The sequence below is a fragment of the Panicum virgatum genome, chromosome 9K (genome assembly GCF_016808335.1).
Source record: "Panicum virgatum strain AP13 chromosome 9K, P.virgatum_v5, whole genome shotgun sequence".
NCBI lineage: Eukaryota > Viridiplantae > Streptophyta > Magnoliopsida > Poales > Poaceae > Panicum > Panicum virgatum.
In genome coordinates, this window is record NC_053144.1 from 22441703 (window position 1) to 22555735 (window position 114033).

At 50.5% G+C, this 114033-nt stretch overlaps 4 protein-coding genes and 2 long non-coding RNA genes across 6 annotated transcripts in view; 3 read left to right on the plus strand and 3 right to left on the minus strand.

Annotated features, from left to right (window-relative positions):
- Nucleotides 1–17474: 17474 nt before the first annotated feature.
- Nucleotides 17475–61879, plus strand: LOC120650802 (UDP-glucose:glycoprotein glucosyltransferase-like). Its single transcript, XM_039928084.1, has 37 exons — nt 17475–17844; nt 19150–19560; nt 19639–19792; nt 36846–37017; nt 37231–37304; nt 37404–37500; nt 37665–37777; nt 37928–38043; nt 38811–38868; nt 39762–39914; nt 46321–46419; nt 46526–46669; nt 47007–47075; nt 47424–47512; nt 47612–47774; nt 47852–47986; nt 48060–48162; nt 48252–48346; nt 48433–48545; nt 48665–48875; nt 49101–49169; nt 49409–49554; nt 49927–50028; nt 50837–50984; nt 57096–57152; nt 57227–57357; nt 57447–57535; nt 57886–58199; nt 58274–58366; nt 58989–59050; nt 59351–59453; nt 59531–59689; nt 59810–59950; nt 60067–60110; nt 60195–60309; nt 60957–61109; nt 61200–61879. Exons 1-37 carry the CDS (start codon nt 17666–17668, stop codon nt 61356–61358), a joined length of 4833 nt encoding a protein of 1610 aa, XP_039784018.1. The 5' UTR covers nt 17475–17665; the 3' UTR covers nt 61359–61879.
- An 18-nt stretch (nt 61880–61897) lies between these two features.
- On the minus strand, nt 61898–63299 carry LOC120650803 (zinc finger protein AEBP2-like). The gene is made up of 4 exons (XM_039928085.1): nt 63083–63299; nt 62590–62978; nt 62340–62501; nt 61898–62240 (listed from the first exon to the last, which is right to left on the minus strand). The coding sequence occupies exons 1-4, from the start codon at nt 63172–63174 to the stop codon at nt 62116–62118; spliced, it is 768 nt and encodes a 255-aa protein (XP_039784019.1). The 5' UTR covers nt 63175–63299; the 3' UTR covers nt 61898–62115.
- Nucleotides 63300–63405: 106 nt separating this feature from the next.
- LOC120647829 (putative disease resistance protein RGA3) lies at nt 63406–68502 on the minus strand. The gene is made up of 2 exons (XM_039924660.1): nt 68194–68502; nt 63406–68120 (listed from the first exon to the last, which is right to left on the minus strand). The coding sequence occupies exons 1-2, from the start codon at nt 68500–68502 to the stop codon at nt 63507–63509; spliced, it is 4923 nt and encodes a 1640-aa protein (XP_039780594.1). The 3' UTR covers nt 63406–63506.
- A 1650-nt stretch (nt 68503–70152) lies between these two features.
- Nucleotides 70153–70872, minus strand: LOC120648586. The gene is made up of 2 exons (XR_005665003.1): nt 70728–70872; nt 70153–70623 (listed from the first exon to the last, which is right to left on the minus strand). It is a non-coding gene; the product is annotated as an uncharacterized LOC120648586 (long non-coding RNA).
- A 674-nt stretch (nt 70873–71546) lies between these two features.
- Nucleotides 71547–72265, plus strand: LOC120648587. Its single transcript, XR_005665004.1, has 2 exons — nt 71547–71931; nt 72018–72265. It is a non-coding gene; the product is annotated as an uncharacterized LOC120648587 (long non-coding RNA).
- A 34220-nt stretch (nt 72266–106485) lies between these two features.
- The window catches only part of LOC120650804 (non-lysosomal glucosylceramidase-like), an 8548-nt gene continuing 1000 nt past the window's right edge, over nt 106486–114033 (plus strand). The window contains exons 1-17 of the mRNA XM_039928086.1: nt 106486–107123; nt 107246–107356; nt 107465–107521; nt 107606–107682; nt 107780–107879; nt 108479–108552; nt 109113–109213; nt 109454–109557; nt 109969–110022; nt 110469–110524; nt 110608–110646; nt 110752–110893; nt 111029–111213; nt 111731–111798; nt 112098–112170; nt 112492–112553; nt 112743–114018. Of these exons, the coding sequence (XP_039784020.1) occupies nt 107043–107123; nt 107246–107356; nt 107465–107521; nt 107606–107682; nt 107780–107879; nt 108479–108552; nt 109113–109213; nt 109454–109557; nt 109969–110022; nt 110469–110524; nt 110608–110646; nt 110752–110893; nt 111029–111213; nt 111731–111798; nt 112098–112170; nt 112492–112553; nt 112743–114018 (2660 nt within the window). The 5' untranslated portion in view covers nt 106486–107042. The remainder of the gene's footprint in view (nt 107124–107245; nt 107357–107464; nt 107522–107605; nt 107683–107779; nt 107880–108478; nt 108553–109112; nt 109214–109453; nt 109558–109968; nt 110023–110468; nt 110525–110607; nt 110647–110751; nt 110894–111028; nt 111214–111730; nt 111799–112097; nt 112171–112491; nt 112554–112742; nt 114019–114033) is intronic.

Here is a 114033-nt window from a genome sequence, read left to right on the forward strand (position 1 = left end):
CTGAAGTGTTTTTTTTTTCTTCTAAAATGGGCCGACTACTACTAAGGTGGGCTGGGCCACAGGGTATGCCACGGCCCACCCGGCATACCCTGTAGCTCCGCCCTGTCCATGGTGACCATTGACCAGGTCCAGAAAGATGGAACTTCGACTCGCGAAGGAGCGACGGAAATCTTTCAGCGCGAGAACTGGTCAGCTGAGCTGGGTCTCAGGCTGCCCACCGCGGTTCGAGCGCTGGCTCAGCGCGGTGCCTCATCTATTTGCCGGAGCTCCTGGCCTCTTTAAACAAGAAAAAAGAAATCTTTCAGCTCAAACGAGTTGGAACAAAGGTTTTACCACGATCATGATCGGACGGCCACGGAGCGCCATCTACTTGATTGGACCGATAAAAATTCACCTTTACAAAGGGTAAACACGTGCTTCCTAGGAACTGGCTGTTTCATTTTGCTACTAGGACAATTGCTATCGGGCGAAGTAACAAACATCAAATTTTTGAATGCCTGATACCTGTGTTAAATTACCGCCGCGACAATTTAGGTCCGCCTTCATTCTTCGAATCCCTTGCTACTAGACATGTTGATGTGTTTGGTATGGTTCCAAATAAAAAAAAAATCGTGGAGTTCTTAGCTGCTTGTACCCAGCTCCAGAAATTCTTGGAGTTAGAGTTGTAAAATAAATCAAAGGTCTTTTACAGAATCATTATATTTTTGCTTTAGATTTAAAATAAAAATATAAAATATTTTAATCTATTTTACAAACTTCAGCTTCAACATGGATCTTATAGCTGGAACCATTCCAAACAGGTAGACGTAATAAAATCATCAATGGCAGATCAGTTTTTCTCGGCTTAGGTGTAAGGAATTTTTCCATTCATGTAAATACCAACTTACAAAAGCTAGCAGGGAGATGATTCAGAAAAAAATGTATTCATAACCATGTAACGATGGAATGATACTCCACAAAAAGGACCACACACCAAAACATCACGACACCATCATCAACTAGAACCTTAACAATCCAACTCATCCTTTTTGGCAAGGTGGGGCGCGGCGGAACATCGCTGCGACCGTAGTGGCACTGGCACCCTCGCGGCACGGCCGAGCAGCCGACTGATGCGGCGGAGCAGCGTAGGGATCGCCGGAGCGCCACTGGTGCGTGCCTTCTCCGGCCAACGGCCGCGATGGCACCGTGTCGCGGAGCCAGACCAGTCTCGAGACGAGCCGCGGCGGAGTGGCCGAGTAGGGTATTTTGCTCTCGTTTTTCTTCCTGTCCCTCCCTCATGGATTCTTTGGGCTTATTTTTGGGCCGAAGGAACAATGTGGGCTCCGACACTCGGCAGGATTTCGGCCTCCTTATCATTTTCTGTGCAAGCAAGCGGCTCGAATGAGGTAAATCTGTTTGTTCTTTTTTCGAGGAGAGGGAAGCCTGTTTGATATGGGCATTTCGCTATTCACAGGTACGCAAGGATTTAGAGTCTAATTGGTTGGCTATCAAATTTTTGGCATGCTAATGTTTTGGCTAGACAAAAATTGTCAATTTAATTTTGGCCGGCACTTGGTTTGCTACCAAGAGCTGCTAATATCTCACATTTAGCTTATCAAAATGGTGACAGATTTTTCGTCTATATTTTGGCTTGCCAAAACTTTGACATGCCAAAAATTTGGGTAGCAAATCACTCAGACCCTAGTGCAGTTTCACCGATCTAGTAGTAGTAGTTTATTAGGTCGAATTAGCAGCACGCCAAACCAAATCAGCATTTAGGTGTTCTCTCTCCAAGACAACTCCACCCGACTCTAAGGCCTCTTTACATGTAAACGCAAAAAAACCATAAACGCATTAAAGTGAAACGGTATCTTACTAATTTAAAGTACTAAATGAAGTCTATTTACAAAACTTTTTGCATGGATGGGCTGTAAATCGCGAGACGATTCTAATGAGCCTACTTAATCCATGATTTGCAACAGTGATGCTACAGTAACCATCCGCTAATTATTGATTAAACATGGATTAATTAGCATCATTAGATTCGTCTCGCGATTTACAACCCATCTATGCAAAAAGTTTTGCAAATAGACTTCATTTAATACTTCAAATGCCATGTTTACATCTTTACACATTTTTACAAAATGAACTAAACACACCCTAAGCACCAAAGGTTGCTCTTACATGATAATACCTGTGCATGCGTGTCGTTGTTCTTATAATCCTATGTTCCTTTTGTTGAAAAAAAAATCCTACGTCCTTCTCCTTTACTTAACAAATATTACTCCTATGCTTAGGGGTTGTTTGGTTTCAGAGGCTAAACTTTAGTCTATGTCCCATCAAAAAGAATCTTAGTATTTAGAAATATTAAATAAAGATTAATTATAAAACTAAATGCAGAACTCTAGAGCTAAACTGCGAGACGAATCCAATGAGGTATACTAATCCATGATTAGCGGATAATTATTGTAGCATCACTGTAGAAAATTATAGATTAATTAGACTCGTTAGATTCGTCTCGCGAATTAGCACTCAGCTGTCAAAAAAAATTTATGAACAGATTTTATTTAATACTCCAAAATAGTAAGATTTCTGTCGTGGTGCTGCAAACCACAGCCGGGTGGCTGAAGGCACCCGGCTAAGCCCAGATGGTGTGTAGTCAGGGGTTAGCTAGTCCTAGTTCGATCTCGCTCAAGAACACGATGAACACAGCGGGATTAGAGTGGTTCGGGCCGCCGGAGCGTAATACCCTACGTCCACTGTGTGTTGTATTGCCTTGCCTCGAGAGAGTTCGCGAGAGCTTGTGTGTGTTTGGAGAGCCTGTTCGGCCTGTTGTGTACAGCGAGCGCCTCCCTTTTCTATCTAAGGGGGCGCGTACATGACCGTTGGAACCCCGACAGGTGGGCCCAACGATGCAGTACAAGATAACGTACTGTTCATAATTATGGCGTCGCAGGCGAAGGAGATCCCTTTCCTGGATTCCATTACCTGCTCCCGGAATCCTCCGTCCGGCGTGTCCAGGCGCTGTCTTGTCAGAGCGGCACCAGGCATAGCTAGCGGCGTTGCCTGCCACGTAGCTGAACGAGCCGCGTAGCTTGCGGCGTAGGAGGCATGATGAAAAAGTGCCGTGCCGTCGTATCCAATTAATGCGGCAGACGGGCTCTGCGCGGGTGCGGCACAGGCGGCTACACTGTGTACCTTGGTAATACGCGGTGCACAGTGAGGCCTGATAAAGGCTGTCCCGCGTGCCGCGGCGACAGAGCACGCCTCAACCATCTGCATTAAATGCGGTGGGTGCGCGAGTCTTCCAGCGGAAGACTGGCGCACAAGTCCGCGCCCGTGCCTCCGGGTCACGCCTCAACCTTTGAAGCGGATGTCAGGACCCCCTGGTAGGTAGGCTTAATGATTTGAGGCTGGTTACCATCAGTCAGGGCTTAACCTGTGTACCACTTCAAAGTTACAGCTTAGTAGCAGGCCCGCGGGACTCATCCTGGACCGGTCCTAGGCTGGTACCAGGTCCGGGGCTCTAGATGCACAGGTCCAGGTAGCTCAGTGCTTGTTACAGAGTGGTGGAGTGCGTAGGCTTAGGGTACGGAATCAGGCTAAGGCGCTACACAGGGCTCCGGACCACTCCAGGAAACAGCACGATCTTTCCGGGCCTGGCTTCATCGTCCCAGACCCTTCACAGCAGTGGGTGAGGTCACTTTGTTGTACTCGATCCTTTGAGATATAGGGCTGGACATGCCGTGTAGGACTTAGGAAGCCAACTCTTGAGCTGGAATGAGGCCCAGTCCCCTAATTACCCAGCCCCCGGGTACTAGGGCACTCGTTACAGGGTGGTGGAGTGTGTAGGCTTTGGGTACGGAACCGGCTAAGCGGCTACACAGGGCTCCGGACCACCCCAGGAAACAAGTACCCCCCTCTCCAGAGCTGGTTCTTAGGGGTCCGGACCTCTCTCCCAGCAGCAAGAGGGTCCGGATCTGTACGGCAGTCCAGCGACTCAATACAGATCTTAGTTGTAGCAACAAGAGTAGAGGTCCACGCGGGGGTTAGAAAGGTAAAATCTCGAGAATCAGTATGCGAAATTAAATTTTGACACAAAGACAGAACTGGGAGAAATTATTTCCTTTGCAATCTTGATGTACATGGCTTTGCGCGATGGATGCCAGAGGCCGGGTTTACGAGGTCGGACCTCTACCGCTTTGAGCCGCGCGTTAGCCGACGGTGCGATGGATGCCAGAGGTAGGGTTTACGAGGGTGGCCCCCAACCGCTCTGGGCCGCACGCTAACTCTAACTTATTACAAAGGAAAAGTTTATTTCCATGCTCTGCCTAGGTGTAAAACTTACGCAGATGCTCTATGTTCCATGGGTTGGGCAGCGGCACTCCATCTTCTGTGGCGAGGCGAACGCATCCGGGCCGGCACACCTCTGTAACCTTGAAGGGCCCCTCCCAGCTGGGGGAAAGTTTGTGGAGCCCTGCTCGGTTCAGAATCCGTCTGAGGACGAGGTCACCAGCCCGGAGCTCCCTACTGTGCACGAACCGTTGATGATAGCGCCTGAGTGCCTAGTTATAGCGTGCATTTCGGATTGCTGCTCGCCACCTTCGTTCGTCAACGAAGTCCACGTCGTCACGCCGCAGCTGCTCCTGCATGGATTCGTCAAAAGCCTGGACCTGTGGTGAGCCCATGTGAATTTCTGGGGGAAGGCATGCTTCAGCCCCGTAGACCAGGAAGAACGGAGTCTCCCCGGTGGCTCGGCTGGGTGTGGTCCGGTTGCCCCATAGTACACATGGAAGCTCATCAACCCATTTGGCACCATGCTTTTTCAAGCAGTTGTAGGTGCGGGTCTTGAGTCCCCTGAGGATCTCTGCATTCGCTCTCTCAACCTGTCCATTGCTGCGGGGATGTGCCACGGACGCAAAGCATAGCTGGATGCCGATGTCCTCGCAGTACTCTTGGAAGAGTCTGCTTTTGAATTGGGTCCCGTTGTCCGCGATGATGCGGTTTGGGACGCCAAATCTGCACACAATGGACTTGAGGAATGCGACTGCTGATTTCTTTGTGATATTCACCACAGGGGTAACCTCCGGCCACTTTGTGAACTTGTCGATGGCGACGTAGAGGAACCGGTACCCGCCGATGGCCCGGGGGAATGGCCCCAGGATATCCACACCCCACACAGCAAATGGCCATGAGGGCGGAATCATTTGCAGAGCTTGAGCCGGTGTGTGTATGTGCTTTGCATGGAACTGGCATGCTTTGCAGGATTTTACCAGCTCAGCCGCATCCTGGAGTGCTGTTGGCCAGTAGAAACCATGCCGAAAGGCCTTGCCAACAAGCGTGCGAGATGAAGAATAACTTCCACACTCGCCTCCATGGATCTCCGCGAGCAACTCGCGGCCCTCTCCCTGGGAGATGCATCGCATGAGGACACCATTGGCGCCACGGCGGTAGAGATCCCCTTCTACCACCGCGTAGCGTTTAGCCAATCGGACTATGCGCTCAGCGGACACATCATCATCAGGGAGGATGTTATCTTTCAGGTAGCCCTAGATCTCGGAGATCCATGCATCGGGAGTTCCCTGAGCAAGTGGGGGTGGCTCTATGAGGCATCCAGGATCCTCGGTAGAACACACAGCCCAGGTCGGGCACCATAGGTGGAATGCCCCCGGGACTGCTAGCTTCGAGGTGCTAGCATGATCCCCTTCACCCATCTGTAGATCGAGTGGATTGGGACCAAGATTAGGTGATGTTCAAGTTGTTTAATTCGTGTAATAAGGAAGAATCAACCTTCTGCCGATAAGCACACAACAACAAACACACAATCATGGCAAACAAGCACACGCAACTTTATTAAAATAAGGCAGGGGTACAACATGGGGACATGACTAGAACGCGTACTACACGTCGGGGTACAGGTTCATACTTAGGGATACAACTTAAACCGAAAGGCCTAGAAGGGTACAACACTAGGGTAGGGTCGGACATTCTACTCGCGGGACGAGCCTTCTTCTGGGGCAGGATGTGCTTCCGGGGGAACAGACGGCTCGCCGTCCTCTGAGTTCCCGTTCTCCAGGGGTTGTGTATTGGCTTCGCTTATGGCGGCGATGGTAGACCTTCCAGGGTTCTCGGGTGGGGCTTGAGGGCTTCCAAAGAGTGGCCCCCATCCTATGACGGGTGTCCCGAGTAGAACATGGTCTTCTCCGATGGCCGGAACTGGGGTTCCACTTCTGGTCCATTCTTGCATGCGCCGGTCTCGGGCTTGTCTGAGGCTCTCCTGGGCAACTGCTTCACTGCTGACCGCGGCTGTGGCCCTTGCCTCGGCTTGAGCTGCTCGGACCTGTTGGAGTCTCACTGCGAGCTCTGCTTGCTCGGCGCGATGGGTCTGCTCCCTCAACAGGTGGGCTTGTTCATCGAAGAGCTGATCCAAAGCGGCTAGGTAGGTAGCCACTTGGTACAAAGGGTCCACTTCATGGCGGCGCCGTTCCAGACTTCTCATGCGTGCTTCCCAAACTGGGGTTCTGATGGCCGGCGGAAAGAACCTCATTGGCGTGGGGGTTAGGTGTTCTTCGAAAATCCGACACAGGTAGCGGAGTGTCTTTCTGATGGCCAAGGGATAGGTGTCTTGGTGCCTAAACCCCGTAGCGGTTACACGCCATGACTGGATGTCGGGGTAGCGATCACTTCTGGCGATGACTATGATCACCCTGCAGCGGAGGGTACCATGGTGCTCGTACTCTCTGCTATAGTACCTTGGGCGTTCCGTGACGCCAAGGTTTTCCAGGGCGTTGATCAACAGGCTGGGGAAGCCAGGTGCAGCTTGGTAGTCGCCCTGGGTCCATTCTTCCTTAGCCATCTGAAAACAAAGATAGGGTGAAAAACTTGCACAATTATTTGGGGTACACAAAGGGAGTAGGTGATATTTATTATTACAACATGGTGGGGTACAAACTTCATGGATACACGATTATTAGGGCAAGGTTCCAGCTTGGGGTGCTACTCCTATCATGGGGACTCTTCCTCGATCCTAAGAGGGCGCTTCTTCAGTGGAAGATACTGATCCATCATGTCTTCTTCAGTCTGAGTACCTTTATCCCAGTGGGTTTCTTCGGGTTCTTCTTCCTCGGTTTGAGTACCTACATCCCAATGGGTTTCCATGGGTTCTTCTTCTTCTTCTTCTTCTTCTTCTTCTTCTTCTTCTTCTTCTTCTTCTTCTTCTTCTTCTTCTTCTTCTTCTTCTTCCTCCTCTATCCATCCACCTATTCCTCTGCGAGCCTCGTACTCTCGCATTCGGGCTTGGAGGGTGGCTAGGGAATTCTCGGCGCGTGTTACTCTTGCCTGTTGTTCTTCCAGTTCTGCCTCTTTTTCTTGCATCTGGACTTGGAGAGCGGCTAGGGAATACTCGGCGTGTACGGTTCTGGTCCGTTGTTCGTCCAGCTCTTGGGTTGCCTTTTCTGCTCTGTGGATTTGTTGCTTCAGTTGCGCCGCTTGTTCGCGGTAGAGTTCATCCAGGCCGGTGAGGTAGATGGACAGGTGAGAGACCGTGTCTTCTAGGGCTTCTTCTTCTCTTCCAAGTCCTCTCATCCGGAAAATCCATGTGCGTCATCTTCCTTCAGTCGGCGAGAAAAATCCCATAGGAGTCCGCTGAAGGTGATGCCTGTAGATTGTGTGTAGACGTCGCAGGGCTTTGCGGGCGGCCTTTCGATAAGTGTCCGGGAAGCGAAAACCAGTGGTGGAGATGAACCAGGGATCCACATCTGGGTAGCGGGTGCTCCTTGCCACGAAGATCATCAGGTCGCACCGAAGAGTGTCCTTGGAGTCATACTCCCGGTAGAGAAACTCTGGTGGGTCCACAACTCCGATGCGTTCCAGGCTGAGTATCAATAACTTAGGAAGGCCGGGCTCTGCGTGACAGATTCCGCCGATCCATCCATTGTCAGCCATCTGGAACAGGGCAAGAACCAGTTGTGAGTGTTTGTGTGAAGAAAGGGTTAAGGAAGGAATAATCCTAGTGTGAAAGGGCCTAAAACAGGGTTTCGCTCCTAGGGTCATGTCCTACGGCCAACCAATGGCTCTGATACCACCTGAAGCGTCCCCTCATGGGAGAGAACTTAAATGTGATACAAAACACCAGTCCCAGGAGGCTGATGCCATATTTATTACATTAGATGGTTCATAACTGTACAAATCTTGGAGGACACTCGATATAGATAATGATAATAAGTAACCAGGCTCCAACATAACACCAGACCGCAACCCACATGGGGTCTAGCTCGGGCTCAGAGTACTGCGTCAGTGAAAACATCTCGAACGGGGCCGGTTCCACAGGCAAGGTTGGGTGTAGAACGATAACCCTACTCGGCGTCGTCTGGTACGAAGTCTGGGTCTTCCTCTGTAAAAAGTAAGAATGAGGTGAGTACAAACGTACTCAGCAAGTCCAACCGCACCCATGGAGGGTGTTATATCAGAATAATATGCACAGGTAAATCAAGGGTAAGGTTACGGTTTGGTTTGCAGAAAGCTACATTTTATGCAGGGGTTTATTTAGCAGAAAACATTTCAGAAACTGGTTTTTGTATTGAGTAACACGAGTTCAAGTTTTAAACTGCTACCGGACTCCCCGTCCGTCGTAGCACACGGCACAACTGCCGGACACAATTCCAAAACAACACACTCCAGCCCATCCCAATAAAACACTAGTTATGTGACCACACCGTAACTCGCCCAGTACCGTGGGCACGGCTATTCAAATAGCTTTTAACTCTGCAGAGGTGTGCAACTTTACCCACAAGCGGGTACCACAACACGAACACCGAAGTGTCGGTGTAGATCCCGACATAGCCATTACCCACCTTAGCTAAACCTGACTAGCCATCACGGGATGCACCAAGGGGTCATCGACCGTTCACTTAGGTATAACCGGGCATAAGTCACTCGGGGCTTATCCCTTCTCCTTAGTCACCCGTTGCTCTCAGCTCTCCTGATGGCTATCAAATCAACTAGTGGGATTTATGCTAAGCCGTTGCTCATTCAACGGTCGAGTGGTTTGCACAATAGTGGAGTTAGGTGAGATGACACACCAACTCGGTCCTTAGACACGACAAGATGGATATCTCCCTTCTTTGCCCTGCCACATTGGCACGAGCACACCAAATGGCAAATCCGTAGAAATGCCATCCATCCCGTCCAAACTTTCTTTACAAAAGCACCACATTTATCCCATCCCACATACACACACAATTTCTTTATAAAATAAATCATATTATGAGTAAAGTCCTAAGCGTTCTAATATCGATTAACGTCCAAGCAAAATCAGACATTAATCTAGGTGGTCAAGGAATGGTCAACACAAATCAAGGGGTGGCTATCCAACCGTGTTTTCATGCAAGCAAAACTTATGCAATTTTATAAAACAGGCCATTGGGTTGTGTTTATAAAAACTAGGACAGAAACATGCATCAAAGGATGGGATTGAACTTGCCGTCTTCGAAGCCTTCGGGGAGGTCCTGCCCTTCGGGCTCGGGGTCGCGGAACTGGTCCTCGTTCCCTTGCTCGCAGTACTGCTTGTTAGCGGGATCTCCTTCGCTCACACCGTGGTCTACGACGCAAACAACAAGCACCCAATCAAGACACGAAAAAAATAGGGAAAATTCGATTCATGCCACCACAACTCCGTGAAATTGGGTTTCACGTTGAAAATCATGCCACTCAATGGCATGGATTTCAACATGAAATCCAACTCCGTAAAATTGTAGTGGCATGGATCCAACTGACCCAAAAAAAATAAAGGTTTATCGTTGAGCTCGAATCGGAAACACATAAAATATGGAGATAGAAGTGACATCTTTGAGTGGCTTCCTAATGGCATGGCCGAGACTAGGTTAAGTGAGGCGTGGTAAGGTTTCAGGTTGATCAGAGGTCGTTTGGTACATGAAATGATAGGTTTAGTAAAGGTTCGACGTCGGATAAGGGGTCAGGGGCCTAGTTGTAATTTTTGGAAATATCTGGGTTGTCCTGGAAAGGTCTAGGATATATTTAGAATTTTGTTTACATGTAAAAAGGGTTTATTTTGAAATAGAATAAAGGGCAGGGTTTCTTTTGTAAGATGGCAAAAGGGTGAGAGGTTTCTTTAAAATGGGAGGAGAGGGGGGCCTAAATGAAAAATAGCCACTCATCCCTCTTCCTCCCGACGCCGAACAGAGGAGGCGGCCTAGGGACGTCGGCGGCGGTCAATCCGGCCGCTCTGGCCTCGGGGGCGGCCGGGGACCGGGGGAAAGGGAGAGGGGGTTGTGGGGAACCGATTCCCTGCCTCACCTCGAGCTAGGGTGGCGCTCAGAGGCGGCTCGACGGGAGCAGGCGGTGGCGGTTGGGGAAAGTTGGGGCGGCGGCGCTAGGGAAGCAAGGGAGGGCGCTGGTGGTGGCGGCCGGAGTTGTGAGGCGATGGCGACGCCGAGGACCTCCTTATATAGCCGAGGAATGGCGGTGGCGAGGCGGTGGAGGGGAGGGCCGCGTCGGTGGCGGTCCGACGGATTTGGCGGGGCTTTAATGGCGCTCGACCGGCTCCTGGTGTCGCGACGCGGCGTGCGGCGGTGGCGAGGGCGTCGAGGCCGTTGTCGGGCACGCGGAGGTGGGGCGCGAGCTGTGCTCGCCGCGTGCGCGGGCACCCAGGCGACGTCACTATGCTGTGCGGCGCGGCGAGGCGCGTGGCCCACGTGCACGTGCGTGGACGTGTAGAGGAGCAGCGCGCGCGTACGGTCTGCGGTGATGGCGGTGCTGCGCACGCGGTCGCGTGCGCGAGCGGCGGGCTGCTGCGGCGGCGAACGTCGCGGCGGGCGGTACGGCGGTCGGAGCATGCGCGTGCGACAGCGCTCGTGCAGTGGCAGGGGCGCAGGCATGGCGGATGTGCGGCCAGGGTGGAGCACGGCGTGCGGGGTGAGCAGACAGGGGCCGGGCGTGCGCGTGTGGACTGTGGAGGCGGCTGGTGGCGACCGAGCGACGTCGCGGCGCGGCGTGCGCGTGTGCGCGCGCACGGGCGGCCGGGGCGGCGCGCGGGCTGGGCAGGTGGGATGAGCGTGCGCGCGTGAGAGCAGGGTGGCTGCGAGCGGCGTTCGGTGGGCACAGGGCATCGGGGTGAGCGCGTGCGGGAGAGGCAGGCCGGGTGCTCGCGGGCTGGGCGACGCTCGGGCGTGCGGGAGCGAGGCAGAGGAGGGAGAAGGAGAAAGGAAGGAGAGAGGGAGAGAAAAAGGAAAAGAAAAAGGAAAAGAGAAAAGAAATGGAAAAAGGGAAAAAGAAATAGAGGAAAAGAGAAGAAAAGAGGGAAGGAGGGAAAAGGAAGGTGGGGGGAAAAGCGGGTACGCGCCGGCGGCGATCGCGGGGTGCGCGGGCCAGCGGGCGGCGTGTGCGGTCGGGTGCATGGCCGGGAGCGGTGGTGCGCGAGCGGGGCAGGCGGGCCGGAGAGAGAGGAAAAAGAGAGGGAGAGATTCGCGGCGGTCGTACACGACACGTCGCGCTGGATGGGAAATGGATGGGACGTGCTTTGAAATCGGGTGTCGGGTTGTTCAGGAGAAATTCTGGGACTAGGGTTCAGGGTTTAAGGGGGAGTCGAGCTCAACAATGAAAAACAACTTTAGCGCACGGTTTATTTTAGTAAATTTTTGGGATGTTACACTTCTCGCGGGCAGACCCGTCGAAGAAGAGTGTCCAGTGGGGCTCGGTGAAGACTGGTGTCCTGAGTTCCGGCTCCGGGGGTCCGGCGTTGAAGTCCGGACCCCCAGAATTACTTGGGGAAGGAGTCCATTCCGCTATGAATTCTGCCAAGATCTGGCTCTTGACTGCGTGGTGAGGCTGGAAATCCAGTTGGAACTCAGCCAGCTCTGCTGCCCACTTGGCGATATTGCCCATGGCATTGGAGTTGTGCAGGATCGCTCTTAGCGTATAAGAGGTCACTACAACAACTCGGTGTGCCTGGAAGTAGTGGCGCAGTTTCCTGGACGCAATAAGTATCGCATAGATAAGCTTATGCGTCTCAAGATACTTGGCCTTCGCCTCATGGAGGACTTCGCTGACGTAGTAGACTGGCTTTTGGATGGTCCGGACCCTGGTGAGCGGGTCCGGTTCGCCCTTATCCTCCACGTCAGCCTCACCTCTGCCTGAAGCTCCGGAACCCGGACAAGGGGGTCCGGAGGAGCCTCGTATCAGTGGAAGCCCAGGACCGCTGGGGGCCCAAGGACCCCCCGTGTCTGGGGTCCGGCTCACCATCCTTGGCCGGGGAGACCCTGGTGTCCCCCCGGCGAGTTTGCTCCGTCCTTTCGGCGACCAGCACCATGCTGACCGCTTCCGCAGACGCAGCAAGATACAGAAACAACGGCTCACCAGGCTCTGGAGCCACAAATACTGGCAGTGAGGTGAGGTGCTGCTTCAGTTCCTGGAAGGCTTGCTCAGCCTCTTCGGTCCAAGAGAATGAACCGGACCTCCTTAATAGTTTGAAGAAGGGGAGGGCCCTCTCAGCCACCCTCGATATGAAGCGGCTAAGAGCGGCGAGAGATCCAGTAAGCTTCTGGACGTCCTTGATGCGGCCGGGAGGCCTCATCGCTTCGATCGCCTTGATCTTGGCTGGGTTTGCCTCGATGCCTCGATGAGAGACCAGGAAACCCAGTAGCTTCCCCGCTGAGACGCCGAAGATGCACTTCTCGGGGTTCAGCTTCGTGCGTGTGGCGCGGAGCCGGTCGAAGTCGAGGGACAGGTCCTCCACTAGTGTAGACCCTACCTTGGTCTTGACCACAATGTCATCAACATACACCTCAACAATATCTCTAATTAGATTACAGAAGGTTTTGTTCATAGCTCGTACAAACGTGGGCAAGACATTTCTTAGACCATACGGCATGACAATGTAGCAATAAAACCCATCTACTGTTACAAAGGCAGTATGCTTCCTATCCTCTCTAGACAATTGAATCTGGTGAAAACCAGAGTATGCATCTAGGAAAGACAAAAGGTCACACCCGGAGGTGGAGTCCACGATCTGATCGATACGTGGAAGAGGATAGGGGTCTCTAGGACATGCCTTGTTGAGGCTGGTGTAGTCGATGCACATCCGAAGCTTCCCATTGGCCTTTGGGATGACGACTGGGTTGGCCAACCACTCAGGGTGGTGGACTTCCTCGATGAAGCCAGCGTGTAGGAGCTTGCGGACTTCTTCACGGATGAAGTTCTGCCGCTCCACAGACTGCTTCCGAGGCTTCTGGCGCACCGGCGTGGCGTCGGGGTAGATCCTCTGATTGTGCTCGATTACTTCCCTGGGGATCCCGGGCATCTGCGACGGTTCCCAGGCGAACACGTCGACATTTGCCCGGAGGAAAGCGATGAGCGCGTCTTCCTATTTCTCCTCCAGGTTCCCCGCGATGCGGGTGGTCCCGGAGGAGTCCGCCCCGATCTGGACTGTCTTCACGGGGACATCGTCCGGATCGGACGGCTGAACCCTGGGTGTCTTTGCAGGCGCCCTGGGTTGCGAGGGGGATGGGACCTCCTCGGAACGCGCCGCCTTCGCCACCAGAGCATGCAGTCTCTCGACTGCAACGACAGCAGCGGTGCGGTCGCCCTGCACGGTGAGAACACCGGCAGGGGAAGGTATCTTCAAGACCAAATACCCGTAATGAGCAATGGCCATGAAGCGGTAGAGTGCCGGCCGGCCAATGATGGCGTTGAACGGGAGGTTCACCTCCGCGACATCGAACAGAACGCTCTCTGTGCGGAAGTTCTCCTCGGTCCCGAACGTGACCGGCAGTGTGATGCTCCCCAGAGGAAACACCGGATGTGGGCCCACTCCGGAGAATGGGCGAGAGGGAGTCAGCTTGGACTCCGGGATCTACAGCTGCTTGAACGCTGCATAGCTGATGACGTTGAGGCCAGCCCCCCCGTCGATCAGCACGTGATAGAGCCTCACGTTGGATATGACAGGGGCGGTGACTAGAGGTAGTACACCAGCCCCAGCCATATTCTCCGGCAGTCGGATGGCCCGAAAGAGATGGTGGTGTTCATCCACCTCTGGTGTGGCGCCGCCTTCGGGACCCCTGGCTTTACTGAAAGGACCTCTCGGCGAAGGATCTTCACGTCCCGTCGGGAGACAAGCTCCCAGCTTCCGCCGTACATTACGTACAGTTTTTTGCGGCGGTCGCCGTTGTCAGAATCGGAGTCGTCGTCGTGGTAGACGCCCTTCAGCTCCCGAGCAGGGGACTGGTACCCCAGCTCCTTCTCCCCAGCAGCGGCTCCGCTGTCGGAGGCCTTCTCCTTGCCAGGCCGCTGGCGAGGAGGGGGGTGATCCGTCCTTGGAGGACTGCTCACGCCGCCCACTGACCCGCTTCGCGAGCTTCTGGATCTCACGGCAGTCAGCGGCGCTGTGGCGAGCGGTGGGATGCACTGGGCATGAACCTCCGCTTCCACCTTGCGGGCGAGGGCGTTTGCCATGTGCATTCTGGCCCCCGGCCACTGCTGCAGCCGCCGGCGCCGCCGCTGCTGCTGCTGCTGCAACGACCGGTCCACCAGAATGCGGCTCCTCGCGACTCCGGTTCTTGTTCTTCTTCTTCTTGCCACCGCCCTGAGCGGTAGCACCGGAGCCACCAGACTTGGTGTCTCCGTCTTGGGGGGCTGAGTGTCATGCACGGCCCTCAGCGGCCCTGGCACACTTGTCTGCCAGGGAGAAAAGCGTAGTAACGCTTTCCACCTCGTGCGTCGCCAGCTTCTTGAGCATCTTCTCGTCACGTACCCCCTGGCGGAAAGCAGTGATAATAGATGCATCGGAGATACGAGGAATGGTACCCCGTACCTTGGTGAAGCGCGAGATGAAGGCCCGGAGCGTTTCTCCGGGTTTTTGCCTCACGGCGTGAAGGTGTGCCTCCACACCATGCTGCTGGTATGCGCTGGCGAAGTTCGCTGTGAACCTCGCACAGAGCTCCTCCCAGGACTGGATCGTCCCAGGTGTGAGGTTCATGAGCCAAGTCCGGGCTGGCCTAGACAAAGCTACATGAAAGTAGCTTGCCATGACGGCGTCATTACCACCAGCTGCTGTGATGGCGGTAACGTACACCTGCAGGAATTCCGACGGGTTAGTGGGACCGTCGTACTTCTCCGGCAGGTGCGGGTGGAACTTGGACGGCCATGCCACCGCGCGGAGGTGCTCTGCCAGGGCAGCGCAGCCCACCCCAGCCACCGGGGCGCACGCCTGTATCCGGGCGTTCACTGGAGGCTTGGGTGCTACCACGTCCAAGTCGGCGTTGAGGTTGCCTCCCTCAATGTTGAGGTGGCGCTCTCGCGCCCTCTCAACGGAGATGCGGGCATCCTCTCCCGCGCGCCGGCGGTTGAGCTCCGCCCGCAAGTCTTTTGTCCGTGCACCCCTCACGGTGGGGGAGCGCACAGATGCCGACGCATCGCCCTGGCGTTGGTGGTAGGGTACCACCGCATTGCCGGGCGGAGGTCGTTGCCCAGTCCTTGCAGAACTGGGGGAGATCTGAGCCAGATGGAGGAGACGGTCAACATCGTCCCGCCACTGCCTCAGGGCGTCTGGCGAGGCTGCAGCAGCCGGAGGGTTGCGAAACAACTCCCTAGCCGCCGCCAGCGCTCCACCGCTCGCAGCCTGTGAGGGGGCCCGTGACGGCCGCCCTGTCCCTTGCCGTCGAGCTGCGCGCGCTGCCGCCGACGGTGCCTGCCCCACAGGCACAGTTGCCCCTGGAGCAGAAACTCGAGAGGCGTGTGGCGTGGAGGACGCCACACCCTTCGTCATCTCCACATCGTCCGCACGAACCATGGAGACGGGGAAGAGATGAACTGCGACCAACTAGCCCCTACCTGGCGCGCCAAATGTCGTGGTGCTGCAAACCACAGCCGGGTGGTTGAAGGCACCCGCCTAAGCCCAGAGGGTGTGTACTCAGGGGTTAGCTAGTCCTAGTTTGATCTCGCTCAAGAACACGATGAACACAGCGGGATTAGAGTGGTTCGGGCCGTCGGAGCATAATACCCTACGTACACTGTGTGTTGTATTGCCTTGTCTCGAGAGAGTTCGTGAGAGCTTGTGTGTGTCTGGAGAGCCTGTTCGGCCTGTTGTGTACAGCGAGCGCCTCCCTTTTATATCTCAAGGGGGCGCGTACATGGCCGTTGGGACCCCGACAGGTGGGCCCAACGATGCAGTACAAGATAACATACTGTTCATAATTATGGCGTCGCAGGCGAAGGAGAGCCCTTTCCTGGATTCCATTGCCTGCTCCCGGAATCCTCCGTCCGGCGTGTCCAGGCGCTGTCTTGTCGGAGCGGTGCCAGGCATAGCTAGCGGCGTTGCCTGCCACGTAGCTGAACGGACCGCGTAGCTTGCGGCGTAGGAGGCATGATGGAAAAGTGCAGTGCCGTCGTATCCAATTAATGCGGCAGACGGGCTCTGCGCGGGTGCGGCACAGGCGGCTACACTGTGTACCTTGGTAATACGCGGTGCACAGTGAGACCTGACAAAGGCTGTCCCGCGTGCCGCGGCGACAGAGCACGCCTCAACCATCTGCATTAAATGCGGTGGGTGCGCGAGTCTTCCAGCGGAAGACTTGCGCACAAGTCCGCGCCCGTGACTCCGGGTCACGTGGCGGCTCCGGACCCCCGCGCGGTAAGGGAGGTCCGGATGGACGTAGGAAGGTCCCGGACCCCTATAGGGGGTCCGCGGCCTCGTCTGTCAGCTCGGAGTTTTTCTTCTTAGGGACATGTGGTGTCTCCGGACCCATCCCCAGGCGGAGGACGGGTCCGGGGCCATTGGCTTGGTGAGGAAATATCCTGACCCGTGGGGCCTGGCTATTCCGTCCTTTGCGCGCAGTTACGGATAACTACGCGGGTCCTGCCTTGCCGTAGTAAGAGTGAGTATCCCTGTTACAGGGTACCAACAATTTCTTTTGATGTGATAGGGATTTAAATAAATCTCTGGAATCAAACAACACCTTAACCTCTCTGAAAGCGTTAAGTTATTTCAAAAAGGTGTCTTAACAACACTAGATACTATCAGTTATACTCTCTCCATCCTTATTATGTACTAGGTTGCAATACTTCATTATCTTATTTCCTTGTTTGACCTATTATAGTGTTCCTAGATGACACACTTTGAGACGCTCATCACTCTGTCTTGGAATATAACGGATCCTCGCGTTTAAAATTTGTCCACAATACACATCATCGCTTCTGATCCAATACAATATACGTCTTCGATATCCTGAATTTCACATTTTGAAATTCAAACTATTGCAATTTGCTGATTTCAGCAGTGTCAGTAGAGCATTATTAGACATGTACGGAGTAATGATGACTATGAAGTTTGGGTCCTCCCAAAACAGGGGGAAAAAAGACGCCAGCAAATTACAAAAATGAAGTCCCACTCCTTTATATAAAAAAGGAAAAATTGTCCTCCGTGCATAATCGATCCAACGGCCAGCACGTCCTCTTTAAATGCTGCCTCCCACTTTAGACTTCGCCATCCCCGCTGTCCCCCCCAGGTCTCCGGCGAAGTCTCCCCCACACCGCGCTCCACATCTCGCCGGCGACAACCGCAAAGACCCGCGCAAAATCCTCTTGATGCGGGGTTTATCTTCCGCCGCCGTCGCCTCCGTGTAGCCAATCGGATCGGAGCGGCGAGAGGGCTTCGGGTCGCACGCGTCTCGCCTACATGGCGCCGGCGCGAGGGGCCCGATCTGGGGTTTCGGCTGCCGCGGCGGTGCTGGTTTCGGTTCTGCTCGTGGGAGGTCTGTCCTCGGGCGGCGCGGGGGCCGAGATCCGCAGCCAGAAGAACGTGCAGGCGGCCCTTCGGGCCAAGTGGGCCGGCACGCCGCTGCTGCTCGAAGCCAGGTGCGTTTGCGGCTCTGTTTGATAGTGATATGTCAATTTGACTAAAGCCTTTTGGGTTTTACTAGTAACTTTGGTCACTGAGGTTTAGCGTTGAGAACCCGACCTACACTTTAGATGGAAGCTATTTATGTTTCAATTGTTTTTCTTTTTAAAATTTGAGTTGAATAGCTGATTTCAATGGCATTCAAATCGGCCAGGTTCCTTGTTTCCCTTTTGACTGTTAACAACTGGTTAGTGCACTAGTACCGTGGTTGTATGTAACACTGAAGGACTATGTGTCTATGTGGCGCTTGATGTGTGTTCCGATAGATGGGTGCCCGCTAACAGAGACTCGTGGTTTGTAGAAATCCTTCCCTCGGTCCTGGGATTGGTCAACCTCAGTGATACTTCCGGAATTGAATATAGTAGATTGCAACATTAGTGGTTTATGTGATGTTTTTTTTCTTTAAAGTGGTGTACAAAATATTAAATTCTACAGAACAATAGACATAGCATGCCTGTTCTGATAGTATTTTTCGTTTCTTTGTGCTGCCGACATAACTATTAGATTCATGTTTTAAAGCTTCATCTTAGTATGGAATTTTTTTGGCACCGTCTCAAACTAGTATTATATGTATTGTTTCCTTAGTCCATACATTTGCATCTTAAGCATAACAGTAGATGCAATATTCACTGCAATGATTTCATATACATAAGATCTGTTCGTTAATGGTGTAGATGCTTTGTTTGAATCTTGAAAGATGATTTAAACCTGGATGAAATTAAGATTATATAATGTGAAATTTTGGTGCCCGTTTGTCCTTAATTAGTACTCAAGTCAAATTATGCCATCAATATCGTGGCCTATCCGAAATTGTGTTGAGACACTCGGTCAGATGCTAGGTATTGGACTAACATCAAGCTAGCTTGATTCCACTTATGTATGCAACCAATCCTATTTTATTCTCTGGAGAAGCATCAGCCGATTGATCCAAAACTCTACTATCTGAAGAAGACAATTTTTTTCTTTCTTTTGACAACCAATAAGCCAAATAAGTAAGGCAGTGGGCATAATATGGTAATATTGTCAAAGCGCACCTAGTTTGTTTTCCCCTTTGTGGGAACATGCAGTTAGACTAATCTAGCATATACTCTTCTCTTGTATGGTTCTGATTTTGCATCTGTGGACCTGAGGAAACATAAACATAGTATAGTTCCTGTTATATAATATTTGCAGCATCGGTGTTGGTCGACCAGTTTTACTTGTTGACACCCAATTTTACTTGTTAACGCCTTAATAAATCTTCTGTTTACCACGTTTGTTAGTGAATTACTTTCAAAAGAAAGGAAGGATCTATTTTGGGATTTTATCAACCACTGGAAGGAACTGGACAAAGGCTTTGAATGTTTGACGGCAAAATGCTGTGCCCAGAAGATTGTTGAGGATGCCCGCACACTACTCAATGAGCCACTCTCTTCAATTTTTGAGTTTTCTCTTACTCTTCGATCAGCATCGCCAAGATTAGTGCTTTACAGGCAGCTTGCAGAGGAGTCATTATCTTCGGTTTCTATTAAGGATTCACCAGAGCAAATTTCTGGTCATGCTACTGAAGAAAATTTTGATGGGGCTGTAGGTCCTAACTCTTCTGGAGGAACTTGCTGCTGGGTGGACACAGGGAATGTTCCGCTGTTTAATTCAGCCGATCTACGTGACTGGCTGGAGGGCTTGGGCAAGCTGTAAGTATATTCCCTTTTCCTTAATTTTTCCCCTTGCCCAGGCTGCAAGATTGGTAACTCAGAATATTTGTTGAACAGAACTGTGGACTCCACTGAACAACCTGAACTCTTTGACTTTGACCATGTATATCCTCGTGCAAATATTACTGCTCCAGTTGCTATATTTTATGGGGCTGTCGGGACAAAATGCTTCAAAGAGCTGCATGTTCAACTAGCAGAAGCATCAAAGCAGGTAACATAGACATGCCTGTTTTGGGGGTGTACTTCAGGGCACATGAGATCATGAGGAAATAACAAACCGTAGAAAATGGTACCATAGGTATAATACAAGGTCATTATTTGTTTGGTAGCTATCCTTCCACATATACTGACTTAGAGATGTTTCTACTATCTCATCAACGTGTACACGCTGATAGCCTATTGCTTCTTTCAAGTTCACCTACCAAAGTCCCACACATGGCAAGAAAACTTAATGAAATTTTCACATTAGCAGTAATTGATGTGATGGCTTTTTTGTTTGTACTTCTATTAATCAGGCATACCTCTCTGACAATATGGTACTTGTTTTTGCTTAAGATACTTCCTGTTCCTATTGGCATTTTCCTGAACAGGAAACACATGCATAAGGTTTGCTGAACAATCATGATGTACTTTGTTGAGACCTGTCGGGTGCCACAATTAGGGACACCCTAATTGAGGTACTAAAACCATTTTCAAAAACACAAACATATGTTAAGGCAACTGGGCCCACGAAGGCCCACGGCCTATTTCTCCCTCAGAGGAAAGGAAAGGACTCAAAGAAGTCCAGCATGTGGCCCAGCCACATCCCCCTCGGGCAGGTGGCCAATCTCCGCCTCGCTCGAGGGCCCCTCTCAGGCCCACCGAACAAACTCCGCCCCGCTCGAGGGTAGCGGATCTACCCTCGGGCGGGTCACTCATCTCCGCCTCGCTCGAGGGCTCCCCTCGGGACCCTCGACCGCGCAATCGCATTTCCGCCTCGCTCGAGGACAGCGGACCTGCCCTCGAGCGGGTGGCCAACCTCCGCCTCGCTCGAGGACAGCGGACCTGCCCTCGAGCGGGTGGCCAATCTCCGCCTCGCTCGAGGCCATCTCTCGGCACAAGGGACAAATGGCCCCACCGCCCAACCGACCGCCGTACAAAGGCATTAAAGGCCAGCTACTCCGCCACGGCTCAAAGGACGGGCGGCGTCAGACTGCCACTCCCGCAGTGGATGTGACCGGCGTCCCGTCCACTGACCCCGGTCACCGCTCTGCCACCCCAGCCGCTGTAGCAGCCCTGTGGAGCATTCAACGCAGTACAAGACAAGTTGGCGCCGCCCCCGTTACTGTTCCGCCGACATCAACCATCCGAACTCACCTCCCGCAGGGGAAGGGGTCTGGCGATGGCACGTGTCCTCCCGAGAGGGGCACTCTGCATGCGTGGGCAGGGCCCCGGACCTCTCTCTTGTGGGGTCCGGGACTTCCACGCGCCCCCGGACCTTCTAGTGCGCACGCTCGCACCCCGACCAGGGGGTCCGGGACCGTTCCACGCCGTTACTACCGCTGGGACTCTGCGGGACGACCGGCACAATCTTCGCAGGGCCAAGGACGGAGCCCAGGACGACAGCGACGCGCGCCGCCTTCCCACAGTACACTTTCTACAGTGTTCGACCACTATACCCGCAATTCGGGGGAAAACGACGACTTCCGCGCCCCTACACTCATGTACGCCGCCCCTCCTTACAACTATAAAAGGAGGGGGTGGGCTTCCTTTTGCGCAGGCTGATCGACTCTCTCCAATCAAAGGTTGGAAGTAAGTTCTCTGAACTCCCCCTCAGAGGACTCTCAGCACGACTGAGCACTCCTCTCAACCAACTCCACCTCTAGCAGAGACTTGGGAGCTTCTCTCCCTCTCTCGCCTCGCTTGTATCCCCTACTACGAGCACTTCGGGTGCAAGATAATACAGTGCCCTCGCACACCCCCTTTGCTGGACGTACGGCCCCGCGGCCGGAACCAGGATAAACCGTGCGTTACTGTGATTGCCTCTTGCATCATCATCTGGGACGAGGAAACACGCAGCATTTACTAGTTGGGATTCAGGCCCCACGGGTCGGAACGCCGACAGTTGGCGCGCCAGGTAGGGGAGCTGCGTGACTTTTTCTCTTTTTCCCACTTGATCTCCAGGAATGGCGAGCAGATCGAATCCATACCCTATGGGTGTTTCGGATCCGTTTCCAGCGGGACGCGCGATCTCGTTCGGGAGTCTCGAGTTCAGGACAACCGGCAACGGTTACCTCATGCAGCTCCTCTCCTCCGAACGCAACCTCATCACTCCGACTTCGCCAGCCCGGCGCAACAGGCGCTCGGGTCAGCGTTCGCGACAAGCACGCGCGGAGCGGCGTCGTGCGGCACGCCACAGCTCCCCCACGTGGGTCGAGGCTGGCGTGTCGCAACTCAGCATCACGACCAATGGGGCAACCGTTTCGCCATCGCGTGCCTCGGCGTCATCTGCGCCGGCACCATCGCCTGCGGCAACACTAGTGCCTCCCAGGGGGGACTCGACTTCGGCGTCGCCCTTCCCCTTCGGGATGCGCAACGCTGCCGCCCACGCCTCGTCAACCGTCGCTGACTTCATCGAGCGTGGGGATCTGCCGGGTTATCATCTTCGGTCGATTCGCAGCCCCGTCGCGTCATCTCCTGACGAATCCTACCCCGAGACGGCGAGCTCGATCGCCGACGACATCGACTTCTTCATGACCAACTTCGTAGCCGAGGAGGCCGAGGACTACTCCAGGGCCCGCGACCCCGACGCTCTCCGCGCGTTCCAGCTGGCGACGGCCTACTGCCTCACCTGCTCCGAAGACTCCTGCGAGGGGGATTTCGATCCTTCCCGGGAGTGCTTCATGGTGGACCTTGCGGACGAGCAAAATGACAACGCCCCAGGCAACGACGGGGAAGCCGGGGCGGACGCGCGGGCGAAGCAACCAGCGAACCCGCCTGCAGCGCCTTCCTCGTCAAGCTCGGCGGCGCGACAGGCCCAGCTGGCGCAGCTCAAAGAGCTTCAAGCCAAGCTTGACGAGCAGCGTCAACAAACCCAGGAGCTACGCGCCGCACTCGAGCAGCAGCGTGCCGTGCCTGGTGCACACGCCCAGGCGGCGGGACGTGTTGCCCGGGAGCGCATCCTGGCCGACGACAACGTCGACAAATCTCCGGAACTGAAGACGGCGGGCGAGAATCTCGTCGCTGCGGCTTACCTACTCCAAGCTATGCCCGAGCCATCGACACCTTCGGGCCGCAACCTGCGCCGCGAGGCACAGGAGCTCATCGAGCAAGCTGCCGTGCAGCAGGCCGAGAGTTCTGCGTCTCGCATGCGCTCGAAGGCCCCGGAGCAGTGTGATGGGACTGCGCACCAGGACCGTGAGGTCTCCGTGCACACACCCCCAGCGGCGAAGGGCAAAGCAGCCGTAGCGCCCGGCGCGAGGACACCCTCGGTGCACGAGCGCATCGGGAGAGTTCCCGTAAGGGAGCGAATCCGTGACACTCGCGGGCACGCTGGCGACGGCGACGCCCGCAACGTCGTCAACGGCAGGAGGTACACCCCTCGACGGGGTGGACGCTTCGACCCCGAGCACGACAGGGGTGAGTCACCAGAGCCTCCGGGCACCCGGGTGTTCAGCCGGGAGATTCGAACCGCGCCTTTTCCCCCGCGCTTCCGACAACCCAACACCCTCGTCAAATACTCGGGCGAGACTGATCCTGCAGTCAACCCAACACCCTCGTCAAATACTCGGGCGAGACTGATCCTGCAGTCTGGCTTAACGACTACCGCCTAGCATGCCAGCTAGGCGGCGCGACGGAGGACGCGGCCATCATCCGCAACCTTCCTCTCCATCTTGCTGACGCCACACGAACGTGGCTCGAGCACCTGCCTGCGGATCAGATCCACAACTGGGTCGATTTGGTCCACATCTTCGTGGGCAATTTCCAGGGCACGTATGTTCGCCCTGGGAACTCTTGGGACCTCAAAGGGTGTCGCCAAAAGCCCCGCGAGTCCCTGCGTGACTACGTGCGACGCTTCTCCAAGCAGTGCACCGAGCTCCCCAGCGTCACCCACGTCGAGGTCATTAACGCTTTCCTCGAGGGTACGACGTGCAGGAACTTGGTGCATGAGCTTGCGAGAAGCCGACCCGTTAACACCAATGAGTTGTTCGACGCTGCCACCAACTACGCCGCCGGCGAGGAAGCGGTTGGTGCCATCTTCGACGACAAATCGAGCAAGCGCAAAGACGATGCGCCCGCGGAGGGCGGCAGCGTCAAACCCAATGCCCCCGCCAAGAAACTGAAGCGGGGGAAGAAGGGAAAGAAGCCGGTCCCACCAAGCCAGCACGGGTCAAGACAGGCAGGGGACTCCGAGGAGGCCTTTGCAGCTGCCCCAGACCGCAAGGGACCTCGAGGCCCCCCTCGAGGCGGTGGTGGCCAGTTCGACGACATGCTTAAGAAGCCGTGTCCTCACCACAAGGGCCCGGTCAACCATACCCTCGAGCAGTGCGAGATGCTCAAGAAATACTACAACCGCGTCGCGCATCGCGACGAGGACAAGAAGAAGGATGCTGGTGACAAAGGTGGAGATGACGAGTTCCCCCCAGTGGAGAACGCCTTCTTCATCTTTGGAGGAACAACGACGAATATGACTTCTCGGCAGCGCAAGCGTGAGCGCCGCGAAGTCTTTTCCGTTACCAAAGCCACGCCATCCTACCTCGACTGGTCGAAGGATACCATCGCCTTTGGCCGCGAGGACCACCCCGACTACGTCCCGCATCCGGGACGGTATCCGCTCGTTGTCGATCCCATCATCGGCAACACTCGCTTCTCCAAGGTGCTCATGGACGGAGGCAGCAGCCTCAACATCATGTACGCCCCTACCTTGGAGCTCATGGGGATCGGACTGGACAACCTTCGCCCCAGCAAGTCGCCATTCCATGGCGTTGCGCCGGGGAAGCGAGTCCAACCCCTCGGCCAGATCGATCTGCCTGTATGCTTCGGCACAGCCGCCAACTTCCGCAAGGAGGTTCTTACTTTCGAGGTGGTGGGATTTCGAGGGTCCTATCATGCCATCCTTGGTCGTCCTTGCTACGCCAAGTTCATGGCTGTCCCCAACTACACCTACCTCAAGCTCAAAATGCCGGGTCCGAAGGGCGTCATCACCATCGGCTCTTCGTTCGAGCACGCCTACGAGTGCGACGTCGAGTGCGTTGAGCGTGCGGAAGCTCAAGCGGAGGACGAGGCCCTCGCAGCCACCCTCGACAAAATGGCGAGCGAGGCCTTAGACTCCACGCACCGACACGCCGGGAGCTTCGAGCCCGCCGAGGGTATCAAGAAAGTACCCCTCGACCCAAGCCACTCCGACGACAAGGTGTTGCAGATCAGCGCCACCCTCGACGACAAATAGGAAGTGGTGCTCGTCGATTTCCTCCGCGCCAACGCAGATATCTTTGCGTGGAGCCCCTCGGACATGCCTGGCATACCGAGGGAGGTCGCCGAGCACTCTCTTGATGTCCGACCCAACTCCAAGCCGGTGAAGCAGCGCCTAAGACGCTTCGACGAGCTCAAGCGCCGGGCGATCGGCGAGGAGTTGCAGAAACTTCTGGCGGCTGGATTCATCAAAGAGGTATTCTATCCCGAGTGGCTAGCTAATCCAGTATTAGTGAAGAAAAAGAGTGGAATCTGGAGAATGTGTGTGGACTACACTAGTCTAAATAAGACATGTCCGAAGGTTCCCTTTCCCTTGCCACGAATTGATCAGATTGTAGATACTACTGCGGGATGTGAGCTCTTATCCTTTCTTGATGCTTACTCCGGTTACCACCAAATCAAGATGAAAGAGTCCGACCAGCTCGCGACTTCTTTTATCACACCTTTTGGCATGTACTGCTACGTTTCGATGCCCTTTGGCCTCAGAAACGCCGGAGCTACCTATCAACGGTGTATGTTCCACGTTTTCGGAGACAATCTCGGGCGGAGCGTAGAGGCATATGTCGATGACATCGTTGTAAAATCCAAGAAGGCGGACGACCTGGTTGCCGATCTCAGGATCGCGTTCGATTGCCTACGGGCCAAAGGGGTAAAACTTAACCCCGAGAAGTGCGTATTCGGGGTGCCTCGAGGCATGCTCTTGGGTTTCATTGTCTCCCAGCGGGGCATCGAACCCAACCCTGACAAAGTCTCGGCCATCACTCGGATGGGACCGATCCGAGACTTGAAGGGGGTACAGAGGGTCATGGGATGTCTAGCGTCCCTTAGCCGCTTCATCTCGCGTCTCGGCGAGAAAGGTTTACCCCTGTATCGACTCTTGAGGAAAACCGAGCACTTCACGTGGACCCCCGAAGCTCAAGAAGCCCTCGAAAGGCTGAAGGCATCGCTCACTCATGCTCCCATTCTTACGCCACCTACGGACGGCGAGCCCCTCTATCTGTACGTAGCTGCGACGACCCAAGTGGTCAGCGCGGTGATCGTGGTTGAAAGACAAGAGGAGGGTCAGGCTCTGCCCGTCCAGCGGCCGGTATACTATATCAGCGAGGTGTTGTCCGAAACCAAGACACGCTATCCGCAGATTCAGAAGCTGCTCTACGCAGTAGTGCTAGCTCGACGCAAGTTGCGCCACTACTTCGAGGCTTCCCCCGTCACCGTTGTCTTGTCTTTCCCCTTGGGAGAGATAGCCCGCAACCGGGAAGCCGAGGGTAGAATTGCCAAATGGTCTGTGGAGCTGATGGGAGAGACCCTCGCCTACGCCCCCCCGCAGAGCGATCAAGTCCCAAATCTTGGCTGACTTCGTGGCTGAGTGGACGGACACTCAGCTACCCCCAGCACAAATCCAGGGCGAATGCTGGATTATGTACTTCGACGGGTCGGTGATGAAAACTGGCGCCGGTGCCGGCCTCCTATTCATCTCACCCTTCGGAGAACACATACGGTACGTGATCCGCTTGCATTTCCCTGCTTCGAACAATATGGCGGAGTATGAGGTCCTCCTCGGTGGCCTCCGCATCGCCATCGAGCTCGGCGTCAAACGCCTCGACGCGCGCGGTGACTCTCAGCTTGTCGTCGACCAAGTAATGAAAGAGTCCAGCTGTCACGACCCGAAGATGGAGGCATACTGCAACGCGGTGCGCCGCCTCGAAGACAAATTCGACGGTCTCGAGCTCAATCATGTCCCGCGCAAGTACAACGAGGATGCCGACGAACTGGCCAAGATAGCCTCGGGGCGGACCACTGTCCCCCCGAATATCTTCGCCCGCGACATCGCCAAGCCCTCCGCCGAATTCAAGGACCCGCCGGAGCCGGGCCCCTCGTCCACCGGGTCCCCCGGCGGGAACCCCCTGGCGGACGGGGTCGAGCCCATGGACATTGACTTTGGGACCACCTCCGCGGACGAGGCCGAAGCAATGGAAGTCGACGAGGCCCCCACGTCGCGAGACTGGCGCGTCCAGTCCCTTGACTGGATGATTCGAGGGATCTTACCCTCGAACCGTGCTCAGGCACGGCGCCTCGCCAGGAGGGCCAAGTCCTTCGCTCTAATCGACAATGAGCTACACAAGCGCAGTCCCTCGGGCGTCTTGCAGCGATGCATCCCCCTCCCCGAGGGCAAGGAGCTGATCCGCGACATCCACGCTGGCATCTGCGGCCATCACGCCGCGCCACGAACCCTCGTGGGCAACGCGTTTCGGCAAGGATTTTACTGGCCCACCGCGGTCGCCGACGCCACCGACGTCGTGCGGACCTGCGAGGGTTGCCAGTTCTATGCTCGAAAAACACATCTTCCGGCCCATGCTCTGCAGACCATCCCCATCATGTGGCCGTTCGCCGTGTGGGGGCTGGACCTCGTCGGTCCGCTGAAGAAGGCGCCCGGGGGCTTCACTCACTTGCTGGTGGCGGTCGACAAGTTCTCCAAATGGATCGAGGCTCGACCCATCGGCAAGATCAAATCCGAGCAAGCAGTCCAATTCTTCACCGACATCGTCTTCAGGTTCGGGGTCCCGAACTCGATCATCACCGACAACGGCACCCAGTTCACAGGCAAGAAGTTCTTGGCGTTCTGTGACAGCTTCCACATACGTGTGGACTGGTCGGCTGTGGCACACCCACAGACGAACGGGCAAGTGGAGCGTGCCAACGGCATGATCCTCCAAGGACTAAAGCCAAGAATCTTCAACAAGCTGAACAAGTTCGGCCGGAGGTGGCTCACGGAGCTACCCTCGGTCATCTGGAGCCTGAGGACGACCCCGAGCAGAGCCACAGGCTTTTCTCCGTTCTTCCTGGTCCATGGTGCCGAGGCTATCCTCCCCACTGACTTGGAGTACGGATCGCCGAGGCTCAAGGCATATCAAGAGCAACGAAACCAGCGAGCTCGCGAAGACTCGCTGGACCAAGTGGACGAGGCTCGAGACATGGCGCTCCTCCACTCTGCGCGCTACCAGCAGTCCTTGCGAAGGTATCAAGCGCAGAGGGTCCGGCGCCGAGACCTCAACGAAGGGGACTTGGTGCTAAGGCTTCGACAAGACAACAGGGACCGCCACAAGCTCTCACTTCCATGGGAAGGACCGTACATAATCGCCAAGGTGCTCAAGCCCGGCACGTACAAGCTGGCCAACGAAAAAGGCGAAATCCTCACCAACGCTTGGAATATACAACAGCTACGTCGTTTCTATCCTTAGCATTTCAAGCTATTTGTATATTGTTCGTACTCGCATTTTCAATTTCCCGAAATAATAAGGAAGTACGCTTTACTTATAGCTTTTTGGGAACATTCCCGACCCTCGAGGGCTCGGGCGCGCACGAACATCGAGGTATGCTCGGCTTTACCCTCGGCAAAACCGAGCCTCCCTCGGGGGCTACTACGGGGGGAACCCCCGAACGTCCCCAAAAAGTTGCCAATGTTTTTTCGAAATATCTCCGTCTCGACCCTAAGCTTCTCGTATCCTTGGAAAAAACAGATGCGAGGCGTAAGCAACTACGGTACGGGGCTGGCCGAGTCGTGGGGCCGCCTACGCCTCCGGGATACGGCACCCCCCTCACCATCCTACGCCTACGTTGCTTATGAATGCGAACTTCCTCGCAGATGTTTATCTAAGTCGCATACGAAGAACACGGAAGTAAAGTAAAAAAAACACAGGCTCGAACACACAAGGCCTCGACGGGCCACACATTCAAATTACAAAAACAAATCTCTTATATTCATAAAGTGCGATTACAAGGCGCGACTATGATAAACACTAATCTATTTACAATGGGCTTCGAGGCCCAACTTTCCTACAGTCATCCATCCCCCCCTGCGGGTCTTCAGGGGCGTCGAATTCAGCGATGGGAGGGATGTCTGCCTCGAGCTTCTCGGCGAGGACGGTGGCGAATTCCTCTGCGGCTGCGTCAGTTTCATCCATGATGACCGACGCGGCATCCGCATCCGCATCATCAGGAACGACGTACCCCGACGATACCCTCTGGAGATCCATGAGGTAATGCGTCGAGGCCACGGCGAGAGCCCGCAGGACACCGAGGCGGAAGGTACTCTTGGCGTGTTCGGCAATCCGGCCGCCTAGCGCGCGCAGGCGGCTGATCACCGAACTGCCCGAGACGGCGCCCTCCCCCTCGAGCTCTTGACACACGCTCACGGCGGTCTGCTCCAGCTCAGCAAACTCCATCTGTGCCGCCGTGAGCGCGGTGTGGACCGCTTCCTTCGCCGCGGTCTCATCCGCCACCTTTTGCCTCAGCTCTGAGCAAAGGAAATCAACATTAGCCACGAAAGAAAGCAAAACGACGGAAAATCAAAGGTACTCACCCGCCATGTTCTTTTGCGCCTCCTCCCTCTGGGTACGGGCGGCCTCCTCGAGCGAGGAAATGGAGGCTTCCTTTTCCTTAAGGCTAGCCCCCATGTTCTGGAGGGCCACCTCCCTCTCTTCGAGGGCCACACCCTGTTCCTGGAGGGTCCCGGCGAGCGCAACCACGGCCACCTCTTTGTGGAGGAGCTCGGCTTTCTGCTGCTCAAGAGTGGCACCGAGGCGTCGCAGCTCGGCGCTTTGCGCCTCCGCCTCCCGAGCTCTCTCCTCGAGCGCCGTCCGAAGGCGCTGCAGCTCGGCAGCTTGTGCCTCGGCCTCCTGGGCCTTCCCCTCCGCTGCCGCCCTCTGGACATCCCGCTCACCAGCAACCCGCGCCAGCTCCTCCTCCAGCACCTGCTGACGCGCTCCCAGATCGGCCATTTTGGTGTTGGCGTCGATGTTTTTGAGCACCAGCTCGGCGTTGTGTTGCCCGAGCTGGCTCATCTGGGAGTACAGCCGGTTCATCTCGACGCTCTTTTGGCGCGAGATTTCCCTCAGCTGCTGCAAAGGGGGAGGGTGTGGGTGAGGATGCGTAAAAGCTAAAACCGAATCCGAGCAATTTTCGGGGGGAAATATTTACCTGGCTGACCTGGTAATCCGCGTTCTGATGAAGCTGATAAGCGCGGTCGAGGGCCTGCAAGATCTCGCGCCCAACGCCCATCTGCTTGTTCCAGGCCTCCTCCTCCTGCTCCTTGCGAAGGAACTCTGAGGGGACACCGGACGGGACGATAACCCCGAGGTGGCTCCCCTCCGACGCCCCCGCTTCGAGCACGCCCGCGCTGGCCGACGCGAACTCGGCAATGTGTGCGGCGGCGCTCGCCGCAGCAGCGGGGTCGATATCCATCGAGTCCCCGTACTCCTCGCTGCTGTCTGGCAGCTCCACCACCGCCGTTGCGCCCCCCTGCGCCGTGGGCACGGTCACTATCGCGGCGGTACCCTCGTCTCGGGCCTCGGTGGGCTCCGAGATGGGGGCTCCTTCTACCGCTGGCGCCTCTTGCGCCATTTCTTCTGCGAGACCCTCGCCCTCGGCCCTCGAAGGCTCGAAGACGGGGGTCTCCTCCGCAGTTTGGCCGGCAGGGTGCTCCTGCGCGCCCCCGCCAGTTTCTCCTCCTATGTCCGGCCGGGCGGCGATATCTGCGTCGCCCTGACCGGCCTCAACATCAATGACCGCTTGGGCGGCGCCACCGGCACCGCCCTGGCCGGTCTCCTCGGCGTCGGCCGCTTGAGCAGCCGCCTCGGCGCCACGGTGGCCGGCGTCACTCTGACCAGCGTCACCCTCCTCCCGGGCTTGCTGCGCCGCCTGGGCCCCTCGGGCCACTGCCTCCCGTAGCCTAGCGGCCGCCGCCTCGAGATCCAAGGCGGGCGGGGGCTGCGGCGCCGTGTGCGGAGTGCTGCGAGCCCCGGTCTTGAGAGCCTTGGCCGGGGCAAGCCGCACTGCATCCTTGGGAACGGCCCCGGGGCTGGAAGTCAAGAGGCACGAGTTGAGCGGGATCGAGAAATTTACCAAGTACATAACAAAAAACGAAATCCAAAATGCTTACCCAGATCGAGCACTCATGCTCCTCTTCCTCGTGGCGCTCTTTCGAGCCTGGGGCATCGGGCTGTCCCTCGAAGACTGCCCCGAGGGCGCCCCCCTCGTGTCAGCCCGATGGCTCGAGGCTGCCAACACGGACGACTCCTCTCCCGCCACGGCCTCGTGGCCGCGGATCAGCACCTGGGGCGCAGGCGACCCCTCGCCGGTCGCCGGCGAGGATGACCCCCGTACCGCACCCTCGAGGGTGGGATTCGCCGATGACCCCGCTACGGCCCCCGGCTCCTCTGGCGCCACGGTTGCTCCCTCTTCCTCGTCCCACAGGTAGAACGGTAGGGGGCTCGCGCCCTCCCCGTCCCCCCTCGGCGCGCGGTCCTCGGCATCCGAGGCCTCCTCCGAGTCCTCCTCCTCGTCCTCCTCCGAGGACTCAGGTGTGGCGGGTCGCGGCTTCCCCTCCGCCCGAGCGAGCTGGCGCGCCTTGTCGTGCGCCGCCTTCCTTTTCCTCTTCCTCTCGGCCTTGGCCTCCACCGCATCCTTCCGCCTCTTCATCTTCTCCGCGTGGAGGCGATTGATCAGGCGCTGTTTTGAGACCGGAGGCCTCGAGGTGCCGCATCTCAAACCCTGTACAATACACACAGATGGGGTCAGGAAAGGGGAACTACACGATGCACGACGAGTTCGAAGCCAAAACTCACCAGGGAAATATACCCCGGCTCGGGACGCATCTTGATCCTCCAAAGATCCGCGGGATCTTGGGGAAACTCCGCCACCGCATACCTCGCCCTTCGGGCGGCGATGGTGTGGGAGAGAAGCTTGCTCGACGTCCTCGAGCCCTCGACCTTGCTCCCGGGGATGAGCCGGTAAATCGGCAGGGCCCTCTCCACAAGAGGGATCACCCTCTGCCGGTGAAAGTTCGCGATGACGTCCGCCGCTGTCAATCCCTTCCTCGCCAAACACGCCAGCGCATCGGTAAGGCCCTCGAGCCTGGCTTGTTGGGCTGGGGGCGACACCCCCCAGTCCCGCTTCGCCGGACGCTCCCGAAGAACCTTGTTAGTAAACGCCGGGAGCGCGCCGCTGAAGTTTCGAAGGTAGAACCACCCTCGGCTCCACCCGGAGTTGTTTGTCGTCATCTTGCTTGTGATGTAAAGGTTCCGCCGGTTCGGGCGGACGTGGAACGTCAAGCCACCGGCGCGCGCGAACCGCCTTGGCTGGTTCCACGCGTTCTCGACGAAGAGCTCGCCACGGAACAGGTGGATCCAGAGATCCCAGTGGACGTCGATGCCGAGGTACCCCTCGCAGACGGCGACGAAGACCGCCGCCTGCGAGATGGAGTTGGGGCTGAAATTGTGCAGCTCCACTCCGTAGTACTCGCACAGCGCCCTCATAAACTTGCTGGCGGGGACGCCGAAGCCCCGTTCGTGGAGGCGCACGAAGCTCACAACATAGCCCTGCGGGGGCTTCGGCTCAGACTCGTCCGGGCGCGGGGAAATCCACGCCGGCGCCCCCGCGTCGGGGTTCCGCGTCAGCAGCCGATCGGCGACCAGCTGCTCCAGCACCGCGACGGTGGCGGAGGACTTCCCCCATGGCAAGGGCTCCTGGATATCCGACATCTCCGAGAGTCGAGGGGGGATGGAAAAAGGAAGGCTCCGAAATGGCTAAGTCTCTTCCTCTCTCTTTCTCTTTCTCCTTTTCTCCTTCTCGCTCTAGGCTATGGGTTCAGGAGGCGACGGAGGCGGAGAAGGCGAAACAGGATGAAGGCAAATGGCCAGGTGAACCCAAAACATCCCCTTCTTCTCCATATTTATGTACCACGGGGGGCGCACCCACAGCCACGGCCCAAATCTACCGCATTCAATGCGGTAGATTTTGCTATCGCTGACGGGTGGGCCCCACGACCGCGGAGTTCCCCACGCGCGCACGCGGCGATAAATGCGGCACGGTAACCGGCGGGCGCGACGCGACTGTTGTGTTATCCCATCCGTCAGCCGCCGCCCACGCCGCTCCGTCTGCCCGAGGCCGACGCCTGAAAAGGCGCGCCCACGCCGCACCGCACGAATCGGGCCACGTTCGCCCACCACCAGCGGAAGACCCGCGCGCACGACTTGCGACTCTGCGTCGTTTCAAACCAAGACGGAATATTCCTTCAGGGGTCTCTTTACCCTCGAAGGAATCGCATTTCGAGGCCTTACCGATCAGGGGATCGAAGCCTGGCCCTTCAGGGGGTTCGACAGGCGCCCCAGATCACCAGAGTCAGGGACTGCAGGGATGTGCCGTACAAGCTACCCTCGAACGCGGAGTTCGAGACATCCTACGCAGTGTTCAAGGCCAGTCGAGGGTGCCTAGAAGGGGGATCCCATCGAGGGAGAGCATCGAGCCCTCGAATCCTACCGAATGGGTTCGAGCCCCGCCTAGCGAACCCTCGCGAGCGCTTTATGAGACGTGTCTATGGACCACAAGCCGACCCCTATCGAACGGGGCACGGACGTCCACTTGAACAACCCGCTAATAGCTCACTGAAGCAGCCATAGCTCGCGGCCCGGGCATGGGTAGCGTGGTGCGCTTCACCCCTCCTCCCTGCGGAAGGGCGACGAGGGTCGTAATTAAAGTCGAGGGTTTCCCCTGAACGCCTTCACACGGGCCTAGGCTCGGGGGCTCCTCGCACACCACGGTTCAAAACCACACCCTCAAATAAATCGACAACCATCACTTATGAAGCTCCGTGCGTAAACCAAACCCACCGCTATTAGCGTACGTCCCCCTAACGGCTAAAGCTGAACGCCAGATCGCCGAACCAGCACTAGAGTGCCGAGGCCGGCTGAAAAAGTGCCGATGCCGGCTGAAAAGACGCTGGACGGCCATCCCAGTAAAGCTACCCAGTGGGACGACGTTTGTAGCCCTTGGACGAGCACAAACGCTCCTCCAAGGCCTCGGGGGCTACACCCGCGGGTGCGCTGACGCGCCCCCGCGAAGGAGACTTCACACATATTCGAGGGTCGTAACTCTATGTACACCCCTATACCCTCGGTAATCCTCCCCGCAGAGGAGAAATGGGACTTTATTGCTCAATGCAAGTAAAGATTACAAAGGGTCACCGGCGCGAAGCCATCGAAAGATACAAACACCTTGCCACCTATGTGGCAATTTTCCCTGTCTTGGGGAGGAGCGAGCGACGAAGAAAGGCACCAAGCCCCTAGTTGACGCAGCGGCGAGGCTGCTAGGGATGCGAGAAGCGGCCCCCAGACCTCACGGGTCCAGCGGGACGCTCTCCTCGCAAACCTTCTTCTAGCGTCTCCTCCACCGAAGACCACGCGGGGGGTCAAGCTGGCGGACAGCGCCCTCCGCACCGTCTCCCCGAGAGCAACCTTGTCACCGGGGGGGACGATGCGAAAAACAGCCGCCGAACCTGGCGCCAGCGCCCCGGTCAGGCGTCTCCATCCCCCTTCAGGCCAGGGGACGTCGCAGGAGCAGGACCCCACGGGCCCAATGCTCTTCCGCTGATCCCACTGAAGCTGAGGGATGGTGCGCACGCCCACTCCGGTCTTCCCCAACCGCTCGCAAGCATTCTTCTAGCGCCAAAAGCTTAAAAAAGCCAGGCCACCCCATCTGGGGGCCGGTCGCAAAAAGGCAAAGGAAACATTACTAGAATTGGGCAATGCTGGAAGAAAGAGCTGGGAGGTTGGAGAGGAAAAGGAACCCCACGATCCCTATTTATAGCTGCGCCGGGCGTAAAGCTTCAAGCCTGTGGAAGAGCGGTGGCTTGTATCGCCCGTGACGACACAGCGCACCACGAGCAAAAGATATCCTCGGTCCCTACACCGAGACACGACCGAACGAAATAAAGCGGAGCTGAGCCCCCGGATGCTAAGCGGTGCAGCATCGGCCCTGGCCGGATGCCCTCGAACGGCGCGCCGTAAAGCAACCAGGAACGCTGGGGCCAAGGCCCTACGTACGGGACAGCTCGGTGAAAGCACCAGCTGCCAAGCAGCGGGTGCCGCCGTCGCCCTGGCCCCCCCTCATCACACGGACACGTTTCGTCCTCCAAACAAACAAACAAAAGGGCACGCGCCTCGAGCACCCTGCCCGCAGGCGCACTACCCCGTCTGACGAGTTGTCACATCCGCGGGGCAGGCGCCCAGGCGCGCCTGGCGGGGGCACGGCAGTCTCCGATCACATCGAAGGAGAAATCGCCGAAATACCCTTTGGCCGAATCCCTTGACTCGACCAAAGCCTCGGGGGCTACTGTCGGGTGCCACAATTAGGGACACCCTAATTGAGGTACTAAAACCACTTTCAAAAACACAAACATATGTTAAGGCAACTGGGCCCACGAAGGCCCACGGCCTATTTCTCCCTCAGAGGAAAGGAAAGGACTCAAAGAAGTCCAGCATGTGGCCCAACCACATCCCCCTCGGGCAGGTGGCCAATCTCCGCCTCGCTCGAGGGCCCCTCTCAGGCCCACTGAACAAACTCCGCCCCGCTCGAGGGTAGCGGATCTACCCTCGGGCGGGTCACTCATCTCCGCCTCGCTCGAGGGCTCCCCTCGGGACCCTCGACCGCGCAATCGCATTTCCGCCTCGCTCGAGGACAGCGGACCTGCCCTCGAGCGGGTGGCCAACCTCCGCCTCGCTCGTGGACAGCAGACCTGCCCTCGAGCGGGTGGCCAATCTCCGCCTCGCTCGAGGCCATCTCTCGGCACAAGGGACAAATGGCCCCACCGCCCAACCGACCGCCGTACAAAGGCATTAAAGGCCAGCTACTCCGCCACGGCTCAAAGGACGGGTGGCGTCAGACTGCCACTCCCGCAGTGGATGTGACCGGCGTCCCGTCCACTGACCCCGGTCACCGCTCTGCCACCCCAGCCGCTGTAGCAGCCCTGTGGAGCATTCAACGCAGTACAAGACAAGTTGGCGCCGCCCCCGTTACTGTTCCGCCGACATCAACCATCCGAACTCACCTCCTGCAGGGGAAGGGGTCTGGCGATGGCACGTGTCCTCCCGAGAGGGGCACTCTGCATGCGTGGGCAGGGCCCCGGACCTCTCTCTTGTGGGGTCCGGGACTTCCACGCGCCCCCGGACCTTCTAGTGCGCACGCTCGCACCCCGACCAGGGGGTCCGGGACCGTCCCACGCCGTTACTACTGCTGGGACTCTGCGGGACGACCGGCACAATCTTCGCAGGGCCAAGGACGGAGCCCAGGACGACAGCGACGCGCGCCGCCTTCCCACAGTACACTTTCTACAGTGTTCGACCACTATACCCGCAATTCGGGGGAAAACGACGACTTCCGCGCCCCTACACTCATGTACGCCGCCCCTCCTTACAACTATAAAAGGAGGGGGTGGGTTTCCTTTTGCGCAGGCTGATCGACTCTCTCCAATCAAAGGTTGGAAGTAAGTTCTCTGAACTCCCCCTCAGAGGACTCTCAGCACGACTGAGCACTCCTCTCAACCAACTCCACCTCTAGCAGAGATTTGGGAGCTTCTCTCCCTCTCTCGCCTCGCTTGTATCCCCTACTACGAGCACTTCGGGTGCAAGATAATACAGTGCCCTCGCACACCCCTTTTGCTGGACGTACGGCCCCGCGGCCGGAACCAGGATAAACCGTGCGTTACTGTGATTGCCTCTTGCATCATCATCTGGGACGAGGAAACACGCAGCATTTACTAGTTGGGATTCAGGCCCCACGGGTCGGAACGCCGACAAGATCCCAACGTGTTTTCCTCAGCTTACCATTTGTAACGGCGACATAGTTTTATCTCCAAAATCAATCATGAATGTCTCTTTTAAATTCGGTGTGCAAATGATATTTGCTATCAATATCCTAGTGTATGTTTTAATTTGGCACATGCTTGGGTTGTCTAATTTTGATGTATATGCTGTTCATAGGGAAAAGTCAGGTATGCTCTGCGCCCTGTCCTACCATCTGGATGTCAGGCTACATCTAGCTTTTGTGGTTCAATTGGTGCTGTAGATGCAGTCACCTTAAGTGGTTATGGGGTAGAGCTTGCCCTAAAAAACATGGAATACAAAGCCATGGATGACACTGCTATAAAGAAGGGTAATTCTGCTAGCTGTTTTCTTTGCACTGATGCACTGATTGCTTCTTAGTTTTTTTTTTCTGAAAACAAAAAAATCTTGGAATTATCAAGTAAATATGTGTCATGCGGAAAAGTAGCAAAAGTAGGAAAGACTCTGTCTTTGGCTGATCGAGCCCTGATTTTCTTTCCTTAATTTCGTGCTGATTGATCCCTGTTATTTGTTTCCTTTCCAGGTGTTCCTCTAGAAGATCCTAAGACTGAAGACCTCAGTCAAGAAGTCAGAGGGTTTATATTTTCCAAGATTCTGGTTTGTTCTATTCAGACAGCAGCTTAACCAAACTTCAATGCGATGTGTAAATAAAGAAGTGTTGATTATTATTTCTATGTATTTTCTATTGATTTCTAGGAACGGAAACCGGAGCTAAATGCTGAGATTATGGCCTTCAGAGATTATCTGTTGTCATCAGCAGTATCTGACACACTTGAAGTATGGGAACTCAAAGGTATTGTTGCCTACTTTCCATAAATTGATAAGTATCGCTCAGATTTTTCTGTGTTTCTGTTTGTCCAACAGCAGCACTTCATTTTTTGAACGGGAAAATTTCGAGTGCATCATTTTACATTATAAAAGCACCTTTTTTCATTTCCGGTCTGCTCCACCCTGCAGATCTGGGTCATCAAACAGCACAGCGGATCGTTCAAGCATCAGACCCTTTACAGTCAATGCAGGAAATAAATCAAAATTTCCCAAGTATAGTTTCTTCACTATCACGAATGAAGGTACTGTTTCATCCTACTCACTTTAAACATTGATATATGCACATAAATAAAGATGACTAATATTTTTTTTCTCTACTTTATTTCCAATGCATTCATACAAATTATGAAATTGCTTCGACGACTACTGACAACAATACCATGTTTCTACAGCTTGACGATTCCATCAAAGATGAAATTATTGCAAATCAGCGAATGGTTCCACCTGGCAAGTCACTGATGGCTTTGAATGGTGCTTTGATTAATATTGAGGATCTTGATCTTTACCTGTATGTTCTAACATTCTTTCTGTATAGTGTTGTTTCTGATTATTTTATCTTTTTGTTTTAACTTGCTTAGCTACAAGCACCTTAGCTCTTTGCTCCTGCCTTAGCATGCCAAAATATACTCCAATCAGTGTACCCTTAAACTCCTGGCTGGTGATCCCACACCGCTTTCCATTAGGAACTGTGCAGCGGTTAATGCATAATCACAATTCTGACTGTTCCAAACTTATAATGAAAGAAGGATATTGGAAAATTTTATTATACTGTCTCTTTTAAAAGGGAAATGCCACATACCCAATCTCCACCCACAAGGTCACATCCAAACCAAAAGGAAAGAACATACACCCAACCAGCTGATTACACACAATTGTTGTTGAGATGGCGGTGGCACAAGAGTTGCTTATAAATTCTCCGCAAAGCTGCCCACTCATTCAGGAGGATTTGTTAGCTTTGTTAGTAGAGTTTGCCTGATAATTCTTGTCAGTTCATTTGCTTTCTCTCTCCAGCAGATCCTGACATTTTTCTATGTACCCAGCTTGTTATCAAGCTAATGTTCCCCATCTTTCCTTGTATCACTTCAGCCCCTGATATTCTACCAGGCACACACTGTTTATTTGCTGATATGTTCTGTTTTCATCTTCTTTTGAAGCTTACACTAATCTCCTGACTCAGTATAGCCGATTCACTGAAATGATTATCAATTTTGCTGTCTGATACTCAATATGATCCTAAAGTAGATATTTTATTTTTCATTATGACTTATTCGACAGGTTAATGGATATGGTCCACAGAGAATTATCCCTGGCTGATCAGTTCGCCCGGTTAAAGGTGAAGTTTAAGAAATATGTTGGGAGTACTGTTTTTGTTTCACTCCAGCTTTTTTTTCAAATTTTTTTTTGGTACGAGGCCATACCCCATTTTCATTACCAAGAATGGAAATTCTAGATGTCGCCATACAAATCCCTTGGGCCAAGCAGAGAGGTAAAGAAAGGAAAGGGGAAGCCCCTCATTCAGCTCTGCTTTAGAGTTGAATGAACACACGTGGGGAGGGGAACAGAGACTCTGAGATTCCCAGAAGCTCTGTCCCGACTAGAGAAGTGAACCAGTCCAAGCAAAACGGCACACGCGCCCAAAAAGAAAAGGAGCAGCACATTGCCCCGCAAAGCTTTTTTTTTCTAATGCTTGTTACAGAACTTCTGTGTTCTGATACCACTATTTAGCTTTGCTACTTGTGATGCATTTAAATCGTATAAGTGTTTTGTTTGACGATACACCATTTGGCGTAGTAATTATCTTCAATTCTGAATATTATAATAGGAGCACAGTACAATGTATTTTACAAATCAGAATATTAAAAGGAGTACAGTACAATGTATTTGTAAAACGATAAACAACATTTCTGTTCTCTAGTTAGGATTGTGGAATAATTTCGTTTTCCAAATGGTGCCATCGGGTATCATAGTCATCCTTAAGAATAATCAACTCTAAAGCGTAGTATCATATCCTGGATAATTAACAATAAACCCATATTACTCAAATCATATTCATATTCAGTATGATCATTGATTTTGGGCAAAAATCCATATTTTGTCATCTTAGCATGAAATTGCATTACTCCTGATTTTTTCTGCAATTCTGTTATTCTTTCTAGTATTTGAGATGCATTTTCAATTTTTCACTGAGTGAGAATTATTTTCTAATTGATGTCTTATCTTTACCAGTTGCCTCGAAGTGCTGCCCACAAGATCCTGTCAGCTCCTCCACCAGCAGAATCTAATTCCTTTCGCATTGACTTTCGGTCTTCTCATGTGCATTATCTTAATAACCTGGAGGAAGATGGCATGTACAGAAGATGGAGAAGCAACATCCAGGAGGTTTTATTGACTTCTCATTTTCTTGGCCCCATCAAGTTGAGATTGTCGTTTTGTTTTTTGCATTGCTTTGCCAGTTTGCCAAGAAAATAAGAAATCGCAATATATCTTTCCATCCCTTTAGGCGCATAGGGAACCATAACTACAATATTCTTTTTTTTGTTAATGAGAAATATTAATATCTCGGTAACCATGTCCTGTTAGATAGGCTCACATGAATTTCGCATACTATTAACTCCAGTATCAGTTTTTTTAGTTTGCATGGTCTTCTACAAGAATCTCTGTTTGACTGTTTGCTATTAATGACGGGAATTATTTCTCTATTCCTCCAACCCTAGATGGGTGGGTATATATAGATCCAACACATGGGCCTCTAGATGGGCCTCTATACACATGGGCTCAATATACTCCAACACTCCCCCGCAGTCTGAACTACCGGCGCAGCGGTGTTCAAGACTGGATAACAAGAAAGCTAACACCCCCCGCAGTCTGAACAACCGACGCAGCGGTGTTCAAGACTGGACAAGATGAGAGTACAAGTAGAGCACAAAAAAGGACTAATACCCCCCCGCAGCCACAACTAGCCACCGGCTACGTTGAGGCTGGATCGAAACTCCGAGAAGGTCGACGAGGGCAGCCCCTTCGTGAAGATGTCAGCAAACTGGGAGGTAGTCGGGACATGGAGTACCCGAACATCGCCAATGGCGACTCTGTCGCGCACGAAGTGTAGGTCGATCTCCACGTGCTTCGTCCGCTGATGCTGGACGGGGTTGGTGGAGAGATACACGGCGCTGACGTTGTCGCAGTAGACGAGCGTGCTCTTGGCGAGCGGGCTGTGGAGCTCCGCCAAGAGCTGTCGCAGCCAGGACGCCTCCGCCACGCCGTTAGCGACAGCCCGGTACTCCGCCTCGGCACTGGAGCGGGAGACAACCGGCTGCCGCTTGGACGACCAGGAGACCAGGTTGCCGCCCAGGAAGACGGCGTAGCCAGAGGTGGAGCGACGAGTGTCCGGGCAGCCAGCCCAGTCAGCGTCGGTGTAGACCACCAGCTCAGCAGAGGACGATCGGTGAAGTACCAGGCCGAGGTCCACAGTGCCACGGACATACCGGAGGAGACGCTTCAGCGCAGCAAGGTGTGACTCCCGGGGATCATGCATGTGGAGACAGACCTGCTGAACAGCGTAGGTGAGGTCCGGCCTGGTGAAGGTGAGATACTGCAAAGCGCCGGCCAGACTCCGGTAGGCTGTAGGGTCAGCCACCGGATCACCCAGATCAGCAGACAGCTTCGCCTGAGTGTCGACTGGAGTGGAGCAGGGCTTGCAATCAGTCATCCCAGCCCGCTCCAGAATATCGAGGGCGTACTGCCGCTGGTGCAGAAGGAGACCAAACTGGCATGGCTCAAAAGTGACGCCCAAGAAGTGGTGTAGCTGACCAAGATCCTTCATAGCGAACTCCTGCTGTAGAGAGGAGATGGCACTCTGAAGCAACTGCTGACTGGAAGCTATGAGCACAATGTCATCGACATATAGCAGCAGATATGCCGTCTCATCCCCACGGTGGTAGATGAAGAGAGACGTGTCAGACTTAGCCTCGGTGAACCCCAGTGTCAGCAAGAACGTGGCGAACCGAGAGTACCAAGCCCGTGGAGCCTGCTTCAGTCCATAGAGAGACTTGTTGAGCCGGCAGACCATATCCGGACGACTCGAGTTCACAAATCCCGCAGGCTGAGAGCAGTAAACGGTCTCTGACAAGGTGCCGTGAAGAAATACATTCTTCACGTCCAGCTGGTGCACAGGCCAAGTGCGCGAGAGCGCAAGTGAGAGGACCGTGCGCACCGTAGCGGGCTTCACGACCGGGCTGAAAGTCTCATCATAATCCACACCAGGCCGCTGAGTGAACCCCCGGAGAACCAGACGGACGCGGCACGAGGTCCCACGTCTGGTTGGCAAGAAGAGCCGCGTACTCCTCTTCCATCGCGCGACGCCAGTGAGGATCTGCCAAGGCGTCGCGGACAGAGGAGTGTACCGGAGAGACCCGCGGCTCTCCCTCGGTGGCGGAGAGAGTCGCGGCCTGGGACGCCATCCGCCGAGTCACCATGGGATGGATATGTCGAGGATCCCGATGGATGACCGGCGGGTGGTACACCTCTGGCTCTGCTCGAGAGGGAGCCGGAGGAGGCGGCGGCGGCGACGGCTCCGGTGTCGGCGTCGCAGGAGCCTCCGGAGCAGGAGGCGGCGCCGGTGTTGACGCGGAACGACGCCGGTACACCTGCACCGGCTCAGCGTACCGCTGCGGTGCCGGGTTCGGCGTCGGACGACGCCGGTACACCTGCACCGGCTGAGCGTACCGCTCAGGTGCAGGGGAAGACACCGGGTCCGTGCGCGGCACGACCGGAGGTCCGGAGGCCGCGCGTGGCGCGACCGCGGGCGCCTGGGCCGCACTCGGCGCAGCAGGGATCACCGGGAGTGGTGCCGGTGCGCCGGGAAAACATGCAGGAAAAGGACAGACAGGTAACGGTGGCTGGACCACCGGGTCAGTCGGAAACAGGGACGCCAGCTCGGGATCAGGAGAAGGTGTGGAAGAAGTGGAGTAGGGGAAATCCGACTCGTCGAAGACGACGTGTCGGGAGATCAGAATGCGGCGAGAGGTGAGGTCAAAGCATCGGTACCCCTTGTGGTCAGGGGAGTACCCATGGAACACACAACGAGTCGAGCGGGGCGCCAGCTTGTGAGAAGCGGTGGCGGAGGTGTTAGGGTAACACGCACACCCGAAGACCCGAAGGTGGTCGTAGCGAGGAGGGGTACCGAAAAGAGCGTGGTGTGGTGTGGGAGCAGGAGAAGCAGTGGACGGAAGGCGGTTGAGCAGGTCGGTGGCGGTATGGAGGCTCTCAGCCCAGAAGCGCGGGGGAAGAGAAGCCTGGATCAGAAGGGTGCGCACGACGTCATTCGTCGTGCGAATCATCCGCTCAGCCTTGCCGTTCTGAGGAGAGGTATACGGACAAGACATACGCAGCTGAACACCCCGAGACAGGAAGAAAGACCGGGAGGTGGAGTTATCGAACTCCCGCCCGTTGTCACACTGGACGGCCTTAACGGTGAGGCCGAACTGAGTGGACACCCAGGTAAAGAAGTGGAGGAGGGTGGGGAAGGTCTCAGACTTAGCGCGCAAAGGGAAAGTCCAAGAGTAATGAGAGAAATCATCAACAATGACCAGATAATATCTATAGCCAGACATGCTGAGTACAGGAGATGTCCACAGGTCACAGTGAATGAGATCAAATGCATGCACAGCATGCGAAGAAGAAACAGAAAACGGAAGTCTAACATGACGACCTAACTGGCACGCATGACAGGTGCTCAGCAGGGGCCATAGTACATGGAACATCGCTACTACGGCGGAGCTGAGCCAAAACGTCGCGGCCGGGGTGACCAAGCCGGCGGTGCTAGGTGGTGGAAGAAGGCGTCACGGCAAAAGCAGAAGACGAAGAAGCCGAAGGCGAGGCAGCGGAAGCAGGAAGCCGAAGAGTGTAAAGGGGCCCCGGGCTGTCACATCGGAGAAGTGGACGCCGGGAAGCCGAATCCTTCACAGTAAGACCAGAAGAGTCAAATTCGATAGAACAAGAGTTGTCAGCAGTAAACTGGCGAATAGAAAGAAGGTTGTGAACCATTTGACGAGCAACAAGAACATGAGGAAGACGAGGAGCAGAACCCACGGCGGTGACAGGAAGGCAAGACCCATCACCAACCATGATAGAAGAAGGACAAGAAGGGTGTGGTGGTCGGACAGAAGAGAGGATACCAGCATCGGGAGTGGTGTGGAACGAGGCGCCCGAGTCGGCGATCCACTCGGTGCTGGTCGGCGGCGTCAGTCCCATGGTGCTGAAGGACTGCGCCAGAGCGGCCTGGTCCCACCCCCTAGGCCAGGTCGGCTGCTGGCTGGGCTGAGCAGGCGGGGTCCAGGAAGGCGCGAAGAGTGGAGCAGCGCCAGTGAACATGGCCGCCGGCTGGAGCTGAGGACGAGGCCCCCCTCCCGGACCCTGGAACGGCCATATCGAGATGCGCCCTGACCATGGGTTGCTGAAGGATGGCCAGGGCGTACCACCTGCGGCAGGGGCGGGAGCGGGAGCCGGAGCCGGTGTCGGCGCGCCGCCCCGACGGCCCCCACCGGTACCGGTGTTCCCAGAAGCAGGGCCACCAGTGCCACCACCACCACCCTGTCGCCGGCGACGTCCACGGCCCCCCCCCCTCCTCCGGTCTGCCCAGCGGGAGTAGGAACAGTGGAGGAGGGTGGTGGAGTAGCAACGAGCGCGGCGGGGGTAGGCGAGGACGATCCGGGCGCGAGACCCCTGGTGATCTCCTCGAGGGCGAGGTCGTCCCGGACCTGCAGGAAGGTGGGAAAGGGCCTCTGGCGGGCGATCCAGCCCTTCAGGTGGTCGTAGGTGCTGCTCAGTCCCCGTAGGACATTGAGCACCAAGACCCGATCGGACACTGGATCCCCGAGATCGTGAAGAGCATCGGCCATGCTCTTCATCCGCCGGCAGTACTCACTGACGGAGAGGTACCCCTGCACGAAGGTGCGGAAGGTGGCGTCGAGCTGAAGGACGCGGTACTCGGCGTTGCCGAGGAACTGCCCCTCGAGCGCCACTCAGGCCTGCCGCGCAGTGCCGCCGTGTGTCCTGACGAGGTCCTGAAGATCCAGGGAGATGGTCCCGAAGATCCAGGAGAGGGCGACGCTGTCGAGGCGCAGCCACGTCATGTCCCGCGCCTCGATCGGCGAGTCGACGAGGACGTGGTCGTCGAGGGCGTAGCGGCGGAGGGTGAGGAGGACCTGGTCCCGCCAGCGGCCGTAGGAGGAGGACGCGGGGTCGAGGAGGACGGAGACCAGAGCCCTGATGTTCTGGACGCCGGCCGCCTGGAGGTGGAGCTGGGCGACCATGGGGTCAGTCGGGTCGTACCGAGCTCCAGCGCCAGCGATTGGGGCCTGGCGTGAGGAAGAGGCGCCGGGCTCGGGGTCGACAGGTCGGCCGGAAGAGACGCGGAGGAAGCGCTCCGCCTCGGCGACCCGGAGAGCTGAGGGCGTCGGCCGTGGCGCGCTCACGCTCCCAGGCGAGGGAAGCTGCGCGGACCCGCTCCTGAGCCGCCGAAGCCTCCGACTTGGCGGCGAGGAGGGCCGCGACGAGTGCGGCGTCGGCCGGCTGCCCGCGGATGGCGATGGCGGAGAGCGGCGCATCCGCGGGCGGCATCCCGAGCCCGGTCCACGCAGTGTCGGACGCGGCGTCGACGACGGGCTGCTTGCCTGCGGCGATGGCGGCGCGGTGGGCAGCAGCAACGGCGGGATCGGCGGCCGCGTCCTCAGGAGCAGCCCCCGCGGCGTGTAGTAGCTGGGCTGCGGCCCGCAGGACCGCCGGATCGGCGCCCGCGGCCTGCAGCAGTTGTGCTGCGGCCCGCAGGACCGCCGGATCGGCGCCCGCGGCAGCCATGGCGGCCACCATGGGTAGCTCCTCCACGGGAGGCGGCTCCTGGGCCTGCTGCAGAGGACCCACGCCGGGGCCCGCGGCTGGAGCAAGGGGGTGCGCTGCCCCGACGGCCCCTGCAGCGGCGTGTTCGGCCGCGTCCGGGCCGGATCCCGCAGGGGCGGCGGCGGCCGCACCCAGACCGGCGGTTAGGACCACCGCAGGGGCGACGCCGGCCGCACCCTGGGCGGATCCCGTAGGTCCTGCCGCGCCCGCGCCCGGCCCTGGAAGGGCGGCGGCGGAACGGGACCATGGGCCAGAGGCGGCGGCGGCTGCAGGAAAGCCAGGCGGGGCGCCGAGATCCGTGCGAGTGGGAGCAGAGGGGGAGGGAGGGAGGGGAGGGAAGGAGGAGGGGGGAAAGAGGGGAGCCGGCGGCCGGCCGGCCATGGCCGGCTGCGGCGGGTACAGGGGAGTCGGCGGCTGGCACAGGGGAAAACAGAGGAGGCTGGAAACAGAGGAGGAACCCTAACCTAGGCTAGTGATACCATAATGACGGGAATTATTTCTCTATTCCTCCAACCCTAGATGGGTGGGTATATATAGATCCAACACATGGGCCTCTAGATGGGCCTCTATACACATGGGCTCAATATACTCCAACAGCTATTCCTATCAAAGTTGGCAGATTAGTTGTTTTGCTTATGTTTTTCAATCTACTTGGGTACTGGCTTTTCCTTTTCTGTATCCCTTAGTCATATTGTATCATACTATCATGCAACCACAGTAATGACGGGAATAATTGCTCTATTCCTCCAACCCTAGATGGGTGGGTATATATAGAACCTATACATGGGCCTCTAGATGGGCCACTATACATATGGGCTCAATCTACTCCCAACATACAGCATTATTACCTTGTGCAATTTAATGATGGTCTCTCTCCCTTTTTCCTGTGTAGCTATTGATGCCAGTCTTCCCTGGTCAGATGCGTTACATCCGTAAAAATCTCTTCCATGCTGTTTATGTGTTTGATCCTGCTTCAGCCTGTGGTGCAGAGGCTAGTCTCTCGCTTATACCTCTATTAAGTTCTTATTCTTTGTGTACCTGCACTTCTACTATTTATTGACATCTAGTCTATTTCCGTATCTCTTTAAAATATACAGACCATTGACATGGTCCTATCTCTCTATCAAGATAACGTCCCTATAAGGTTTGGTATCATAATGTATTCTTCAAGACTCATCAATTTCATTGAAGAAAGTGATGGCACTCTTCCAGTAAATGATGGAGAAGACACTTCCATTTTGGTAATCATTTGTTTATCAATATTTTTTTACTGCAATTTCTTGATTATTTGTTTTTTGAAAAAAATTAATCACTGCTTTACATTATATCGTAAAACCTCCTTATGTTGGGGTTGACCATTTACCTTATTTCCTGGCCTTTATCACTACTAGTGCTGTTTAGGTATATGAATAATGATAAAAATAAACAGCCACATTTTTTTCGTATGTATTGTAGGCATGCTGACCATTTTTATTTTCAGGAATAATGCCCTCCAGTGTACATAAAGTGGATTAGTTTTTTTTTGTGTCATTAAAGATACTTGTGCTACTTTGCTAACTTTTTTCCTCCTATTTACAGATAACAAAGCTTTTCTTGTACATCAAGGAAACATACTCAACACAGTTGGCATTTGAATTCCTCAGCAATGTGAGTGAACCAATTGAGTTCCCAGTTATAATTGAAACAAGGAGCCTGTTCGTAAAGTTAATTTCTAGCTGCTTCTTGAAAATATTTTGTGCAGTTCAGTTATTTCAATGTTTATTGGTGTTCCGTAGTTCTGTATTCTAGGTTAATTTGATGCCTGTAAAGGTGAGCTTTGCATATAAGAGCAGCTCCAGCGTACGTGTCTAAGGGGGTGCTAGAATATGTCAGAGAAAGATTCTCCAAGGCTACACGCTGGAGGAAGGGGTGCTGGGAAGCACCACCTTAGCTTGGGAGCTCCATTTTCACTACCTGTAGATGTTCTGAAATTTGTATTATTTTTACCTTCCACAGATACATAAATCAAGGAATGGTGAAGATTACTACAGTGAAGATCTTATTGAAGCTCATCAAGTTGAAGGGGCATTTGTTGATTCATTATTGTAAGCATCTTCACTGAATTATATGTCCTTTTTGGAGATTATTGACCTAGCAGAATTGTTACGTTTTTTTTTCTATTGCTTGTTTCTGGCAATATGCAGGTCAAGTGCTAAATCTCACCCTCAAGATGTGCTTCTAAAGTTGCAAAAAGATAACGTGTACAAGGAGGAGGCTGAACAAAGTTCTCGTTTTGTTCACAAGCTTGGGTTGTATAAGCTGCAGTGTTGTCTATTGATGAATGGACTTGTCCATGAATCAAATGAGGTAACTATTACTTAAGGAAAGTAGATAAGATCTTTTGACGAAATAACTAACCATTTTACTGCCTTTGATCACTGAAGGATGCGACCATGAATGCTATGAATGATGAGCTTCCTAGGATTCAAGAACAAGTTTATTATGGGCATATCCAATCCCATACAGATGTTTTAGAGAAGTTTTTGTCGGAAAGTAGCTACAAGCGGTACAACCCATCAGTAAGTACAAATATTTCTGAAAAATGCACCACATTGATTTTCACTCAATAATCATGGAATTCTTTTCCTTCAGATTACTGGCAAGAGTGCAGTGAAGAAATTTGTTTCGCTCTTTGCATCGTATCATCAGGAAGACTCTGTATTTAATGACATGAAGTACTTACAGTCTCCTGGAAGTATGTTTCTTATTACTATTTCTTGTATCTCGTCATCCATTGTCCAAGAATATTCATGTTCACATATAGCTGTCAAAATCTGTCTGCAGCTGCAGATGATGCGAAACCTGTTACTCATCTACTTGCTATTGATCTTTCGTCAAAAGTTGGAACAAAATTGCTTCATGAGGCCATACGTTACCTGGTAGATGCAGTAGATATCTTTTCATACCTATTTAGTGTGCTATTCATGATGTTTCTGTTGATATTGCCATCCTTTTTGCCATATAGATGGACGGGACTGATAGAGCTCGTGTTGGTCTGCTACTTTATGTCCGCAGTGGTTGTTCACCGCCCGTTCTACTTCTGAAAGATATCTTTGATAGAACTATTTCATCTTTCAGGTTTGTTCCTCATAAACTTTACTCCAGGGGAAATGATGCATTGTATAAACAATTGTTTCCGTTCTTAGCGATTCATAATAGTGAGTTTTTAATCTAATCTAGTGGTTTTCTTGTGCTAGCTACAAAGAAAAGGTATTGGTCTTCCTGCACGAGCTCTTGAATTTTTTTGAAGCGCAACCTACGACTGCCTCTTCAGTTGCTGGTGATTGGACTAGAACTATGATGGAAATGGTCTATAGCTTAGCTGCTGAAACTGCTTTGCCCGTTGATGATTATAAAGCGTGGTTTAAAAGTTTCTCTGCTGATGCAGTTCCCAAAGGGATGGATAAGGTCCGTATCTGAATTTTTCCACTCTTTGCAATATTCTCAGTTTTCACTTAAAGTAAATCGTAACTATTTGTAATTTATATATTAGCTGTATTAACCAATTTAATATCGCCATTATGGAAAACCAACTTGATCTCACTAACTGGACAGTTTTCCTTATGTTTTAGCTTTTTTCTCTTTCAGTTTCCTATCAAACATAAGTATAACATTTGTTTCTTTATTTTGCAGCTATCTGACTTCCTATTTGGGCAATTGGGGCTTGTGTTTGGTAGTAATGCTGTCATAACCAATGGACGGGTAAGCTTTATGGTTCATGTTGACCAGCTTAATGAACCATAATTCTTGGTGGCTGGCAACATGCCATTACCTATTAGTATTGCTGTAGGTCTTGGTGCAGTTTACAAATAGATACATTATTTGATTATCATCGATTATATGCTCAAGATAACAATTAATTTTAGCCGGAAGGTTTATATTAACTGATTTCTAAAGCAGTTTTATGTAGTTACATGCTTACATTACATTGTAACTTTCAGGTTTTTGTTATGAATGAAGGAGAACCATTTTTAGCTAATGACTTCGGTCTCCTCGAGTCTATGGAGTACGATTTGAGAACAAAATACATATTTGAAATAATTGAAGAGGTTGAATTTGCTGGTGTTGACCCTGATGACCTGACAAGGTAAGTATCAGGCGTGCATATAGTTCCAGTAGCTTTTCTATAAGGTTTTAATTAGCTGCACATAAGGAGTCAATGATGTATGGACTAGTCTGATTGGTGTATTTTAAATATTTTGTAATATACATACTTTTACTATACTCTCTGCTCCTCTGTAGTTGACAATTTGGTCTGGATACCTCATAAATTTCTGGATTTTATTCTCCATTTTTGTTTGGTTCTTTTTTTGTCTTTTGGGTGACAGTTAAATAAGGTCACTATACTTGCTATATAAAAATTATTTGGCCCCTGAAGGAACACTCATCTTGAATGATAAGAATAAAATATACATCGTTTTCTTTTTGATAAATCCTAATCAATGTACTTTCTTTGCAGCCAATTGTACAGCGACATCGCCATGTTGGTCTCATCATCAATGTCTGTTCGTGAAAGGCCATCTGAAAGAGCACATTTTGAAATTTTGCATGCAGAACATAGGTATTTCCTGATTTGTTTTGCATGGAGAAGTGTCCTATGGAACATATGTTGTTATCAAATATTGCTATTCATAACATGGTATCATGATACTAGACCATTGACACATGCTGGTCACACTGGTAACTGGTCTATCACTGAACGAAACAACTTTAGGAGGAACCGGGGAACCTATACAGCTATACTTGTCTGCAAACTAGTTTCCCTTAAAACTCTACAGAATTGGACAATTAGATGGTTCGAGTACCAAATCAGTAAAAACCAAGAAACCTGGTAGAAACTGAATCATTATAATTTGGAGGAGTGGTCCTAGTATAAAGTCCTTAAAACTTGCTGGGTTTAGAAAAACTGTGGTTCACGTCCACTTCTAATTTCCTGCAGTTCTATTTTTAGTATTAGACGCTTACGTATTATCAATGAAATTATTCTTGAAACACAAACTTTTATGTCTTTTGGTCCATTATTTAATTGGAATATTCCGAAAATACCATGGCAATGAAAACTGTTATGCTGTCAGGTACTCAGCTGTGTCACTTGATTTTTGGACTTCCTTTTTAATAAATGCTGTTATGTATTTCGAAATGCTTACAGGACCAAACTTTGTTGAATTGCATTTATCTGTACAAGTAAGAAACTTTCGACATTGAAACTGTGAAGAGAAGTAACAAATTAATCCACAAACTGAGCACAGATGCAGGCTTTCCTTTTCAACTAAGCTTTAAGTCCTATGCGCTGAGTTGTACTATAGTATGGACTACTCTTTGAACTTAGTTGGTAACTTACAGTTGCATTCTTTTTCAATGCCATGCAGTGCCATCAAATTGAATAATGAGAATTCAAGTATTCACATTGATGCTGTCATTGATCCGCTAAGTCCCACTGGGCAAAAACTTGCCCCACTTCTATGCATACTCTGGAAACAGATTCAGCCCAGCATGAGGATTGTACTTAATCCTATTGTATGTAATCTTATTCTTCTTAGTTTATTATTCTACATCAAAGTTAACTCAGATCTCTGCTTGTGTAGTTTGAAAATCTGAATTATTAGTCTGAGAATGAACCAAGTAGTAATTGTATAGGGGCATCTTGTTCCTGCTAGTAGGGACTATTGAAGATTAGGTCGCATAACTGGCCCAGCTGTTAATAAAGCTGGTAATGCAACAAGTTCAACGCCTGAGCGTTTTGTGCTTGCGCATGCAATTCCATTTCCCACAAGCTTTCCTTTTGACTGAATATGAATGGTGTTATCAAATATGTCGGTAATAGAGTTCAGTTACACGTTGGTGTAATATTGCATTCCATGGTTTGTATGTATATTCTCATAGAATTCTTTTCATTCTATCTGTTTGATCTGCAACTTGAGCAAATCAGTGGGCTATGTACATTACAAACATTTTATATTGTAGATGCAGAAGTTTATTTGTTTGAAATTTATGGTTGGAGAGTATTGTTTGAAGCTATAAATAATTACTATTATTGGTGTATATGTGAGCCCATGTATAGAGGCCCATCTAGAGGCCCATGTATAGGATCTATATATCCCACCCTTCTAGGGTTTGGAGGAATACAAGCCATTATTCTCTCCTACATGGTACCATTAGCCTAGCCTCCTTCTCTCCTCCCTACCTCCACAAGCCGCCGCCGCCGCTGCCGCCGGCCGCCGGTGCCTCCTCCCCTCTCCTCCTTCCCTTCTCTCCCCTCTGTTGCTGGCGCCGACGCGGCCTCTATCTCTGGCGCAGCCGCCGCCTGGCCTGCCTCTGCCGCGGGGCGCTCCTCTGCCTCCGGCGCCCCCGGATCCGTCGGATCCGCCGCCTCCGGCGTCCTTGGCGCCACCGAATCGGCCGGATTCGCCTCCGGCACCGCCGGATCCGGCTTCCCCCGCGCGCCTCCGGCCGGGGCTGGGTCGGACGCGGCTGGCGGACCGTCTGCCGCCGCGGGATTCGCCCTTCCCGTGCTAGGCGACTGCCGCGGCCCGGCCCCCTGCTGCCGCCTCCGCCGCCGCAGCGAGGGCCCAGGCGCCTCCTCTTCCCCCTCCCACTCCTGCTGACGCGGTGGGCGTGGCCCAGATCGCTGTTGCCGCTGCCGCTGCCGTCGCGGCCCAGACGGCCCAGGAAGCCCGCGCAGAGGATCCAGGAGCCCACGCCGCCGATGCCGCCCAGGATCCAGGCGCGGGGGGCGCACATGCCGCCGACGTCGTCACTGCTGCTAGGGATGGCAACGGGTCGGGTAAGGTTCGGGTAGAGCAAATACCCGCCCGCGACAATACCCGAAACTATAAGGCATACCCGTACCCGCGAAGTCTAGCGGGTAAAATTTTATACCCGTACCCATACCCACCGGGTACGGGTCGGGTTTCGGGTACCCATCGGGTATTTTAATAATAGCATAAATAACATATCATTTGGTTGTATTGACTAGCATATTTTGAATTTATCATCCATATAAGCGAACGCAAAGCATTAGTAGAACTAAACGGATCATCTTGCACCATTTTTTTTTCTGATTTTCAACATCTATTTTGTAGTTGTATGTGAGTACATGTGTTCAATTCTAGTTATGTATTTCATCTAAAAAATATAACAATGATCATACGCTTCACTGCAAATAATAAGTAAAATGTCAATATCATTTTTCACATCTATTAGTTCACACAATCTCACTATCTATCTATTTAGTTCATACAATCACAACAAAATGAGACATAAAATTTGTGAATGATAAGAGTTTACTAGATTATTTTTTGTATTTCGGGTACCGGTTGGGTACCCGCGGGTAAAAGATTTTACCCGCGCTCTACCCGCGGGCGAAATTTTATACCCATACCCATACCCGCGGGTAAAATTTCATACCCATACCCTCACGCCGCGCAGGCCGTCGCGCCCGCCGCGCACGCCGTGCAGGCCGTCGCGGCCGCCGCACAGGCCGCGCGGCCGCTGCCTCCCTCGCCGCGGCGCACGCCGCGCAGGCCGCGCGGGCCGCCGCCCCCGGCGCGTGGCTGCCCCAGGGCGCCGCCGCCGCCCCGTCCGCCGGATCCGCCTTCCCCGGGGCCCCTGGCGCCGCCCCTGATGCCCGGCTGCTCGACTTCCTGTGCACGCGCCCGCGCCCGCGACGGCCGCGGTGCCTGCTGTGCCGCCCCTGCCTGTGCCCATGACGGCCGCGCTGGCCATGGCGCGTGTGCCCGCGCCCGCGCCCGCGTGGCCTGCGTTCGGTATGCCCCCCGCGGTCGCGCCGTTCTGGACCCTGCCCGCTCAGCCCAGCCGGCAGCCGACCTGGCCTGGGGGTGGGACCAGGCCGCACTGGCGCAGTCCTTCAGCGCCATGGGGCTGACGCCGCCGGTCAGCACCGAGTGGATCGCCGACTCGGGTGCCTCCTTCCACACCACCCTAGACGCCGGTATCCTCTCTTCTGTCCGACCCCCACACCCCTCTTATCCTTCTTCCATCATAGTTGTTGACGGGTCTTGCCTTCCTGTCACCGCCGTGGGTTCTGCTCCTGGTTGTTTTCTTCTTCTCAATGTCCTTGTTGCTCGGTTCATAACCTTCTTTCTACCCGTCAGTTTACAACTGACAATTCTTGTTCCATCAAATTTGACTCTTCTGGCCTTACTGTAAAGGATTCGGCCTCCCGGCGTCCACTCCTCCGGTGTGACAGCACGGGTCCCTTTACACCCTTCGCCTTCCGTTTTCTGCTGCACCTCTTTCACCTTCTTCTTCGTCTGCCGCTTTTGCCGCGACGCCGTCTTCCACCACCTGGCACCGCCGTCTTGGTCACCCTGGCCGTGACGTTCTGACTCAGCTCAGTCGTAGTACTGATGTTCCTTATACTAGGGCTCTTACTGAGCCTTTCTGCCATGCGTGCCAGCTTGGTCGTCATGTTCGACTTCCTTTTTCCTCTTCTTCGCATGCGACGCATGCCTTTGATCTTGTTCACTGTGACCTGTGGACTTCTCCTGTTCTTAGCCTTTCTGGCTATAGATACTATCTGGTGGTGGTCGATGATTTCTCACACTACTCTTGGACTTTTCCTTTACGCGCCAAGTCTGAAACTTTCCCCACCCTCCTCCACTTCTTTGCCTGGGTGTCCACTCAGTTCGGCCTCACCATTAAGGCCGTCCAGTGTGACAACAGGCGTGAATTCGATAACTCCACCTCCCGTTCCTTCTTCCTCTCTCGTGGTGTTCAACTGCGTATGTCTTGTCCGTATACCTCTCCTCATAACGGCAAGGCTGAGCGGATGATTCGCACGATGAACGACGTCGTGCGCACCCTTCTGATCCAGGCCTCTCTGCCCCCCACGCTTCTGGGCTGAGGACCTCCACACCGCCACCTACCTGCTTACCTACCTGCTTAACCGCCTTCTGTCCACCGCTTCTCTTGCTCCCACTCCACACCACGCTCTTTTCGGTTCCTCTCGCTACGACCACCTTCAGGTCTTCGGGTGTGCGTGTTACCCTAACACCTCCGCCACCGCTTCTCACAAGCTAGCGCCCCGCTCGACTCGTTGTGTGTTTCTTGGTTACTCCCCTGACCATAAGGGGTACCGATGCTTTGACCTCACCTCTCGTCGCGTCCTGATCTCCCGACACATCGTGTTTGACGAGTCGGATTTCCCCTACTCCACCTCCTCCACACCTTCTTCTGACCCCGAGTTGGAGTCCCTGTTTCCGACTGACCCGGTGGTTCAGCCACCTTTACCTGTCTGTCGTTTCCCTGCAGGTTTTCCCGGCACACCGGCACCGCTTTCGGTGATCCCGGTGCCCGTAGTCGCGCCACGTGCGGCCCCCGGAACTCTTGTCGTGCCGAGCGCGGCCCCGATGCCTTCCCCTGCACCTGCGTGGTACGCTCAGCCAGTGCAGGTGTACCGGCGTTATTCGTCGCCGGCACCGGCGCCGCCGCGGTATGCTCAGCCGGTGCCGGTGTACCGGCGTCGTTCGGCGCCGGCACCGGCGCCGCCGTGGTATGCTCAGCCGGTACTGGCGTCGTTCGGCGCCGACACCGGCGCCGCCTCCGGCTCCGGAGGCTCCTACGACGCCAACACCGGAGCCGTCGCCGCCTCCGCTGACTCGCTCTCGAGTCGAGCCGGCGGTGTACCACCCGCCAGTCATCCATCGGGATTCCCGGCATATCCATCCCATGGTGACTCAGCGGATGGCGTCTCAGGCCGCGACTCTCTCCGTCACCGAGGGAGAGCCGCGGGTCTCTCCGGTACCTTCCTCTGTTCGCGACGCCTTGGTGGATCCTCACTGGCGTCGCGCGATGGAAGAGTACGCGGCCCTTCTTGCTAACCAGACGTGGGACCTCGTGCCGCGTCCGTCTGGTTGCAATGTGGTCACAGGCAAGTGGATCTGGACGCATAAGCGTCGGGCTGACTGCAAACTGGAGTGCTACAAGGCTCGTTAGGTTCTCCGGGGTTTCACCCAGCGGCCGGGTGTGGACTATGATGAGACCTTCAGTCCAGTGGTGAAGCCCGCTACGGTGCGCACGGTCCTCTTGCTTGCGCTCTCTCGCTCTTGACCTGTGCACCAGCTGGATGTGAAGAATGCGTTTCTTCACGGCACTCTGTCCGAGACTGTCTACTGTTCTCAGCCGGCGGGATTTGTGGACTCAAGTCGTCCGAACATGGTCTGCCGGCTCAACAAGTCCCTCTATGGTCTGAAGCAGGCTCCTCGGGCTTGGTACTCTCGGTTCGCCACGTTCTTGCTGACATTGGGGTTCACCGAGGCCAAGTCTGACACGTCTCTCTTCATCTACCGCCGTGGGGATGAGACTGTCTATCTGCTGCTCTATGTCGATGACATTGTGCTCACAGCCTCCTATCAGCAGTTGCTTCAGAGTGTCATCTCCTCTCTGCAGCAGGAGTTTGCTATGAAGGATCTTGGTCAACTCCACCACTTGGGCGTCACTGTTGAGCCTCGCTCGTCTGGTCTTCTCCTTCACCAGCGGCAGTACGCACTTGATATTCTGGAGCGGGCTGGGATGACTGATTGCAAACCTTGCTCCACTCCTGTCGACACTCAGGCGAAGCTGTCTGCTGATCTGGGTGATCCGGTGGCTGATCCTACTGCCTATCGGAGTCTGGCCGGCGCTTTGCAGTACCTCACCTTCACCAGGTCGGACCTCACCTACGCTGTTCAGCAGATCTGTCTCCATATGCATGATCCCCGGGAGTCACACCTTACTGCGCTGAAGCGTCTCCTCCGCTACGTCCGTGGCACTGTGGACCTCGGCCTGGTTCTTCACCGCTCGTGCTCTGCTGAGCTGGTTGTCTACACCGACGCTGACTGGGCTGGCTGTCCGGACACTCGCCACTCCACTTCCGGCTACGCCGTCTTCCTGGGCGGCAACCTGGTCTCCTGGTCGTCCAAGCGGCAGCCGGTTGTCTCCCGCTCCAGTGCCGAGGCGGAGTACCGTGCTGTTGGTAACGGCGTGGCGGAGGTGTCCTGGCTACGACAGCTCTTGGCGGAGCTCCACAGCTCGCTCGCCAAGAGCACGCTCGTCTACTGCGACAACGTCAGCGCCGTGTATCTCTCCACCAACCCCGTCTAGCATCAGCGGACGAAGCATGTGGAGATCGACCTGCACTTAGTGCGCGACAGGGTCGCCATCGGCGATGTTCGGGAACTCCATGTCCCGACTACCTCCCAGTTTTCCGACATCTTCACCAAGGGACTACCCTCCTCGACCTTCTCGGAGTTTCGCTCCAGCCTCAACGTAGCAGGTGGCTAGTTGTGGCTACGGGGGTATTTGCTCTTTGTACTCTCTTCTTGTCCAATCTTGAACACCGCTGCGCCGGTTGTTCAGACTGTGGAGGGGTGTTGGCTTTTTTGTTGTCCAGTCTTGAACACTGGTGTGCCGGTAGTTTAGATTGCGGGGGGGTGTTGGTGTATATGTGAGCCCATGTATAGAGGCCCATCTAGAGGTCCATGTATAGGATCTATATATCCCACTCTTCTAGGATTTGGAGGAATACAAGTCATTATTCTCTCCTACAACTATGCCTAAGCTTGTAGATTTGTAGGGATGATTTTATAATCGTATCTATGTTTGATGTAAACATTTCTGATATTTCAGAGTTCCCTCGTAGATCTCCCCTTAAAGAACTTCTACAGATTTGTTCTTCCATCAATGGTAAGGGGCATATATCCAATGATTAGCTCATTACCACTGTTACCTGCAGTAATGTTTGATCACACGGTATGCAGGATGATTTTAGCAATACAGATTATTCTGTACATGGGCCTAAAGCATTCTTCGCAAATATGCCACTTTCAAAAACACTTACAATGAACATAGATGTTCCAGAACCATGGCTTGTTGAACCAGTTGTTGCCATGTAAGTTAGCCATCAAATATTAAGCAATCATCAGAAAATGATTTTATGCTGCCGTACATCACCTTATTTTGGTTGTTCTCCATGTGCAGCCATGATTTAGACAACATTCTTCTAGAGAATCTCGGTGATGTTAGAACTTTGCAGGCAGTATTTGAACTTGAAGCTCTCCTCTTGACAGGTATGATCATTTGATGACATTGTTTGTGTTGGAATATAAGTGAATTGCTCACCTCTCCCCATCAGCTTAAGCTTTTGGGTTGAACTGGTCGGTGCATGCAACTCAATATGGTATCAGAGCCAGAGGTCTCGAGTTCGAATCCTGGTTAGCGCAATTAAATAAAATAATTGTTGCTCGTTCCTATTCTATGTCTGAGGTCTGAGGGAGCCTCCACGTGAGGGGGAGTGTTGGAATATAAGTGAATTGCTCACCTCTCCCCATCAAAGCTTTTGGGTTGAACTGGTCGGTGCATGCAACTCAATAGTTTGGTTCCGGTAAATCGCATGACAAAGAAAAGAAATTTCTTTCAGGTCACTGCATGGAAAAAGACCGAGACCCTCCCCGTGGTCTACAGTTTATCCTTGGTACAAAACAAAGACCACACATGGTAGACACACTTGTCATGGCCAACTTGGGTTACTGGCAGATGAAAGTCTCCCCTGGTGTATGGTACCTACAATTGGCTCCTGGCCGTAGTGCCGATCTATATGAGCTACCTCCAAAACTCATTGCCATTGATAGCTTGAGAGGCAAACTAATGCACATTGAAGTGCAAAAGAAGAAAGGCAAGGAGCGTGAGGAGTTACTAAATGCTGCAGATGACTACCACTTTCAGGAAAAGATGGTCTGTTTCTTATTTAGTTACTAGTGTACCTTTGAAACTCTATGCATCACTTTTAAAAATATTTTTGAATGCAGGATAACAAAGGCTGGAATAACAATATTCTGAAATGGGCTTCTAGTCTCATTAGTGGTGATACATCATCAAAAAATAAAGCTGATAAAATCACCGTAAGTAATTATATTTCCAGGTATCTAGGTTCATCTTACTGCACATACTTCAAACAGGGCATATAGCAGCAAAACCAGATAGGGCTCCTGAAGTATCTTTCAAAACTTCATGATTTTCTTTCAAGGATACTACCGAAACTCCATGAATTTTGTGTAGACAATTACTCTAGTCTAGTATAGTTTACATAAAAACTCTGCTGAGGCGTATCTAGACCAGCCTACAAGTACATTGATGACTTAAAAGGTACAAAAGGATCGGTACACAATGAGAGAGATTCAGAAAGTTATTCAGATGCTTATTTAGTTTTTCCTTTTGAACTGCAATTGTGTCTTTCTTTGAGAATACTGAGAAGGCGAAAACCTTGAACATTTGGAAAGCTGAACATTGTCTGGAAGCTCAATTGTCTGCTTGCTTACATTAGTGAATGGTGAACTGTAATTATATCATTGCTTGATTTGATCTGTAAAATACTAGTATCATGGATATTTATTATTAGGGAAACAAATATTCCACCCATAGAAGTTACTATAGTTACATGGATGCCTGTAGAATCTGTTACAGGTTATATTTAACATTAGTGTGTAGAGGAATACCTTACGATTTTGCTGTATCTTTATTCAGGACCGTAAGGATGGAAGACAAGGGGAGACCATAAACATTTTCTCTGTTGCTTCTGGGCATCTGTAAGCCTCTGTTTCTAGGATGTTTTATCTTCTTTTTTACAGATTTGTTTGTGGTTATGTCATGTGTACCCAATCACTCGCTGTCTTCGAAGGTGAAGAAATGACATGATTCAAGTTGTATTTCATATTGAACCATAACAAAAGTACAAAACCTGACTCCCATAAAGTTTAATGTCACTAGAGGCCTAGGGCTAATTGCTAATTATATCATACAAAGTTTGCAACATACTGTGTTCAGTGCCCGAAGAACATTCTGAAAAGTAATGAGAGCGTTTGATTTAGTTGAGTTCTGTGTTGCAGATATGAGCGTTTCCTCAAAATAATGATTTTGAGTGTTCTAAAGAAGACGCAGAGGCCTGTGAAGTTTTGGTTCATCAAGAACTATCTATCTCCACAGTTCAAGGTACATGAACTGCAGCTGAGTTGATTAATTAATTAACAGATATTAGACATATCTATTGCTAACCTTCCTGCTACCAGGATGTCATACCCCACATGGCTCAGGAATATGGATTCGAATATGAGCTTATCACATATAAATGGCCAACATGGTTACACAAGCAGAAAGAGAAGCAAAGAATTATATGGGCATATAAGATATTATTTCTGGATGTTATATTTCCACTTTCATTGAGGAAGGTATTTTTTTCTGTGATGTGATCATCTTGTGATCCGTGCAATTTCATCATTTTTAGTACATTAAAGCAACCTGGCCATATTTGGTTCTAATAATTTCTTCCCACGGTACTTTCTGTATAGGTGATTTTCGTTGATGCTGATCAAATTGTGAGAGCAGACATGGGAGAACTATATGACATGAACCTGAAGGGTCGTCCGCTTGCATATACTCCATTCTGCGATAACAACAAGGACATGGATGGCTATCGATTTTGGAAGCAAGTTAGTCACTTATTTACGATAAATCATGTTACTACCACATAAGATTGTTCATGGTAGTGCCATAGTGTAAAAATGTACTTGTTTTTCACTGAAACTTTTTTTTATCCTTTGTTAAGGGTTTTTGGAAAGATCATCTGCGAGGAAGACCATACCATATCAGGTGGGTCACCCTCGCCATCAATTATGCTGCAATTAAATTATTGCTAATGTTGTTTTAAAACAATACAACTTGTTGGTATTCCAGTGCACTTTATGTTGTTGATTTGGCCAAATTTCGGCAAACTGCTGCTGGGGATACTCTACGTGTCTTCTACGAACAACTCAGCAAGGACCCCAACAGTCTCTCTAATCTTGATCAGGTAACTGAATTCCTAATGCATCTATTTTATTTACCTTGCACACAGTTGAGGATGGGACTTATCAGTGGTTTGAAAATTGACGTTTTAATAAAGAGAATGTAAGGATCAACTTGTTGCCTGAGCATAGGTGTACAATTTAGATGAAATTCATGTTGAATTTAGAAGAAAGCTTGCAAGAGTACAGCATGTTAGACAACTAAAAAACTACGAAATGAATAGACTTTGGAAAATGTAGAAATGCAGTGGGAGTCTCCGTTCCTGTAAAAATGAAGTTATACGTGATCAGGATCTCCTGCTGCACAGACAAGTCCTGGTGATGGAAGTAGTGTAGTGGGCATCGTTATCTTTCACCTCCAACCCACACTTACCTCATCAGTCATCACATACAAACGACACTATCTAATGCCAGTTCCCACTGGGACTAGTACTTAATATTCTTGGGGTGTGCCGGGATATTTGCAAAATCTAGTTTTTAGAACCCTGCTATAAAGTATGAGATCCATTGAAAGCAAGTACAATGTGCGATTTGTTGATTTGAATGTGTCTGAAAGAATAAGATTCTTCATTCGGTAACTGGTCCATGCTATATAATTGCATCTCTATAAATGTGATGTTGCAATGCTTATTTGGAACACATTATCATTCAGGATCTCCCAAATTATGCTCAACATACTGTGCCTATATTCTCTCTTCCTCAAGAATGGCTGTGGTGTGAATCTTGGTGTGGAAATGCCACAAAGGCTAGAGCAAAGACCATTGATCTATGCAACAATCCAATGACAAAGGAGCCAAAGCTTCAGGTAATGTTACAGTCCAGGAGTTTCTTTATTTCCTTCTTTCTTTTTTGTCAACCATTCCTGATTTGCTAAACTTCTACCACCTCTTTCTAGGGTGCTAGAAGAATAGTTCCGGAGTGGGTTGGTCTTGACAGTGAAGCACGCCAGTTTACTGCACAAATTTTGGGGGATAATCTTGAGCCTCTCCCACCATCTGAGACACCAAAACCCAGTGATAAAGACACTGATCAGAATGTGAAAGATGAGCTATGATCCATAGCTGTTTCCCAGTCTTTATGGTACTGACTGAAGGTCTGATGCCTCAGCAATCAGCACTTGACGACATAGCTAGCAGAAGGGCTAATTAAACGCAGGTACCACATCATATGAAAATTTGTTAAAACGCTAGACCCGGAGTCCCGGACTATGTTTGTTTTGCGCCTGAAGTTTCTGACCATGAGGCATGCACCGTAAGCCAGGTATTGAGGTTACGCTAATAGTTGCCAGTCCTGTCACTATCTTATCAGAATAGATTAACAAGTGAGTCAGCTGGGCTGAAGATCTGGTCTGCTGCATACAGTGTAACAGTCAACAATTCACACATTTCAGATGTTCTTGTGACGCTGTAAAAATTATTAGTAACTGGCTGGGAGTTGAAATGCCCGAGAATTTTGTAGTCATCAGTTGAAACGCTCAGTAACACAATGCTTATCTTGAACTTTGTACGTTGAAATTTTCGTCCATGACATTTGGCCATTCTGGGCAAGTACCTATACCAAATTCCTGTGATTGGATCCATAACACGCCAATTCTACATGACAACCCAACATGTTCATGTCAAGATCATTTTGGTCCAGTTTGGTACACAAATTCACCTGATTCCACTTGGAATCAAACTGTTCTTCGTGAAGTTACCGTTTCAAGCAGCCCTTTTCTAAAAAGAAGTGATCTTACATTTCGATCCCTGGACATGTGCCAGCTGCCACGGCGGCTCTGCTGCTGCTCCGGGCGGCGGCGGCGGCGGCGGCGGCTAGTGCCACTCCAAGCCGCCGAGCGTGACGGAGCCCATTCCCTCCCACATGTCGTCGGTCCAGCCGACCTCCTCGCCGTCCACGCCCTCCATGTCGCCGCGCCACCAGCCGCCCCCGCTCGCGTCTGAAACCAAAACGAAACCAACCACGTCGATTGCCGCTTGCTCACCGGCGGCTCGCCGGAACCGAACCGTTCGAGCTCGGGAGTGGGGATCGATCTTACAGTGGTTGTACAGGGCGCGGCCGCCCTCGCCCTCGCCGCCGCCGCCGCCGCCGCCGCGGGTGGGCCTGGCACGCCCCCGCCTCCACGCCGGCCGCGGCCTCGGGTCGTCGCCGAGCACAACCACGCGCCTCGCCTTGGCGTCGCCCCCGTGCTCGTCGCCGCCTGGATAGACCCGACATCAACAGGAGGGGAGGGGAGAAATGGGGAAGGATTTGGGAGGAATGCAAGGCGAGCTTGGCTGGACGCGCACCGAGGGGGCTCTTCCGCTTATTCCTGGGCTCGCGGCGGCTCGCCGCGCCGATCTCCTCGACGTCCAGCCGGACGTCGCCTCCGCCACCGAAGTCGAGGTCGCCGTCTTCCCCTGCCTCCGCGCGGCCGCATTCCGCTCTCGCGACCGGGGCTGGAGTGTGAAACCGCTTGAACACCGCCGCGCTCAGAGCGCCGCCGGCCTCGCCGCCCCCGCCCTTCCCCGCGGAGCCCACCGACGAGAACGCGCTCGCCTTCTCCTTGACGGTCGTCCTGATGACTCTGACCATCTCCCGCTTCGGCGGCTCGGGCGGGCAGATCTGCGCCTCCTCCTCCTCCTCCCCCACCTCCGGCGGCCGTGGCGGCGAGGGTTTCCCTTCAGTATCGACAACCCTGAAGCACGAAAAGCGGAGGAGCACGGATTGAACCCCGAGGGGCAAAACAAATCTCCCCTAAGATGCGAATCGGAAAATCTCCTGGTGGATTTTATCCTCAACCTGGGCTTGACGAGGAAGGATTGGAGCGTGGTCTGCCCGCCGGCAGAGCGGATCCCTCTCGGGTAATTGTTCCGGTGCTGCTGCCGCTTCATCCCTACCTCCCTCTTCGTTTTCTGTTCCCCACACACGCTTTTGGGGGCAAGCTTGAGGAAGCGAGGCGCTAGCGAAATATTTTGCCGCCAAGAGTGTTTAAATTTCAGGACCTCTCCCGCCACAATTTTTGGGACCCTTTTTCGGGAGCCGCTCAGGCCAATCACACTTCACATTGCGAATTACATCTGGAAGGCCCGAATCCGCAAACAAAGGTATGTATGTACACATAATTATCCTCAAATCATTAAGAATTCGAGATGCAAAATTGCAAGAACCCAAGAGATTAGTAGTAGCTAATGCACAAGTAGGACAGGTGTAATATACATTCTGTCTAGTTTTGATTCGGGAGCCTCCGGCACAGCCAGAGGATGAAGAGCAGCTGCACCACGGAGACTAGCAGGAGGGCGGCCACCAGCGGCTGTCCGATGCTCCACTTGTTCTTGGAGCCGTGCTTCCTCCGCCGGTGGCGCCGCCGGGAAGCCATCCTGCGCAGGTGCTGCATCGAGTCGAGTAACCGGGCGCGCAGGGTGTCCGTGTCGGTGTCGGCCCAGATGGCCGTGTACACCTTTGGCGCCTGGTGAGAGGCGCCGTCTTCCCTGGCGTCGATGGAGCACGGCACGTCGTCGCGGGTACCACCGTGGCTCGCCGCCGCATTGGATGGGAATCTGCTTGCCGTCATGGCTTCTGGTACAAACTGTGCTTCCGTGACATCAATGGCATGAGATACGGTGCGCATTGGCCTGGACATAGAAGGAATGATGCTCTTGGCTGTTTCAGCAGATGAATCTTTCACTGAGCCAACCGCACATTTGCTGCTAGCTTTCTTAGGGATTCCGCTCCCCATGCTGAGGTCATCTCTTGGATGTGCAAAAACAGTCTGTTGCATCCGTGTCTGTTGGTTTCTGACTGCCAAGCTGGTTGGCAGTTTGCCAGACCCAGAATCACAATTAGCTTCGGTGGCACTGATTGCTTTGTATTCTTCATCATTTAGCTTGACTGGTGAACTTATGTTACTGTCTTCCTTCTGATCAGCAGCACCAGCAGCACAAGGAGCAACAAGACCTTTTTCCCCTTTGTCGGATGGCTGTTGTTTGCTGCAGAATGAAGTGGCATCCATACCTTGAGTAGTTGCGGTAACAGAGACCTTATGTGATGCTTCATGGATTAAACTGCTACCTACACCAGCAGATTTTTTAGATGCTTCTTCGCGTGACGGATTTTCTGGCATTGGAGTTGCATTTGTGCTTCCATTTGCAGAATTTGCAGTCTGATTCTTAATATGTTTCTGGAATACCATATTGGATGAACAGATAGTAGCTGTAGTTGCCTCAGCAAAATCTTTTCCTTCTTTGAATCTTACTCGTTTGGAATGAGCTAGGCTTATGTCTTCAGCATTGTTAACATTAGCTGTGATGTCTTCTCCTTTCTTAGATGTATGTTCCTTACTTTGAACGGTACTGAAGTTCAGAGCTTGATTGATTTCAGTAATGCTGATTGCTCGAGACCCTTCTCGGACCAAGTTGCGACCAATTGAAGCAGCAGATTTGGTAACATAAGTATCTGCATTAGTGCCAGCATCAGAAGGAACATCATTTACTGTTATGGACCCTCTTCTTATGAAAACCGACCTACCAATGGTATCATGCGTTCCATCATTGGTGATTGCTCGAGACTCATGAGTTATCTCTCTTGACAATGAACCAAGATCATCATTGTTAGTATGAACATCAGTGGCAGCAGGATGGCCTCTCTCCAGAACTGTTGCACCTCTGGTTGGATCCGTAGGAAACAGTATAATTGAATCAGCTTCATCCTCATCGTCGTCATCTTCAGGAAAAACTTCTGCCAGCTTATGCAAGCGATGGCAAGTGAACCTCGGCATGGACCTCTCCATGTTCCTATGGGAGTCATTGTCTTCTGTCCTGGTAGCTCCTGACTTCACTGCTTTTGAGTCAAAGAAGCCTCTGATTTCTAGGTAACCGGTATCTGAAGATGAAACTGAAACATCATCAACATTATCAGGATCTGCTGAATTCTCTTTGGCGTCGAGGTTATCTTCAGCACCCGCATTGCTCTCAAAGATATAAGGGCTCCTGGTATAGTATATGTAACTGGAACCAGTGGAGTACCCATGAACTTCCTTGATGTCCTTGATAACAGGCCAGTCTGGACCATCAACCAAGCACCTTTTCACTAGCCCAACTGTGCTTGTGAAATTCAATGATTGAAGCTTGGAAGCATGTGCCTCGATCCATCTGGGCATTTCCTGCAAATCATGATCGAAGATATGCACTGTTCGTAGTCCATCAACGTTCTCCACAATCTCCAGCACAGGGCAGTGGCACATGTTGATGTCTTCAAGGGAAGGCAGGTTTGATATTCTCTTCAATCCGGGAGTGTTCCAAGCGCTCAATTCTCTCAGTGTAGCAATGTCATCCACAGCCTGGAGGCTCGCCATATCCGCTATGCGCAGCACAGTCAAGGATGTAACATGTATGAGGCCTGCAGGAAGATGCTGCAGCTTGGGGCAGCTCTCAAGCTGAAGTACATGCAGAGATGGCAATGCCCCTGGCTCGATGTCTCTCCATGTCTTGAGCTGCTGCTGCCCTCGCAAGTGCAGGTTTTCTAGCTTCGGAAATGGCACCTGGTGGGGGTGATTAGTACCCATGAAGTCTGCACCAATTTCCTTCAGAGATGAAGAGTCTGCTATGTACAACGATCTCAGTTCTGGCAGACGGCCTAATGGAGGAAAAGACTGGCACAAGTTGCACCCGACGATGTCCAGATCGCGGAGATTTGGCAGGAAGGTCACTGACAGCCATCTTGGGAACCTTGTCCCAAAGTAGTTTACAAGCTTCAGTGACTGTAGACACAATGGTGGATTCATCTCTTCAAAGATTTCCTCGATCTTTCTGACCAACTCCGGTGTCTGAAGCGGCTTGACAGTGCTGCTGCACGACAGCTCGAGCTCCCTGAGGCCTTTCTTGGCTGCAAGAGACATCTCAGTTGCCTCTGATCGAGCAGCAGCCCCCTCGAGCTTCTGTATGTGCAGTGTTCTCAGCTGAGACAAGTTCTTGAGCTCATCCAGAGGCCACCCGCTCATATCCTGGGCAGCTCGCGCCTCCTTGCTCGTCACAGCAAACCACAGGAGTGTTGTGAGGCTTCTCAGATGGCCTACCCTGAATGCCGCTTCGTCGATCACTGTGTCGGCCAGGTCAAGGTCTCTGAGCCCTCTGAGATGCTCTATCCCTTTTGGCAGGGTGTGCAGTGACCTGCACCCTCTTAGCAGAAGGAATTTCAGGCTCCACAGGTTGCCAATGGATTCCGGAATTGTCTGAATCCTTGTGTGAGATAGGTTCAGGAACCTCAGGTAAACAAGATTCCCCAAGTTATCCGGAATGACTTCAACTGCTGTTTCGCTGAGGTCCAAGACTCTCAGATGCTCCAATCTTGTGAAGGTGCTTCCTTCAATCGCTAGTGGGTTCTTCTGAAGTAGCAGCGTTCTTAGCCCCTCTAACTTCAGAACCTTCTCCGGTATCACAGCCAGGTCTCTTCTCGGGAACGAAACACGGCGCGGCGCGAACGAGGCGTCGCTGTCGACCAACAGCCGGTACGAGTCGCCGGCCAAGCCCTCACCCTGCGCGAGCAGCTGCGCCAGAGCTCGCAGCATGTCGTGCACGGTGCACCGCGCGCCGACGCCATGTTCATCTTCCTCCTCTGCCGGCTGGAGAAGGTGCCTTCCGACGAGCTCGTCGTAGTACTCCTCGGCCACCTCCTCGACGCCGGCGTCCGCTCTGATCTGCACGAAGCCCTCGGCTATCCACTGCTGCACGAGCACGCGCCTGTCCATGGCGTGGTCAGATGGAAACAGCGAGCAGTAGAGGAAGCACTGCTTGAGGTGGCACGGCAGGTCGTCGTAGCACAGGTAGAGCGGCTTCATGGCGTCCTCGGGGAGCCCCTTCACCAGCCACGCCGGGCTCGCGAGCACCGCCGCCCACTCCGCGGCGCTCGCTTCCCGCGCCCTCAGGACGCCGGCGACGGCCTTGATCGCCAGCGGCACGCCGCCGCATTTCTCGGCGACCCTCTCGCCGACGTCCTTCAGCTCGGCGGCCGCGGCCTCGTCCACCACCCGGGCGGCCGCGCGGAGCAGCAGCCAGCCGTCTCCGGCGCCCAGCCTCTTGACGCGGTGGACGTGGCCGGCGCCCATCTCCCGAGCGATGCTGCCGTGCCGCGCCGTGGCCAGCACCCTGCTGCCGCGCCCGGCGCCCTCGAGCGGCCGCCTCAGCACGTCCTCCCACAACCCGCCGCGCCGCACGTCGTCGAGCACCAGCAGGAACCTCCTCTTCCCCACCAGCCTCGCCAGCGTCCGCTCGAGGTCGGCGAAGCTCTCGCCGCCCGTCGTGCCGCCGCCGAACGAGTCGATCACCTGCGCGAGCAGGCCGGCCTCGGTGTACTCCCTCGGGACGTGCACCCATGCCCTTGCCCCGAAGCGGCGCCGCACCCTCTCGCTGCCGTACACTTTGGTGGCAAGCGTGGTCTTGCCAATGCCGTCGGGGCCGACGATGGCGACGACCGCGCAGCCGGCCTGCCCACCGTCCGCCTCCGTCAGCTGCCGGACGAGCCCGGCCGCGTCGTCCTCGATCCTCGAGCCGATGATGCCGCCGCCAGGTGCCCGGGTCCCCGGAGATCGCCGGTGCCTCGGTGCCGCCCGCACGGGCGCGGCGTGGTGGTCGCCGAGGAATGAGCGGAGCTGCAGCCGGTTCTTCTCCTTCAGGATGACCTGCAGCTTCCGGTTCAGGCTCCTGATGTCGGCGGCGAGGTCGCCGCCTGGCACGTCCGTGTCGCAGCAGGAGGACAGCAGCCGAGGAAGAGCCTGCCGCCGACCAGGAAAAAAGCGAACGGACCGCGTCAATCGACAGACCTGCTGCGACGGGCGCCGAACGAGCTAGCGCCGCCATGATCGCATCACAGTTCGTGGAAAACTAATCGAAGCAGCGATGGCGATCCTGCATTCTTGCCTGGTGGTGATGGGGCTGCTGCTGCTGCTCCCGGGCCCTGCGGCGGCGCGCCGCGACCCTGCACCGGTCGGCGGCGGCGTCCGCCTCGTACGCCGCGGCGCGCGCATTGGCGAGCCAGCGCGCGGCGCCCTCGTCCCCGCGCGCGGCGCGCGCCTCGGCGTCCCGCGCCGCGGCGCCCGCCCGCTCCAGCCTCCCCGCCAGCGCCCGGGCCTCCGCCGCGACGCCGAGCCGCCTCGCCACGTCCCCCGCCACCACCCCGCGCCACCGCACCGCGGTGTCCGGCACGAACGCCCCGAGCGCCGCGGCCATGGCTCTCCCCGCGCTCCGCACACACGAAACCGAACCAAACACACACGCCGCCTTCGGTTACCGCCTCGCTTTCTCGCCGGGGCGACCAGTCGGTCGTCGCGAATATTACGAAGAAAAAAAAATCGGTTACTCCTAATCGGTCGCCGGGAATCCAAGGCGAAAATTGCGACGCCCTCCGTGTGTCAGCCAGCACTTAACACGTCAAGACTCACGCGAGGTAAGGTCATTGTGCATCGATCAATCAGCAGCGATCTAGGATAGATTATTATAGCAGGAAAAGAAAAGATGGTCTGGTGATGTCAACGATAACAAGTAGTACACTATATCAGGAGATGATCCTGTCATCTCGACAGTAACAAGTTTCTTTTCTTCCCGAGATTGGCCACTTTCCTATTGCATTTGTCTTCAGACACTGTCCCCTTGTCGCCAAGATGCCATCCCAATCCGTGTCGTGCTCAGTAGTTGGGGACGGGTCCAGCAGCTCTTCCACTGTTAATGCAGCGGTACACGTACGAGGCTCGAAGCATGTACCACGCGGAGATGGTCGGGCTTCGGAGCATGTCTGTCCATTTCCGATCGAGCGGTTCCTGTCGACCGCCGATGCAAGGGGTTGCCGCGCATTGAAAATTCGGCTTGCGCGGCAAGTGAGATTCCCCGGCGGAGATCCGAGTGGGTGACGCGGCTGCGATCGTGACGCGATCTTGCTGTTGATGGGGGGTTTTTAAATGGATTGGACGAACCGGTGGGGTGGCTGTCGTGGAGCGGGGGAATTCAAAGCCGGAGAGCTGCTGCTGACGGCGATAGCCTTTTGGGGTAAGCAAGGGTCAGCGTCGCGAGGGGGATCGGGGACCTCTCCGGGGTGGTGGAGGCGGGCGGCCCCGGATGCGGAGGCGGAGGCGACGGCGACGGCCGCCCGTACCGGAGGGTACAGCGTGAAATTCAGTGGGAGGGGAGGAGGAAGCAAGCAAGCAAGCCCGGGGGAGCGGAGGGGTGGTGTCGTGGAAGAGGAGGCGGGCCGCCGCCGCACAAGCCTCCTCTTTGGGCCAGCCGTGGTCGTGCGCGGCCGACGACGGGCTGAGACGCTTTGACGTATTGGGCCGAGGAACGACGCGGCGGATGGGGGCATGCCGTGCGCTTCGGTGCGTGCGAGTTTTTCGTGGTGGTGGGGCGGGCCTCTCGCGAGGGTTGTGTTGGGCCGACGGGTCTGGCGCGGCCCGTGGCATGAGTTTTTTCCCATAGCACAAGAGCCTGCTTGGTAAGAATTTATCTAAAACATCCTTCAAAAAAACGTCATTCAAAAAAAAGTATTTCTCCTAAAATAGCTTTACCGGTGAAGCTAAAGAAGAAATGGTTCCACATGACTTCCCGTTCACTTTTATCTAGACTTACAAAATGATTCACACTATATCAAATTTCACAGAACAGGTGAAGCAGATGCCTATAAAAATCTCTAAACAGCCTCTATAGTCCCGTTTGCCATGGTAGCTTCTCCTAAAAAGGCTCCGGAAGTAGCTTCGCTATTGAAGCTAAAGCTGTTTTCAAAACCATTTGGCAAAATATGGGCCTACGGGAGAAGCTAGGCGAAGCCACGATTTCGTGATTTTTCTTTCTAGGGTAAGCTGGAAAGAGCTTCATCGTGGATGAAGTTGCTAGCAAAAATAGTTGTTTGGCATAGCTTCATATGAAATTGCTCATGAAGCTGTGCCAAACCGACCCTAAATGTACCATGTGTGAATGCGCTGTTCTTGTCACAATTACAGAATCCAAACCTCTCAATCACACATTTCACGACCGGTAGCACCGGACGGAAGAGAAAACAGACGATGCAAACTCCAAAGCCGGTTGGACGGGGGCAGGCCGGCAGGGTCGCCGGGAGGCGTGTGAGCGCGCGCGTGCTACTGCTACCAGCTCCACTCCACGTCTCCACGCCGACTGGTTGCGTGCCGGCGAGCCTGCAAGCCCTACGCCCTGCTTACCTGCTAGTGGCTGCTAGCACACAAGCGCACACCAGGCGTGTGAGTTTGGTGCCACGTTAATCGCAGCTGGGCCGTCGTTTCTTCTTCGTGCGGTCTTCCATTTCCGGGGTGGGCCTGCAATGCGAGTGCCAAACTGCACACCAACCTGTAGCGAACAAGGTCAAGCAATCTTTATTTCAGAAAACAAGTTCAAGCAATCTTTATTTCAAAAAGAAACAAGTTGAAGGAATCTGTAGACCATAGTGCTACCTCGAATATATGAATCAATCGAGCTAGCATCCTAGCACCTATCCAAAGGAAACTGGAGCTGCGAGCCGCCGAACCTGCGACCATCAGAAGTTGAGAAGGAAGCAACACGGGATGCTTGTCCGGGTATCGACAACGAGTCATCTTCATTGCTTTTTTTTTTATTAAGCGGCTCATCTTCCTTGGCTCGCTTTTTATTTCTCGTCGTTGTTTCAGACTTTCAAAGAATTTGTACTGATAAATGAAAATACAGCTGGGTACTTGTGGCTGACGAATTTTATCCCCCGGCCGAATCCATTCCCGAAAGGTGGAGAGGGCAGAATTCACGCGAGTACGAGGGCGACGTGGCGCGGCCATGTTTCCCCGGCCGTGAACGGGCGTCGCCGTCCAGGCGATAAAAAATGGAACCGGGGTGATTGCTCGGAGCACAGATAGTGCCCTGAAAAGAATTCGTGATTCTTGTGGCGCATGGCGCTTGGGCACGCCAGGCGCAGCCGAAGTGTGGCCCAAATGGGGGCGCCAGCACGAGCACGAGCAGCCAGACGCGGGAAAGGAAAAAAGTGGGGGCAAAAAAAAGAGGGCGTCGCGTGCCGTCCCCGTCCTGACGGAGCCGCGACGGCCAGAAAAGCGACCGCTCAAAGGGAGCCTGTGCGACCTGTCCGCCGGTGCTGCTGCGCACCCCCCCCCCCCCCCCCAGCTCGAAAAGAAAGGCCGTGCCGCGGCCGACGACGCAAAATCGCAAGGGCCACTAACGAAAGGGGACTTTTCCTGGGGCTTCCCTGCGCCGGCGCCCCTCCGCCGCACGTGAATCGTGTCGTGGCCAGGGTTTAAAATTTCGGTGGTAAACCGGCGAAATTTCGGTGAAAATTTCGTTTTCGGTAATTACCGGTATTTGGTTTACCGCTGTTTTTCGGTATATTTCGTTTCGAATTTTGAAATTTTAAAATAATTTATAAATAACCATTAAAAAATCTACAAAAATTATGATAAAAAACTAGGGATTTTTATTAGCTTATAGCACTTGAAATCATTCAAATCTAAGTTGATTTGGTAGGTCAAATTGATGATTTGAGTTCGAACCCGTTACAGACCATATGGAGTTCCTTATGGTCAGGGGTACGGACAGCCTACGTACCCATATTTGCCAGAAACAAGTGAGCCGTATGAGGGACCATCGGGAGAGAGATTTAATGACTGAAGAACGCAGGTACTCAAGGAACCGAAAATGTTTTATATCTATATTTCACTTTTTCTAGTTATTTCATTCATTTCATACAAAATCTTCGTATGCAGAGACTATGCATTTGCTACATGGATTATGGATGGACAATACTTTCGATTACAATGGATGCAATATGTTGTATTAAACAGACTACAGACTTAATTGTAATAATTTTAGTAGACTTTGCACTTGTGACTAAGTACGGGTGAACTTTAGACATGAATTATGTGTTTCGTGTTTGTATTTCTCATTGTGTGCTGAAGTTTATTATATGTTGTGTATTATAATCTATCAATATAGACATAATTACGGCAAACTCCGCCAAAATTTTCAATTTTTTCATAAATACATAATTTCCCATCATTTTCCAACCATTACCATCATTTTTCGGTGAAAAGCAACGGAATTCCGGCGAAATGCAACGAAATTCCGACCGGAAACCGAAATTTCGAAATTTTGAATTTGAAACCTCTTTCCGGTCGAAATTACCGGAAAACCGCGAAATTTCGGCCGGTATACCGTTTCCGGTGGTCACCGAAATTTTTTTCCAAAACGAAAACGTAAACCCTGGTCGTGGCTCGTGGGGCGGCGGCGGCGGCGGCGGCGGCAGCGGCAGCGGCAGGGAGCCGTGGCAGGGGAGGAAGGGGGCCGAGAAAGGATTACATTACCAGTGATACAACATTTATCAGTGAACTCCGGTAACGATAATCGATTGAAAATCGGTGAAAAATCACAAAAACCGATTGGTAAAGGGACCCAAATTCAAAAAATGAAAATCGACAATTTATCGTCATTAATTGATGCAAACCGAACGATTTATCGCTTCGCCTACTGAAAATGTGTTTTGGCAGTGGAAAAAATATAAATGTTTGATAGTATTTAATTTTTTAGGTTATGTATTATATTATATTAGATAAATTACACATACATGCACAATTTTGCATATGAGATTACATAAGAAATAAACATGTTTACATATTTTGCCCATGAAATTACATAAAGCACATGAATTTGCACATGTATACAAACCACGAAGTGCATAGTTCATATAAATAAACGAGTGCATAGTCCATACAAACTTCATAGTTCACAGAAACAAAAAAGTGCATAGTTCATACAAACTTCATAGTGCATAGAAACAAGAGTACATAGTCTATAAAAGCCACATACAAACTAGCAAGCACATAGTCCATACATGAAGGCATTCGGCATATCAATTTAATCATTCTTCGGTCTCTTCTTGCTGGTATGTGTGATATCCATAATAATATTCCTAAATATTGAAATAAACTCAAATAAGAGGGGAACACATAATGATGAAATTGTGATATATGTAATTCACCAATCTGACAACTAGTGCTCATGCCAAGATGTACCGGTAGTTGAATGAAGTGGCTTGGATATGGTGGTGGGTGTGAATATGGTTGTGGGTACGGATATGTGTATGGTTGTGGGTATGGATATGGGCAGGAGGGTGGACGTGGATAGCTGAAGGTTGAACTCACTGAACTGGAGCTATCACCTTCCCGAGGATCAGATCGACGTCGGTTGCTTGTCGTCCTCCGTTGTAACATGGGTTGACCATGATCTTGATCTTGTGTGGCATGGGTGAAATCTGTCTCCCCGGTAAATCTAATAGGCGACATACTACTGGCACTCCTTCCACCAGCTTTACTAGATACAGGATAACCACTCCCTCCATCATCATTGTCATCATCATCGTCATCGTCATCATCAGTGTTGTCTCATTGCTCGCAAGCTCTTCCTCTTGAGGGCTCCTAATCATTTTTCCCTTCTTTTCTGGTGGCCCAGGTCGGATAACTTTTGTCTTCCTCTTGCCAAGATGTGTATCACCAACATTCTGACATGTCCATTGCTCTAAATTTTCATTGTCCACTGCCAAAGAAGTGAACATTGGATCAGGAAGGGGAACATCACTAATATCAAAGTCCTCATCCAATGTCGGAGGGGCATTGGATCTGCCGTGCTCCATCCAATCTTGAATAGCACTTCATTGGCGATAGAATGAAAGATCCATCATTCTACTCACAGGATCAAAGTCACTAGGCTCAACTGTGCTTCCTGCTCGCTGGATACGAAGTCGAAGGTTGTAGTTTACAAAAACCAACTGATGCAACTTCTTGTGTGGGCAAGACATGGCTGCCAAACTATGTGTTGATACTCGGCATTGAGCAACTGACATACCTTCTTGTAGTTGGATCCATTATCTGTCACTACTTGGACAACATGATCAGTGCCAACATCATTCGCAATATTTTTGATGAGCTGCATGTATTAACAAACCATTAGTGTCCATCCTGTGAATGAATAAAATCATTCGACATACCTTAAGAATAAAATCAGCATCCTGTGAATATCCTGTGGCATCAAACGACTTCCAAAAGTACATAGTGCCATTGCAGTACAACAAGAAATTTATGACACTCATGCGGGTTGGACCAGTCCATGAATCACACATGATTGTTACACCATAAGTAGGCCATTCCTGCTTCCACTTGTCGATCTCTTTCATGATCTCTTTCTCATTCTCGTCTAAGTAAACTCCATCAACCTCCCTCCCAGTAGGTGGTTTCACTCCAGGACCTACATTGTCACACAAACATGTTAACACTAAATAAACATAGATGTAATAGTATGCAAACTAGCACATGCATACAATCTCACCATATTTTTGGGTCTCCATGAAAGCTACCCTAAAGTAAGGGTCATCTACTTTCTTGCCAGGTATACCAGCCGCATGGCAAAACTTCGCCCACGCTCTCCCAATCTTGCTCTTGGCCCTCTCCCCTTTTCCGTCCATGGGCCTATATCAATTCGTGGTTGTCTTGGGCCAAAGGCAGAAGCAAGATTGTAGTCTCTCACACGGTCTGGCACTTGTGTCTTGCTCCTAGTGAGCATAGATGAGAGCGTACCTCTCACTTGCCCCGATCTGGAACCACCACCTCTCTCATATCGTTGACCAGCCCTCTCTCTATACTCATGCTCTTCTCTCGACTGTCGGAGAGCAGCTTCCAAATCATGGTCGTCATTCTCAGTCTCTAAGTCCACATATTCAGTTCTAGCTGCTTCATCTTCTCTTAGCTTTCGACGATGTCTTGCTTTCGTTCTTTGCTTGTTATTGTCGATCTGAAGCCCGAAGTACTCCACTTCTTTAGGAACATTGGGACAATACCTCACATTCTTCCCTCGGTGTGCCAAATGCTCCTTTAGCCGTGTTGCCCCTCCTCCACCCTTTTCAACACGGCAATACTTGCACTTGAAGCCAATGCCAATCTTCTCTCCATGTTCCCAAAAGTAAGTCCTGATTATCAGACATTCACCTACAAGAGGGAAATCGAACCATGTCTGTCAAAATTATACTACGAATAAATGATACTCACTCTTAATTTGTACCATTTAGGCATACAAAATAAAGTAAAGGCATGCACCTTGTTTTCCTATTTAACATTCCCTGTTATCTTACTCTAACTCAAAGGTTGAGCATTGCTCTTGACATCGCAAATGCTTTGGAAAATCGTTCGATACAAATCGATAATCAACTATTTACCTCGATTATCGACGCCACGATCACAGCTCCCTCGCTCCCAGCTGCAGCATCATCGATAATCGCCGCATATATATTGATTATCGGCCTTAATCGCACGAAAATCGGTGAACGGAGCTGAAATCACCCACTCTCTTGCTTTGTGCTTGCGCGTGTGGGGAAAGTGAGAGGCAGGTTGGGGAAAGTGAGCTGGAACCCGAGGTAAGGGACAGGAGGTTGTTGGGAGATCCTCGTGAGGCCACAGTCGATCCTTGTGAGGCCACAGTCATTTACAAATGAGTGGATGATAACGGGTAGTTAGATAAAAATATTTTTTCCCTGAGCAAATAATTGCTCCTTTCAACATGTGACAACATTCTGGAATCAAGAGAAGGTCTAGTTTTTTATAAAAATAAGTTCTCTACTCTTTATGAAATTTTTAAAAATTTTGAATTTTCCATTGAAATCCAACGAAATTCCAGTCGGTTTACGTTTTCAGCTAGCATCGGTAACAATAAATTTTACCGATAATCGCGATTATCGAGCGGATTTGTTTTCCATGGGGCCGAGGCGCGGAGGGCGGCGCGGCGCGGCACCGGCCGTGTCCGCGCGTGCATCCAAAACGCGACGGGAGGGGTCTGGTTCGCGTTGGCGCGCTTTTTTATTTTGAAAAAGTCGTTGGCGCGCTATTTCATCCCGGAGAATTGAATATCCGGGCGCCGAACGGGTCAGTGGCTGCCTTTTTTCTCCTTTTCTCCAGAAGCGTGGTGTTGGACTTCCTGGCCACCGGGAGCACCCAAAAATAGTGGCGCGCGTGCGTAACGGAGGAATAGCCAAAACGCACAAGGTGGTTTCCTTGTTAGCATATTTAAGGATGAAAATGGATCGGATTCGCATGGAATCGGATTCGGATAGCACTTTTTATTACATTTTAAATCAAATACGGAACGGATTCGGATATTCTCGGATACGAATACAAAACGGATGCCTCGGATTCGGATTCGAATTCGGATATTGACTTGATATATGAGCTAACGTTTAGATAATTTCTTTATTAGTAGTTTTAGATTATAAAATTATTTTACAGGTACAAAATAAAGTATAATAATATAACAAAGATATTTAGTTAAAAAAATTTATTTATCGTTAATAAATAAATACATAAAAATAAAATTAGAACTAAAATATATTGCAATAAACATATAAATAATTTTATTATATATAAATAAAAAATATAGAAGTAATTTTGAGATAAAATAAGAATATTTAAAGTAAATTTAATTTTTTTGTTATATCTTTATTATAAAATTAATAATATGGGTGGTAAGAAAAAGATATAATGTCTTAAATAGTTTCTGAATGAAAACGGATAGGGATAGTGTCGGATATTATCGAATACGAATCTGGAATCGGATAGAGAAAATCAATGAAAATCGGATTCGGATGTTTCCACTTTACTACCACATTAAATTCGAATACGCATATGGATATCCATATTGATGTTTAAACGGATACGGATATTGGATAATTCGGATATCTGGTATCCGTTTCCCACCCTTTCATATTTATATATAGCATTTCTAGAAGAGAGAGATACTCAGTTGCGTCTCTCTTTCGGTCTTCTGTTGGGACGAGTCCTTTGTACGTTATGGCACCAAACGATAATTATGTGATCATATTTCTTCTACAAGGTATTATGAGGGCGCAAAGCCAGCTAAAATTGGTGACGGATTTTTACCTATTGCGTCCTGGGGTATTATCTTTGAAAAACAGTGTCGTGTTTCTCTCTTGTTTTGTACAAATTCATCGGGTCTGCCAACTCCGATGACAAAGGGCAGCTCCGCCACTGGTATCGTAAAAGTGGTTTCATAATTCATACCCTATATGGTCTGATCAAAATTTTGCCCACAATTAAAGTTAAAATAGTCAAACGGTTCTTAGATTGTATTATTGTATACTTAACTAAAAGAAATACAATGAGTAGACAGTCGCTCGGTGAAAAAAAATCGTCGGGGGAGGGGGGGGGGGGGCGGGATCGCGGACAACAGGAGAGCACCTGGTTTTCAGTCTGTCTGGTTTCCTGTCAAACTTTTGGATTGTTGGGGAGAAGACTCCACCAAGCAGCAGAGAGAAGGGGAAAGCATCGAAGATGCATCAAAACCAGAGCGAGTGAGCACTCAAGATAGAGAATAATGCTCATGGGCGAGAGAGTCCCCCTTGACCCCTAGGGTCATCTATATATAGGAGGGGAGGGAGGTGGTAATTTTTTCCTGGCCCCCTGGCGATTACATGATTTACAAGTAGGCTCTTGGGCCGCCACATGAGGCCCATTACAACATGGGCTGGGCTATTCCCCAACAGTAGCCCCTCAGCTACTTTGGTTTGATTGGTACAACAAAGTATAGTAGCTAAATACATAAGAAGTGGCCGGCCCTATCTATGACCTTGGCCACGAGGATTGTCCTCGTGACCGCTCGCTCGTACGCCTCACTAAAAACTCCATCCAAAAACCCAGTGGGACAAAACAGATAGAGAAAAGAGCACGCACGCCTAGCAGGATCACATATACATGATGATACACTCCAGTCAGTGATCGTCTTCGGTCTTAACGACGACGAAGGTCTTCGGCGGCGACGAATGTCTTCGGCCGTGATGAAGGTCTTCGGCGGCGATGAATGTCTTCGGCGGCGATGAAAGCGGAATCTTCGTCGCTTGACTTTGGTTGGATCTCGTCGTCTCCACGAATCTCTCTTCGTCGCAGTTGATGTAGTCGAAATAGAGGACGCAGTGTCTTCGGCTCTCCGCTTTCGAGCGCCGGTCAAGACTAGACGCGCAAAGTGATGCTAGTCTGCCCTGTCCCAAGCCCCTCTTGGCCGGAGTTCGTAGCAGGGGGAGCGAAGGTTCTTCAGGAGGCGAAGCCGAAACAGCCGATGTCGAGGGTCGAAGTAGTTGTCGCCGAAGTGGAGGGCGTGCCCCTCTAGCCGAGGTGTGTCGGCGAGGGCGAACGCCGTAGGAGACGCCGAAGAAATGGAAGGCGAGCCCCTCAAGTCGAGGTGTCTCGGCGAGGGCGAAGGCCGTAGGAGTCGTCGCCGAAGTCGAAGGCGAGCCCCTCGAGCCGAGGTGTGTCGGCGAGGGCGAAGATCGTAGGAGTCGTCGCCGAAGTCGAAGGCGAGCCCCTCGAGCCGAGTTGTGTCGGCGAGAGCGAAGGCCGTAGCAGTAGTCGCCGAAGTCGAAGGCGAGCCCCTCGAGCCGAGCTGTGTCAGCGAGGGCGAAGGCCGGAGCAGACGTCGCCGAAGTGGAGGGCGAGCCCCTCGATCCGAACTGTGTCGGCGAGGGCGAAGGTCGAAGTAGACGTCGCCAAAGTGGAGGGCGAGCCCCTCGAGCCGAACTCTGTCGACGAGGGTGAAGCCAAAGTCGCGCTCGCCGAAGTAGACGGTGAGCTGTAGCGAAAATGGCCTCTCATGCCATATTTCAATATAATGTTTTGGCGATTGATGACACACACAACACTTGGACTAATGTGATTGTTAAGATGACTATTCTTAGGCTTTTAGGTTCAAGTGATGACAAAGAGAAGAGAGGCGTAGCAAGGCCCGAAGGGCCACCCCTACGGGGGTTCCGCGGACAAGAATTGAGGCATTTTGCTATCATCGGTTAAACCGACATAGGGCAAAATGAACTCACCGGTGCAATCACAGAGAAGGTCTGCGGGCTAGGGTTTAACACCGGATTAACCGACGTTGAAGAAAATGCATACGTCGGTGAATTGCCAAACGAAGACCGATGAAAATACATACACCGGTTGAACCGACGATGCATCGGTCAATTGCATCGGTTCAGTTGTCCAGAGAGGTGGTTTTTGGAGGAACGTGAAGAAGTTACAATCACCGGTTAAACCGACGCTAATTTTACATACACCGGTTGATTGCATCGGTTAAACCGGCGATACATCGGTTAATTGCTAACGGCTAGTTTTTCAAGTAGCAGTTTACATACACCGGTTAAACCGATGATGGCTTTTGGGGTACGTCGGTTTAACCGGCGTTACGCAGTTTTCTGGCAGCTTTTCTCCAACGGCTACAATTGCTTGGGCTGCCTATATATACCCCCAAGGCCGGGTCATTTGAGAGTGCTGGAGTTCAAGGAAGTATACAAGAGCTAAAGATCATCTCCAACCACAATAGAGCTTCATTGTACATCATATAGGCTTAAGCACACTTGTGAGAGTGCTTAGTGCTTGTTTAGGCTTAGTTCTTGAGAGAACTAGCTTGAGAGAAAGTCTTGCTGTGGCAAGCAACTTGTGTACTCGTCGTGTGACCCTCCGACTTGGTGTGGAGTGGCAACGACACTTTGTGCGGGGAAGGAGGCCCCTACTTGGTGTTAAAGCTCCAAGATAGTGAAGACGGTGCCGTGGTGACGCTTCGAGATAGACGGTGGCGGTGACCTCGTCTTTGTGACTTGGCGTCACTTAGCCTTTGCTTGTCGGGAGCCTTGGAGGCGTGGCAAGACGGTGATCAAGCGAAGAGACTCGGCATCCCACTTGTTCTTTGTGAGCAAGTGGCCGTGGGCGTAGGAAGGGACTTTGGTGTCCTAACCGAACCACGTTAAATCGTGTGTCTTGGTGTCTTCACGGGAGTTTGCATATCCTCTCCCTTACCGCTTTACTTACCGCATTACATTTCCGCATTTACTCTTTCTTGCTTACCTTTACTTTCCTAGTTAGTTTGATTAGGATTGGCTATAGGTTGCAAGTCTTTTGGGGTAAGTAGAGGGTAGCATAGATAAACCTTAGTCATAACTAGCATGTGTAGGACGTGTTAGATTTATCTTATGCAATTAGATTGAGCCCTAGGATAGAAAAGCGATTAGCGACCCCATTCACCCCCTCCCCCTCTAGGGTCGGACACCCCGGTGATCCTTACAATTGGTATCAGAGCCTGGTCTCACACCTCTTACGAGGATTAGCCAATTCTATTGGTAAATTTGTGAGAAAGCTCGTAGGAGAACCGTCGACTTAACCGTCGAGTGAGTATATGTCCGGGGAAGGGATGAGTACCGATAGGGCTCCGTTTTTCGATGGCACGGGTTTTCCACGTTGGAAAGTGCTTATGCAAGCACATCTTCAAGCCCGGGGGCTTGATGTTTGGCGTGTCACCGAAGAGGGCAAGAAAAATGAGAATAAGGCCGAGAGACAATACGATGCTATTGCAAAATCAATTCTATTGTCATCTCTATGTGATAGTGTGTTTAATCGTGTATTTGCTAATGAAAATGCTCATAAGCTATGGAAGCAAATTGTCGAGAATCATGAGGGCACAAAAGATGTTGCCAATAAAAAATACCATATTCTCGGCGAGAAGCTAAGTAGCTTTAAGCAACTTCCAAATGAAAATGCTCATGACATGTACTCACGATTAAATACTCTTGTCAATGAAATTAATGCCTTAGGTCTCAATCAAGTTGATGATGGGGAAATTAACCGCAAGATTCTCCGAAGCCTTCGCAAACCCGACTACAACATCATCAACACGATCTTGCAAAAGGAAGACTTGGTCAAGCTTACACCAAACCAAGTCATCAATCAAATCATCGCCCATGAGTATATTATGGGGATGACAAAGAAGAAAGAGCAAGAGTCCACCTCTTCTCCAAGCAAAAAGAGTCTCGCCGCCAAGCACTCATGCAAGCATCAACCAAGGCGACAAGACTCATCAAGCTCAAGTGAAAGTGAACAAGAAGAAGAGGATGACGAAAATAGTGATGATGAATCAAGTTCAAGTGATGAAGAATACCCAAGGGCCGTGCTATACCACCACCGCAAGATTGCCAAGCATGTACATGAGCTCTATGAGCTTGGGTACAAAACACTCATTAAAGGGAGTGCGGTTGCGATGGAGAAGATGGCGAAGAAAAAGAACAAGTCAAGAGCCCAAGCTCTCTCCGCCATCCACAAGCCCAAGAAAAGTGGTGAAAGCTCAAGTCACAAGAAAAATTCCAAGAGCTCCACCACCCATCACCCTCGGAGATTATCACCACCTCCCATGTGTCTCATGGCACTAGGTAATAACGATGTAAATGATGACTCCTCCTCAAATGATGAATCCGATGATGAAACCAATGACATGTGTGAGATGATGACACTCCTCCATAATCAACAAGAATATCTCATTAAACAAAATGAAGAAATCAATGCTCTCAAGAGTAAAGAAAAACTTCATGCTTCATTTGTCTCAAGATATGAAAACTTGCTAAACAAATTCAATTTCTTAGACAATGAGCATAAAGAACTTAAAATGAAATATGAGAGTCTTGAGTCTAAAAGTGAATCATCATCGGATAAATCATTTCCTTGCAATATTCCTTGTGCTATCTCTTTTGACAAGGTAGATGCGTCTACCTCTTGTGATCTAGCCCCTTGCAATGAGAATGTGATTATAGAAACATGTGATGATCTCATTGCTAAGGAAAATGATGAGCTTAAACAAAAGGTAGAAAGACTAATGACGGACTTGAGGCGGCTCAAAGGAAAGGACACTCAAGAGCAAGTCCAACCTTCTCAAGATAACACCTCCGCGGGCGTGAAGAAGCTTGAGAAGGGAGAAACCGTGACTTGCTTCAAGTGTCACAAAGAAGGCCACAAGTCCTACCAATGCAAGGAGAAAGAGGGCAAAGCAAAGGGCAAAGAAAATAGCAAGCCCAAGAACTTGAACAAGAACAAGAAGGCTAAGGAGATCAAGAAAAACACATCTCCATACTTGAAGGCGTCCTACATGTACACCAAGCCCACCCACAAGAACAAGCAAAAGAGCAACCACTACATACTTGAAAAGAAGAAGAATGGCAAGGTGGTGGCTCATGTCATGGGGTGGAGAACATATGGATGGAACCAACCTATTTGGGTGCCCAAGGATATTATTCATACCATGGATGGCTCTCAAAAGGTTTGGGTTCCTAAGACTTAGGCACCAAACAAGTGCATCGGGGGATTTGGATGCTTAGCTTACAAGTTAAAAGTGAAGGTCCAAGCCAAAACAAGCTAAGCTCACAACTTGGACATTTGTTGCCCAAGTCCCCCATAAGGTAATGGTAGCTAGATTTCAATTCAAGCATCATGTAGCTCCATTGCTTTTGCTAGGATGTTTGCTTGTTTTGCATCTCCTAGTGTTATATATGGTGGGTTGCTTGTGCCATGACTCTAACCCATGAGCAACCTACATGGTTTGATAAGTGTGTAGAAAGCTACACAAGGTTACCTTTCATGGTACACGGACTTCATGAGGTATGTATTTCTTATGTGTACTATGAACACAAGCTATAGGGTAAACTTCCCAATTGTGTAAAAATCAATGTGCATACATTTGCTTGGTGATTCAAACACTAAATGCACACATTTAGGGGGAGTTCACTTTATAGCTTGTGATTTTGAGACTAACATGTTTGCTAGCTTATCTTTTGTAGTCTCACGTGAAGTTAACACTCTAAGAGAATGTTTCTCACAATCAATGTGAACAAACAACTCTATAAGAGTGGTTAGATAAATTGTGCCTTCATGCATGTTGAGCCATGCTTTATTGAACTTAAATGCTCATATCTAAGTTCATATTCTATGTGCTCATACACTTGCTCAACCTTGGTGTACCAAGTACTCTTCCTTCAAAGACTTTCAATTGGTTGCAAGTCACTTTCAATTTGGTACATGCAAGGTAAACTAAGTTGTATCCCCCGGAGGTATGCTAGGTTCTAAACTCATTCAATTGGTATAATTGTCGATTTTTTATCCTTTTTAGAGCTACCTCCGTGCATGATATGATCTAAGCTTTCTAGTTATAACATCTAGTTGTGCACTTGATTTTCACATTATCATTTTGTGCACATACTTGTGGAAAGCTTAGCTCATGCCATGCTAGTTTCGTGATTTTGTGATCCACCATAGTAAATTCTCAATTGATATCTTCATTGATATCATACAATTGGATCATGAGTCATGGAACTAACTCCCTAGGATACTAATCTTGTTTTGAGCTATATTGTTTTGCAAGACCTTTTTAGGAGCAAGACCTTTTAAGAGATTTGATTCCAAAGGGAGAGAAATGTGGATCAAAGAAAAATATTTGCTCAAGGAGAAATACCCAAGTGAATCAAGTCATGAGGGAGAATCAAAGGGGGAATCATGGTTTTAGAGGGAGGTCAAGCCATCATTGGATGGTAGTAAGCTTTCAAGCCACGGGGAATTTGGAGGCTTGGCAAAGTTTGGGGTGTATGAGTAGGGATGCATCATGCAAAGTTAAACTAGAGCCAAGTTATGGATTAAAAGATTAGTGACCCAAATTCCCCTCCCCTACATATGAGGTAATGAGCAAGGTAAAAGGATGATCTCAATTCATTTGATATCCTTCATGCATCATTGTAGCTCAATGCCTCTCTAGGATTGCATGATCTTATCTTTACATTTGGTATTTACAATTGGTATCTTTTATTTGACATGCCTTCCTAGACTTTCAAATGGTAGGTTGTTTTGATACTAACTTCTTATCTAGTGCAACCTACATGGGCGAAAAACCGTTGCTTCTCCATGACACATATTGTCGAAAGAAAATACCAAAGTCTACAATTGGTATCAATCCTATTTTTGGTATTCATTTGGTGTCATGTTTTCAAGTTATAGAGTTTGATCCCCATTATGTGAAATACAAGTGCATACATTTGTTCAAAGTGATTCAAACACTAATGCACACATTTAGGGGGAGCTAACTCTATAGCTTGTGTTTTTGTGACTAACATGCTTTCAAAGTGATATTTGTTGTAGTCACACTTCCTTAGTCCACATGGTAATGCATTCAATCCTTCGATATCAAGATGATGCACATTGCAATTAACCTTACAAATTGGTATCAATTGATCAAGAAAGATTGGACAAGGGAAGAGGACCAAGCCATAACTCCCAAAGGTTAAAGAGATAAATGATATAGGGAGGCATGGCTAGTCACCTAGAGTTATCTCCATGAGTTCAATTTCTTTTGAACACCACCCCTACAAGTCACAATTGGTATCACAATGGATGTCAAGATAGGAGGTGCCACAAGTTTTGAAAAAGGGGGAGCTTGTTCAAACAAAGGGAGATATGCCGGATTTAGTTGGTATAACATTCTATCACTAGTGAATTTCTTTTTCCTACTAATGCTCTTTGTTGCTAGTGGTGATGAAGCTTTTAGGTGTTTGATGACAAAGGGGGAGAAATGTACCCTAAAAGCAAGCAAATGATGCCATTAGCAAGGGGGAGGAATGGAAAATGCAATGCAAAAGGATGCATGGTGATAGGGGGAGGTACTTTTTCATTGCTCATATGATTCAAACCACACACAAGCCATTGTTCTACAATTCTTTCTACAATTGGTATCAAGGGCTTTTAAAATGAGCATTGAAATGTCATCCAAGCAAGCTAAGTAGTTTCTAACTTTTCAAATTGATATCATTTCATATTCTTGTAATTCATCTTGCTTGCTTTGGTTGTGTTGTCATCAATCACCAAAAAGGGGGAGATTGTAGCGAAAATGGCCTCTCATGCCATATTTCAATATAATGTTTTGGCGATTGATGACACACACAACACTTAGACTAATGTGATTGTTAAGATGACTATTCTCAGGCTTTTAGGTTCAAGTGATGACAAAGAGAAGAGAGGCGTAGCAAGGCCCGAAGGGCCACCCCTACGGGGGTTCCGCGGACAAGAATTGAGGCATTTTGCTATCATCGGTTAAACCGACGTAGGGCAAAATGAACTCACCGGTGCAATCACAGAGAAGGTCTGCGGGCTAGGGTTTAACACCGGATTAACCGACGTTGAAGAAAATGCATACGTCGGTGCATTGCCAAACGAAGACCGATGAAAATACATACACCGGTTGAACCGACGATGCATCGGTCAATTGCATCGGTTCAGTTGTCCAGAGAGGTGGTTTTTGGAGGAACGTGAAGAAGTTACAATCACCGGTTAAACCGACGCTAATTTTACATACACCGGTTGATTGCATCGGTTAAACCGGCGATACATCGGTTAATTGCTAACGGCTAGTTTTTCAAGTAGCAGTTTACATACACCGATTAAACCGATGATGGCTTTTGGGGTACGTCGGTTTAATCGGCGTTACGCAGTTTTCTGGCAGCTTTTCTCCAACGGCTACAATTGCTTGGGCTGCCTATATATACCCCCAAGGCCGGGTCATTTGAGAGTGGTGGAGTTCAAGGAAGTATACAAGAGCTAAAGATCATCTCCAACCACCATAGAGCTTCATTGTACATCATATAGGCTTAAGCACACTTGTGAGAGTGCTTAGTGCTTGTTTAGGCTTAGTTCTTGAGAGAACTAGCTTGAGAGAAAGTCTTGCTGCGGCAAGCAACTTGTGTACTCGTCGTGTGACCCTCCGACTTGGTGTGGAGTGGCAACGACACTTTGTGCGGGGAAGGAGGCCCCTACTTGGTGTTAAAGCTCCAAGATAGTGAAGACGGTGTCGTGGTGACGCTTCGAGATAGACGGTGGCGGTGACCTCGTCTTTGTGACTTGGCGTCACTTAGCCTTTGCTTGTCGGGAGCCTTGGAGGCGTGGCAAGACGGTGATCAAGCGAAGAGACTCGGCATCCCACTTGTTCTTTGTGAGCAAGTGGCCGTGGGCGTAGGAAGGGACTTTGGTGTCCTAACCGAACCACGTTAAATCGTGTGTCTTGGTGTCTTCACGGGAGTTTGCATATCCTCTCCCTTACCGCTTTACTTACCGCATTACGTTTCCGCATTTACTCTTTCTTGCTTACCTTTACTTTCCTAGTTAGTTTGATTAGGATTGGCTATAGGTTGCAAGTCTTTTGGGGTAAGTAGAGGGTAGTATAGATAAACCTTAGTCATAACTAGCATGTGTAGGACGTGTTAGGTTTATCTTATGCAATTAGATTGAGCCCTAGGATAGAAAAGCGATTAGCGACCCCATTCACCCCCTCCCCCTCTAGGGTCGGACACCCCGGTGATCCTTACATGAGCCCCTCAAGCCGAACTCTATCGCCGAGGGCAAAGCCGAAGTCATGCTCGCCAAAGTAGAAGGCGAGCCCCTCGATCCGAACTCTGTCCCCGAGGGCGAAGCCGAAGTCACGCTCGCTGAAGTAGAAGGTGAGCCCCTCGAGCCGAACTCTGTCGACGAGGGTGAAACCAAAGTCGTGCTCGACGAAGTAGACGGCGAGCCCCTCAAACCGAACTCTGTCGCGCGAGGGTGAAGCCGAAACCGCGCTCGCCGAAGTAGAAGGCGAGCCCCTCGAGCCAAACTCTGTCGACGAGGGTGAAGCCGAAACCGCGCTCGTCGAAGTAGAAGGCGAGCCCCTCGAGCCGAACTCTGTCGACGAGGGTGAAGCCGAAACCGCGCTCGCCGAAGTAGAAGGCAAGCCCCTCGAGCCGAACTCTGTCGACGAGGGTGAAGCCGAAGTCACGCTCGCTGAAATAGACGGCGAGCCCCTCAAGCCGAACTGTGTCGACGAGGGTGAAGTCGAAGTGGCGCTCGCCGAAGTAGACGGCGAGCCCCTCGAGCCGAACTCTGTCGACGAGGGTGAAGTCAAAGTCGCGCTCGTCGAAGTAGACGGCGAGCCTCTCGAGCCGAACTCTTTCGACGAGGATGAAGCCGAAGTCATGGTCGCCGAAGTAGACGGCGAGCCCCTCGAGCCGAACTCTGTTGACGAGGATGAAGCCGAAGTCGTGCTCATCCAAATGAGCACCTAGCCCGTGATGAGCAATCATCGGGCTGGCTTCCGGCGGCAGACGGCGGCGGCTGGGCCACTCCCATTCAAAGCCAAAGAATTCGTCTCCATGCTATCTAGGCATATGACAATTCTTAGGCAGGGAAAGGCCCCCCGAGCTCCCGAGGTGATGCTGGATGATACAGTTCAGGCACATCCAGGATGCCTTCGCCTCCGACCACTGTGGAGAACTCAAGGGTGGCGATTCCACTCTGGATGGGAATGTGCATGCCTTACAAAAGGCGGCCGTAGGTTACCCCTAGATAGGACTAAGAGAGTACATCCTTGTAATAACATGGCGCCTATGTGTGGTCTGGAGCGGAAAAGGTCCGCCCTTGTAAACCTGATCTCTGGCTTCATCGCACAAACAGGCAACGCCAGTATGTGGTCCAGAGCGGTAGAGGTCCGTCCTCGTAATCCCGACCTCTGATGTACACCACAATAAAGGAGAATTGCTTTCTCAAGTCTATCTGAACTTTACCTTGGTTACACTTATCCATTTTGGTTTAACTGTGTCTTTCTCCCAAACGGAGTCTTTTCTTTAGTTACTAACGATCCAAGTTGAGTTGCTGGCTTGTGGTCAGGTGGGGACACCCCTTCTAGCTGGAAGGCAGTTCGGACCCCTAGGGACCTGTAACACCTCAGGTGTTTAGCACTATTAAACAAGCAATTAACATGTAATGACACAGTTAACCCTAGTCGGTTAATTACTTAAGAGCCGGGTTCCACCTAAATACACCAAAAAGTCAACTCTCACATCTTTGATCAAACGAACTTTTGCCCAACACGAAAGTTGTAGAGCTCGACAAGATAGACAACTTTCGTGTTCAAAATTTTTCAAGTTTCAACTGAAAATCTTGAGTTTGGATCAAGTCAAGGCGTTGACAATTTCTTTCTCTCTCCACTCTCTTCCTCTCTCCTCTCTCTCTCTCCCCCCCCCCCGCTGACCTTCCCTCTCTGCTCTGCGCGCGCGCGCAGGCACTTGAGCGCGCGTGCGCCCGCTGCCTCGCTGTGCCGCTGCCGCGGCCTCGCTGCCGCGCTGAGCCGCTGCCTGCCCCCGCTCGCTGCCCGCTGCCTGGCCGCGCGCCGCTGGCGCCCAGCCCGTTGACGCGCACGCCGCGACAAGCGCACGGCGACGCGCCGCCTCGCCGCCGTGGCGCCCAAACGGGCCGGCCGTGCCCTGCCAAGCCGCGGACCGCGGCCGGACTTCATTACCGTGCGCTGCCGACGCCACCAACCCGCTCGCTGCGCCCTGACCCGCCTTCAAGGCCGCCTGGCGAGCACGCCACCGCCAGGCCGCGCGCACGCCGCCGCTGCCCTTCTTCTACGCCCTCCCCTCCTTGCTGAGCTCTCCCTCCCCCTTTGCTTCGCCCAAGGGCGTTCCACCCTCGCACTCAGCTCCCCTCCCCTTCCCAAGCCGAGCCAAGCCGCCCCAGTGCCAGAACACGCCGCCGCCCACGCCATTGCCGCCACCGCTCGAGCTCACCGTGGAGCCCCTACCCCCGGTGCCCCTCGGCCCAAATTGAACCCCGGAACGGGACCTCCTTGACTCCGTGAAGCTCCACGGCCAAGCATCGTCCACCCCCATCGCCGCCGAGCGCCGCCGTCGCGAGCAGAGCCGCCGCCGGCCGCCGCCCGCCGCGGAACTCCTTGCTCCGCCCCTCCCCGCCTCCAATCAACCCCCGAACTAGCTTCCTCATGGCGCCGTGAAGCTCCCCGGCCGGCTCTTGCCCCTCCTCCCACACCGGAGCACCGTCGTCCGCTGCAGCCGCCGCCGCCGCTCCCTGGGCGCCGCCGCCGACCCTGCTCCGGCCGCCCCCGTCGACCGCATCACCCATCCTTAGGTAGAGCTCGGTGAGCTCTCTCCCCTGGGCCCCATCCCAGCCGCCGGCGAGCCCCTCCTCGCCGGGAAAACCCCCACCGCCGCCGCCTCTGTCCCCAACTCCGGCCAGGGATCCCTGCGCGAATAGTTTTAGGTTTCCAGGGGGTTCTGTGAGAATTCCAGGGACCCCTTTGCAATCTGTGTTTTTGTATTTTCTAGATTTTCCAGTGAACTTGTAAATTCGTTTAAAAATCGTAGAAAAATCAGAAAAATGCAAACTCAACTGTTATGGACTCCTTGAAAATAGATCTACAACTTTTGTTACATGTACTTTTTCATTTGCTCAATAGTTTTTACTTCAATTAAAATACAAAGAAAATATACTTTATATTAGATCTCAAGTTACAAGCATGAGTTGTTAGCCATTTTTGGCCAGTAGGGTACATGTTAGATGTATAACATTGTGTAAAAGTTTCATAGACTTTTGACATGCCTAGCTATCGGTTTTATTTAAATCTTGCTTTATGCCTTGTTTAAATTAGTTTGTTTGTACATACTGTTTAACTTGGTTTAATGAGCTCAAACTTTTACAGTGACTTTAACTTGATATTTAGTTACTGTACAAAATTTTTGAGAAATTTTAGATAGGTGGAACCAGTCCAACTAATTAATAGTATAGATATTTACACTAAATCAAGAAAAATAGTTTCTTTACATGAAAAATTCTAATAATTTTTCTAGGGGTTAATCTTGAGTATGTAACCGTTCTGGTAAAAGATGAGGCCCTGTAACTTGCTATAACCGTCTGTAGAATTTAGTTTTGATCCATGCAACTATACATTGTATTATTTTTCATGCCCTGTACAATGCTTGTTTAATTGTGAAAAATTTATGGCAGGCTCATCTTTATATAAACAACACTCAGTTAAAATTTCATTACCAGTACTTGTATAATTTGACCTGCAAAATTCATTTTTGTTTCCAGCAGTAGCTGTTTGTTTTATTTTTCGTGGTTAATAGGCTGCATAAAATGGGCTGAAAATTTCACAGTAGGCAAGTATTTAGAGATGTATCATACATAAAAATTTCAAACCCAGAATCTCTATTTAACATTATTTATGATAAGGACATGCTTAACCTAGTAATAAATAAGAAAAATCTTCTTTTGCTGCATAGGGATAAAAGAGAAAACCCATCCGAGTTACTTTGTGAAGTCAGTACAATGATTATTACTCTATAAATGGTTGTCCAAAATGATGTAACATAATCTTTTGTAAATCATCTTGAGTTTGTGTTGGAGTACAATTCTTTAGTGAAGAATTGATTAAATCGTATCACTAAAATAACTCACGCGTATGCATTTCATATAGATTCGACTACTCTCCCTGACGGTACGTACGAGTTGGTGCCGGAGTCCGAGAGTGAGCAGCGTGAAGCTCAAGTAAATCTGACTGAAGCTACCGAAGACCCGAACCCAGTTTCGGAAGAGCCCACAGCTAGTTACGCTCAGGAAGGCAAGCCCCGGAGCATGTCCTACCTATTTTATTTCATGCAACTATTTGTATTTCTGTTTATTGTGCATTTAAGTTACAGGAATTGTTTGGAACCTTAGTTGCATGATCCTAGGTACCTATGCTTGAACACTAGCATGTGTAGGTCGCTAGTTGGCTATGCTAATGGTTCGGTAGAAGTCGGGTGATTTCCTGTCACTCGCGAGCTCATAGGAGTTGAATGCTTACTACACACTGCAATATAAGGTTTACGGGCGGGGTTGTTGTACTTGTGATACCCCGTCTGTTTAGTCAAAATGGATAAGGCCGCGGTGTGTGGTAGTGGTGGTTAAGCGTTTGAACGTACTAACCACATGCCGAGAATATGGTAATCGGTAAGCTTAAGTACCTGATGGAACCGGCCGTGGAACATACTCCCCACTGTCTGGTCTATGGTCACGCACGGGTGCAGGGCACCCTAGGACGGTGGGCCTGTTTCATGCCCGGGGAAAAAGGGGAAAAGTCGCGTGGGTGATTGCATTCCCCATGCGTGTGTTTAGGTCTGCCTGGCCAGGTTAACAAATTCGATTCGAATCGTCCGTCTCTCACGGATATTGAGACTGCTTAACCCTTTTGCCACATAGAGTAAGAAGTGGAACAATGATGATGAGAAATATGGTTGAATGACGAAAAATAATTGCTTTCCACCATGTATGCTTTAGGATAGATGCTAATGTAGAATGGTTAAGCATAATAGAACTTGAAAGCTAAAATCGGAAAATAAGGACTTACTGCTTTTCGGCAAAGACAAACCCCTCAAGCCAAAAGCCTTGCATGTCTAGTTAGAAGGTTAGTTATATCCTAGTCGGGTAAGCCTTGCGGAGTATTAGTATACTCAGCCTTGCTTGTGGCTCAATTTTATTTCAGGTAATACTTTTGAGGACATGATTGCTAGCTTGACTTGGCCGTGTACCTTACCCCCTGGTTGGTCGGTGGAGTGGGATACGACTCCGGCCAACGATGGCAATGCCGAGTGATGTCATGTACGGGCTTCATCATGACATCATGTATCGTCGTTTAGAACTCGTTTTATTTCCGCTGCAGTGAACTCTGAACTATTATCATTTCGAATTTCAAGTACCTTTCAAAGACTTCGAACTTGGTTTGTAATAATTAAGTAAGACTCTGTAATGTAATATATTTGTGAAATGTTGTACTCTCTGGACTCACCTTCGTGTGGGTTACATGTAAGCTTTGGGTTCGATCGACGCTCAGGTGGATTCTTCGGGACTTTACCCGACAGCACTGCCGAATTACTCCGTTTGAAGTGCGTGTTAGCCGGGATTGTCTTAAAGATGATGGTTAGCGCACTTGAGCCGGATTAATTAGAGCGGTACTGCCACAGCTGGTATCAGAGCTGAACAAAGCGCACACCCGAGAGTGCGACTAGATTTTAAAAGTTTTACTTAAAACATAGCCACAGAATCGCGTTTGGTAAATACGTTGGTTCGTTAAGGATTGTGTATAGTACGTAAAGCCCTAGGGAATATTATGGGAGTTTTAGGTGGCTACCTAACTTATGGTTTATTTATAACTGACTTCCAGCACATTACTTTCTGTACTTTAAATTCAGTACTTTACATTATGTAACGACGCACCTACGCTAAGGTAAGACGGTAAGAATCCTCAGTCAACTGAGAGAGTTTGACCTTCCCGTCGGTGATGCGAGCCGAACGCTGCCCTCAAGCAGTGGCTTACTTGAGGTGCTGTCAATATACCAACTATTAGTTGGCTATATTGGGAGTAAAGTATACTCAGTCAGCTGAGAGAGTCTGACCTTCCCGTCGGTGATGCGAACCGAACGCTGCGCTCAAGCAGTGGCCTACTTGAGCTGCTGCCAATATACCGACCATCGGTCGATTATATTGGGAGTAAATGACACCGTAAATACGTCGCCTCGGTAGCGTATGAGCACTGTCCATGCAGTGTTGGACGCATGGATGCCGCTTCTATAGTGAGCGGTAATGTATGGGGACGCTTTCATGTGTGCTGGCATGAAAGGTTCAATGAAATTTATATCTGTCAATTTTCTGCAGGTACACTAACCGCGATTTCGTAAGCTAAGCACGGTTAGAACTCGGCTAGAAATATATATAGGGAGAGACGTAAGTTGTGACATGCCACCGGTGCTAACCCCGTAAGCCCAAAACTATTTGGCAATTGTTTTCTTTGGAAGGACGATTAGGTCGTGCATGCATCATGCTCATAAAAATTGAAAGCCAAAGAAAATAGATGTGGGTTAGTCGGGAATGTTAAGGTTGCCCGTGAGCACGGTACCTCTCCTCTCACTTAAGGTCTATCTAGAAATCTGTCATTTTCTGCTGTAGCCTGGAAGGTGAATTTATTTGACATGGTAGATGACCTTATCGGTAGAAGCGCCAGTGGATAATTTTGCTCCAAAACTTGTCTACTAGCTTCTGTTTAAATTTGAGAATTTTTCAACTTGTATACCATAGGGTACACTAGAAACTTTGACACCCAGTTTTTCTGTCAGCTTGAGCACCTGTGTTGCACGAATTTTTAGGCCGTCCTAGAAATGTTTTCTGCAGATGTGTTCAACACAAAACTTGTGCCCAAATTACTCACCAAGCTTTTGTAAAAATTTGGTGATTTTAGGCTTAGTGGTTTGACCTCAGCACTCAGTTTACTAGCTCTCTGGTCACTGAAAATTTTGGGCTGACAGCAAAGCAAACTCTAAGGATAAGACCTTCTTAGGCTCTGATCTAGCTCTTGAGTTGACTAGCAAAGTTGTTTCTAACAACCTAAGGAATGTCCCTGTAAATTTTGAGAATTTTTAGAGCTCCGTGCTTTCAGTTATACTCGTTTTTGTGCACTACCTAAAATCTGTTTTAGCCATCACTCACTTGTGTACATCTTTTGTACAGATGGCTGCCCCTGCTCTCCTGGTGTTTGATGAGGATGGGCGTGCACACTCCGAGTGCACACACTGGCAGGGTTTTCCCTCCATTCTTTGGGAGGTGATGCGCGATGCTGGATATCCCAGTCCCCCGCGCTACGTGGGCGAGGAGTTCCATGAGATGGGAGTTGCGCGCTGTCGCGTGCGCATGACTCATGCTCCCCACCCTTTTCCAGATCACTGGGCTTCCTTGGAGCTGGAGGTAGTTGGACACCGTCTGGTTGACACTTGGGAAGTTGCAGCCATGACAGCACTCAACAAGTTTTGTGAGAAGAATTACGCAGCTGTCACACTAGCTCCTATTGGCCTCTTCCCAGCAGAACAGCCCAATGACCCTAACTGGCTTAGTCGGGTAAGCCTTGCGGAGTATTAGTATACTCAGCCTTGCTTGTGGCTCAATTTTATTTCAGGTAATACTTTTGAGGACATGATTGCTAGCTTGACTTGGCCGTGTACCTTACCCCCTAGTTGGTCGGTGGAGTGGGATACGACTCCGGCCAACGATGGCAATGCCGAGTGATGTCATGTACGGGCTTCATCATGACATCATGTATCGTCGTTTAGAACTCGTTTTATTTCCGCTGCATTAAACTCTGATCTACTTTCAATCTGAACTTCAAGTACCTTTCGGAGATTTCGAACTTGGTTTGTAATAATTAAGTTAAGACTCTGTAATGTATTATAACTGTGAAATGTTGTACTCTCTGGGCTCACCTTCGTGTGAGTTTCATGTAAGCTTTGGGTTCGATCGATGCTAAGGTGGATTCTTCGGGACTTTACCCGACAGCGCCGCCAAATTACTCCGTTTGAAGTGCGTGTTAGCCGGGATTATCCTTAAGATGATGGTTAGCGCACTTGAGCCGGATTAATTAGGGTGGTACTGCCACAGGACCTGCTTAGGAGAAGTGGTGCCCATATCCTGGGGTAGAGAAGCTCCGCGTAGCTTAGCCTGGTAATGTACCCTAAGCGTACGCACTTCACTGCCCTGTTACGAGTGCCCTAGTATCCGAGACTGCTGTCCCTAGAGGTCCCGGGCTCCTTTCCGGTATAAGGCCTGGTTTCCTACACTTTGCTGCAAGGACCGGTGGCATAATTCATGGGATCGTCAGCAACGACCCAAGTCCACTCCGGTGGCCCGCTCCGGCGGAGACCGCTCGCCACGGTCGCCCAAGTCCACTCCGGTGGCCCGCTCCGGCGGAGACCGCTCGCCACGGTCGCCCAAGTCCACTCCGGTGGCCCGCTCCGACGGAGACCGCTCCCCACGGTCGCCCAAGTCCACTCCGGTGGCCCGCTCCGGCGGAGACCGCTCGCCACGGTCGCCCAAGTCCACTCCGGTGGCCCGCTCCGGCGGAGACCGCCGCCACGGTCGCCACAGCCAGGTCCGGGGAAGTGATTCTCGCCCCCTGAGCGGTCCGCGGTCTGTGTAGCCGCTTGGCTTGGTTCCATACCCCAAGCCTACACCTTCGCCGCCCTATGGAAAGCGCTCTCGTACATGAACCTGGCAATAAGTGCTACGGCCTAGAAGGGGTCCGGAGCACACCTTTGCCGCCCTATGGAAAACGCTCTCGTACATGAACCTGGCAATAAGTGCTACGGCCTAGAAGGGGTCCGGAGCACCCACTGTAGCGCTCTAGTACAGGACGATGAAGCGTATCCGGCAAGAGATTCTCCATCACTGTAGCGCCATTAGTGTCTATTCAGTATAGTATACATCCTTGTTGGGCCCACCTGTCGGGATCCGACGCCTGTGTACGCGTCCTCCTTGCACTATAAAAGGGGGGCGCCCGCTAGAGAAGGACTCAAGCCCTGCTGGGCAGAGGATAGACTCATTCATATTAAGTACACCACACAGTGGATGTAGGGTATTACACTTCGGCGGCCCGAACCACTCTAAATCCGTGTGTTCTTGCGTTCTTGCCCTTGAGCTAGATCAGCCTAATAGCTTGGCACTTCCCCGAGTACTCCCCCTCGGGGAATAGGCGGGTGTGTTCCGCCACCCGGTTGTGGGTACCCTCAAAAGCCCACGACATATATTTTCGACGAAGACCACTTCTGGACTTGACTAAGTCCATTTCAACGAAGATATTTTTGACAAAGCCATCTTTAGACTTGACGAAGGTCATTTTGGCAAAGAAAATTTCGACGAAAACCATTTTTGGAATTGACGAAGGCCATTTCGACGAGGATAATTTTGACGAAGACCATTTTTTGTCTTGATGAAGGTCATCTCGGTGAAGATAATTTTGTCAAAGATCATTTTTTTTGACTTGACGAAGACCATTTCGACGAAGAGAGTTTCAACGAAGACCATTTGTTTCTTGGATGCCGAAGCTCTTTAGCAATTAAAGGAAACGAAGCCCAGTGAATCCTCATAGTATAGACCGAAGGCCCCCCCCCCCCCCCCCCCCCCCCCCCTCGGCGCCTTGAGTGAAGCATATGATTGTTAACCAATGCTTGTAATCGCAATCTGACTCTGTGTATATAACCAACCGAAGCATATAACTGAGCAAAAAGCAACACACGACCGAAGCTGCCAAAGTGACTTGCAACAAAGATTATTTAGTGCTTTCAACCGAAGGTAAATAAGTGTTTGTTATCAAGCCGAAGCCCTACAATGCAATTTCCACTGTTGAGGCTCATAAATAAGGAAATGCCAAAGCTCGATAATCAACGAAGGCCGAGAAGTCCATAAGTAGCCAAAAGATTCCCTTCCTGTGCATGCATTTTTGCTTTGTGGCAACCAGATCCTCGTGAAATTTTTCTTGACCCAAGGTCTACAAAAGCTTCTTAGGCACTTAGATATATAGTTTATTTGGATGAATAACGGCGAAGGTAAAATTGAGGAAGGGTGAAAAATTGACTCCGAAGGGGTAAACACCATCTTCTACTCACCGAAGAAGGGCAAAAAAATGACTTCGAAGGATCTAAACCAACTTCGGGTGACTGACGAAGGGTGAAAAACTAATTTCGAAGGTGAAAAAACCAAGTTCGAATCACCACCGAAGGGTGAAAAATTAATTCCGAAGGTGTAAAGACCAAGTTCGAATCACTGCCAAAGGGTGAAAATTTATTACGAAGAGATAAAATCAATTTTGACCAACGAAGGGTCAAAATTAAATCCGGAGAGGTGAAAGATATCAATACAGAAACAACACCGAAGATTGAAAATCGGAATTGTCGTCGAATGGTCAAACCAAACCGTGCGAAGGGAGAAGCTCTACAAAACCCCTTCGTACAACAACATTAATTATGAAAGCAGCTATATTAGATGGTGACATATAGCAGTGCAAACCAAGAAAGCGAAGTAGTTGAATTGGTTGCTGCCTTTGCCTCCGAAGCCTGGGATCGAATCTCAGCTCCGCACAATATATTTTTGTGAAAAAGACGTACCTGCGCCGTGCTTGCTGGTTGTGGGCCAAAGAGACCTCGAAGCCTGGCGAAGATGGCCGTGGCGGTGCTTGTTGCGGCGCGCTTTTTTCTTTTTTATATTTTTAAAAATAAAAATTTCAAAAATATATGTCCGTTATGAAATATTTCAAAAATATCCCCCGGTCGCTCCCCCATAGGGCGACAGGCCCTAAGTGTAATTTTTTTTCTTCAAATTCGCAACAAGATTCCTGGCAAAAAAAAGGGGGCCTGTCGCCCCTCCCACGGGCGACAGGGGCCTGTCGCCCACCCCAGGGGCGACATGGGCCGGTCGCCCGTTGGGGGCGGGGCGACAGGGTCCCCTTCACCCTATATAAGCCCTGGCCGCCATATGCCGCCATCCCCTTTGTAATTTGAGGCTAAAAATTCAGGAAAAAAGAGAGGGGTGAGGAGAAGAAAAGCGGTGAAGCTCTGCCGAATTGCGTACTTGTGATCTACCGGTAACTTCCGTATGAATCCATTGATATTGTATAAAAATTTAATCTAATTAGCGGATTAGTTGAATTAGATTTGGTGCTCTAGAACACTCGTTTAGTATTACAATTTCAGTACTATTACAGACTGGTTTTTAAATTAATTATGAATTAGAATAGAATTATGAAAGTACCTTATTGATATTGCAGCATAAGGCAATGGCTGCCTCCAATTGTGGAGGATTTTCATGGACCGAAGAAAAATCTAGTATAATACTTGATATCATGACCCATCTTGTTATCAGTAAGAAGTTGAACCCGTTAGCGGATGGTACGATAGAGATGGTGTTGTCCAAAGTAGTAGAGTTTAAAGATTTCACATTATTTCGAGGTATTACAACGCAAGATGTAAAGGGACACCTGCTAGAACGTCGGAAGATATACATGAGAGTATGTGAACTAGCGAATCATTCTAATATCATTGGATTCTTACAAAGTTCTTGTAAGATATGGATGCGGCCAGAGGTGTATGAGATGCACATTAAGGTAACTCTCATTCAGTTGTAATCCCGTCCGTCATTTCGAATCCATATTTATAAAACAGTAACATTGTTTTTTAATTATATGATAGGATAACCCCGAGGACACGGAGTTGATTAACAAAACGATACCAAATTTCCGTAAATTGGTATGTATCTTCGGTGGACTTATGCTGCAAACTAGACGAAGGAGGCGGATAAGATCTTCGGGTGATAGTACTTGGCCTGTGCAAGAACTGATGCCCAGAGGTTCGTCGAGTCATGCTTCAGCACCTCAACCACCAACTTGTGTTAACTGGGATGACAATATGGATGACTTCATGCCCCCAAACCATGGCCTCCAACACATGATGTTCCTCCCCCTGTACATGAACCTAGAATCAGAAAGGAGACAAAGGGAAAGGCAAGAGGTTCGTCAAGTCATGTTGCACCACCTGCAGCACAAACTTGTGTTAACTGGGATGACGACATGGATGCCTTCGTGCCCCCCAAACCATGGCCTCCAACACATGATGTTCCTCCCCCTGTACATGAACGTAGATCCAGAAAAGAGAAAAAGGGAAAGTCAAGAGGTTCGTCGAGCCATACTACACCACCTACAGCACTATCATCTGTCAATTGGGATGACGACCTAGATGATTTCATGCCATGATCTATAACATATGATGTTCATCGGTTTAAGATGTATTTGCATTTAGTATTGTTAATGTTGTATTATGCTTGTATGTATGTCTCGTACCTAACTTGCATTCACTGGACATGTACATAATGTCAAGTTTGAATCGTACTTAGTCGTAATGGAGCATCGAAGTATAAACATGTCACTAGAATACTAAAAAGCACATATTTAATTAATATAACGATAAGAAATAAGAATTAAGAAATGCATTACATAATGTGAACCATCAAATTTTACATCAGAATACAACGATAATGAAACACATATCACACATGCAGTGGCATGGAAGAACCCGTTGCAAACTACGGTAAACAGATTCCGGACTAATCTAACATGCCTTAGGTAAATTAAAAAAAAACAGAACAAACACAACGATGCAGCATGTCACTACCACTAGGGTAGTCCTAGTAGCCGTACCCCCACGTAGCAAACTGCGTTGAGTCTTCTCCGCAGTATCCACCCATTGCATGTGGTGCAGGCGGTGGTGCCGGAGGCGCAGGGTCCTTCTTCTTGTGACAAGGACAGTTGCAGTAAGGAATAGTGCATGGTTCATCCTGCGAACCGGCAGCATTGCTGGTATCATCAACTTCGTCGTCTTTGTTACCCTCGCTCACTTCCTCATAATGGTTCACCTTACATTCCAGATCAAAGATCTTTATCTGGAGGTACTCGATGAACTCCTGAACAGAATCAATTGGTGCAGGATCGACCCACCTAGTAAAACCACAGTTTTCTGGAGCATCGGAAGACTGCAAAATAAATTTCATGTAAGGTGTCTCATTGAAGATAAAGAAATGAAAGAACCGAGTATTACCCATGCGTATGGACATTTAAAGAAACACCGATCGCCATCCATCACGTCGGTGCACATCTGCACTAAGCAGTCCTCACCATATCTGTATTTTGGCCACGGTTCTCTACGGTTATCGTATTGTCGAAGAGTAGTTTCATTGGTAAATTCACTATTGTGCTGTGGCGGAAACTCAAACACTGGTTCCGAAAAGGAATCAGGTCCAAGAGGCCCCTCCCATATTATGGGGTCTCCCTTTCTTCCACCTTTTCCTTTCCCAAAACCAAAGTAATTCTTCCCGCTAGACCCACCTCCAGACATTGGGCATACAATGAGCTTTGGTGTTTAAGTGCTGCTGGGAGTTCACAAACTTCGGAGTATTTATAGGCACACAAAGGTCTGATACCCGGAGTGTGGAGTGTAAATGCACCTAAAAAGCCTACATGACAACACAGTGAAGAGGCTAGCTGACCTAACACTGAAAAGGCTAGATTCGATTCTCGAAATGACTACTCGATGCATCTCTGTGCATGCAGACTCACAGCACTGCATTACTGCCGCTCGGTCGATCGCGCCTAGATGCCGCCTTCCCCACTACATGCCACAGACCTTCGCTGTAGAATGACAGGTCCGTCGTCCTCGCCAGAGAGACTGCTTTGAAGGTGAGCTGGTGTGGTTGCCGTGTTGTCACATCTTTTTGAAATGTTGGAAGAGCACTGCTATTGGGTTGTCATCTTTTGTCACGTATGTCTGGGCAAAGAATGTGACATTTGGGAAACCTGTGGTCCTGGCGACTGACAAGCTCCAACGCGGTGGGCACCGGAAACTCTTGGCGTTGCCCAAACTGTCTTCTGACTCTCCAGGGGCAATATGCCTCAACCGCGATGTCATAAACCAGGATGGCGGTAGTAAGCCACATGCTCGCATTCGCGGAGCAGTGCGAAGACAGACCTGCTGGTGCACGGGTAGCCACAGCCTCTGGGCTGTAAGGCTCCCAGACAACGTCCTCGGGCGTCAGCATGTCCAGCTCCGAAACAAACTTAGGATATGCGCGTATAACCTGCGCATGCGCCCAGGACCTCTGCATTCCGAATAAGTAAAATTAAAAGTGCGCTAATACATCATATAACAATGAATAACAAAATTAGATTTGTTGCTAACGTACCTGACGCCAGATCCAGATAGTTCCCATAGTTGGCCTCTCGTCCTCCTCGTCTCCATACATACCCCCGTGGTAAGGCTCGTGGCTGACTATGGGCCGACCAACGGCTAGCCTCTCGTACGACCAAAACTGTAGCAGTAGTGGGCACCCTGCCAGGATAGCGTTCCCATGTGTCTTCATGCAGCCGTCGTAGAGTCCACGGTAAGTGGCTGCAAGTACCGCCTCACCCCAGCTGTAGGGCGGTATGTCCTCGTCCCCATCCGCAATCTCCCGTGCATACGGAAGGAGAATCCTATCGACCGAGTTGCCATGAGTGTTGTTGAACATGATGTAACCAAACAACCAAAGTAGGTACGCCTCCAGCGATCTGGTCACACTGTACTCGTCGGCATCCGCAGCTAACAGGGCAGGCTGCATAAACAATTAAGATTAATGGTTTCAACTATCAATGGAACATGTGAATTATAACAATTAAATTTATATATGGAATGAATACGTACTGTAAACTGTAGGAACCAGGTCTTCGAAGGACCTGCTGCTCGTGGGTGCGGGTTGATTGGACTTGCTTCTTCCACACGGTCAACCAGGGCAAAACAGGCCTCCAGGTCATCCTTCCACGAGGCCGCCACCACACGCGGACCTACAGCCTCTCCGACGATAGGGAGGCTGAGGAGGTAGGCCACGTCCTGCAGCGTAGGAGTCATCTCCCCACACGGGAGGTGGAACGTGTGTGTCTCCGGCCTCCATCTGTCAACGAGCGCCGTCAGGAGAGATCAGTCGAGCTGAATAGGCCCAACCTCGACAAGACGGCTCAGAGTCAGTAGACCGGCCTCACGTAACCTGCAAAAAAAACAAAATTGTCGAAACAAAGGAATACCGACGAATACATAAGTGATAAACAATAATATTTCATTACATACCGGTCACACCAATCGTGGTATATAGAGATCGCCTCCCCGGGTGGACGAGGACGTAGCACCTCTAGGGCTCGGTGCTCAACAGCTGCAAAGTAAGACCTGTGGCTCGAGTCGATAACTGGGTCTAGCAAGGAGTCCATCTCCATACCTGCATTCAAAAATATATGAAAACACATAGGTAAATATATATTTCATACAAACTGGACACATAGGTACAATAATACTTCATTACATACCTGCAATATTTCATTACTACATATTACAAATAATGAAATACAATTGTGGATCATGACACCGAATGTCTTCCACGAGCAATTCTCGCCGATACTCGTCTGAACGTAGGAGGTGCTCCATCTCTGGGATTTCCGGAAGGACCGACGTCAGCAACATCGTGAAGTACATTCTGAGGACACTTCTTGTAGTTGTGACCCAATGCTCCACATTGACTGCAACGCTTTTGTGCCTTGCTTGCTTCCGACTCGTCCATACCATTCCGAATACGACGTGTCTGACGGCGGCCTTTGCCTTTCTTAGTGGCTGGATCATGAATAAACATCTTATTCTCATTATCCTGAGTGAAAAGCCCCACAATTCTAATCCCGTATACCTCATGTCCCCAGGTGGATACAACTGCTTCCTTGCTGAAGCAAGGTGAAACAAATACTCCTAGATGCAACGTAAACTCTGCACATGCCGCAATGAGATGGGAGCATGGCAAATGCAATAACTTAGACTTCATGCAGGAGCAGAAGGCTTTGCCATCTACTGTAATCAAACTCTCCTGTACCACCCTATCTCTACGGATACCACGACCACTTCTATCCTTGCATAGAACCTCAAATCTATGCTCCATTGTACCTGTCGATATGACGCGGTGTAGTTTGGCCTTTTCAATCTTCTCTTGCATATATTGTGTCACTCTTTTGCAAAACTGAATTTGGGGGTTGCTGATGTTTATGCTTGCAGCCGTGTAACGCTCTCTGAAATACTTCATGCACCCATACATGATGAACTCAAAAATTCCCACAAGAGGAAAGGCACGACAAAAACGCATAACCATATTGAAACACTATGTATAGTTCGTTGTCTGAATACCATACCGTATTCCGTTGGTATCATAAAGGAATGACCATTTCTCCTTAGGTGCACCTCGAATCCAGTGTGAAAATGGCTTCTCAATTGAATCCCTAGTCTCTGCAGCCTGACTCGTGCCTGCTCCTGATGCCCTTACCTTCACTAGCTCTGCAGTCAACTGATCAAGCATCTGCCATAATACATTAAATTTTCTCTATTGATTTTGGGTGCACAACCTCTTAAACAAGTTCTTAAGATCCTTGTTCTTGAAGTGGTCATAGAAATTTGCACCCATATGCCTAATGCACCACCTGTTTTGGACATCGGGCCACAATGGAGGCGTTGTCGTAGTTCCACGTTGCAATTTCAGTATTGATTCCAGCAGACCTGCATGCTTATCACTAATAAGGCACACATCTGGACGTGCAGCAACAACATGAATCTTCGCTCGTTCAAGGAACCAATACCAACTGTCTATGTTCTCATTCTCAACAAATGCAAATGCGAGCGGAACTATTTGGTTGTTGCAATCTACACCGATTGCGGTGAGTATCTGACCTTTATCCCTTCCAGTCAAAAATGTGCCATCAATGCAGAATACCAGAAGACAAAACTGAAATGCTCTAACACAAGCACCTATACAAAAGAAGGCTCGTTGCATAATTCTTTGTCCCCTAGTCACGGCTGGTACGAGGTATGTGTCATAAAAGCTTCCAGGATTTCTAGCAATAACCTGGGATAACATACGAGGTAGGTTATCATATGATGTCTCGTATGTGCCGAACCGCATCTCGAACACCCTTTGTTTAGCCCGCCATGCCTTCAAATAACTGATGGTGTACTGGTAAGTCTGCTCAATGTGTCGAACAATTATTTTTGGCTCATAATTTAGGTTGTCCATAATAAACACATACATTTGCTTTGCAACAAAGTCGCAAGATATATTGCGATGCGAGGGAAGAACTTCTGACAGCAAACAAGTGTGCTCTATCACAATAGAACATTTCCAGTTTGACTTCCATTTTCCCTTGAATGCATGTACTCGCCATGGATATCCATCATTCACACACTTCACCTCATATTCTTTACTGCCAGACTTTACGACTCTGAATTCTCGTTTCAATGATATTGCCCATAGTCTCACAGCATCTTTTACGGCTTCAATGTTTGGATATGTTGCACCTTGCACTACCTCATTCCCTCTGTACTCCCACTCCTGATTTCGTACATCTTCTGCGACATGACTGCCAAAACCATGCTCCTTCCACTCTTTTGGCGATGAGTACTGCTCGTCATCAGATGAGCCCTCATATTCTTCCATCTCTATTGCGGTTTGGTCTTCTGCCTCCATCTCGTCCACAATGCTATGTATCCTCTCTCCCTCATCAGCAAGGCCATGTGGTCTCATGTTTTGGTTCTCTGTCTCTTCTGACTCATCTTGCTCAATATAATTGGTCTTTCTTCGAATACTTGGAGTTCCTTGATCTGCACAATGTTGGATTTCATTTTGTGTCTTCTCCCGGATTTGAACAAGAATGGCCAGAGGCCACCCACGCTTTAGAGCTGCTTGCATGTACTTCTGCCAGTCATCAGTGCTGTGTATCATCATCAATTCCAATATTCACTTTCTACCTCTCAATTAACAAGAGACTGGACGGTGATCACATGTGTCAACGGATCAACACGGAACCCACGCTGCAGCCACTTACATATGGAACCAAAATTCCTTTCCAGAGGTTTATTTATGGTGCTAGATGTGCACTTAAAGGCAGAAAGATCTACTCTATTTGGCCCATACATAACATTGTAGTCACCATAAAATACTTGAAACTGCATCTTGCTCGACATATCTGTATATCACATAATACTTATCGAGTTATACTCTTTACTTCACTACCTTATTCAATAATCCGTAAAAACTAAGTATGAAATTCAACTACAACATATAAGTATTCATAACTATGTGATGACACTCAAATTCTATACTGCATATGCCAAATTCTATTCTAAATCATAATTAATTTATAAACACATCTCTAATAGTACTGTAATTGTAATAATAAATGCATAGTACTAATTTTCTAAACTAATTTACTACTACGTAACTACAAACTAAAGTATCATTAAACTCCTACTTAAATTGTTCTACTATAGCACTAATTAAATTAAATTACTCATCTCTACTTAAATTACTCCTACTTAAATGAGTAGTACTTAAATAGAAAAATATATAAACTAAATGTACTAACCTGCAGATCACAAGTGCTGAATCCGGCAGGGCTTCGCCGCTTCCCTTCTCCTCACCTCTCTCTTTTTTTTCTGAATTTTTTGTGGAATTTTCGGGCTCAAATGAGGAGGAAAGGGGGGGTTGGATCTTATATAAGGGGGGTTACCCCGGTCGCCCGAGGGGGGGGCGACAGGCCCCCCCTGTCGCCCGCGGGGGGGGGGGGGGCGACAGGCCCCCCTGCCGCGCCCGTGGGCTGGGCCCAGTGGTCGCCCGAGGGGGGGCGATAGGCCCCCCTGTCACCCGTGGGGGGCGACAGGCCCCCTTTTTTTTCCAGGGACCTCGTTGAAAATTTGAAGAAAAAAATTACACTTAGGGCCTGTCGCCCTATGGGAGGCGACCGGGGGGTATTTTTGAAATATTTCAAAACGGACATATATTTTTGAAATTTTTATTTTTAAAAAATATATAAAAGAAAAAAGCGCTGTTGCGGCGGGCCGCGTACTTCGTCGTGGGCCGAGGTGGGCCACGATACTTGTGGCGCGCGCGTTCGGGGCCGCGAAGCCGAACCGACATTGCTGGGCCACCTTCGCCATCCGCCTAAACTTGGTACTCAGTGCTGGGCTTCATCTCGCCGCGGGCCGAAGGAAGGAACACTTTGCCGTCATGGGCCGGGCGACGCTGCGCCGCGGGCCGAAGCTCAAGCAGGCCGGAGCCGAAGCCAGGCGGAAATCGAAGCCGAGCCGAAGCTTAAGCTCCAATAGCGAAGCCGTGGAGACGAAGCTCAGTCGACGAAGCCGAAGTGGCAAATCCGAAGCCGATCCGAAGTTCCTTCAGCGAAGGTGATGCCGAATGAGGAGAGCCGAAGCCCGAGCCGGAGGAGAGCTGAAGCTCGAGCCAGCGATGCCGAAGCTCCTGCGAGACGAAGCTCGTGCGAAGCTATCAAGCCGAAGTCGAAGGGGATCCGAAGCTTGAGTCTGGCGGAGCCAAAGGTCCTCCTTCGAAATCAACGAAGGTGAAGCTCTCATTTCTGTGGTGTTCATAGGCTTTGATTTCGTGCCAAACACGCGGTGGGCGCCAAACTGTTGGGGAGAAGACTCCTTCGATGCTTCAAAACCAGAGCGAGTGAGCACTCAAGAGAGAGAATAATGCTCATGGGGGGAGAGAGAGTCCCCCTTGACCCCTAGGGTCATCTATATACAGGGGAGGGAGGTGATAATTTTCTCCCGACCCCTTAGCAATTACATAATTTACAAGTAGGCCCTTGGGCCGCCACATGAGGCCCGTTACAACATGGGTTGGGTTATTCTCCAACATGGACCTTATATGTGGACCTCAAAATTAAAATATGTAAAGTGGGTATATGAGCTAATTTTGATGAGAAATATTTTCAATTGGCACGAATCATTCCTCCCCTACGGCCGAGGAGAGATTCCGACCCGTCGCCCCGTACGCGCAGCATCCTGCCCGATTCGATTCCAGCGTAGTCTCCCCAACCAAAATCACCGGGGGAGGAGAAGGGCCTTGGGTTTGGCTCGCTTCGACTCGGTTTCTCGAGGAGGACTCACCTGAACCTAACGGATTTCCGACGCGGAAGCCACAAACAAAACAACCGTCGGAAACGGAGTAAACCCGCCCCGCCGCAGGGCACGAACTGGCACCGCCGCCCAACGACAGGAGGGTACTAGTCGTACTAGTGCTCCACATCCATACCATACGCAGACGCGCGTGGCCGGTAGGCGCGGTAGCCACTTTCTTCTTCGTCTCCTCTTCCAGAAGCGCGGGCGGCGCTGCTGCAAAGGCTCCGTCGTCTTCCTCGCACCTTCCCCCGGCTCGCCGAGAACGACTACGCACCAGCGCGGGCGCGGCAGCACGCACGCACGCACGCGCGAGGAGGAGGAGGAGGAGGCGGGGAGGGGGAAAGGAGGGCGGCGGTCGGATTCGGTCCAGTCCGGCCGGCGCGCGCCTGCCGTCGCTCCCGCGGCCGCAGCGCCACCAGGAGGCAGCCGATCCCCGAGGGGGGGCTGACGAGCCGGTCCGCGGAGGCGCGGAGGGGCGGTGCCGGGTGTCCGCGCTGCCGGTGGGGGAGCGCGTGAGAGCGGCCCGCCCGCGGATCTTCTGGATTGGTTGGGACGCGGGGGACCCCGCGGCTCCGATCGGCGGCGGTTGGCGCGGAAGGGACTGCGCCGGCAGGGGCTGCGGCGCTGAGCGCGGCGGAGGGAGGGAGGGAGGATCAGTAAGGTAGCATTTGGAGGAGGAGCGGGCGCGATGGTGGGCGGGCACATCTTCCACTACCGGAGGAACTCGTGGCCGGCGGAGGAGTACGTCGGCCGGACCGCGCTGCAGCTGGTGAGCCCCGGTTTCGCTCGCTCGCGCCTCGATCGCGGACGGCGAATTGTTCTGTTTCCCGTTTTGTGGTGTTCGCGGGTGGCCTGATGTGCCGCCTGGGTCCGTTGGGCTTCTGGTTGCAGTTGGATTTCGATGGCGGGGCGCCACCGGAGCAGGCGTGGCGGCGGAAGCTCAACAGCCACGCCAACCGGCTCAAGGAGTTCAGCATCACCTTCATGGAGGCAATGAGGATGGTATGGGTGTCACCTGGATTTGGTTCCCCGTGTTCGGTGTTTTGCGACGAGCTTCGAATTTGTTGGTGCTAGCTGCTAAGTTTTGCTTCCGCAATGTGAAAATTTCAGATGAGCCTTGGCCTCAGACTGTGGTCCTACGTCCGGGAGGAGGCGTCGCATGGAAGGGTAACATCAGCTAGTCCTACGCATGATTTCGTCAAACATGAATGTCCTGTGCTGACAGAATGGAATTTGTTTGTATGCTTGCAGAAAGCTCCGATCGATCCATTCACAAAAGAGCGCTGTAGGCCGTCAGCTTCGCAGGGTGTGCCGCTTGGTGGGATGGGGTGTGTCCCTCTGTGCTTTTGCCTCTGTTTCTCTGAACTTTACATATCGATGCACCATGGAGGAATTTGCCTTGATATCAGTAGATTGTTTTTGCAGGAGCGGTAGCATTTCAAGGGGTTTCAGGGGAGAGTTCAAGAATTGGCACATCATACCTGGTCTTTGCGAGAGTGCACCAGTCATGGAGAACCAGTTCTCTGTAATGCTTCGATCTTATCTTACTGTTACTTGCTTATTGAGTCTTAGTATGTATGAAGATATGTCCTTTTGAGTGCCATAAATGCTCGAGCATTGTTTAAACAAACATCTTTTGAGTTCTGCTCATAAATGTGGTATCCTATTTGAATGTGTGTGATTACAACATTTCTTTTGGAGTGAGATAAGATGACTTTTCCATGCTATGTAAGCTGGCATAACTCATACCTTTCCTCAATGTTTGTACACAACAAGGTTATGAACTTATGATGTCTAGGAAGGTTGCTTATTCCTGATAGTTGGAACTAGTTGGTGGCAATTTCTTTTTCAATGATGCGAAAAGTGATAGTTGCTGGGGATATTTTCTTGTCTAGCTCAACTTCTTGACCTTTTACTATTCCTACCTTTGGTAATCCATTTCATTTATTTAGTAGTTACAATAACTTTAGGTGTTGCTCTTTTCATATGCCTGTCTTTGTCCTTCCATGATGCATTTCAGTTATTTTGTTGGGGCCTACCTATTCTAAGTTTCTAACATCTCAGTACATTCTTTATTCTGGTTATTATTATCCCTTTTTGTCACATTTAGGCATGCTTTTCCAGATATTTGTGTCTCGAGATGGGGGGAATAAAAAATACTCATCCGTGTTGGCTCCTGGACATCATGAAGGTTTGAAGTAAGTCATAAATCTGTTTTCTGCGCTCCAAACTTGCCACCTATCAGCATAGTATCATGTTAAAATCACATGCTGTAGATAAATATCTGCTCAAGCAAGCGGATTTGTAGGTTTACCTTAGGAGTTCAAAGAGCTAGAAGTCTATTAATGATGGCTCAGTTGTATTCACTAGCAACTTTCTAGCTAAGCTATCGTGTACCTTGTATCCTTGCGCCTATTATTTCTAATTGGTATGTTTCTCTTTTGCCATATTTTTTTTAATCTGCCTGGACAGAATATCTTTCATTCTGTGTCAATGAATTGCATTATAGTTTATGCAGAATTGGAGATTGAAAGCCCAACTATTTGTGCAGGTTGTGAACAAACTTACTCTAGTTCCTATCTATCCTAAAGGATATTATAGATAGTGCAATTATGATGTGTAGTTATGGTCCAAGTACGGTACTGTATTGGTGCAACAAAAGCTTGTTAATCATATCACTAACTGTCTTAGATATTGTGTTTCTTATGTTGTGTCTTCTGCAGAAGGGGCCTTTACCTGATGTTTTATGTGATTCCAGGAAAAAAAGTGACTCCGGAATTTCTTCATGGGACTGGAACCTGAGTGGTCAACACTCGACCTATCATGCCTTGTTCCCTCGGGCATGGACAGTTTATGATGGTATGCCATTGTAGATCTATTTGGTAACTTGCTTAAATTTGCAGGTCTACACAAGTAATTCTGGGTATTATTTTTTAAATCCTCTTTACCATGATGAGAGCATTGTAGTTCTATTTCTATAAGCTGACTATGAGTTGATATCGCTGTGATTTTGACCTCTCTCTCTCTCTTTTTTTTTGTCTCAATTAGTGATGGACATTATTTGAACCGAAGTATCATTTAAGTTTTTTATTGATACAGGTGAACCAGATCCAGACCTTAAAATATCGTGTCGCCAGATATCACCGTTCATTCCTCATGATTACAAGGATAGCAGTCTTCCGACATCTGTGTTTGTCTACACGGTAAGTGGCTAACAGAGTTCTTTTAATGCTAAGCTGGAAATTGGCTAACAGAGTTCTTTTAATGCTAAGCTGGAAATTGTTGTAAGACTATGTTTTGCACCTTCCTGTTTCCTAGCAAAGGACATTTTAAAAAGCCTAATCTGGTATCTTAATGCAAAATATTTGTGATAAAATGGAGTCCACATATGGCCAGTCTGTAAACCACTGAAGTATCATTTTAGGGTAAATTCTGTCCGAATATTTCAGAGCTACTCATATACGAAAGAGTTGTTGTCATTCATGCTAATCATTCATGAATAAATGAATGGTTCAATTATAGTATATGTACCAATTGAGTTTTGCTATCTCTCATTATATGTTTCTGATCCAATTAATTAACTGGCAACCTTTCTACTTGGTTGTTCATTATAGCTGGTGAACACTGGGAAAGATCGTGCAAAAGTAAGCCTGTTAATGACATGGGCGGTAAGTACTCATCTAAATTACTTGTCTGCGTTGTATATTTACATTTTATTTGGTTGGCACATCTCATGCAAAATTTGTGTTAATCTGATCTGGCTCTATTGCCATAAATTCCAATCTTTTATTCTAGAAATCTCAGCCCATTGATTATCATTAGGAATCATCACCAGTATGATCTACTTTTGAGGTTGAGGTCAATGATTGCCATTACTTTGTCCACTTAGTTTGTGTTTCTTTTTTTCAAAAAAAGTTCGATATTAATTTTTTGCTAGGCATTTGATATTATAACCTCTATTTCAGAAAGCTATTAGAAACTATGTACTGATTTCTATAATCTCTGTTTCAAAAAGATAATAAAACTAGACCCAAGCATTGCAGAAGTTTGAATTCCGCTGTGTATACGATTATTATTTGTTCACTGTCCTTGAGTATTTTTCCCTTGTTGACAGAACTCAATTGGAGGATTTTCACATAATTCAGGAGGCCACTACAATGAGCCCTTCATGTCAGTATATCCTTAGATATAACTTATGTCTGTTCAGGCTTTTGGATGTCTGTACTCATTGTTTGATCTTGTGAAATGGGTAGTGCGGAAGACGGAGTATCGGGAGTTCTTCTGCATCACAAGCAAGTTCAACTTTCTACCGTGCCTTATTTGAAATTGATGACGGTGAATTAGTAGATGTTTTTAATGATATGTTATACAGGCTGACAATATGTTATAATTTGCAGAACAGCCAAGGATAATCCACCGGTCACTTTTGCTGTTGCTGCCTGTGAAACCCAGAATGTGAATGTGACAGTTTTGCCAGTGTTCGGCCTTACTGGAGAAAACCATGTTTCAGCAAAGGAAATGTGGAATACCATGGTACAGGTAATTACTTCTACCTCCTTTGATTTTCCATACCAGTTCTTTGGCTTATTCTTTTAAGCATAGCATATAACAGTTCTTTCTCATCATATTCTCATATCAATTATTTTATTTTGTTTTATCCATATCATCCTACAGAACGGAAATTTCAATCGGGAAAATTTCAGTGCTGGTCCCAGTATGCCTTCTTCTCCGGGACAGAAACTCTGTGCAGCTGTCTCAGCTTCAACTTGGGTAGAGCCGCATGGCAGATGTACTGTTGCATTTGCTCTGGCTTGGTCCTCACCTAAAGTAAAGTTTCAGAAGGGGTGCACTTATAACAGGTTATTACCCCATTGTTTTTGTCTAAATGGACTACTGCTCTTGCTTGTATAAACATCTTTATCAAGCCACTCTACTAGACTTGTTCCAATACAAATCCAACATATAGAATATGATGTCTAATTAGAGCAATGTTGTGGCTCTTTATACTTAATTATTATCTATCATAGACTAAAAATCACACTAAAGTACTGAACATATCATAGTAACCCTTCCAGTATAATAATTTCTTTTGATTTCAGCCTTATGTGGGGTTTGCACAAATAAAATATTTTGAGTCCAGTATTGCTTGAGAAGTGAAGGCATTAGCTAGGTATTGATTTCAGTAGTGCTTGAGACGGGAAGTAATTAATTAGGAACAGTAAGTTCAGCAGTGTTTGACAAGTGAATTAATTAATTAATATGAACTGGTTTTTTTTCCTCGAACACGCAAGAGAGCTGTGTATCATTAGTATTAATAGAAGAAGAATTAATATGAACTGTGATGGGATAATTCATAAATGTGATCTCATGTTGCAGGAGGTACACCCAATTTTATGGAACTTCTGAGAGATCAGCTGTTAATTTGGTACATGATGCCTTAACAAGTATGTTTTTCTTTTTTTAAGCCTTCTTTATCTTTTACCTATGTAACTTTAAGATGCAGAAATTGATTTCATGTGTCATAATATTTGCTATTACCAAAACCACTTCCACATGTTATAATAAACACCAGCTTTTGAGATTGGATGTAGTATTTGCCCTCCAAATATAGTCATACATCGATGATAAGATTGTAATAAGGTTACTGGGAAATGTGTAACATTGGTCCATGCTGATTTTATTCAGTTATCAATGTTCTGTGTTCTTACCTATACTGCCGGATGCTTTTTCCTTGTTTTTGCAGAATATAAACTTTGGGAAGAAGAAATTGAGAAGTGGCAAAATCCCATACTCAAGGATGAAAGACTTCCAGAATGGTATATACTCTCTCTTATTCCTAGAGAGTTATTGTTGCTGCTCGCCAGATTCAGTAATGGTTGCTGAAATGCTTAGTCCAGAGGTAGAAAGTGGGCAGATGACTAGGAGTTATCCCCACATATTTTAAGTAAAATTATAACATCAGAAAACCTTAACCCCCATTTAGAACTAATGGAAACAATGCAATTCATTCAGGGAAATTTCCTTGATTTTTGTAAGATTTATTTTTTTTCCTGTTTCTTCACCCGAGAAATATGCTATTATCTTCCTCTCTAGAAAAACAAAATCTGACTGTAGAATGTGTGTCGAATTGTTTGCAGGTATAAGTTCACTCTTTTTAACGAGCTTTACTTTCTGGTAGCAGGGGGGACAGTTTGGACAGGTATGCTGTATCCAACTTTCTTATGGTTGGCTGCTCACAACCAGCTAAAGTTCTGCCAGCGAAAGTTATAATTACATTAGTTCTGCCAGCTAAAGTTGCCATCGCCAGAGTTTCTTTTAGCTTATAACATGTTCTTCCTTTACCTTTTGCGTGCGAGGAACCTTATATTTTTTCCGTCTGGTCATGTAGATGGTCAACCCCCAGCAATCAATGAGAAAGCAAGTCCTGGTTCCAAGTCCTCAAAAAGGGGCACTAAAGATACCAAGATGGAATCTGTTAAAGATAGCCATGTCAACATGACAGCAGAGCAAGTCCCTGATAGTGGTCACATGACTAATGGTGACGAGCGTAGTGTATCAAAGTTTGCAGCAGTTCATGGGTCACAAATGCAAGAACAAACCAATGGAGGACACAATTTGGAAGAGCCCATTCCTTACTTGATTTCCAAGGATGGCCCTGAAAATGTTGGCAAGTTCTTGTATCTAGAAGGAGTGGAATACATCATGTGGAACACATATGATGTGCATTTCTATGCATCTTTTGCTCTCCTCGATCTATTCCCAAAAATTGAGCTGAGTATCCAACGTGATTTTGCCAATGCTGTTCTGTATGAAGATCAGCGTAAAGTCAAATTTTTGGCTGATGGTGCATCAGGAATCCGCAAGGTTAAAGGTGCTGTTCCTCATGACCTTGGAACACATGATCCTTGGCATGAAATGAATGCATACAACATACATGATACAAGCAAATGGAAAGATCTAAACCCCAAATTTGTGCTCCAGATATATAGAGACTTTGCTGCCACAGGTGACATGCAATTTGGTAGAGATGTCTGGCCTGCAGTCTGCGCTGCTATGGACTACATGGATCAATTTGATCGTGATCGTGATGGCCTCATTGAGAATGATGGGTTCCCTGATCAAACCTATGATGCATGGACTGTTCATGGAATCAGTGCTTATTGTGGTTGTCTCTGGCTTGCTGCACTTCAAGCTGCTGCTACAATGGCACACCGTCTTGGGGATCGGCACTTTGCTGAGAAATACAAGCTCAAGTTTATAAAAGCGAAAGCAGTATATGAGGCGAAGTTATGGAATGGATCATATTTCAATTACGACAGTGGCACAAGTAGCAACAGCAGATCCATCCAGGCTGATCAGCTGGCAGGCCAGTGGTACACTGCCTCATCAGGATTGCCCCCGCTTTTTGACGAGAATAAGATAAGAAGTGCTCTGCAGAAAATATTTGAATTCAATGTCATGAAGGTTAAAGGAGGGCGGATGGGAGCCGTTAATGGTATGACTCCAAAGGGAAAGGTGGATGAGACATGCATGCAATCTCGTGAAATCTGGACTGGTGTTACATATGCTGTTGCTGCAAATATGCTGCTCCATGGAATGGAGCATCAAGGTTTTACCACCGCGGAAGGAATTTTTATTGCTGGATGGTCTGAAGAAGGATATGGGTATGTGCTCTTTCG

What these genes read in the sequence shown, in the direction of transcription:
- LOC120650802 (XM_039928084.1), top strand. Translation starts at nt 17,666, where the DNA reads ATGGCGCCGGCGCGAGGGGCCCGATCTGGGGTTTCGGCTGCCGCGGCG. An exon ending in ATAAAGCTGATAAAATCACC is followed by an intron (nt 58,367 to 58,988) that starts GTAAGTAATTAT and finishes ATCTTTATTCAG; the next exon opens with GACCGTAAGGATGGAAGACA. An exon ending in TTCCACTTTCATTGAGGAAG is followed by an intron (nt 59,690 to 59,809) that starts GTATTTTTTTCT and finishes CTTTCTGTATAG; the next exon opens with GTGATTTTCGTTGATGCTGA.
- LOC120650803 (XM_039928085.1), bottom strand. Translation starts at nt 63,174, where the DNA reads ATGAAGCGGCAGCAGCACCGGAACAATTACCCGAGAGGGATCCGCTCT. An exon ending in TCCTTCCTCGTCAAGCCCAG is followed by an intron (nt 62,979 to 63,082) that starts GTTGAGGATAAA and finishes TTCGTGCTTCAG; the next exon opens with GGTTGTCGATACTGAAGGGA. An exon ending in TAAGCGGAAGAGCCCCCTCG is followed by an intron (nt 62,502 to 62,589) that starts GTGCGCGTCCAG and finishes GGGTCTATCCAG; the next exon opens with GCGGCGACGAGCACGGGGGC.
- LOC120647829 (XM_039924660.1), bottom strand. Translation starts at nt 68,502, where the DNA reads ATGGCCGCGGCGCTCGGGGCGTTCGTGCCGGACACCGCGGTGCGGTGG. An exon ending in AGCAGCCCCATCACCACCAG is followed by an intron (nt 68,121 to 68,193) that starts GCAAGAATGCAG and finishes TGGCGGCGCTAG; the next exon opens with CTCGTTCGGCGCCCGTCGCA.